Source organism: Chelonus insularis, unplaced genomic scaffold (genome assembly GCF_013357705.1).
Source record: "Chelonus insularis isolate UGA/USDA-ARS -01 unplaced genomic scaffold, ASM1335770v1 contig_63_pilon, whole genome shotgun sequence".
NCBI lineage: Eukaryota > Metazoa > Arthropoda > Insecta > Hymenoptera > Braconidae > Chelonus > Chelonus insularis.
Genome location: NW_023276680.1, coordinates 291,960 through 414,043, shown reverse-complemented (window position 1 = coordinate 414,043; position 122,084 = coordinate 291,960). Strand labels below are relative to the sequence as shown.

Sequence of the window (122,084 nt, the reverse complement as noted above, 5' to 3'; positions counted from 1 at the left end):
TTTTTGACTTTGCTCATTATTAGTTTTTTCCATTAAAGATATTGCAGAATTGACTACAGCCTTTTCGTTATTTTTGTTTATAATTTCAACACATCTGAAGCAACGCCAAACAAGTCGGGGATCGTAAATATCAATGTCAACAGCTGGAGGTTGATGGCAAAGGGGATGATAAGTATCCTGACAATCTTGACATTCTAATAATATGAAAGGATCTATTCTGATCCCACCGCAAATCTTAAAAAGTTTAATTTAAAAATATGTTCTTAGAAACAAATATATACATATATATATATATATATATTTTTAATAGGTAGTGATACAAATTATAAATGATGATTTTTTGAATATGAGCATAGTACCTTACAAGTATTTGAATCAATAAATTCTTCATCCGGTATTGAAATAGTTGGAATTTCTACATCTTCATTTGACATAATATCATAATCTCCTTCTTTATTACCCATTTTTTCATTAATACATTGATCATTATTTTTTATTTTATTTTTATTCATACAATTAGGTGAATTTATCTGTTCACAAGTTGAAATCGGAATCTAAATTTTAAAAAAAATTATTGATAACAAAAATATAATTATTATTTATATTTTTAACTACATTACAGGGATTCTTTTGAAATCAAAACAATATTTATTTTTTGCAATACAGGTCAATAACATTTCTCTTAATTTTATGACACTATCTCGATCCGATGATTTCAAAAGTGCCAATGCAGTGAAAAAATCGTCGTCACTTTTCATGTTAGGATTACAATTCAGCATATTTTTGCTTCTTTTTGCGATTAATCTTCTTTCTTATCTTATTTTCCTTTTAAGGTTATAAACTAATAGATCATAGAAGCAATTCATGTCTATAATCTATCAATGTCAATCACGGGAAGTCTGCCATTTATCAGAAGCGATTGTTTCTTACAAAAAATATTTAATGTTATTAAATTAAGAATATGTTTAGTTTCATAATGTAAGTTTTATAGAATTTCATATTCAAAATATTTTATAGGAGGCTTTAACAAAAAAACATTTATTTTGTAAGTAGAAAATAGCATATATTAGTTTTATTTTATGAACAAATACACAAATATTAAATTTTAAATGATACATATAATAAAAAAAAGTACACAAGATGAAATTGAAAATGTGTCTTTTAAAGGTATCTTGGAAATAATGTATGGAAAATGCATGTAAAAATTTGAAAAATGGAAGCACGGTATTTGAAGGATTTGAAAGTTTCTTCAACTATATTATTATGTCTTCATGGTAATATCTAAATAATAATATCTTTCCTTGAAATCCGGACATTCTTCTCGATAAGAAGAATTCGTTAGGAATTTGTCCCGTGCAATCCCGACGGTATATTCCAGGTGAAGTCCTCCCACAATTTCACCCAGCTTCCTGGCGCGCGAATTCAACCCTCTTCACAATCCTCATTCGTTACTCGTCGTCTCGTTCGTCGCTTATAGGTACAAGAGGAATTTTCGAATGCGCCATCCGCGAGAGGCGACGACGCGATATTTTAATACCTGGCACGCGAGGTAAATCTCCGCCTTGAACGACGCCTGGAATTCTTACCCCTTATTCACCCTTTTTACCCTCTTATAGTTCACGAGAAATATCGTTTGCACCCTGACTTTTTTTCTTAAACATTTACACTATTTATAGGAAATATTTCGCAAGTTTATAATAATAATGACTTCATGAAAACGTTTGTTTTTTCTTTTCTCTTATTAAAAAATGTTGAGCTTAATATTATTGCTTCCATCTTTTTATGTTTTATGTTACAACATATTTTGAATTCTTTAATAATAATTTAAGCATAATTTTAACTGTTCTACATGGTTGCCATTTATTAAAGAAAATATTGAATGAACTTTTAAAAATTTCTTTTGTTAATATTTTATCATTTGGTTTAATAATTGTTTCCCCTTGATGTTAAATTTGTGTTTGATATTTCCATTTCTTAAATCAAAAGCATAGATTTGTGTGCTCTTAGAATCATTTATCAACAGTCGGTTGTTAATTATCTACAATGATAAAAGATATCTTTTATCACTGTAGATTGTCAATTATGTATAACATACTTGTAATTGAATCATTTCCATTCTAACGTGGAATTTTATGAAATTTAACGGAATGAAAAATCCGAAGTTAAAAATTTAAAGCGATTTGACAGATTGTTTCTTATATCTCTAACTATCTTACTTGTTTTACATATGTCAAATCACTTTGGATTTTTAATTTTGGGTATTTTCCTAATTCTTCAACCAATCGTCCTCGTCTCACTTTATTCCATAGATCGTTGTTGCACAAATCTTTTCCAGAAGTATTTCTTCATTTCATTTATTTATTTGCCTAAAATTAATGCACAAAAGCTCCATATACTTTCATATATTTATGATTTTATGCTCGAGGCGCCTTAATTATAATTATTTTGTTTTTTTTTTAAGGAAGTATTCTATTGTTCTTTAGTTGTAATTGACTGGCCTAAAGAAAAACTGTAATAATTACAGTTTTAATGTAATGTTCCATTTGCATTTTTTTAATGATTGTTTATTTTTTCATCATGGACCAGTTTTTAATTATTATCAACTTTACTAATTTATAACATAAAAAAAGTTTTTTAAGATGAAAATAACTAACAATGTATATTTCACGTGAAATATATTGACATACAAAATACGAAATGATTGAAATATTTGTAGCATCAACAAACTAATAGTCCTTATCACACTCAATCTGTCTAATTAAACGCTCGTTTACTCTGATCCAATAATTTCGTTACATCATGGAAATACAGATACTTACATTGATTTTCACTATCAGTGATGCTGCAAAAATCTGAGAAATAAAATAAATCGAAAGCTTGTAATTGATTAATTAAAATGATTATATTACCGATAAAAAAATTTTTTCCAAAAAGAACGAAAAAATTTATTGTATTTATTTTCATAAATATTTATCACGAAATCATATTAATTGAATTCAAAATTTCAAAGTTTTTTCGGAGTAATGAAATTCATTTAATTCAAATCAAATATTTATTTCTGTGAAAATCACTCAGCAATATTTTTTTTTCCTGGTCATAACATCTCTTTGTTGTCAAATTTCATGAAATTTACAAGCTAAGTAGTATTAAAAAAAACACCTCTGGGAATTCGTTTAGAAACATGAATGGAATATATGTATTCTTCAGTGACTACAGTATCAGGTGAGAGAATATAGTATGATGGAGGTCGAGAAGAGGTTTGTCGCGACTCTGCGAATTTCTTGCTCGAGTCAGAGGAGTCAGGTGCCTCGAGGCTTCGTGTCGATGAACTTACTCGTGTCGTTTGAGGTTTCTTAGTACAAACTCTATAGAACTCTATTGAATGCAAAGCGACATTGCATAATAGGAAATAGTGAAGGAAAATTGCAATTTATTCGAGAGTTTAAATGTTAAATTAAGTCACTACGATGTATAAATCACATGGAAAACGACATTGAAAAAGATTTAAGTTGATTTAATGTTATGTTAAACTCCTAAGATTAACTCAACGTTGAGCAAAAGATTTTGTTGTTCGATGACAATGACGCGTATTTGAAATTGCAATTAAACTAACGACTTACTTCTGGCTGAGAGTCGCTAAGGGAATTGCAAGAGGTGCTCGTTCATTCTTTGTCAGAGTAAGCAGAGAGTAAGGTCGGAAACGTTAACTTTAATTAAGTAATATCACGCTAGGTAATCAGGACGGCCATTTCTGGACCTCGATTTACCGTCAGATTGAGTACGATTACTTGTTACTTTGACGTCTCCCAAATCCTAACGTATTTCATTGGACAGGAAAGTTTGAAGTTTACTAGAAACTTTATTACACTCTTATTAATAATAAGATAATATTACTGTTAATATAATTATATTTTTATTTATTTATACACTCATTGCGTAATTTCTCCAATAGATAAGGGTTAAATTTAGATTTTGAATATAAATTGAAATTATGAGATAAAGACGCCTGCGCTTGCAATAAATGATTGAATTAAACTTAATAATGAGCTTATAGAAATTAATTAATTTATTAAAAATTGTTATTGTTTATGATAAAAACGGGATTTTCATTTTTAATGAAAAAAACTATATTTTTTTATGAGAATAAACCAGCAGTTTGTTTCCGCAATAAACACAATCCGTCACGCAACCAAGGTCGACGGACTGTCGTTGAGTCGTTAGAAAAAGTTTTCAGGTAATCCAGACTCCACAAAGTAGAGGTGGGATTCTCCTTAAATTTATTCTCGATTGAGATGGGTTTGAAAGCACAAAGTGAAACTGGCGCCGGGGTTTAGCAAGGTCGGAAGATGAGTTTCTTCTTTTTTTGTCAAAGAAAACAAAAGTATAATGAACAATACAATATGTTTTACTGACAGAATATTGATGAAGATGTTGTCATCATATCAGTTGAGAGTAGGCTCTGTAAAGATTCGAACGTGTTTATGCATTGAACAAAGATAGCTAATTCTTCTCTAGGTCAGTTATCCTTGTGCACCCGCTCTGCTGATTGTCTACAGATCCGTTAAGTATACATAAACTGCCCCTCTTAGATTCACTGATTGTTCATCTAACAACTATACATACACACTTCTATGCATTTGTTGTGAGATGGACATTAGTCGAGAGAAAGGTGCAACCTTATTTTCTTCTTATTCTTTGTTTTGATGTTTTTATTTGCCTTTAGAATTATTGGAGGAAATGGTTAAAAACAAGCTCTTAACCAAATTTGATGACAGGTAATTTGGAGTCAGCAACCTTCTGTTTTTGTACTCTTACATTTGTTAAAGAATCATTTAATTTTAAAGTGATAATGAATCAATTGCGCTAGTATTGTAAAAATGATGAAACAGTGAGTATTATTAGAGATGAAATTCAACTTTTTTTGCTTATTAAAATTTTATAGAAAAAATGAATGAATAAATTGTTATTACATAATTCACAGTAAAGAACGAGTAGCTGTATTACAATTAACTCCATTTGCTTTTCAACAGTTATAAAATTAACTTTTATTAAAAGGTTATGATATGTAAATATAAGTGAATGATAGTTTATTTAGTACAACTTATTATAGTTATACATTAAATGAAAATAATCTTATTAATGTTACTGCAATACTAAAATATGTTTTAAAACTTGTTGTTCAACTTTTAAAACACATTTTTAAATATCATTTTTCATGTGTTTACCGTTAAGTAGTAAACGAAATTAAAAACACACGTAATAGAACGTACATAGTTGAAATGAATAATATTTGTGAAATTTTCAATAAAACTTAATCATAAATGTAATTGTACAATTTTCCTGATGAAAATCAACAAGTGCCCCATCGAAACAAAACGATGAAAGTTAGTGTGTTGGCAAGTCAGCCGGTTTCCCATACGTGTATAGTGCGACTGACCGTCTACGGTTATAAAGTGGGGATAAAAAGATCACGTGATACATAAGAATGAGGGAAAAGTGACGGGGATTCGGGTGGTTTCGCTACGTATCGGTTCGTTTCGAGTTCTGGTTTCTCCCGCGGCCGCTCGGTGTCAGCGTGTGCGCAGACCGGGTGCGCAGTAGGCGTGTGCGTTGTCTAGATTCTTTGTGCCATTCCTGGCATACCAAAAACAGAGTAACTCCTCATATTTACGGACCGAATACCGTCTGAATTTTGTGAAAACCGGCCTGCTTATCACGTCATCTCGCCCTGTGGTAAGTACCAAACACTCACGCGATCTATAATATTCACTTAATTTTACATTCACTCTTTAAAAGCTCGTCAAGAAATTTCTTAAATTATTATACATTGTGCTGAGAGCAAATATTATACGCGCGGAGTAACGCGATTGCCGATTCCACCGATACTTTGCATACTTGTCATGTTTATTCCACTCTTGACTTCCGGTCAAAGCACATAAAAGGCAACTCGAATTTATTGTCAAACGTCAAAGTGAAAAGTTAAATTAACAGTGACTCCAGTGTTTGATCAAGTTATTTTTTTTCATTAAATTGTTTTTAATTCGTGTGCGAGTTAAGCCAAGTGATCCGAGTGCCAACCGGCTCACCGTCGCGTCGCCGTAGTCGTTCTACCGTACATCCAGTTTTGTTCATTTTTCAAAAAATTTTTGTTACCTTCAACTAAACCTTTACTCTCACCGTTTACAAAACACAACGCAACACGAGACTTGTGCTTTTCTTGTGAGCGTCTCAGCTACTAGGGATAATATATGGTGAATTATTGATCCAGCGGCGTGGTGGAAAACGGCGGCCGAGCGAGATAGATGGCGAAGTGAGAGGGAGGAGTGTGTAGCCCACACAGAACGCGGGCAGTTGTGCGAGAGGGAGTGAGCGGGTGAGTTAGCGCGCGCTCTTAGCCAACAGGGAAAGGGTATACGGGCGAGTAAGCGAGTAATATAGGGATATATTGAGATAGAGTGTAAGAGGGAGATAAAGAAAAGCAAGAAAGATAGAGAGGGAAAGAGAGAGAGTCTCTTTATGCTTAGCTAAAGAGGCAGCATCGTCGTTCGCGTTGTTTTGAAAAGTGGTGCCCGCCGAAACAACTTCTTCGTCCGACGGAAAACGTGTTTCGTTCAATTTCATACATTCTAACCTTGTCGTGGGATTCCTTTTTTGTGATTTATTATTAAACCGTAACAAGTATCTTCTACTACCTTTAATAATTTAAGTAATCTGAAAATAATCTCATTTGAGAATTTTTTCATGATATGTACATTTTTTTTAGTGTTATAGAACGTAACTATTTTGATCCCGTGTGTGAAGTGGTTTTCTGGACCCTCGATTCATTAATTGTACTTCAAGTAGTCGATTAAATTACATGAAAATTTAGTTTATTGTTTTTTTCGTGAAGTGTGAAGTTATAACTTTTGACCAGATATTTTTAACTTTTCAGTGATCAAGTGAACTAAGTGGAGTGGTTTTAAGTTTTTACTCGGAATAATATTTTTATTTAGTTTGTTTATTAAATCAGGTGGTTCTGAAGAATAAAATTTTTTTTTTTTTACATAAAAAACCGGTTGTTATTGTTGTGGATAATAATAAAGGTTTTTTTTTTTTTCATTTTTAACCCCTGGTTCGCACTAAAAGCAACCGGGACGCGCGCGTTTTCGCCGCTCCCTGACGAACTTTTAACTGTGGCCTCCTACCGCGACACGCGCAGGAAAGCCCAATTCACCCGTGACTTGGATGGATACTGTGCATTATTTTTGGAGTGAGTTTTATAGATATATTATTTCAAATCCACCTTCATTTATATCGAATTCTTTTGCCTTCATCAGACAATCTCCTGTCGTTGCTTTGCTTTTTATTTTTATTTGGAAAAGAAACAATTCTACGTAAAATTTTAAAACACACCGATAGAAAGCACATTTTTTGTTCCAGAATATTTTTTATCATTAAAATCTCATTGAGTTTTATTATTGATAATTTGAATTCATAATTCCAAGTGAGTGAAACTTTATTTTTTGTCTTGGAAATCGTTTTTTTCTGTAATGCATCACGTTAATCTTTACTTTACTGGATTTAATTTTGCGTAGGATGTAATGTGTGTGAACGAATTTCGTAATCTAGCGATGATTACATCAAGCTATTGTTCTATTAGAAAATTTAGTCAATCCTAAAAAAGAATAGAAATTAAAATCACTGCTTATTCTTTTCATTTTTTGCGTTAAATAATTTAATTTGAAGGTTCCGGGATTTTTGTGAACGTTTCTTTGAAAAATAAAAACCAGTTTTGTTATTCTATAAATTTTTCTCTATTCCATGACGGCGTTCCAAATATGATTTAAATAAAATGATGCAAAATGAACATAACTATTTATTCGGTAGTTCCTTGATATTATTATTTGTTAATGTTATTCATTAAAAAAATATAATTTCATCTTAATACACCTGACAATAATATGGGTAAATGTTGCATAAATTAGATTAGCTGCAAAGTTATCGTTTGTAATAACAATTGTCGCATGATACATATAACGTATTTCAACACGACAGTAGAACTTGAATATGTTCATATTTTGTTTGTTTCATTCCTCTTTTCATTTAGTTCATTCGTACTTTATATTTAACTTCACCATACTTAATATAATGTATGATGAAAGGCGATTCGGTTTTGCTCACAATTAAAATGTGTGTATATGAAGCGTCGTTTACACGCAAACATATTTATTTTTGATATTATATACAAGTAGAAATAAAATAAGAAAAAAATGGCATTGCAAATAATCTGCAGATCATGATTTAATTCATGACAACTGTCTCTATTGCTTAGGGATTTATTATTGAACTCGTAATAAACTATCCAATAAGTCAAGAGATTAAAAAATTGAATCATGACCTCGACTTGCGGATACTAATCTCACAAACTTACATTTATTATTCTTACCTTTCTTCTTTGTTTTCTTCTATAAAACTTAATTTCTATTTTTAATTTATATTATATTTTCAACAACTTTTTGTTTCATTTATTTAAATTCAATGTCAACGAACATTTTTATTCAATGAAACAATTTCTGTACTTAATAGAAGTAATATTTAAATTAACACAATAAATCATATAGTTTAAGTGACCTTGATTATTTCATATTCCTATTCGACAATTACTTTTTGGTTTCATTGTAACTTTTTGTGATTAGTTGGCTTGCGATATCTTATCTCTAACTACTGACTGAATTTTTTCAAATGAATTGGTTGAAAACGATGATAATCTTTATAGAGCCTCAGGTATCTTGTACTTGTTTAAATGAAAATAAGTAATGGCAAAAAAATATGATTTGTTTCTTCAAGTTTTGGGAAACCAATTATTTCTATCGTACTTTATCATTGTAGCTAGAGTTTCTTTCTTTTATAATGAAGCTTGAAGTTTATCTAGTTAAATCATTAACGATTTCTATGAAAAATTTTCATTTTAATTTTTGGAGTAATATCTATAAATAGAATTTTTTATTTGTGTTTATTTTCGACTATGATAAAATAAATAAGTTGATAAGATAGGCCATTTTTTAACGCAATAATATAATAGAACTTTTTTTGCCAGATTACATTAATTGAATATTTAATTTTTCATATTTTATGTCATTACTGCAAACTTAGTTGTTTTTATCGAATGCACTGATGACACTCCACGATCGTATCTCACTCGTCGTGACAGTTCTTAGAGTCATTAAGCTGCCCTTCTTAATGATATAAATAGAGTGACGTCGAGGAAGAAACGGTGTTGTTGTCCTTTTCTCTTGTTCCTTTTCTTTCTTTTTGTCTTTTCAATTCCATTACTTTGAGTCTCTCTTTCACTCTTGCTTTCTCTGCAATTTTGACGTCCCTCTTTGCCGTAGACGGTGCCAAAATTGCTGGCCGAAATAAACTTTGTTAGATTTACTCACTAATTTCCTTACTTTTTTCTTCCTTTTTTCTTCATTTAATGCTTCTTTTGAAATTTTCTATCGTCACTTTTGTCTAATTAAATTTTCGAACATAAACACGTATATTTTCTAACAATGCTCATAGAAATGTCATTCTTAATTACATGACTAAATTTTCATACTAATAACAATTATTAAAATAGAATTGATCTCATTAGGCATTTTTTTTAACGATCTAATATTTTCTCATGACTTATATCAACAAGTCATTCTCAATCATGCATAACAATATTGCAAATGTATATATTTTATTAATTTCTGTGAGTATGAGATATAAGCATCAAACACTATAGAATTTTCTGAAAATTACGTAAGATAATTAGTTTGTTCAACTATTTCTTTCTTATAAGCATGTAATTCAATTGATATTTCACTGGTCTATGCGTAATCACGAAGTATCGCAGGATTTACAGTTTATACTCATGCGTTCGGTTCGCGTGTTGAACTTCTGCCCCTTTATTTTTATGCATATAAGAGAATCAGTCAGCAGGGGGAAAATTCTTAGGGGAAGGAGAACTCTCTAGCCACCTGGCTATCGAGAACCCTCTTCTCTTTCGTGCGGACGCACGCACCAATATAAAATGCTGTATATATTTATATATATATATATATATATGCAAAGACACACATATATATATGAGCTCTTACACGCGTGTATTCCACGCTTCGCTTATCCTTTACAACTTGATGCTGACGTAATGTGGTACGGTCCTATGTTGCTATAACACTATGCTTCTCAGTTGTATTGATCATCACCAGTGGATTTCTTTATTGCAAACCACGTGAGTTCTGCAGCCCCAGCACTTACCATAGCATTTATGAATTATCAGGCCAATTTCCCCTATAGAATCAATTTTGAAAGGGCGTCGGGTATATTTAGCGCTACTTATCACTCAGAAGATCTTGATTTATTCTTTGATAGACTCTGCTCTCAAAGTAAATAATGATTTTTGGATCGCAAAATTATTAAGAAGATTAACTATTTTCTTTTAGAATTTCAACAATTAATCATTATCAACGTAATACTTTGATTATTTTAAACATCACGTAAATTGAAGTGAATAATAGTAATTTTATTAAAAATTATTTTAATCTAAAATATAATTTCATCGTTATTATCATAATAATAATAAATAGATAATGTTCATAGTTGAAGAGTTGTTAATGTTCTAAAACTAACATATGATCTAATAATCGTTTTCTTAAATAAATTTGGAATTATTGAAAAATAATATTTGGTGAATGATGATTGAGTTATGCTATTTTTATGTTTCATTACTGCATAGATAAAAAAGAAAAACGATTAATTATCGATTACAAATTTATTTATTCACTAGAAATACTATTTTATCTCAATGGAAATCCATCAAATAATTGATAGAGAAAAGATTCTCTCTATCGAATTGATAGGGCAACTGATACGTCATCATGAGTCATAGAGTCGACCCTCATCTGGAGTCTAGGTCTAGACTCTCAGCTACTTTTTGTGTTTTTTTTCTTTTCCTATTTTTTAATTTTTTGTGTCCATCTTTCATTTTACATCTTTCTACGTGCCGACTCCTTTGCACAAGGACTTGAAGAGACTCATGCCATGAAGGAGGTTCAGATAGAAGTTTAGATAAGAAAAATGTACCTTTGGTTCTTGAAGCGGAAACTCTTGCAATACATGTTTAGGTATATCCAGGGAGGTCTTTACATTTCAAAATACTCTCGTAAGTAGTGAAGAAGATCCGATTTCTCAAAGTCAATGTTGGTATTGTGATAAGTAAACGTTTATAAATAATGGAAAAGACTTCTGGGATTTTACCTTGACACTATTTTTTCCACGGTCTATTAATTCTTCACAGCAGTAAACTTGAATTAAAGAAAAAAAATATTCATAACAATAATAAAATGCAAAAAGTGTTTCCTTATTTTGTATTTAACTCGTAGAATAAAGTGTTAACAAAAAGCTTTCTGCAAATTGGAATAACAATCAATTGCTTATTTTTAGTTAATAGAATTACTTGTAAGTATTTGTAATTTTTTTGCTGAAGAATAAAACTGATTGTAAGGTTAAATTACATGAAATCGATTGCAAAAGTTCTGTGTCAGGCTTCCTGGGTGCATCTACTATTAAAAACTATTTGTCAACAGTTGAATTGCGAAAGTTTGAGTACTTGGATATAAATGGAAGGGGAAAAAAGACAGATGCTCGTCAACTGGCCTTCAGTGTGGCCATTTAGTGGATCATTATTATTAGAGTTTGTTTAGATGTAACGAAGGTCCCGTACCAGTTGCACGAACATTATTGGCTGAACTTTAACATTAAATATATGTCTGATATTTATTTAATATACCCCATAAGGAATATTTTTTTCCTCTAAATGATAATTTTACAAACATTTTTACTCTTTTCCGCAAATGTAATTTTTATTATCATCATAATAAAGTTGAAAACTTAAAATGATATAAATGCATTTTTATTTATTATAACGTAATTTAGTCACTTTCACGATATAAATTAGTCTTATCTGAATTGAATGATAAGAAAAAAACAGCATTAATTGATCTCTAAGTCAATTTATTTTCATCTTATCCAGTTATTTATAACTCTTTTTGAATTCAGGACTGTACAGTTTGTCTTAGTTCTTGTATTAAATTAGAAAAGGCTGAGGATTATTCAACATTGCGTGATATTTTAGCTCAGAATCGCACCTATCTTACAGCTATACTAGTCACCTAATCAAGCTAGTACGTCGTAGAACGGGTTTTACAGTTATGAGGTGATGTTTACGACCCAAGAACTTAGCAAATGTTATACCTTATGGTATAGTAACATTTTAGATGTGCTGTATTCTCTAAACATTGAAGCTTTTGCCATCGTCTATAAGATCCTTTATAGTGTTCAACCACTAGTCTTAGTTACATGAATGTTCAACCGTATTAACACACATTGTCGTGTAAATGGAAATTACGTCCTAACCATTCACTGACACTGACTTTCATGGTTTACTTTACAACTCTCCATTTTCACGAGCATTTACTGAACAATGGAAAAAGTACTTGGGTTGTAATTTAAGGCTTCTACCCCTCTAAAAGTTGATTTTTAGTTTCCGCTCCTATTTTTTATATATTTTTTTTCTTTCATCTAATCATTTATATTCATTTTTCTGTATAGTGCAAAAGGGTAGAGATACATGTCATTAGAGATGACCACTCATATATAGGCTTAACCATGTATTTTTTTTCTATTCTTGACTCTTAGGCAAACTTTCTAAGTGACTACATAATCATCTGCGTGACTGTACACCCGTAATTTTCTCGTAAATATTTTTTTTCTGCACACGACAGTTTATTTAATCATTATCAAATTGTTTCTTTCCTTTTCCAGATGCATCTTATGATACATTTTACATTTTGAAGTTAAATGTCATCAAAGAAAATTGATTCCTTATGGTGTATTGATGGATTTATTATATAATTTAATATTTTGCAAATTAATCATCAGCTTTTTTTTTAGTTTATAGGATAATTTTATTAGGCACTCATCAAAAATATGACAACGGAAAATATTAAAAAAATATTTTCATCTGGATAATTTTTTTTGCAATACTAAATTTTTAAATGCTGCAAATAAATAAAAAATATTGAAAATAATTCTGAACAGTAGTACGTTTATTTCTAAGTAAAATTTCTTAGATTGTCTAAGAATTTGGCATTTCTTGTATATTCATCGAAGGTATTAATCTTATCAATAACATGAAATAATTTTTAATTGACAAATCAGGAAAAATGTTTTAATTTGTCATTTTTATTATACTATGTATTAATTTATATGGAAATTAATTTATATGAATAAGAACTTAAAGTGTATTATTCATAACAAATTATTCAAAAACCTTGGAATATCAGCCTTCAAAAGTTGGATGTAATTAAAAATGAAATTGAAGTTGAAGCAATAAAAGATAGCGAATAGAATTCACAGAATAAATCTCGTGTATTATGAAAGATAAAATCATGTGTCATTTGCACGTGTTATTACTTCACTAAACCAGATTAGATTAACGAAGCAGTCATTATCGTCTGCCTCATGTCTCTATCAAGTAGTATAGTACGTATAGCTTGTATACGTAGTTCGCATTCGTTCAACGATTCTCTTCTTGTCTCCAACTACTGACTTTACCTCTTGTTAGATATTATATATTAGCTCACACTTCGGTTACGTTTGTCATTATATGCTACATATTTATCTGTATACCACTTGTTTCTACGCCATTGCTACTGATACATGTAAATGTTTCCAGTGATGCCATCCCATGTATTTAAATTATCCGAATTCATGACTCATCGTCCTTCAACGAATGTCTACATTTGATTCATCCTTTCTCATCAGCTTTTAGTTACTAAATGTGATTAAACAATTAGTAAAGACCATTAAAATGCAGTTAAATAAATAAATTATTCCTATTTCGAATAATTATATCCAATATATTTTGCATAAAAACCCATCTAACTTTGCATACAATTATTTATAATTAAGTTAAATAAATTCTGTTTCAACAATTTGGTAATAAATGAAATACTTACTATTTTTTTTACACCCAATTAATTAGTCTTATTAAATTGTGTATTATTCAATAATAAAAGCTTTTTATTATTCATTTTTTTTCATGCAAATTAATTGATTTGAACGTTTTTCTGTATTTATATACATTTATTTTGTAATTGAACGTATATTTTTAATTGAATTATGCAAATGTAACATTCAGCAAAGTTAGTAGCATTGATGATGATAAATTTTATTTAAATATCTCTATGAATATTTTTTTTATTAATCATGACTGTTAAATAAACATTTTTTTACTTAATCACCACGTTTCGAGATTGGAGTAATCAATTATTTTTACTCGGTATGAAGCTGTGATACTTTAGTTTTAATAATTAAACGTATATTTTTATGATTCGAATGGAAAATAACAATTAAATGGGTTTTAGAAGTTAACTTGAAGAAATTGGCTCCAATGAATTTGATCTTCTCGGACGTTGAATTAGCTCTTGATTTGGCTTGCCTGGAAGCTAATCCCAGTCTTGGTTGGGTCGTTTTTCATCAGGACTCGAGAGTTGAGAGTCTGCAGAGTAGAAAGACAGAGGAGGAGATTCAGCTTCACTCTCGGGTTTGGTTAGATCTTGGATGGAGGGCCGTCTAAGTATATCCATGTTATTTCTGGCAGGAGCTGACGCACCATCTTCTCTTACCCCTCATCTTCTTTGTCCTCGCTTAGTGTTCTTTCTATCCTTCTTTTCCTTTTTGCTTTACTTTTATTATTTCCCTTATACCCAACTCGTTTATTTCCATGTTTATTCTTATTGTTTGAACGATTTTCAACTAAAAGAACTCTCAAAGATCTCAAAAAACTGGTAAAAGTCAATTCTATTGATCAATTTTTCACTTTTTCTTCTTTCTTCTATTATCCTCATTCTTACTTTTATTTTATTCCTTAGTTAAACTCCAAGTTTCGTACAGTTGTGCTCACTTGTGTTGATTTGGTCGCTTGGACTGTTTGTCGTTTGCGGAGGGCAAACACAAGTGACTTGAGTTCTCGTTTTTACTCAATCGAAAAAAAAATAGAAGAACCGTTCACCTGTTACGTTGTTCATCGATGAAATTTTAAAACTAAAATTTTTTTTTTCATTTTTAATATAAATAATTTTATTTGTATGTATTTTTTTTATTTTCTATTGATTTGATAATGAAAAAAAAATTTACATCCATTTTTAGAATTCATTTTTTAAACAGATAATTTTGGAGAAAAAAAATATCAAATTAAATGAAAAACAATGAATGTTTATATCACTTATCATGAACAAATATCACATCTTGTGATAATAAAAATATTATCGCGTGAAAATAATGAGCAGATTGAGCTTAATATCAGTGTTTTTAATCTTATAATCGATTAAATTTTTAATCGACTTAAAAAGGAGTTTTTATACAAAAAAATTATTATATTCAATTCGAAACTTCACGATTCCTCATAAATTGTTATTTAACGGGAAAATTTTTTATGAGATTATGAAAAAAATGTGTTGATGAACTTAATGAAAAGTCAAGTAATGTATCATAGATAATATTAATTTAGTATTAAATTTTTTCTATAAAAAAGAAGTTTCATGTTATTATTGTGGGGGTAAGAATAAAAAATCAAGTATAATAGGGGACTTGGTGTAGTAATACCCGTATAAAAACGAATGGGTAAAAAAGAGAAGTTGAAAAGTGGAGATATATAAACGTAAGCGAAGAGTATAGGAACTGGAAGCAGCAAATCGTCCGAAGTGGGAGAGAGCCTGCTCTTAAGTTATGAATAATTCATCTTGAAGGAACAGAACGAGTTGTTGGGCCCGCGTCTTTCTACCACGCCTCGCGTGATCCGCAAGTTCGACAGCCCGTGAGCGAATATATGTACTCTATATTACATTCACATGTGCTCATACATTGTATGTATATGCACGTATTTATTCATGTAACTGCGCACTCACTCGTCTTCTTCCTATCTTTCCTCCTCTTTTTTTCTTTGTTATATGCCCATTGCTTTTATCATGTACGCCTCACGCGCACTACCTTTGACGCGTGCACGTGCGTGTTTCTCTAAACTCGCATGCCTTTTCTTCCCTTTCGTTGCTCTCCTGACCTCATCACTCTCACATTTTTTTGTTTTATCTTCTATTTAACTATTTCCACTTTTCCTTTAGAATTTTTTTTTCACGTCTTTTTGATTATTTTTTATCTCCTGCTCCATTGTTTTTGGTTGATTTTTGTGTTCTGTTTGGCATATTTATTTTCAAAGGAATTTTGTTAGCTGAATTTGTTTTTTATTTTCCATGTTGATATTTACTCTCAAAAGTAGTACATTCAAATATTTATGCAAGGAAATTATTTTGTAGTAAATAAAACTACTTTCTTTATAGCTCAATTTTTTTTTCATCAAAGAACTATTTCAAAATTTTATAATTCTTTTATTATCAAAAAAAGTTCTATCTATTTTTGATAGAAATATTCTCTTATCTCTCTTTATCATGTGTGAATATATTAAAATAAAGATCAAGATCAATTGTATTTCATACAAAAACGTCAATTGCTAACAACACCTGATGTTTTGTACTGAAATGTCCTTGATATTAATTAAATGTTTCCGTGATATTTATGGAGCATGGTTTCATAAATTGTACTCATAATGATATATATATATATATATATATATATATATATATATACATATAGATAGATAAGTAGTAGATGACGTATTAACAGTTAGCATAACACATATTTTTAGGCAGTATTGTTGTAATCGTGTGGCATTATAAGGTCAAGAGAGAGCAAATTCTAGCACTTGTCGTATTCGTTGCGGATGCATGATGCATTCAAACAGTAGGTGCGGTAGCAGACGCCTTGACTAGCCAGTTCGTTCACCTCGCAGAACTCGATTAACGTCACGGCACATCTATTCCAGTATAAATTCACCGTCAAGTGTAAGAGTGAAAAGATTATTTAGAATTAATAATCTCAATTATATTCAGTTTATATTTCTCGTTTTCTTATTGCTGTTACTAATAAATTCGGCTTACATCATTTTCCATAATAAAATAAAAGTACCCACAAAACATGCTTGTTCGTTTGAAAACAGTGGGAAAAGCTACTGAGATAATGTAAATAATTAATTATAAAATCTAAAACGACAAAAAAAGTTGAAACAACATTTTATATTTAATTCAAAAATTTCACTGAAAAATATTCTTTTATTAGAACTTATTATGTATTCAATTTGTCGGCAACAAAATATTAGGTTTTCGAAATTTTAACATCTACTTTATTGTGATAATTTATTAAATAAATTATAAGTTTTATTTTTTTTTCATATGAGGCTTTTACTTGAAAAAACATCCAGATGATTTAAACTTAACTTTCTATGAAATTTTCAATCGATTAAAAACTTGCTTTGGCTTTCGTCCAAAGTGTGACTTGAGTAATTGAGTTTCATAACTGAATCGAAGAGAAGCTTTTCAACTTGATACCAATATTTGTAACATGGTTGCTTACCTTTTAATATGAATACCAAATAATTATATTAAAATTAAATAAATACATAATGAGAATTAATTTTTTATTATTTTTTTATGATTGTTATTATTTTTATTATGCAAAAATGCAAGGCGAATAAAAGAAAAAATAATGAGAGACCAAAGATAAGGGTATGTCGAAACATAAAATGAGGTGGAGACGGCAAGGGAGGAGGTGGTTGTATGAAGGTAAAAGAGAAGAGGAAGGAAAGGTAGAAAGAAGTACCTTCCGTGGGCCACTGCGCCATGCCAGGCATTCGATTTGGTATTTTTCTTTGTGTATCGCAAATAGTTGGAATTGTTCTACGAGCTGGGCATTGATATATCGTCCCGCGGGTCCTTTGAACCGGCTCCGAATTATCGTTTGCCCAGGCACATGGAACCCCTTTGTACCGGTCAATTTACCGAGAACTTTAGCTTCCCACCCCCACTCTCAAACTTTTTTTTAAATCAACTTTATTCTCTTTATTTTCTTGAGCGAGATTTTATCCTCTACCGAGCTTGTAGTCAATACAATCTTTTTCCTTAGTACAAAGACGGCGCAAATATCATTTTTACTCCTTTTATGTTAATTTTTATTATTTTCATTCCACATTTTTTCTTTAGAATTTATTTTAATATTATCATAAAGCTTCAATTAGCAAAATTCGTACTATTTTTCGAAGTTTAATCAAAGCAGTTTCTCTGAAAGATATTACTCTGATACAGCTTAGGGTAATTAATATAAATTTTGATTATTTAATAATTGAAAGTAGTTCAATTTAATTACAGTTGTTATCAAATTTTAATAATTATTGTAAGTAAAAACGTCTAAAACATGTAATGAAAAATTATTTAATGAAGTTAATAATAGTAATTACTTGATGATTAACAAATTATTTGATCAATTACTTCTCATAATATAATATAGATACGTTTAATAATTTTCTAGATAAATGAAATGCAAATCAAAAAGCTGTTAATAATGCTATTTTCTAATGAATGTTTATTTTCCGATACTTCTTGTCCACTATTCCACTCAATTTGCACTTTACATCATCATCGATTACTTTTCCTTGCTTTATAAAATAGAAGATAAAAATAAATGTAATATGGTTACTATTTTAAGTAAAGTACTGTGTACAACTAGAGCAACTATTCGTTTTCCTTCATCTTCTTCGTTTTCTTAAAGCTTGACTTCATTGTCCTGAGCTGGTTTTCCGCTACTACTTTACTTACTCGTACTCCTCTGAGTCTCAGATTGCTTGGGGGCAACAGGCAACAGATGTGGGATGCTGACTTGTCTGTAAGATTGAAGATATAACGGGTTGTCGTGGTTGAGTTGGAGTAGAGTTAGCTACTGAGTAAGCTAAACTCAATTGAAAGGAAAATTGTCTCATTGATGGTGTACAAGACAATAGATTCAAATGATCATTTAATTATTGAAGGATTGATATTTTAGACAATTTATCTAAGGAGTTGGATAGCTTCTAATCATAATGTATTTTATCGCATATTTTGTTTTAATGTTAAAGAAATTTCATGTATTTGAAGTGTAATGTTAATATTTTAAATGTTTGTTAAACAGTTTTTTTTATTAAAATTTTTAATTTTTTTAATCTGAATAGTCTTTCAACCGTTGATTGGAAGAAAAATTTCTGGTCGATTAAATCTTCTTTTTAAAGATAAGAAAAAAATTTTATTTTTGGATAAATTATGAATCAGGTAACTTGAAGTACTTTTTTTTAATTTTTAAATTTAATGAATAGAGTTTTAAAATGATTTTTTGAAAACATTTTCGTAATTTATTTTAACAGCATTGTTATTATATTTTAATCTTTATTATGTTGTAAAATTGCCAAAATTTATTTTAACAATTAATCTTTAATACATATATATCAAAGTACTATTAATATGTGTAATGCCATTTATACAATTTGATTTTTTAAATCATTTTTTTATTGCGAAAAAAATGTCACAACATATAAATTAACATATATTGTAGAACTATAATTAAGTCAATATTGTATGTTGCGTTATAAAAAATAAACATGTAAATCTAAAAAACATGTTACACATGCTTATGTAAAATAGAGATGACGGAAATATGGTCATTTACCTCTTTGTTAGATTAATGATTAATTAATCATTAAAATGTTAGGCAAATAACCAAAATGTAAGTCATGTTAGAACTTAAGATGATGAATTATCACACGTTTTGATGAAAATTTTGCCACTATCACTTACTAGTATTGTTATTGAAATATTTTGTTGATAATTTAGCAACTTTCACTTCTTAGAAGTCATGAAAATAACGGAAACTCACGAGATGGAAGTCTTCGTGAGTCTTGAGCTAAATTACGATCGGTCAAGCAAACTTAACACGCGAGATCGTTAATCAACCGCGTGTTGGACTTGACTTGTGACGTCGGGGAAGTTTGCAGGTACGTTTCCATGAAATCCTCTCTGTACAAATCGGCTGATTCATCCGAAACGCATTAGGAGTGTTGAAATATAAATATTACTGAAGATGATTTAATTTTAATTTAAATGAATGTTCTTACTAAATTTTGACACATTACTTTAGATATTTCATTTTTGTGTACTTAATTATTTTACATCGAGCTGAAATATTTATTTTCTTTCTTTCCTACAGGTTTCTCCGTTTTTTTAGATATGTTTTTAAGATATATATATATTTTTTTTTGCAAACCTGAAAACACTCCATGACACAATAATGTATACGAATTCGATAGTGTCCTTTACTCGGCTCCTACCGGTTATACCTGGACCCGTTATTCAACTCCGGTTTATGCCAATATGTACGTGGTGTCGCAGCACGTGTGCAACACAACGAAACCCCACTGCGACGGAAATTTATTCACGATTATGCAGCATAATGACAACTGCGTGTTGCATAAATTTTTTTTTTTCATAGCTCAGCACGTTTTTAAATGTTGACTCTAGTCAATCGTGAAAGTTACTTTGAAATTCATTACCATTTTTTTAAGTCATGCCAATACACGTTTGAAAAAATATTGTTGTAACCATTTTTATGATTGATTTTCCGCCCTTTTGTTCAATTTAAGAATTTTTCATTTTTTTTAAATTTTGTTATTGTTACCCATTCTTTTAGCTTGGCATTGAAAAAATGTTCTTAAAACTTTATTTTTCCAGTGTTTTTAATTATAAATTATGTAAAAAAAAATTTTTTTCAATATATTTTTCATGATACATTTGTTCTATGTAAATATTTCTAAGTATAAAAAAATGCAACAATACAATAATCATTGTAGAAAAAACTTGGACTCTTATCAAGTGATAAAGATGACTGTGACTACTCGATTCGAATCTTCCGTAAATGCAATTCTCTTTTATCATCTTACTGTTTGCTTTGTGCACATGTTCGAGTACATAGTATTGTCACTTGTACGTGCTAACGATACTTCTCTGGATACGTCTTTTTAGATAGGATACCGGGTACATGATGATATTCAAGGATGGTTTAAAAGTGATTCTCGTTCATTTTTGTTTATTTTTTCAACCAGAAGATTTAGATAATGTAGTGATAATAGAAAAAGTCGATAGTAAAAGTGCTGATGAACATTTGAAAACATAAACATTGGTACCATTTTTGTTTAGACTTACTGAACAATACAATTTTATCAAGTATGCTGATGTATAATTAAATTTTATCAGAAGAAGAAATGTATTTTAATTTTTTATTTACTCCTAATTGTATGTAATTACTCTAATTTTCCAACATTTTATATTCGAAAAAATTCGGAAGTATTTAATATTTATCCATAAACACAGAAATTGTTGAGTAGTGAGAATGTTACGAAAGTATAAAAGCTGTTGGTGGTCACGCGAGCTATCATTTACGTTTCAAAAATAGAATACAAAACGTCCCTCGTTGCAGGTTAATGGAAGAAACGATTTCCATACATCATCATTTTCTTTTCTTTCTTTTTTCTCTTCGAGAAGAAGTAACAACAGACCCTCATCAGTTTCATGGAACACAAAATTGTTCTCCTAACTTACATATATCCACATATTTTTTCTTCTCATCACCAGAGTTTCGAATAATCATAGCAGGGATTCTCATCAGCTGAAATAGCTCCAAAGTGGTCAAGAAATCGATGCGATTATTGTCTCAATGATTTTTCAATCTTTTATTGAAACGTGAAAATTCAAATTTAATTAAACATTTATTTTTTTTTTTGTAATTTGACAAAAATAAAACTCTGATACAAACAATCAGATTTTAATAAATGATTTGTTAATATTAACTGAGAAACGTCTACTTGTATGGTTTAGTCTTTATAAAAACCACACGGAACTTTGAGTTTACGTAAACGAAGAAATCTTATCAATTATCATAAAAGTTTGTGCTTGATTAGATTATAATTAATTAATCGATAGACATCAATGCTCAATTAATCATGTTTAATAATGTTTTTTATTTTACGATAAAAAATATTTTGAAAGTCATTTTGGAGTAAAAAATAAAATAAGAGAAAATTAGAGTGACACATCAAATAAAATAGACAAAACTAATCCGATGATTTGACTGAATAATTTATCTTCTTATCGATTTCAATCGAACTCCAAAAGTCTCTGAGCATCTTTAAAATTAATGACACTGACACATCTTGTCTGACGAATGATTGAGTTGCAAGTCAGATGACATATCGATGTCGATTAAAAACTGTGATAGTGTGTTAAAACCGTTATTTCTTATTAAAAGTTTATTCTCTTCTCAGAAATAATATTCTCTTAAAATCTTCTTATAAAAGTATCTATAAAAATTGAAAAAAACTATATTTAACGATTCTCTAATTAATGGGTATAATTAGTTTCCTGAACGAGTAATATATTATTCTTATCGAGACGGCTTTTTTCTACTTAAAAGGTCATTAGAGTAGTAGTAAGTCATTTCATAGAATTTATATTATAAGGGAAAAATTTATTCCATTTTTTATATTTTCCTATTTATTTTCCGAACTTTATTTTCAAGCAATCTGCTTAAAGCTACTGCCAATATGTTATGTGAATTTTATACATACATATATAATATAAAATCAAGGAAGGGAAAAAAGAAAAGGTGAAAAAGATAAAAGAACGAAGTTTTACGGTTGTTTCAGGTGCTCTATCTTTAGTAGCTACATATCATGCTGGTTTTCCGCTCTTTCTCTTTCACCTCTTGTGCGACCTACAATTCGCTTGGACTCGCCATGCAGACTGAGTTATTTCACGGTTAAAATAGTCGACTGTTATATCTCTTTACTCTTTCTTCCGTAGCCAAAGGGAGTAGAGTACTATCCTATGCAATACTTGTGAAAAAATGAACAAACTCAACCGAGGAGTGGAGAATAAAAAATAATCAAATATATTGTTGAAAAAAAATCACTTTATTTCCCTTGTAACTCCAATTATTTTTTTAAAGGTTGCTCCACAAAAAATCGACTAACAAATTAGGAATTTTTTCAAGTATCTTTATAAAAAATTTTTTATTTCATTAAAAAAAATATTTCAACAGATAACAACAGTATAATTAGGTTGGATTATTCTTCATTAACTACAATACTTTTTCTTTGTTCAAAAAACTATTGAAATTAATTTATTCTATATTACTAATTGATTACAGAAATATTAAAGCTCTTGCTGCTTAAATTAGTTCTTTTTTGAATTAATAAATATATATAAATAATTAATAAACAAAATCAAGATACTTTTATAGATAAAATAATGCTCTAAATAATTTTAGGTAATTATTTATTTTGAATGATATTAAACAATAATTAAGACATATATGACGTATTGCATCGTACGATATAACTTTATGATAATTTTTCATATAAGAGATTATTCAATAGATTTTGATTGACAGATTTTTGTTGTAATTATCTATGCGTATAATGTTTCTGAGCGGATAACATTGATTGATATGAAGAGTATTATAACAAGTTTTCTTGTGTTTATAACAGAAAAAAATCTGCTACGAGTGCATATTAGCTTTCGATTCTATACTTCTAGACTTATCTGTTATGTTTGTCTTTTCTTTAATAAACTATCGTGGTTCCGCCACATGTTTTGCAATAAGAAATCTTATGTAAGTACTTATTATTGTCAAACAATCCATTTATATTGTTAGTATGTTATCTCATTAAACCGCTTAACTCCTGAAATATCAATTGGTAATTAATTTCAAGCTAATCTTACATAGATAAAGGTTAAATGACAAATTCTGGTAATAAATTCATTTACACTTTGTTTAATTAATTTTGTGACTTTTATAGGTTGTTTTATCGGTGTTAAAAATTTTTTATACGCGAATAAAATTTTAATACTTTCTTTTTATGACGATTTGTATTTGTAAAAGTATTTTTTATGTACTTATGTCACTCGAGGGATGTTTTGTATTCTTCTCTCGATATTTTTAAGCATTACGTATTCTCATGATGTAGATGACTTCAATGGCCAACAGTGAATGCGTACGAACACGTGTATTTATATTGAAAATTGTCGGTGCCCAACAGCTAGTGTACAAAGTTTGAAGGAGAAAACAAGTAAACGGCAAAGAGGGAAGATTTGTGTACTCAGTTGATGCTTACTCAAGATCAGATCATGAATGAATTTATCTTAGGTGGGGATTTTGGCAAAGATTTCCTTCTGCCACTTCCTTTTCTTGATTATCGTTAAATTCATAAATCATGTAATATTGAGCTCTTAATTAAAATACTTGGAAGTTTTGTTAACTTCATTGATCACATTTTATTTTTGTTGTATCTTGAATCAAATTTAATTTTACAACTGTCTTAGATTTATTTTGGTAAGTTTCGTTTTTTTTAAATTAAATTACTTTCATCAAAATAAAGTTGTTTAGATCATTTAGATATTTAAGAAGAAAGTTAACCATCATTAAATTTATAAACACTCATATTATTATCCTACTAATAGTTGATAAAATTTTTGCCAATACAATATCAATTATTATATTCATTTTGTTTATTTTTTTATAGATTTTATTTAAAAAAAATTGTTACTATGGCTTCAATAAATTTATTTTTTATATTCCATGAACTTAATATTCAGAAATTATAGTCCAATAAAAAAATATGAATGCGTACTTTTTTAGTCAAAAATAATTACCTTTATATATCTTTTATTGGGCAATAGTAGAAAAACCAATAAAAATTAACATCTCAATTGTCCCATATTAAATAATATTAATATCATAATATTCAATAATCAAAAATCCAAATATTCGATTGCTCAACAAATGAATAAATATCCCACAATCGCATTTTTATGCTGCAATGAATTTAAATGAAAAAAAAAGGTGACACAAAAATTAAAGAGATTTTTTATTTTTAATATTCTTCCAACAACGTCGTGTGTATCGATTTAATCCCGGAAATTCGTACGTATTTCGCAATTTAAATGCGGCATAAAAGCGTAGACAAAAGCAAGGGTGGAGGAGTTAAAAGAGAGAATCGATGATTCACACAACACGTTAATACCCTGGAGACTTTGTGTGAGCATTGCATGGATTATTGGACGATGTAACAAAACTATAGAACTATAGATTGTAGTGTTGGATATGATGGTGAATGTTTGGATAACTGTACAAGTCACCCACGCACAAGATAACCCACGCGCATTCAAATCATACACGGAATTGCTAGTACGAAAACGTAATTTGCGATAATCACGCGCCAACCAATCCGTGTTTTGTCCATGGATGTATATGATGCATAAATGCTTTGGTACAACATCCGGTATAGCCAATTACTAGTCATGGCACTAGGGATCGTTGGACAAGGCGTTATCACTCGATTATATCCGACTATGAGCAAAAGCTTATTCCTGGCCTCATTTCAAACCTTAAATTATCTCCTGTCTCCATTGCACACACTAAAAATTTCGATGTTTTGATGCGTGTTGTTTTTACACATCTAAGTGTATTAAAAATGACTACAATGTTAATCAAATGGGCAACATCATTTTTAACACACTTAAATGTGTAAAAACAACACGTGTTTGAAAATCGAGATTTGCAGTGTACAAATTTCAGCATAATCAATTGATAGAAAGAAAATATTCAATTAATTATTACCGATATTATCAGATGTGAGTGGTAAATACAAACTAAAGAGGTATGAAAATGATGTAAATTTATTTCAATTTTTAAAGTATGTGAAATTTTTAGTTTCAAGTTTATTATAAAGTACCTTTTGCCTTGAAACATGTATTCGACGGCTATTTATTCTTTTATCGTGAAGATAGTACTATAAATTAATTATGAGTAATGCTTAGAAGGTATATAACTTTTGAAAATATTTATTGAGATGGATGTTGCTGACGACACACGATTATTTCCGATTTTATTGTTGCGGAACGATGGGTACACGATGTAGAAGATTGGATTGTTGCCAAACACTTTGTAGAGTAGGTGTTGTGTGAAATAATAATTTAACGAGAACTCCTTAGAGTGAAATAAATATATTTTTAAAAGAAATCATTCAAATAACACAACATGAAAAGTCACTTTAAAATAAATATAAATTTTTGAAAATTTATTTTAATTGATTAAATATTAAGTATTCATTGATTTTATTTTGTTTCAGGTAAGTCACAGTGCTGACCCGTCTACTAATTGGTCATTCATCACATAAATTTTTAAGAGAAGCTCTACTTCCATGCATTCCATGATAATTGCACCAGGTTAGATATATACACATGAAAGTAATTAGTAATTGCACTCTCTCTTCTTTACATGGTCGTGTTTGTAAGTAGTCACCATGCCGGTTTATTGCCGCGTATTCCCTTTGATCGATGACAAAAAAATTAGAAAAGTCAAGTCGGATAAGAGGCAAAAGCAATGTGCTGTTGGATAAAATAAATACTTGTATCAAGTCTGAGTTCTTCATCTTGATTTACTTCAAGTCCACATTCAGTACATACATTTATAGACATGAATAACATCCTTTGGATTATCGAGAAACAGTTAAACTTGAATAGTATCGATAAATATCGGCCTTATTATCGTTATATCGAGCACTAAGATAGAACTTCTCTTTACTTTGACTTGATAGAAAACTAGAACCTAAGGTTTTTTCTTAAATATCTAATGAATAAGTAAAATAATTTTCAACATCCGTTGAACATAAGTGCGAATAAATACGGCGGAAGTTGTTGGGGATGTTGTTAACAGCCTTGAGAAATCAATCTAGAGAGACAGAAGTCATTATAAAACAATGTAGTTAAAAACTTGCTCTATAAATCATACTAATAATTATATAATCAATTCAATCATTTCATAAACTGTAATTCTCTTCATCGTTTGGAGAATTTTTATTTTTGATTTAAAATACAAAGAATAGTTTAATATTATTTCCAAGCTAATTATAGAAATTTAAATTTTTTATTTAATAAATTCAATAAAAGTCTGTTGAAAGTGTGTATTTCTGATGAAAGAATTCAACTCAATTATCATAACACTTTTATGACCTTTGAGCTTGTTATAAAGTCTGATAAGTTAGATATAAAATGTAGATATATGAAAATCTTGGAGAGCGGAAGTTGGGTGTAAAGTTTCACAGGTGAAGGATCTTTCTCTTTTTCTCTCTTTCTGGTTCTCAAGCCTAGTCATTTGAGCACAGATCAGTAGATTCGATCACGTCATTTTTTGCTTACCTAGACCTAACCTGACTCAACCTCAACTTCTGGTTTACACTGGACGCCTCATGTGATATAAGCAGAGAGATGAAAATAATCTTTCAAATTTGGAAATCTATAACCGAATGAACTCACCATTTTCGGCATACATACCTTAGAGTTTAATGGCGCAGCCCATTAAAATCCAGGTGCGTGATTTTAAAAACTGAATCTCAGTGGACTTTTCAGTTTTCTTCTTTCTTTTTTTACCTGTCGATTCTCTTCTCCCAATGTATTGCCTAACCGCCCTAACCATTCGAGAGTAGACCGCTGTAATAAATCTCACGAAGAAGATCCTCAGGTAAAATCTCGCTGTGAGATCTGTTCAACTTTTATTTGAATCTTTTAGTCCTGAGGGATTTAAAATTTCTTAGAATTGTGACTTTTCATCAATATATTACTTAAAAAAATTTTTTTTTTACATTAATATTAGTATAATGATTCCGTTTAAACAGTATTACCAACCATTTCCAAGAGAATTTTAATAAGATAGGCCTTTTCTTCATTTTAAAACAGTGCTATGAAAAAATCATTGTAATTACTGATATAATGCAATCTTTCTTAACTTTAATTAATGTTGTGAAGTATTTCACTTTGTAATTAGAGTTACAAGGAAATACATTTAGATATAATTTTTACAAAAATAAAATATTTTAACTTATTTTATTTTTATTATGAAAATAGCTCAAGTATAAGATTTCTTAATCTTTCATTTGTTATTTCTTTATTATATAATTACTTTAAAAGTAAATATTTCAATATAAATAATGAGTTTAAACTAATTACTTTATAGTTTAAACTTTAAAATACAATTTAACCAATTATTTAGGTTTTACTAGTTTATCCCAAGTGTACTGAAACCTCGATGTTAATAATTTTTTTTTCTCATATTTTATTTCTTTTGAACACAATTTTTTGTTTTTATGAAATCCCTTTGTCCTTGTGATAGATAAGTAAAAAAATAGCCAGTTGTATACTTTGTTAATTGCAGTAGTGTATTGGTGAACATGAGGCAATTTGTTGGGAAAACCAAGTCCAGTTGAGTGTCGTAAAAATAGCCAGTTGTTTTGTCTCTTGGACTAGAGAAAAGAGAACTTTACTAAAAGAAGGACACATCATCTTCGTTGATCACAGAGTAAAGTATTGCATTCTTGCAAATAAAAAACGAAAAACTATAGAATCTCGTACAGAAGAATTTTTTTCTTTTTTAAACTATGTTTATTGCTTTGTCTTTTTGGAGCAGTGGTGAAACAAAGTGATTCAAGCAGGTAATTGGAAGAGATAGGGATAACATGAGTATATTGCAAAAAATAAAGTTAAAAGAGAACAATTGCTGAAGACTATGAGAAAATGATGACTATTCTAATGAATAGGACATACACGGAATAACTACAATAAAGTCTCAAATAAAAATAGATACAAGTAATGTCTAGATTGTTCTGAGATGCTAAGATTTACTCTGAAAACTATTCTAACCTTCTATTGTTGTGCTGTTTGATGCAAACATTATTTGAACGAAATTTTATTGAAGTTGATTACTTCATACAGAAAAAAACGTCTTAATAGAAGAGAATGAAAGTTCATAGCATATTAATTTTTGTTCTATTTATTGTCAACTAATATCAGTAATAATAATAATAATAATAATTAAAGTATGAGGCAAGTAAGTAAGAGGCAAATCAATGATTTTACTAACTTCCATTTACTATAATTTCTTAGAGTAAATCTTATTTCAGAATATTGCAATGATAACGAAACAGTATCAAAGTTATTTATGATGATGTAATACCAATAGATGAACTGATGGATTTTCAAGTCATTCAATCATCATACGTAGGTGATAAAAAATAAAATTCAGAAGAATTCACACTGTTGAAGAATTAAATTTATTTATATTTAACATCACGGCATAATCAAAAATCGTTATTTAAATTGAAAATTATAAAAAAATATTTCAGACATCAGTTGGTAAACCAATTTTTATAAAAGCATACTTATTACAAGTTCTAATTACAACTAAATGAAAGTAGTAAAGTAATGATAGTTACTTACGACGTTAATAATGATTAGATTGTTTCTTGACATAGAGATTTACTTTGAGAACTTTTCAAATGCTCTGTTAGTTTGTAATTCACTACTGCCAACTTTAGTTAAAAGGAAATCTTTTCGATTCATTATTGAGAGAAATAGATTTTTCTTTTTTAAAATTTTTCTTTCATCAATTCAGCCTTATCTGTATGTTGTCTTATTGTTAACAAGTTATATAAATATTTGAAGATTTTTTCATCAAATTAATGACTATATCATGCAACTCCTAGGGAGTAAGACGTTATATCGACCTTTCTCTTAGTCTTCATGTAAAATGTCACTCTCGACATGATTTATCTTCTTCTCTCCTACATCTCAACTTCTCGCAGTAGGTACATTTTGTTTCACTCTCACTACCGCTGAGTTCTGTTAGTTAAAAGGAAAAAAAATTAATCTCGCTGATTGTTTCCAACGTTGTTCCTTTGTTCTACCGAGTGTGAGAAACCGCGATAGCTTGTTTTCTTATCCTTTTTACTCCCTTCGAAGTCTTAGCGTGGCAGTAGCATCCCCGGAATTTTTCTCCATGAGACTAAACTTTTTGCTTTTACTAACTTAAGAGAAACGACCTTCTCTTCGGCCATTCCAAGCGGTTTAATTATCTCATACGTTAATATGACGAGAACTCATTTCTATGCTACTTGAATATTAGAAATTTTTAATTGCACGTTAAAGTGGAATTCAAAGAAAAAGCAAATAAAAACATTTTAATATCTCCATATTGTGGAAAAAAACTTTATGTATAAAGACACCAAAAGCATCTGTTTCCACTTCAGTTATTTCATCTTGATACATCAATGATTAATTATTCCTCAAAAGTGTACAGTGATTCACGGGTTTTGAAATTCCATATTGAGGTAGCTTGGTTGATCAAGTTATTAACATTACTAAATGTACTATGCACTAAATTGCAAATAATGTTTACTTAATCAATTATTTCAATCTTAAATTCTTCACTGACTAAATTCATTTTTAGAAATAATAATTATAATAAATTAGAAAAATGGATTTTTTTCATTATTGCACTTGATTACTTTCCACTATAATTCCTAAATGTTAGATTGATATCAATGGTTTACAGAATGAGAGACATATATTTTGACCATACTCTTAACATAAGTCTTATAACAGTGCGTGAAACAATGCGACACAAATGGACGGCGCCATCACGACGCGACTATTCTCTTGTTCTTTCTCTTTCTCCTCTACTTCATTATATGACATATTCTCCTGTATTCCCAATGGGTACTACCTTAACTATTTACATAAATATTTATAAAAAATTCTTGGCTATTTGTCTAATGAAAGCCCTCTAATTCACAGCGGTGCTTTTTAATCGCTATCCTGGAATTTGTTTTTATTTCAAGTTTCACAGCGACAATTCTCTATATGTATTTTAAGAATCATTAGTAGAGTAGGAAAGACCTAGATTTTCACCGTCTCTTGAGCACGATCTCAGGATCTTATACAACATTTAACAAGCACAAGACTCATCTTTCCAGCCTCCTGCAGTCGCGATAGTTGTGACCTACATTAAAAAGCCTGACTCTAACTCTCATGTAACCAATCTCTGTATCTTAATTGTACCTTTTTCGGTTCAATTACCCATAAAGCATGAAAGAGTATACGGAGTACTAGTCGTAAATAAGGATCATCTTACTTTGGATCTATTTATTTTACGAAATTTTTTTTTTCATTCAATCAATTTAATGAACATTACAGATTTATTGCTTTGAAAAAAAATTAATGAAATGACTTGTTATAATTTTAAATGGTTGAATAATTCTTTTTTATTTACTACATCAAAACATGATTATTTTATAATTCATTTATTTATAGATAAAATTTTCAAAAATTTCAAAATAAAAAATCAAGTTTTCGTATTATCAGCTCTGTAGAGAAAAAACTTAAACACGAAACCTTTTCTAAATTAAATTTATTTTTATCTAAAGTGATTATAACTTTAGGAAAGTTGATGCAAGTTTTACAGAACATTTGATTAATTATTAATTTTCTGGAAACAATTAATTTAATTTATAAGCTTATCATAATGGCGTCATGAATTTATCTGGGTGGGTTCTAGTTAAAAGTGGATTAAAGCATTAGTTACATGTTAACTATTAGTCCAGTAAGGGTGCAACTAAATTAGCGATTTATTTTATGTAAAATTATACATTATAAGATCGAAAAAATTTGAAAAAAATTTCGAATAAAAGTCTTTAATTGACAATCAATCATGTAAAACATAGGGGAAAAAACGATTGAATTTTTCGATATTACGCTAAGAAATCGTTTTGAGATCGATTGGAAAGAATTCTGTAATACCGACAAATATGATAATTGTAAAATAGTTAGCACCTTCTTTTTCATTTTTTGAGATCGAATATCTCAAAAAATAGGCGGAAAATAAGAAAAGTGAGGTGACAGAAATCTTCGTTAGACGGTAAAGAACAAAAAATGTCCTATAAAGTATCGTCGATTTTTGCATAACTGTAAAGTTGTTAATGAAAATGTGTCGATTCTCGTGGGGAAAAAATTGTTTATAACAAAAAAACTCAATCATGCGTACATTTTTTTTGCCTGCAAATAGTTTTTCTGGAATCCCCGTGTAATTTTACATAAAATAAACCTTCGTTCAAAGTGGGAGGTTAGATTTTCTATTACTCCTATTTTTAATTGCACCCTTGCTGGACTATATACGATGACCAAGACCATCTCAAATATTCTGAAATGGCATCAGCTACATATAGCACTGATATTAATATTTTATAATTTTTTTATTTTGCAAACTTTGATTTTCCTCATGTTTACCTAAGTGAAATTGATTTACACATTTCAATTTCGTGTAAACTCAGACAGACTTGAGTGCATACTGATCTCCATTTGTTTAATACTTAAAATATATACATAACAAAATATACAATATAAATATGGCAAATAAAGTGAAGAAAAAGAAATAAATTCATGAGTTGTATTGTCAAGTACATTTTTGATTATGTGAAAATACATTCGAACACCCGGTATAAAAGCGGCACGAATCAGTTCGACAACAAAGTGACAATCGGTGCGCGGCGCCGCCTTTAAAGTTTAAACTCTGATTCGACGACTCTGATGACGAGGGTTTCGACCGGAATAGAAAAAGAAAGATGTAGGTAAGAGGAAAAAAGAAAAAAAGAAGGGTCTTTGGTACTGCGACAAACCGGTTTCTCGTATCTTCGATGACTCATCCTCGCGACGCTCTGTCTTGTGCGTCAAGTGCATTTCCTAGCCTGATGTCTCTCTTCAGGTTTATCAGGCCACAGAGTAAAGGTATATTAATATTAAACCTTAGGAAAAAAAAATCTTTGTCAATTTTTTTATTTAATTTAATTGACCAATAGTTTAGATAATTTTATATCTTCTTGAATTAATATGAATATTATCATCTTCTCTGCATATTGAAACATTTATTAGTTAATAAACTTGAATTAACATATATTTATTTCATAGTTGTATCATTAGAATATCCTTTTTAGTTCAACTTTCTCGATAAAGTGTATAGTTAATTTATTAGGAAAAAAAGATGATTAAAAAGTTGCTTATTTTATTATGCAGAAAATATTGATGTTTATTGTTTTTGAGATTTATTCAAATAAAAGTGTTGAAAGTTAGTAGCATACATAAAAAATAAAAATATCAATCAACACATAAAACGTTTTGCTTGACTATAGTATACTATCAGTATGAAATGAAACATATTCTTTTATAGCTTTAACAAAATTTAATTATTGAACCTGGAATTTATTTCGATCTTTCTAACGTTTTTTTTTTTTTAATAAATATTCAGAAAGCCTAATTTTATTGAATTAAACAAAATATTAATTACAAACCATCAAATAAGGCAAATTAATTAACAACTTTTAAACATTTCTAACATGAAATATTCGAATACTTCACAGGATCTAACTGAAAAAAAATTGAGTAAAATGTAATATTCCAAAAAATAAAGAGGAATCTCATACACGAAATTTTTTTTGCTAATTTTCCATTTGCTAAGATGTAATTTTTTTGTTAGATAAAGATTATAATTAATTTTCAATGTGCTAAATAATTTATTAAGGATTTCAAGGATTATCAAATAAAAAATAGTCGAAAAGTGTTTTTGTAAAAGAAAAAAGTAAAATGAAAAGTGAATGTTTTGATCATTGGATCGTAATTCACGGTACAGAAATGAGAATAAATGTAAAAGCAAAGAAGAAAAGACGTGAAGACGTGAGAGGATGAAGGGAGTAAAGAATACGAGAGGTTTTATTTAGTAAAAGGATGAGGAAGAGATAGTGAGTGTAGGTGAGGCAGAAAGAAGAGCACTCTGGCAGTTTGATTTATGGTAGACGTCCCAAGTTATCGCTTCGCCAATAGTGGAAGTCGAAAGAGTAGAGGAAAAGAGGGCGAGCGGAAGACGAGGGAAGAAAAAGGAAGACTTGGGCGTCGGTTGCGAATCGATAAACGGAATCGCTTCGTACTTCCGGCTGTACACCTATCGTTATTTGGTCTCTTTCTCTCTACCATTGGGCTATTTTCTTGATTGAACATCGATTTGTTCTATTTGTTTTTCCACATAAATCTATTCATTTTCTGAGTAAAAGATATTTCGACTATTTTCAAAGCAGTTTTCTCGAAGATTACTAAAAAATCTTTTAACAATTACTTAAATTGGTTTAATCAATGAATTCAATTTATCTCGAAAGATTTCAGAGTTATTATTTTAAGGGTTTAAAGTGCATTGACTTTTATGTAAACGAGATTGGTATACCTTTCTAAATTGAATGGTAATAAAATTACTTCATCATTTCTATTAAGCTTTATTATACTTAGCCATTTAAATAATCCATTTAAATGTATATACGTGTTATTTGAGAATGAGAGAATGTGTTCCGATGGGTATAGCGTGTCTACACGCATAATCTGAGACATTTGAACATCACGCACTCTCGGAAAAATGTAATCGTGTTCGTTTTTCTCATGGATGACATGCTTGTTTTTTTATGCATATTTAACATAACTCTTTTGAATTGATTTCATTTTTAAATAACATTTCCCTCATTATTCCAAGTGTACTATTGTAAATAAACACAGTTTGTTTGTAAATATTTTTCGCTTTTAGACAAAATTTTAACTTAACGTGATAGAGGTAAAAAAAATTTACGTAGGGATGCAGAGGCAAATGAAAAAATATGTAAGGCTGGGAAATATAAATATTATTTTCACTTTGAAAAGTACATTTTTATTGTTCTAAAAAATTTTCAACAAAATTTATAGGCAATCTGTTTTGATAGTGTGTGTTGAAATTGAAATAATCGAAAGCATTTTTCCTACATTGAAAAACTCTTTGGATCCTTTTTTTTTCTTTTCACTCGTGAGCAAGGGGCTTTTACACGATCGGGACTCGAGATTACTTCGTAAATTCTTTTAATATCCACTCGGCCCGTTAAAGTGCTGCTCCAATGGGGCAACTTCCAAGGGTTGAGGGTGCTGCAGCAACAAGTGTGATTTCAAGAGGCTGCTTTCTCTTTCTCCCTATCTCCCCATACTCTCTTTCTCTCTCGTCTCCAGCAAGATTGTACATACTAAAAGAGGGTGTACTAACATATCCTGAATCATTAAAGGATTTTTTTTCAACTGCGAATTTAATGAACCTTTTAAAAATTTAGTAAAAAAATTCAAATGTTTTCCATTGAGTATATATTTTTTTTATATTTAAAAAGATTGAGATGAGATTTAGAAAATCCATATAACAAATCATTATAAAACAATCTACTCTACAATAAATATTTAAATTTACCCAGTAGATATATTTGCAAAGTCAAAACTTTGATTTCGGTAATACTTAATTTTATCCATGTTTATATGCATTTGTCAATTTTTGAGACAAATGTACAATAGGCGATTGAAAAATGTCAAACGAAAAGCTATCACATGACTGAGGGTGATGAAAGAGGGCAAAACGATAGAAAAACGAGATCGTAATCTAACTTGTTTCCAATTTGTTTTTTCCTTTTTTATTTGAATCCTTATACATCAGGAGAGAGGAAAGAATGATGCTAAGTCGTTTAAATTTCGTCGTTTTTCTTCATGTCCTAGACACTATCGTGAAATGTAATAAAATTTATGAGATCGTAGAAAGAATTGAAAATCGGTGTTTGGATAAAAGATACGTTTTTTTTTATCTCCAGATAACTTAAATTATCTTCCAGTACTTTCGTGGGGCTATTAAAAAATTTTCCAATAATTTCCCAAGTTTGTACTCAATAAATTCTAGTTGTAAAATATTTCCAATAGCGTACGTGTCAGCACCTTCATTCTAGAAACTATCATCGAATGTTTTTAACACATCTATTAAACGAAAAAAAAATTCAACTATCGAATAATTATTAAAGAGCTAATTATTATCAGAATTTTTTTTTTAAATATTTTATTCTTGTTTTGTAGCCGAGTCCTTTAATTGTGTATTCCTTTTTAGTATGTAAGTTAATGCGTTGGAAAGCCATAAAAATCAATGTAAAAATCATTAATACGTTGCTATGATAAAAACTTATTAAAATCTTTAACATTATTTTCTAGCAAAATTGTTTCGTTTCTGTAACAAAACAATTTTATTTTAAGTAAAACAGAAGGTATCTTGGGGTAAAACGGATTCCTAAATTTGAAAAATACCAAATAAAGATTTTCATACGAGTGTAAAATTTTTTTCAATAGCGGTATAATATTCGTTTTGCTACGTCAAGTTACTAATATTATAAAATCCATTTTGCCCCGGGTTTTCTTACTACTATACCCTGTTTTAACATTATTGCATTGCCTTATTATAGTTACAGTTACTAATGAATTTTTTATTTGAAAATAAAAAAAAGGAAATTAATGAGTAAAGTAACTAAAAAGTATGAAACGAGGAAGTGTAAATTAAGTCGTAGATTTAAATTTGAACGTGGATAAGATAACTTTTAGTTGGGACACTCGTGAGTTGGTTTTCCCCCTTGACGATTTGACAACTGAAGGGGAAGTATAAAGTCAAAGAGAAATTTAACCAGTGAATTTGTTCGTCGCAGACGTTACGTTAAATATAGTAAAGTAAAATAAAAAGTAAAGACAGAAATATAGACTAGTAAAAGAATGCTATCTTGCTCGAATAAATAAAAATGTTCCTTAGGAATTTTTATAAAGCCCACTTTACAAAAATTTACAACCGGTGTGCGGCTTAATTCAAGAGTCTCTTGACTTGTTCTGCATAATTTTTAGTTTTTATTTTTCTTTTCTCAATTTGTGCTAACGAGCTTTTGGATATTCTTGTTAGGTAGAGGTAATTAATCTCTGATGTAGTCGCTACTTCATCCATGAATATTTTTTAAAGAATAAATAATACCATTAAATTTTTGAGCGTCCAATTATTTTAAAATAAAGTAAATAATAAAAACCTTAGGTATATTTTTTATGAGTGAAATAATTATTGTTATAAAAGTACTAAATTGTCAACTTAAATACTAATAAATCTCTTGAACGTTTAATGTTATTGACGTTTATATTTTTTAACGATTAATGGACTTTATTTTGTAAGAAGATTAACAAAGAACAGTGCTTGTAGTAGTAGGAAACAAAATAGTATGAAACTTTGAATGTTTTCTCTACATAAATCCATTTAAAAGCTTGGTCATACCACGAGACAAGCACGAGTTTTTGGCACACATTTTGTCATGTTATATGTTTCTTAGTGATCTTGGCTAGTATCCAAGGTGGTCCAAAAGCCGAGTAAAGAGTATCCTCATCTTCTTCCTCGACGACTTTCTCGTCGCCGCTTTAATTATTCGCTTCCCGTCTCTAGATCTTTTCCTTGACACTTTGGAACTAATGGAAAATATATTCTCGCATGTATTTTCACACAAGTAATACAATCTCAGTCTCAAAGATTTCCGGTTCAATTTTTAGAATTGAATCATAGAAATAGATGAATGTTAAAAATAATCATTCAGTAATATTTTGTGATTAAAGAAGAATTAGATGACGAAAAATTCAATAACACTCGTGGATAATCACGAGGCAATAAATTAATACAAATGGAGGGAATTAAAAGTAATCACGTGAATATTTACCTATCTGATTCTCTACACCCTGTGAATAAAAGAGGCGGTGAAAATAACTGAAAAAAATAAAACTATGAGCAAAATGGAATTTCTCTATCCACCGCAAAAATGTGACTACACATGCGAAATAAACCAAAACGACAGGATTTCCGGTACGGCTGCAATTCGCTAACCAATACAATCAAAAGAGAAATGAAAATAAAGAGAAATGAAACAATTAAAAGAGACAATTTAAGTTTTGCTTCAAGTTGTTAGTAAATCAATGTGAATATATATCTCTAATGTCACATGAAATTTTAGTAAACAAAACATTTGTTTTTCCTTTCTTGTATACAAATACAAACGTATTTATCTCATAATTAAATACATCTATTTACCAAACATCTAAAAGCTAGAATTAAATCAATTATTTGATAAAATTGAGCTTTTTATAACACGATAAAAAGAGTGAATTGATAGCTAAAAAAATATTTTTGAAAATAAAGCTTTGCTGTTGGTGATGTATTTGTTATCGATAGAAGATTGCTTAATAAATCAAACGAAATAATTCAGTTGTGACACTTGTATGATAAAGTTCGATAACTGCAATAATTGATGCATTTTTTCAAATGATAAAAATGGATAAAAGAATGATGTAATGTACAGAATATCTGTCTTCCTCGATTTAATTGTCAATTTGGACACACCCACGGGGTAACAGTTTAACCAAGTGGATAGCTAGCATAGGGAAGAGAGACACGCGAAGAGAAAGAGAAAGAAAATAGACGATTACATATCATTATTCCGCGTGGCTGATCGAGCCGCAACCCTACTACCTAAACGGACTATATTATCGTTTTCTCAACGAGCTTACTATGCACTTCTCTTTGTTGATATTTCTCCTTCTCTCTTCCAATTTCGATGCTACTGCACCAACCTTTGTTCCAATTATTTGCCGAGTATCCCAATGAGGAGGAAAAGCGTTTATAGTGTATATGTTCATTCGTTTGTACACCGAATTCGCTAATTAAATTACTCTCGATATTCCTTTCTTTCTCTCTATGGCTTTGTTTATTCAGGTTCATTTGTAATGCCAATAAATTCCATTCGACGATTGTTTCCCACAGGCAACATTCATGAATTTACTGATTTTTTTTTTTCGCAATATTTCCCTATTTTGGTATCTATACAAATTTATTGAATGTTTTTAATTGACTTTGTTTTTAACAAAGTTTTTAAAATAGACAGACATTCTTCGAACAGTGGAATATATATCGAAATCAATAATTTATAAATTGAACAATAAAATTTTGTTTTGTTTCGGGAGAGTGTATGGAAAAGGGAATTTTTTTCATTCGCTATTTTTCTTGATTTAATTTAAAATTCCATAAGTGGTTGAATGTTTTATAATATCCAAATGATTGATACTTTTTTCTGTAAATTTAATAAATAAAATTTTTCGAATTTTTTTTTTGTATCTTCATGGAATTTTATTTTGTTAACTTTCCCTTCATTTTGTTTGATCGAACACAATTAGAGAGAAACGTTTTCAGGTATTTATCTCCAGAGGATAAAATGTTTTCGATCAAAAATTTCCTAATTAATGAATCTTTACTTGAATTGTTATTTGAAAATAATTAAATTAATATCTATTTGTTAGAATTTAATATTTTCAATTAAAATCTTATACATAAAATTAAAAAGGCTTAAACTATTGCTCAATATAAAAAATTTCCATAAATAATATTTCCAGTTATTGACTTAATTAACGATAAAGTTTCCGTAAGAAATAGTTTGATTTAAGGTATTGGTTTTTGTGGCTACGTTATTGACAACTGTCATGTAAAGAATAAAGTAAGACGAAGTTGAGTAGAAAGCGAAAAGAGGGAAAACGTGTATAGAGTATCACATTCGATGAGCAACAATGTAGTTGCCTGGTTGCATACCGTTGGCTGGAGGCTAGAGTCGCCACTATTAGATTGAGGTTCGGCGGTCGGCACCCGCCGTCGCATCGGTTTACAATATCGTAAATCGCTCGCTAACCAGTTGGCCCGCGGTATGCTAGGAATTCGACTGGTTCCACTCTCTTCCTCCTCCTGTCCACCCACCGGTAAATCCCACCCCTTCAGGACATTTTGCTGGAGCAAGAGAATCTCTGTACCAATGCGAATGAGGAGGAGGCAGAGGACGAGGACTTGAACATCGTTCGCGGGCCTTGCGTTTCCGTACTTGCGGCTGCCAGAATTGGGCTTCAAATATACCCTCTCTGTACTCTCTTTCTCTCTTACTCCGTACTCTCTTGTTGGTGTGCTTCGGCTACGCGATCGTCGTCAAATATCCATCGGGCAAATGCGTTTATTCACAAAAGCAACAAAGGATGAAAATCGAACGGCGAGTATAGAGTTGAAAGGGAGTGAAATGTTATAGGGGTTGATTGCTTGTGATTGTGTTCACTAAAGCTATCAATATTAAAATTGATAAAAAATAAATTGGGTTTTAAATGTATACTTCTCTGAAAATATTTTTGTGATTTGATTTTAATATTTTGTTGTTTTCATAATATTGTTTTTTTCATTCGTCAACTACTTCCACTGTAAATTAAAAACACTCCGATTGATTACTCAGAAAAAATATATTCTTTTTTCAACTTTTTGATCGAAAAATATATATTGAGTCAATTTTTAATAAATTGAAAGTAAATATTTTCACATGTGATCAGTTGATAATTGTAGTGGATGAACATGGCTTCACAAAAGAGAAATTTTTTTGATGAATTTTATTTGTTTACTGGGCAAACTATTCGTTGACAGCTGAAAAATGTGTACAATCTATCTATTTATTGAAAAGAATGTTATTCATACTTACTTCATTTAAATATTAATTTAGTTAATGTTTCTTGATGTAATAAAATTCTTTAATTTCTTCTTTGTTGATGCCTAATAAATTTTTGCTATACTTTTTATAGCATTCATTTATTTTTTTTGTAAACTTAACCGAAATTGAGACTGTTGTAAAAACAAACTTCTAATCTGTAGTATAAACAGAATTTTTTATGTAGATAACAAATCATTTACAAAGTTTGCATGAGATACTGAGTCAGATTTCTGCAATGAAAATGAATGAAATATTCCTCTTATTTTTGATATTCATTATTATTTTAATATTCATTTTTAAACATTTTTATAGAGGGAAAAAGAAAAGGATGATTCGTTGGATATGTATAAAAATGAAAAATAAATAGGTGGTTGTATTGAAGGTGTAAGTAGAGCCACAGCCTTAGGCGATTTACTTCGTTCTCCATAATTACTAGCTTCGTTTCAAACAATTTATATTAAAATGAAAAAGCAATCTGCATTTGTAAATTGAATGCGTTTCACATTTTCCATCGCAAAGGGGTGAGTAAAATAAAAGAGTAAGGGACTGTCGTTGGGGAGTAATACAGAGAAGGGACGAAAAGAGAAAATACAATCGAGTGAGGAAAAACCATAGTGAACGTTAATTGTGCACCAGTAATCTGTTGCCTCATCCTTGCAATTTTTCGTTGTTCTCGACAACCTCATCCTACCATTATTCACCTCGAAAATAATATTTTACAAATAAATTATCTTTTTCATGTTTAAATTTCAAATGGAGCTTCTGAATAATGCAAACTATTTTTTATGAACAAAATATTCATTTTTCATTAAATTTATATTTATTCCAAATATTCTAGTAAGTTATTATCGAGTGCTTCCGATTAACTCAGTAATTAAAATAAGTTTTGGTTTTTCAAATATTTTTAAATATATTTATGAAATATTAATGGTTCTTGAATTTTCCAGAATCTACATTTCATTGCTGAAGTTATTATATAATTTTACAGTCAATCTTTTATAGATACTCAATGTTTCTGAATGTATGATAAATAGTCGAAAACTTGAATGAGTAATTGTTTTTATCCACAATTAATTAGATATTGAGAAAAGATGAACTAGTATTAAAAAAAATGTTTTATTAAATAGTCACAATAAATAACTTTATTTTTTCAAAACAAAAAAACTTTGAGCAAATTTCAGTTATAGAGAAAATCTTTTAAAAACAATTACCATTTTATTAAAAAAAAGAAATTAATTGCCACCATTGAATAAATTACTTTATTATAATTTTTTAAATATATTTTATTATGATTAATGTAATAAAAACTTGATGGTAAATTTATAATGGAACTTGTAATTTTCATTTAATTAAAATTCTCTTTGAAAGTTATTTATGTACCAAACATTATGTGGAAAAATAAAAAATTGAAAAATGCTTATTATTTATTAAAATTGAAAATAATGAAGTATAGTTAAACATTAAAGAGGGGAAAAAAATAAATTTGTAAAACATAAAAAATCTATAATTAAATTATGTATATATTTATTACAAAATGTTTTTACTGAGTGTGAAGAGATTGCTGTAAACGCAAGTATTTGTTGATTATCTATTGCCCACACAGGTGCAGAGACTTGTTAGGCCATATAAAAAACGATTTTACTCAGTCAGTGTAATCGTACGAGAGCAACGAACCGTCTTAAAAGTGGCAACAATTCGTAATGTGCGACTCGACTGACCGTAATCGGACAAGCGAGAGTCTCCACCACATTCTTACGTAATTCCATAGCTATAAAGTTTGAAAAGAAGTATCGTAGTAAATGAGGAAGGCAGAGAAGCGAAAGGTAAAAAAAATGTAAGAAATGTGTGAGCAAGCGAGAGGATATGCGATTATAGATGTACACATAGCACACTGACGCGCATCTTCTTCACGCTTTCCGAAGATCCTCGCGAGCGTAACGTGTGCAGATTATTGCAACGAAAATCATTGCAACGATGATGAGACTACTGACTACGTAATTTTTATCTTTGACGGTTTCACTAAGATTTGTTAACAATAATTTTCTAAGAAAGTCGAGAATGTAAATAAATTGTTGCCATTTTTTATTGTGTGAGATTGAAATTACTTGTTAATTAAATGAAAAGTAAATAAATTAGATAAATCTATAAAAAAAATTGAGTTATAGAAAACTTTTTTAATATAATTATAGAATAATTTACCATTTTTTTTTTTATTAAATTTTTTGCTTGCTTCGTAGAAGTTAAATATAACAGTTACTATAAAATTAAAATAGTAAGTTATTTATTTTTTATACATATTTATTTTCATAAATGGATTTTTATTTTTAATGTTATAAAAATGGATCATTCGATATTTTTTCACTGAGTAGTCACATATAATATGTCTGCAAGACGAATGATAATCTATGCTTATCTTTATTTTCATAGTTTAAAGCAGGTTCGAATGACTAATAATTATGATTCATAGGTTAAATATAGTAATAACAATAACAATAATAATGAAACACTTGGAAAAAAAACAAGTGAAAAATTGCAGAATAAAACAAACTGCTTTTATCTCACAATAATATTGATAAATATGTACGAATCGATCTGTATGTATTATAGGTACATCCACGTTGCCGTCATCCTGACCTGCCCGAGAAATCCTCATGAAAGACTGGGAACTCAGTACTCAAAATAGCATCGGTATTGTAGCCATTTATTTTTTCTTTTTTTCTTTTTATCTTATTTTTCAAAATTATTATTATTATTTTTACAATCACATTTTACTGATTGGATTCAAAATAATTATTCTCTGGTGGTGGAATTTTAACAAAACTGGAGGCATGTTTAATTTTAAAGATAAAGAAAAAATGAATGATTGAAAGGGGAAAAAAATTTCATGACATTTATTGAATCAATTTATGCATTTAAATAATCCTCGAAGGTTATATTCCTCAGTGGAATCTATGGAATATAGCCCTCCAGTTTACATCTGGACGAGTGTTGGTCTCGCATAACCGTGAATCAACGGTTTCGCAATTTCCCTAAATTGCGTAACGCGCGTTTAATGGTCGGGTCGTGCGCACTTCGTGTGGACGAGGGATCGAGGGCTCGAGAAACCCATTAATTAAGCAAAATCATAAACCGTTCGTCAGTAGTAGAGCAAGAGAGCTACACAAGAACTCACGAGTATGAAATAAGGAAAGAGTAGCTTATGGGCTGTTACTTTTGCGATATAATTTTCTCGAGAGTTGCAGAATAATATCGTTTGGTTAGATGACAGTTTGATGATCGATTGAGGTTGAAAATTTTTCAGTAATTAAAACAAAGCTCGCGTCATATTTTTTTCACAACTATTAATATTTTAATGAAATTTGGAGTTTTATCTCTTGAATGTGCTAAAATAATTGATCATGTACACTATTTTTTATCATATATTATATTACATTTTTTACAACTTTTAATTTAATTTCATATTAAAAATGTTTTATTTTGTTCAAACGAACAAAAAACAACAATTAACCGTAATAATGTTTTGCATATAAATAAAATTAATGTTCTTAAGGGTTGCGAGATAATCTTGTTCCGTTAGATGACAGCATAACAATCAATCAATGCTGGAAATTAATTAAAACACTACTTGTTCCTTAATTACATACTCAGCGTTATCTGATATTTGAAATGACTTCTTAACAGACAACTTAAAAAATATTAGTGATAACTATCAACAGTTGTGATTATTTGTTGTTACAAATATTAATTTTAAATGAATTCAAACTAGTCTTACTAAATAAAAAAACTTTTTTTTATGATCTGTTATCTAAGAGGTAATTATTAATATGAAATCACTATTTACGATACGACGCTTGATTGTCAAATGACGCGGGCATTTTTAAACTTGTAACGACTTTCGATTTTCCTTGGATTATTATCACTGGTTTTACGCAGTCAATCCGGTTTCTGATGATTCATTTATTTACATATTTCTCATTTCTATATAAAATTATAAATTTTCTTATCATCAAATATTCTTTAAAGTAATATTCCTACTTTCTTCAAAATGAAAAAGATTTGTTACTTCCATAATTTGTAATATTTTATGTGGTACGAACGCAAAAATAAAAGATATTTTCTTTCATATACAGTCAGACTCCTCTAATTTCTGTAACTCGGGAGACATGATTTTCGAAATTGGAAATTGAGGGTTAGGAAATTCGAGGAGTCTGACTGTATTTTGAATTAATTAAAAACGATTCGCAAGAAATAACTCTCTGTCAGAATGTTGTTAAGCAAATTGTTGTTTGAACAGAGACAACTATAAAAGTTTAAATTTTATGCCTAATCAGTCATTAGCATACTACAATTTCCTAAATTCAAGTTAGGCGCCAAGTGGGATACCACATTAGGCCCACATTGGGAATATAAACGCTTGTCCCTATTGGGGGGTATAAAAACCAAGTTTTTTAAATGTCTGTATAGTATATATAGATATATTCATTTTTGTATTTATTATTTACTATTATAAATGTGCTTTATTTGGGTTTAGTTCAAGTAATTTTAAGTTGGCTCTAATAAGTAATTCCTAATCAATGCCTAACTTTGACATAAAGTTCGGAAAGTTAATAAGGTTAGAAATCTTGGGGTACCCTATAAACCTACATAACAAATTCATTAGGCATAAGTTGGGAATGTCTAATTTAAAACAAGAATAGAATTAAAATTTTGTAAAAAAATTATAAGGGTTGAATAATGTAAAAATGTTATTTTGAGTTACTTATCGTCTTTCGACAGTACTGATAATCACATAAATGGTATCTTAAATGCTCATCGAGTATAGAAATAGCAAGAGAATACTTAAGCAGATTACGAGCATATTTAAGCAAGCAATATAGCTACATATTCAGTTAAACTTGTCAGCTCTAGTAATCTCAATGATAATCGCGAGACAGAATGAGAGAAATCGTGAATAGCGTTGGAGAAAGATACGGTATACCAGCAAGCAACTTGACTTAATGTCGACTCTCCACCTCGTCAATCTCAGCAGTTCAGGAGCGATAATAATTCTAGTCGCAAACTTTTCTTTCCTCGAAAGCCGGCTGTGCGCATGCGACTAATAATAATTTATTTGTAATTCCTGGAGTTCTCAATGCATTGCGGGATACAACCAGCACAAGTCGTGTCGCAATGTCCCTTTAACGGCTGCTGGAAAACCGGTCGACCTCGATATCTGCGCTCCGGCTATTCTTTGAGCTTCTATCTCGACGCGTCGCACGAGTTTTATATTTTTATTCCTCAGCAACACACTTTTCAACTTACTATTTATATTTACATTAAATCATTATCTCTTATTACAATAAATATTACTTTTATTGGTTCTAAAAAATACTGGTACGTCCACTTTTTAACAGACAAATATTACCAGAGCAATGGGATGTGAAATGATATGTTTTAGAAAAAAAAATTCAATTACTGACATTAAAATACCAATAAATCTACAAAGTTTCTATTTTGCTAACTCTAGGTTTATCGTAACGTTCTATGCGGACGTTCGGTTATCTGAAACGAATTAATAATGAGTCATGTTTGAATTTTTTACGTATTATAAGACTATATTTTAGTCTTTTTCCGGGCTGTTATAAATTAGTAGTATATAATACTTGCAGATTAATATTTATGACGTTTTATTGTAACTTTATATTAGTGGAATTGGTTTAGCAATGTCTAGCCTCTGGTTAGCAAGTACTGGTTTTATTTATTTTACGCCAATCTTAATCGCTTAAATGTACAGTCGTAATTTGATGTTATCTAAAGAACATTTTATTGAAAAATTACTACAACAAATTTATGAAGAAGTTTAATCTTTTATCGAAAATGAATTTATCAATAAAATGGATAGTAAAATTAATAATTGAAATACATGGAGTAACAATTTTGTGACTATTTTTACGAATAAATGTATGATTCTTGAATATTAAATATACGAATAAAGACACACAATGGTGAAAGATTTTGACTTCAGTAATTTAAAGAGTAAAAAATTGAACAATAATTCGAGTAATTTCCATCCATTTATTGGTCCTACGTAATAAAAACAACTCACAACTATGAAACTGTAATATTTTATTTAATTTGTTTTAACAAAAATACTCTAAAAAAGTAATAGTTGAGTGTTTTTCTAACTATTAATAGTAAATGCGACTATATACTTTTTTCAGTGAATATTTCGGAAATAAAAAAAATTGCATAGCTGGTAAAACAATTTTTAAAAAATAGACCTAGTTTATGCTCTAACAACGAACTTCCTATTAATTGAAATCGGTAATTTTGTCATCTTTTAGTTTTTTTGTTTGTACCAAATTGCTATTATTATAAACAATATATAATTGTTTAATCATATCAAGTTATTTATAATAACATTTTATTGATATTTATCAAATATAATCGTAGTCATAATAATTTAATAAATTACAACCATTTTTAATTGTTTAGAGTCGTATAAAGTTATTAACAACCATACTTATAATACTGACCTCAGTTTCTAACAATATCAATCATTCAATGAGTAAAATCTATTTCAAATGTTTTCTTTACTCAACTTATTATACACTCTTTTTGTTATAAAAAAAACTGCTGGGCTGAATTTGTTTGACTCCTTTCAAATTTTCTTCATTATATTGTCTTTAAAATGAAATTTGTCCGAAGTCGAAATCTTCAGTGATTCTCGAGATATCAGAAACGAAAGAAAACCTGACATACGTATGCACGCATATATGTACATACATACATTAATATTTAAAGCTTCTAATATGCTTTCAAATGTCTGATAAAATTACGAATTTTAAAAATCGACCCCATTACAATAATTTTCTGATGGGAAGTTAAAAAACTAATGTTTATTCTTCTCCAACATAAATATTTATTTTATTGTTAAGTCTTCATTATGCAAATATTCTTAATTGCTAGGGCTTAAATACCATGCGAATGAAGTGCAATTGATTAAATTCTTAAGCTGAATATTACAGTCAATTACAAAGAGGGTAAACAGTGCGAAAAAGTATTTACCGTTAACTCAAAATCCCATAACATATAACTCTCACCCTCACTACTTGTATGTATATTCTTGGGCCATCGCTCGCTTCCCTATTCTCTAAAACCATCTACTATACGTTAAACCCGAGACTCTCATGGCAGTAACCCCGCAATGGTGTTAGCAATGAAATTGGAAGAGAATAGGTAGGAATATCGAGCAACCAAAGGGAACATGAAACAGGGGAGCTGGAAATAGAGTATCATACGGTGGTTGGTTTCGCCTCTACACGAGAGAATTCAACTACAAACAATTTCTACCGCTTCTATATATTTATGCACGTATATCTACACATCTACACATTTGCGAATATACCGAATATTGTCCGAAAGCACGGAGCGTACAAACTTGTTAGACCAACCCTACATTTAGAGTTACGAGATGTAAATATTGTAAAGTCTGTTGAACAAACAAATGTTTTAGCTCTCATTAACAAAGTAAAAAGTTACTGAAGTTTATTGCTCGAAAATGCGACTACGGTTTGAAAATTCATCGAATTGCTCATAAACATAATAATGATGGTTTTATTTCGAGTACGATGCTCAATATGGATATTATTTTAATATGCACTGTACATCATTTAGAAGCTCGATAGTTTTACTCTGTACATAATAATTACATTATTAATTAATATTTGAACTGATCAACTAATCATACGAAGTTACAATTAAAATGATATATCAAATATAATAATCCGTGATGTAACGTATAAATTACATGACAATAAATAAAGGTTAAAGGGTCTTGAATGTGCTTTTAAAATTGTAGAGTTAATGAAGATCACAAAATATAAGATTTGATATGAAAGAAAAGATAAAAGAAAAAATATTTTATTACTTGGTGTAATGAAGTATAATATGACATTAATGGAGTCACCACTATGAATAAATTGAGTATATTTTACTAGTGATGAAAATTCCTACGATTCATATTCTATACAAGGTAAAGATAATCAGATGATTGACCCATTTATTGTTGATAAATGTCAAAGGGATTTGGGTTAGCAGGTTAAGAGTATCCGGTAAACAGAATAACCCTAATGAATCATTAGAATGTGCATGGGAAAAGTAATTGGTGTAAGCATATACCATAAAAGATAGTGAAAAGAGGCCTATTGGTATATATTACCGTCATTAATCTTATGCACGATCATTAAATTAATACAAAATTAACGAACCTTATTTTTATAATCGGTATACAATAACTTTTAGCATCGAAACTACTTATATCTTCACCAGTTCACTATCATTGTTAAGCCACTGGTCAATGAATAGAATCAATTTATTACAGTTATTTGAAAGATTTAAAATAATTTTAAACGTAATAAAAATATTTTTATTGGTTCAATGAATACAAAGTGGTATTTTTCTCTGTAATAAAGAAGAATTTATAGCAATTGTAATGAATAATATTTTCTTGCATTAGAACCACATGAAAAATTATTTATTGCATTATTATTGGCTAGCATGTGATCACTTTATTAATTATCGGTTTCTGTTCAGTCACCTGTACAAGTATAGTTTAATCAACCATCGCCACGTGAGTCTAACTCTGGTCATGTAATGATGTGCGAATTACCATAACGGCCCTCGGCTGCTTACTCTCGCTTCTTCATGCTTTGACGATTTACTTAAAGGGGTTTTATAATAAATATTCGAAAGTCTTCTTCTAAAAGTGTAAATGAATTTTTAATAATATTCTTGGAAATAACTCTATAATTGTACTATATGTTTCAAAGGAGAATAATCCTATTATAATGTTACTTTGAAAAAAAAGTAATAATACACACAAAAGCTTATTTAATATAACATCTCTTACATTCAAGATAGTAATTTTGAAATTAAATTAATTTCTTTAGATAATACTTGCATTTAAAGATCATAATTAAATAGTTGAATATCAAATAATGGAAAAGGATTTATTCAAGCATCCTTTTTAGAAGAATTATAGTTGATAAGAAATTTACGTAAAGTATTATTTGTGAAAAAATAGTAAGTACATTTTCGTTTAAATTTCTGTGCTTCGAAGGGAAAAAATAAATTATTTTGGAAAGTAATTAATGATGTTTACATAATGAAGAAACTTTGAAAATCCCGGGAAATGTTAGACTTTGACCTTAATTCGAATTCAAGTTTGCCTGGAACCGCTTTTCAACCAAATGAACTATCAGGACTAACTTCTTGATTCAATTTCCGTTTGTCTCTTGACCAGTTTAGATTTTGCAAGTCTTCATTTACAGTCACAAACATTATTGCATGACTGATTTGCTAGTAGAAATGAAAATTCAAATATGTAAACCAAAAACCACAAAGAGTAAAAAGTTGAAACTTTGAAAAAAATGAACTCTACAAAAATTTAACAACAACGACCACTAACAACATAGATAATCGCAGGATAATAATTTTAATATCCAATGCTTAAAAGAGACGCAAAATAAACTGGTATCAAGCTATTTCCTAACAAAACAAATCCACCCACAATCACACGTAGTAAAGAACACGAGCAAGCGAGTCACAAGAGTAATGGTCGTTGGTTCGGGTAATTGCAGACATTATTCGAGCACACCCGCAAGAGAGAGATAAGAGAAAGAGAAAAAGGAGAAAAGATGACTTTAAGCATGCAAAGCCCATCCACTAGCTTTTACCTATTTACATAGTACGAGTAAGACAACGAGATATTAGAGTACATTGCGTCAATCGTGATTCAGTCAATGAATCTTCCGAATCAAATTATATATACGACATAGATCGTAGAGGCTGTCAACAAAATGTGCATATGGGAGTGTATGGAGTCTCAGTCTCTACGTAGGCGAGAGTCTGGTGGCATCTGCATAATCGTACGTAAATTGCGCGAGACATCGCGGAGTAATATATCGCGTGGGGTGAGAGTTGGCCAGATGACGTGAACTGGTTAATTCTGACAGCGGATGTACCGGGCAATGCTTGCTTTTCTCAATGCGCTTGCGTTAATAGAACCTTGCAAGCTTCGTAGACCTCGAACTGATGTGGTGACTGCTGTAGAGAAGGGTTAGGGTTTGATGTTGAATGATCATCATCATGATGAGTTTGGTGTCTGCATAGAGATCATATTGATGGCCATGAGGGTGAGTTGGAAATGAATTCAGACGATGAAGGTTTACTAGAATCTTGTTTGGTATTTCGCTTGATTAGCAAGCATAGAATTTTGTGGTGTAGTTCATCAGTTGTAACATACACACTAATTTATAATATTCTCAATTGAGGTTAAATTTCATTTTAATTTAATTTAGTTTTTAGAGAACTTCTTTAATCATTTTGGACAGATTTGACTTTTTCTTGCTATCTCTTGTGGATTTTTAAAATTTACATTCAGCAAAAGCAATTTTTTCAATAAAATAAAAATTGATAAAAAATTACTTTTTAATAAAGAATTATTTTTTTTATTATATAATCATGGAGTTTGCTCTTTTCATCGTAGTTTCCGTAAAAACATGTCCAAGTTTATTGTCGATCAATATCTTTAAGATTGGAGAGATATTAGACATAAGCTAATTAATCTAAATATTCCCTAAAGGAAATCTGATAATAAATCATTTAAAGTAGCTTACTTTAGATTGTATTTATATTTTCCTGTTTCTAAATACTATATTTCTTTAACACCCGAGTTATTGATTTTTATTGTGAAATAATAAAAGTATTTAAAATATATTTATTCTTCTATAAATGCAAATAAAATAATTGATTGAAATATTTATAAAATAACAGAAACCATTTTGGTTCATCAGTTGTAATTGACCAAAGAATCAAAGTTAAGGAAAAGACAAATTTAATCTGTTTTATACAATGCAGTAGTACGTGTAATACAGCCAGGAAACACGTCGTAACTTGGAAAATACGAGCAGGAGATAAGCACGAGATCGTTGGGTTTAGTTGTGTGACACATTTCAACGTTGGAATAGACACACAGGTAAAAGAGAGAAGCAAAAGCTAGGGTGGAGCTATTAATCTGGGCGTGTCGCATTGATCTATCATTGTCTGTGGTCTCGCGGGTGATATACGCGTCGGCCGATACATAATAGAGATTGCAAGCTCACGAAGAGATAGAGAAATGTAGTGGATGTAGAACATTTCAACTGTTTGTGTACTATTTACTCATGTAAATCAAACACTAATTTTTCAACTTCTGCTTTTTTCATTGCTGCAATATATCTCGTAAAATTGAGTAGTTATATTTTTTTCTATACTTTTCTCATTTCCCGCTACATGCAACTGCGTAACCACTATCCTCTCGGGTTATTATGCCGTTGTAGACGCAACCACTGTAACGAAACGTGTCTTGCAAGTTGCAACTAGATCCTTGCGAATGGCCAAAGAGAAAGAAGGAACGGAAGAAAAGAAAAATTAAAAAAAACTAAAAGAATAATAAAGAAAGTAGACATATAACGATTCGAAGACAAGAAAGAAAACAAGAAAATAGAAGTAAGAGATAAAAATTAATGAAAAGGACAGAAGATACAATCTGTTATCATATCGAGAATTGTTTCGATACTATTTGATAGCTTGTTAAGACTTCATTACTTTCTTCGAAGATCAATAAATAATCTTTCTTTGTTTTTTCACTTTTTAAGGTTTACATCGCAAATCGTCTTCTCTTGTTTCGTTTGGAGAAAAATTTCTTTTGAAGTCAAAAGCACTCCATTTCCTTCAGGAAATATAGATTTAAATAAAAAACTATTTCTAAAGAATTTTTTTTTTCGTACGAGGTAGCAAGCAGGTAGGAGTTTCAGTTCAAAAAGAGAGTTCAAGGAAGTGGTCGTGCAGATAATGCATGTAACATTAGCCGGATGCTGAGTATTAAGACAAATTAGCGGCATTTATTTAGAGACAAAACCGCAGAATAATTGACCAAGTGGACGGTATCACGAGTGGTTTAATAGTAAGGTTTGGAACTTCGTAAAAGAGAATTGCAGACTATCACGATTGCAAGAAATTGATCATCATCATTTGTGATTTTTCTTCTTTTCTAAAGTGACAAATAATTCATTATTCTCCTCTCTTTAACTGATTTACATAGTTTACTTAATTTTAACCAACTATTTTACTCAAATTTTTTGTTGGTATAAATAATTGTATAAATAATATAAAATTATCTTATGAACTTTATTTTCTGATCGGATATTTATAAAAGATTATTTAATCATCCATAATAATAACTTATGTAAAAATAAAGATAATTATTTTCTAAATAGATAATTAATGGCTTTTACATTGTTATATGACTGAACGATCTTGTAAATTAATTACAAATTTTTGCCACTAATTTATTACTTAACCATGTAATAAACGTCGTTAATAAATGTGGATTGGATTTCTATCAAATAAATAACAATTAAATTTATCTATAAAGACATAGTAGCAGTATGGGGATTAAAAGTATTAGAGTTCTTGACTGGAGTAAAATTATGCATGTCAAGAAATTGTGAAACGTTCCAATTAGTTAGCTTATTGAGATCCTTCAGTAGTGTTAATACACGTTTTGTCTTTCTGCAGACTCGAGAATAGCCGTCGACAGTGCGTGTTAGCTGTTACACACCGTTCAGTTAACTTTCTCTAGCTCTTTGATACCTCCTTAGTTGAGTCCAAGGCGACGATAGATAGCGGAATGTTCGTGTCGTGCCCACGTGCAATTTTCATTTATCCATTGCATTCCACTATTGTTTTCTCTTTCTTTCATTACATAATTTACGCGTATAATATTTAGAATGAGATTAAATATTTAAAAAAAATCTATCAGATGTTAATAAATATTCCAAGTTATTATGTACAGAAGCAGGATCTTGATGTTGACATAATAAATTTTCTGATCAAATGTATTGCTTGATTTAAATGTTTCATTTGAATGATATTGAAGTTTCCATCATGATCTTTTTCGCTTGCGCTTTTATTTATATCTTCCGATAAATGTATGACTTATGACTCCTATACGAGTAATGAATAATGATACGACGCTGTATGATATCTTATATAGGTAGAAATCATTTTTTCGAATATTTATTTTTAAGAAGTGTGGAAAAGGATAGGTTCTAGAGTGACAGCACAAAGGAATTGTATGGAAAAGCGTGGGCACAAACGTCCAATCTTGAACATCGAGAAGATAAAGTTAACAAGTCACATTGTATTTAGAGATTAAAAAATTTTTTTTTCATTCAATTGAAATGAGTATTATACAATTAAATAAATTATTTTAGTGATAGAAAAAAAATCTCTTAAGATAGCAGACTTGAATGAAAACCTCAATAAAATGAAAATAATACAATAGCCTTTTCTATTTAGAAAATTTTTCTTTACACATTTTTAGTTAAAACAATCAGTTTTTAACATTTCTGACACATTGGTGAATAGTTTTTTCAAAATTTAATATTCAAAAGATACTTCAAAGCATTGACAAAAATTTATTGAAGAATTTTGCTGAAAATTTTAATCGTGATTTTATCTTGATATATTTATTTGATGAACGTAATGATGATAAAGAAAAAATATATGAGGAAAAGGAAATCAAAAGAAGGTCATCGACTGTCCTGCAATATAAAATAGCCGTAGTTTATTTCCAGTGAGACAGTGCAATAAATCTTAGTAGTAGCACCTCTCTCACACTGAATCAGATGAATAAGCTCGTTCTCATTACTAGTTTCCTCGATTGTATTTATCTCGAGACGTAGCTAGACTTAGTGTTCTTTGCAGATGTATTCAATGACTTCTCAATGAATAGCGAAATGTATTTCCGTCGTCGTTTTCTGCGAATGAACTAGCGTAAGCTTTAAGATAAGATCGATGGTTTCCTTCACTAAGAAACTGTTTCTAATACTTTGAGATTAATCACAAACATTTTTCCTTACTTCTTTAAATTTATGTAGACATCACTCAAAGTTTTTAAGTTGTAATAATGAACTTCCAGTTGTTGGCCAACCAATAATCAAGTCAATCATTGAACTATTCACGTCTGCATTGCAGACAGTATTTTCCATAACTTAAGAGAAGAGTTTCGTAGACATTACCTTGAAAATGTGAAGAAAATACAAAATAGAATCAGTAAATTAACTTCTATCTTTAATAAAAAAAATTTGATTACCTTTTTTATAACTTAAAAATGTTAGTAGAGAAGGTAGAATTATGGATCACTTTTTATTTTTCTTTAATTACATTTTACTCTGTTGAATTATCACCAATTATCGTCGCTCAAAGTTTCTTTTCACTGTCGAAAATTTATTTTTCCATATATATATATATATGTTTTTAACTGATAGAAGACGCACCGTGATCGCTGAATAAACAATAAGACCATATTAAAGACTGAACAATAATCCTACCTTCTCCTTTACACTGAATTAAGGAAAAAAATATCTCTGGAAGTTTTTTATTATTATGATGAATTTATTTGTATTTTAATTCATTAACATTTCCTGAAAAATGTTATCATAATCTAAGTACATCATCTTGTATATTAAAGAGAATCATCAGAAGACAATATTTAATAAATTTTGAAGACTTAATCTCTTCCGACTTTAATAATCTGAATAAAGATAATAGCGTCGTTAGTCGAATCATGATAATTTCTACCATCGTTTTATATATAACGACTATTTACATTCATTTTAAACTGTATCTTAACTTCTACCGATAACCAGGTATATCTCAACATTGTATCAAGAACAAAGTGGTGAATGATGATTATTACGTCAAGGTTTCTTTATCAGTGTAATTCCATTCTCTTAACCTACTTGTTCTTTTTTCCTTTCGTACAAATAAGGTTTTATTATTAAAGTAGTTGATAATATGAAGTTTGTTGAACTCTAAATAGCCTATAATCTTGACAATTGAGAATTACATTGAAATTATTGCATTTATTACAGTTCATTTTTCCCTTTCATTCATTATTGATCGAACCATTTGTTTTCTTCGCTCGAACACCTTGAAAAAGAATTTAAATACTAAATGAAGAATGAAAGTTCATTACAGTAACATCAACCTCTAATTTCCCCTAATAAAAGCATCGTTTCAGCAGTGTTGATGATAGAAATGAATTTCATTATTTCCGACTCGTTAAATTTACTGAAAAAATAAAATCACAAAATATATAACATAAAAAATAGACTTAAACTAATTGCTATTTTCCATTACGTCATTTAAATTAATTCATGTTTTCTCTAGTATTGTAAAACTTTTACTTATCAACAACAAAGTTTATTATTCAAATTAAAAAAAAAAAAACAAAAAAAAAAAACTATTTACAAATTTTATAACTACCAAAGTAATACGTACATTTTTCAAAATGAAAAGTACAATAATAAAAGTGTTTGAAAGCATAAAAGTGCTGAGCAAGAATGTTTTTTGAATTGTGTAAAATGGTTGGTTTTTATTTTATTGAAATCAAAAAGAGACAAAGCTTGTGTAATGATATTTTTTTTATTATTTTCGAGTTTCTATCATTAACCAAAATAAAATGAATTCTTCTTTTGATACTAACCACAGAAGTTTTCAAAACTTTCTTTAAATTCAGAAGAAAAAAATAACATTGTTTTTTATTATACAACTTCAACTTATAAAAACAGAGCCCGGTTACTAATTTTCGTTGTAATTTAAATCAACTTAATAGAAATGGTAACAAAAAAATTCATTCGAGTTTCTTCAACAAAAAGACAATAATAAAATTAGGTTTACTTAATGTAAAAACATTTGTAACTCGAATGGATTTTTTACAGCATTCAAACGGTTTTAAATTGTCCATCTATAATGTAATCTAGCATAATAATATAAAGCAGAATAATAAATATAAATATGCCATTACGACAATTTTAATATATAGTTTAAAGAACCAAAGTCAAAGAAGAAGTCGTTCCATTCATTGCAAATTCAATGAATCGCGAGAATCACCAACGAATCGTTAAACGGCCATTGAGTAAGAAGTCAGTCTCCAAGCAACGCAGTTGGTCCCTTGATTCTCTTGGAAGAGTAGAAAAGGTAAAAAAGAGTAGACCTGCAAGGATATAGAGGCGAAGTAGATTGAGTAAGTGAGAGTTAGACAAAGAGAAACGTAGAAAAGTCACTGGTAGTCGGACAACATCCGTTAGGAGAAGCAGTAAGAGTCAAACCAGAGGTGCTTCTCTTGAGGTTAAGGTTCTTTTTTCGCCAATCTGAAGTGATTGCAGGCTTGAAGAAGTTGGCAACAGCGCACCGACAAGAGAGGGAAGACCCTTTACCTGGAATCAACTCGTAACTCTACACTTGATTCGATGAAGCTGAAAAAAAAAATTGTTATGAAGAGACAATCAACGGAAATGACTGATTATTGATAATTGTGGTAAAATGTAGACAGCTTACATTGAGTTTTGAATGATGGAAAATGCTTTTATTTATCCCAACAGAACAGTTATTGTAAAATTTATAACATTTATTATTCATATCAAAGGAGAAAATGATTTACTGCACAAGTGATGATAAATTTAAAAAATATTCGTGTTCAGTTTTATATTTGATTAAAATAAATAAGCTAATATCTCGTTGAGAAAATTTTTACCTTAATCGTTCTTTATTTTTGTCGATGAAAGTTGCTGGTTCAGTAAAATAGCTTAACATACACCTGTGAGTGTGCACTGAGCTACGCCAATAGATAACTACAGACCGCAAAGTATCAATACAAGAGTTTCTTTCAGCGGTTTAACCGTGGTGAGTCACTGTGTGACATTTGAACCCCACTAGAAGTGCATCACGCCTCTTGGTGGCGCTCAGTGGTTTTCAACTAGTTTTTTTTCACTCATTTTTACACAATCAACATCATAATTCTTGTTTGAATAGGTTTCAGAAAATTGATCTCCCTTTACTGTTAGCATCACCTGAAAAAAAAAACAAAAAAATTTTATTCAATTATGCTGTTACTATCTTTGAAAAATAAATTTTCTATAAATAAAATTTTTTCAACGGATTCTCGTATGAGAAAAGGAAGTTTGGGTGTCGAAAATCTTTTGACTTCGTGTCTAGAGAGAGAATCGACGCAAGTGGGATCCAGAAATAAATTTGCGGAGCAAAGAAGAGCCGACGAGAGGACGACAGTTTCAACGTCGGTTAAAATCGAGGCGTCATGATGTTCCTTTGGTATAACCTGTAACCCTTCTTGGTCGAAGAAAAACAGACGTCTCTAAACGACTTCACGATTGGCTGTTAGCCAAGAACTTACTGACTTTGTCTTCTTTATTATTCTCTCCTTATGTTCCCTTTAAGCACTTGAGTTTGTCTTATGTCTGTTTCTTCTTTTTTTTTTACACTTACTTGAATTATTTTTAAACATTTCGTGTCTTCTTGTAAATTCTCCGTTTGATCATTTACTCAACAGCTATAATTAATCCATTGATCATTTCTGTGCCTCGTTATTCATAATAAGTTACTATAAAAGTCTAACTTACTTGATACCCTATCTTGAATTAGAATATTTTTGAATTTGAGTTAATTAAAATTTATCTTGAATTAGTTTTTGTATTAATAATGATTATTATTGAAGAATAATTGTCTTGCATCTTCATATAATGAATTTGAAGTACAATAAGATGATTATCTTAAAATGAATATTCTTCATTGAGATTTTTCTTTATCTTATAGCTCTTTCACAAAATAATATAAGGCTCTCATTGAACTTACCTCTATTGCTTCTAGAATATAGAGATTAAGTTCCGGTTGATTTTATTTTTCGCCGGGTACGTCGACCTTCTCGTGGAAATCTAATTTCACTGCTTCGCTTCTCTTCTTTTAGCAGTATTCGTTGCTTTAGAGGATCATCCGAAAGGAAGACTTTCTATTCGTCAAATTAAATAAGCGATGATCGAATAAAATGAAGTAAAAAAAAATATAATTTTCTTTTCTTAAATCTGAAGAAATGAAGTTTTTTCTTTCTTTATTTTTTTATTCTTTTTGATCTTTTCTTTTCATTCATCTTGTATACTGTGATAATATGCGAATGAATCTACTCATTGAAGTATTTTTAAAAAAGACTTTTTGCACTTTTTAACTTTCTTGACTAAAGATAGTTTTTTAGAAAATAAAAATATAAGTAATAATCAATGTAATAATTTTCAAGACTTTTTTGTTGCAAACTATTTCAAAAATAATGACAATTAAATTTTAGTTTCAGTATATCTATTTAGATAGTTTAATTTTCATATTTAATTTGATCTTTAAGCTGCTTTTGCTTTTCAATTCTTTTATCGGATTACATTTCAGTTATTCATTGAATTACACGACTTAAATAAATAAATTATTAAGAGTAATGAAAATTATTTTCTTAGAAAAAAATCCTCTGTTTTACATCATAATTAATTTTAATGAGAATATTTTGAAAACCATGTTTTTTTCTACTTTACTTCTGCTAAAAGTTTTTTTTGCGCAAGTTATTTTGAAGTAAAACTTCAGTACTTAACCTTATTTTACATGAAACTTAGTAACAGCTTTACACTTTTCCTTGTTGAAATTCTAAACTATTTTGTAAATGACTACGATGGAATTAAAGCACGATGTAAAGTCATCTTCTTGACTCCATGAAAATTTTGTTAGAAATTACAGATTTTTTCTCAGCATTATCTTCTCACTATCTCTGGTTATTCTGAATGAAAATCTCAAAAATAACTCGTTTATCGAAACATTAGACTCAACAGTTAAATTATTTATGTTGGCAATACTAAGTTTAATAATAACTCTCAATTCTAAAGAAGATATCAAGAAGAGTTCTCTCAAAGATAAGCTCTTGAACTTTATAACAAATTATTGTACTAAAAAAGAAATTTTCTTAGTATAAAGATTGAATAAAAATTAAAGCAGAAGCCGTCCTTACTTTATCAATAGTACACTGTAAATCCGAACAAATTCAAGTGTGTAGTAATAATATGTTTAAAGTGTTTGATAATTAAACACCTAAGTGTTTACAATGTTGAACGCCATCAGCAAATTGTAACATTTTGGTGAACAGCAAGAAGTATTTAAAATTCGTGTACAAAATTACTGTAGTTTGTTTTTGACATTTAAAGTTGTAAACACTTTAAATGTTCAATTTTTTAACGCTTGGTTTTGCAGTGTATAAATAATTTTTTTATTATGATATTTAAAAATTGTCAAAGAAATTAATAACTTCAAACTGCATTTTAACCATTTCTATTTAGGTAATCTTTTTTTAATATTATCTGTTGTAAGTACATATTAAACAAAAGACTCTATTGTTATATCAGATTGGAGGTCTGATCCTGAAACATCAGACCATAGAGCAGATCATGTAAGGCGTTTATTTTAGATGTTCATTTGTATTCTGTACAGAAAAAATTTTTTTTATTCAATGTACAAATAGTATAAGTATTAACATTCGAAGTAAAGTGAATATAAACACGTCTAAAGTTATTTTAACATAATAACAAATAATTCAATAGTTTAAACTTGATAATATTTACATGATAAAGAGTACGAAGATTAGTTACATGCAATGTGCCATTTTTAAAATCTACAATATTATATTATTACATGAACATATATACATGATTGTAAGATATGACTATATATTGTTGCAAAAATTTGAACTGTGAAGAAATTTTTTGATTGAAATCGTTGAAAAATTTCTTATAAACGATTAAGTATTAGAAGCTACTTAAAAAGTGCTATAATATTTTTAAGTACAAATTACATTAAATTAAAATAAAAAAATGTAGTGTTCTTAATTTTAAATGAATATCCGTGTGTATGCATCAATAACTTAATAAAAAATTTAATGTTTTAAAAAAAAGATTTTATAATATATTTGAATTGGCCTTAATAGAAAAAATATGATCCCAGTAGAATTAAAATTCTTTGGAAGAAATTTTTAAGTCCTTTATTTGAGGAGTTTCAATTAGGCGTAGATAAGGACACGTGTTTTGATGAACACGTGAAATTCACCCGATGATTGACGCTTTAATGAAATCTAATTTAAGTAAATTAAATAGATATTTGATACTTTCAAATGTAAAAATGTAAATTTCTTAATTACGATAATTTTGCTTAGTTCGAGGAATTCCAAAATAGTTTCTAGGTTCGACCTAAATTTATTAGGCCTATACTCGAGTGCACGTTATAGCTTTTATCTCTATCTAACTCCATTTCATGAGAGTCAAGATAGGATGAAGGCGAAGCATAGGAACAACTGCTAGAACTAAAGGAAGTTTGCAAGTTGGCCCTCCGGCAACTGAGTCGGCGAATTATCGCCAAGAAAGCAGAAGCTTCGTGTCTGGTATGCCAAAATCGATAACGCACTTTGCTTATCCTCCTCTTATGTTACTTCAAGTCGCTTCGTCTTTCATATATCCAATCAATTTTTTATTTTATGCCTTCTTTATCTCTTATCTTTCATAACATTAAATTAAACCTAAAACTCACGTGGAAAATTTTATTTGCAATGTAAAAAAAAAATTAATAAATCACAATTAAATTTTATTAAGAAAAAAACTCTTATACTGTTGACAATTAGATTACTTTGTAAAAGAATTTTTTACTTGAAAACTTGTTTTCCCCTTAAGACTAGTATTGTAATCTATAAAATTGGTTTATTTATTTATTTCTGCACACATGATTATTTTTTATCAATGGCTTGTGCTTCTGAAAGAAATTACGTTGGGTTTGAAAGTAACTTCATAACCCTCAGGCACGAAAAGTTGCGTGATATGTTTGAAAAGGTGAAAAGTATTATAAGCAAAAGAAGGAGGTATCGAGTGAGGCAAATCAAGAAACTGGGTTGTCACGCTTGGAATCTCTTTAATCGCTTCCCTCACACTTTTGTTTGAGGACTTGTTTCTTGAATCAGGATTTCCATGGAATATCCTTATCATGATATTCATAATGAGTTTCAATCCTTTAGTTTTTTTTTGGATTGCTATCAAAATAATTATTTATTTGCAACAATTAGAATTACATCTATAATTCAACTGCCTAAATAATCTATCAAGGAGCATATCTTGACACTAATTTGTTTGGCTTCAAAAAGAAAAAAAAACATTTTATGAGATAATAAATATTATAAAAATAAATAACAGCATTTAGAAAAATGTATTTAATATTGATATTGTTAAAAAAAAATGATTTTCGATCAATGGGATATCGATAATAAATAGCAAATGATTCCCATGACTAATTCAATCTCACAATCATGATTTTTTTTTCATGAAAAGAGAAGCGGCAACAGAGCCACAGCACCTTGACCCCTAGTGCTCCTATCTCGTCGTCTTTCATTTTCTACCGTTTTACTGTGAGCTCTGTCGTTTCTTATTTCTTCTCCGTCTTTCTCTCGAGCACAAGATGTTCGATGTAATATGAACGAGAAAGGAAAGAGAACAAGGAAGAGGGAAGATGAGAAAGCTCAAGCGTCTTTTTCTTTCTTCTCGCTTGTCTGGCTCCGCCTCGATTATAGCGGCAACCGCGAGTCAGTGGCTCTCATTTTATATCTTAATATCCTCATGTTCCTCAACTATTTATAACTTAATGAATCATTATTCCAGTTGATTTTGTTAAAATTTCAGAAAGAAAAATTTCAATAAAATGATTATATAATTAATATTTGCCTGATAGCAATCTAATTAATATGAAATGTTCAAGCGATGTTGATGAGTTATCAGAGGATAGGATAAGTTAACAGAAGGATCAGTAAAACGAATAGGTAAGGGAGTGTGAGTTGAGTTGCATTAATTAAACTAGCAGAGGACAATGAGCCTATCTACCACTGACTCCAGCTCTTGCCATGTAATTCACGCCTTTCTCTCGAGTAGCACGAGAATGAGAGACAGAAAGGTGCCTCTTCTACTTTGTCCTCTAGTTCGTACCTTAATTAGTCGAGGCTAAAGTGCTTCAAATTGGAATCCCTCCTTTTATTCCCGATCTTTTCATTCTTCATTATTTATCGGTAATACATGCACACTTGTATTTTATAATTATAATATTAAATCTCGTTCAAGAGAATTTAAAACTTTCTTTTATTAATTGATTGGTGAAGATGAAATATTTTTTTTATTCTGTAAATGTATTTAAAGAGAGGTTTTATTACTTTAATTGAATGAATCCTTATATATAAATAGTTGATTATATTACGAAAATACGTTTGTAATTTTACTTTGGCTTCATCGCACATCGATCTAAAGATAGCAATCATCAATTCTCAATGAGGAATCTGTTTCTTTGTTCAACACCGGCGCGTGTCTGACCAATTAGAGAAGCTTAAAGAGAAGAAAAGGTGACAGTAGAAGATCACAGTCCATTCAAAAAGATAAGAAAAATTTTTTTTTCAAGTTCCTTCAATGTAATGTACGGTATGCATCATCTTTTTCTTCTTCTCTGTTAGCATGTACATTACTTTGCTATTTATTCTAATACAAAATAAACAAGTAAATGGAAATAAATAACAAAACGTAGGAAACAAAAATTTATAGCTATGGAATAAATGAGAAAATAAGAAGTAATAAAAATAAATCTTAACGATAAATTTATTATGTTGATTAATTGTTAAAAAGTTTATTCAAATATTCAGTGGCTTTCTTGCAGTGGCAACGTATTGCTGATTGTGCAGGAAAAAAGATGAAAAAGATAATTTTTATTTTTCAGTTTAATGTATACGATGTACATATGTACTTCAATTATTCAGTGATAGAGAGTGCTGAGGAATTTATTGCAAGGTAGCGCGGTTCTTTCTAACTAACATATATGTATATCTTTTTCCAAGATCTTTGCGGTTTCTTTTACACCCTTACGTGCAATTAAGTGTGCAAAAGTTCACACGAAACGAATTTTATTTATCTTGATAATTTATTGCCGTATGATTCTATAAATTTTTTACAGTATTTGTGTGTCGAGATGTTATAGCTATTTTTACGATAGTAATAACACCAAAATATTAATAGCTATTGAGATGTTATAACATAGTAATTATACTTTTTTTGGCAATTATTTAGAATTGGGATTCCCGACAATATTTTTATTTAATAATTACAAAATCATTTATGCTCATTCAACCCCCTCCCCCCATTCGTCTTCTGTTGCCACGATCTGAAATGGACGATAAACGATTTCAGTGAAATTCATTGATTTATTATATGTAATTTATACGATGTAATGTATGAAGCAATGAAAATAATATGTCTTCCCCGCCTTAAATTTACTATTTGTACTTTCAGGAATAATACGAAATGCATAAAAAATTTTTTGGAATGATTTTTGTCTGGAATCTCAATTCTAAATAATTACTAGAAATTTTTTGAATCATAATTTCATTTGTTCCAAGATTTAATGTTCCCAACTACAACAATTAGTTCAAATAATATTTGTAAGTAACGGTAACTTAGCAATAAATCAGAAATTTAAATACAATTTCATTTGACAGTAGCCAAATTGTAGAAAATTGGTATCGATTGGCAATTCCGGTTAGATGATCAAGTAGTTTGTATAGAGTTTGTAGAGACCGTTATGTCAAAGGGTCGAGGTTGCATAGTAAGGGCAGTAGAAACCAAAATGAATGCACAGGCGAGAGCCATTTCGTTATCGATCGCCTGTCTTTGCAATAGCTCTCCGATGCTTGTGTTTCTCTATACAATATAAACTCACTCTCTTCGTCGTTTCCCTCGCTTACTTCCTTCGTATGAGTATACAGTACTGTAGCCAGTCACGCGAGAGCTTACAAATTGAAGTCGCTAATTTACACACGGCTTTGCACTCGGGGCTACTTATTAACTCCTATCCAAGTTTACTACTCTGCTACCGGCTAACAAGGTAAACAATGTTTGGTAATTATCTTGGTTAAATGATTATCCGTTGGGAGAACGGCAAAATCATAGGCAAAAGATGGATAAAGAAGAGAGAGAATGTTAACTTCCGGTATAAAAAGATAATTAAGTCATACATACTTCTGCGAAAATTAATATTTATTCTATTTCATTTTTCATCCTTCACAAGTTTTTTCTATTATAAGTATATAAGATTTTATCTTTGCTACACTATAAAAAATAATCGTTGAGTTCTTTTCGAACTATTAATAGTAAATCCAACTATGTATATATTTTTCTCAGTGTATCTTCTTTATTCAAACACTTAGTTTAATTGGATACTTTACACTGTATTATTTGTCATTTGTCATTCAATGAAGAACTGAGCAGTTTTGCTCAAAAATAAACAGAAAAATTATTCATTAATTATCAGTTGACCATAATCCTTTTAAAAACTACGATCAATTATTGGTTTATGATAGAAGAATTTATTTGGCGGGAACATATATATTTATTAGGATTTTGTTTCAGCATTTTTTTTTTTAACACAAATAAATATTATTTATAACCAAATAAACATTTCGTAATAGTAAAGAAAGTCATTTTATGTATAATGCATATTTTGTAGGGTCAAAAAAGATTTATTAGTAGCTAATAAATCTTCTTTGTTAAACTGTGTAACAAATTGCTCGTCAAGCTATGGTTTGAAAAAATATTATAATATTAATAATTACAAAATCATCATTATACTATACAATACTTTTGACTTGAATATTGACAAAAAAAACTAATAATTATTTGATTACTCTATTCATTGCTCAGTCATTATAGAAATAATATAAACTAATATTTTAATCGTGAATCCCACCTTACTCACTGAGTTCAATCATAGTATTCGAGTAAGAAATAAATATTTCTTACAAGCTGAGGAATCATTTATTCGAGCTAAAAAAATCTATTTCAACGAATGTTTTCTTAACTGTTAATAAAAATTTATTTGATTTTTTGTTCAAATAACATATTTATTAACTGCTAAAAATTATGATACATTCAAAGAAATCCTTTCATCAGTTTTCTACACATCAATAAAAATAATTCTACAATTTTTCTAGTTTCTCAGTAAAGATCACAAAAAGTTCAAAAATAAATTTAGGCTTTTGAAAGATTATTTAATGTATAAAGAACTTTGTGTACAAATTAATGATTATCTTGTCATAAATGACTATTGAACGTTATCAGCAATAAATATTAGTATTCAGCAGAATCGACTTGAACGATAATTGATTCATAATTAATTATGAGTAATCCTTTGATATTCTAAATAGTGTACATGAAATACATCAGAGCTATACCATGAATTACTAATTAGTACATTAATCTTGATGATAAAGCTTTGCAATATTCAATGATAATTATAAAAAATTATTAATAGCAATGTTGTTCAATCAAGAAAGACAAATTAATATAAAAAAGGTGTAAACTGTTTCTTGTCAAACTATAATTATTTCTTGTCTTCAACACACTGTTCTTATGAACATAATGTTATCCTTATTTTTCGTGCATCTTATTATCTTCATTTAATGTTACGTATACCTATACATATATTGAGACTTTCCTTACCTACAGCTACGACGAAGAGCATTCAATTATTGACTTTAATTCAACCACGGCGCATTAGCATTCTCTTTGAATAATGCATGGGCACCAACGGTTAATCCGACGGTATGTAAATTAATCTCTCTAATTGCGAATGACAAAACTTCATAATGCTCTGAGAGTAAGATCGTCTAAACCGTATTATAATCCTCTTGACGTCATTCTCATTTTCTACTCCGCTATGAATTTTATCGCTTTTTCCTGTTTTTTTGCGTCTAAAGAAACATATTATCATTTCATTCATTTAAACTACAAAAACATCCCTTTAGTATGTATGAATAAAATAAAAGACAAAAAAAAATGTTGAAAGAATTTATTCAATTTCATACTTTTCTTCCAAGCTTTATAATTAAGTGAAATTTCTTCACTTCTAATCTAGAATTTAATCCACATCATATTTTTGTCATTCATAATAGAGGAGCTGTATAATTGGAATCAAATATAATTGAAAAAAATTGAATGAAATAATATTTATAATAATGGTGATAGTTAAAAAAACAATTTTATAAACAAGTTCTCTTCGATGATAAGTAAACTACATAATCACTCATGCGACAGTCTTTATATACTATTATTACATTCTACATCAGGGGAGCTTTCTATTTTCAGTGAGCCGTGATTCAAGAGAATAAAGAAGTGAGGAAGTTAATACATCTTTAGAGCAATAAAATGTAATTATTTATTCAATAACAAGTTGTTATAAAACTTCACCTTAATGCCTTCATTTATAAATTGTTGTTGACTTGTCTCATTTAAAACTTTACATTTACCAGCTCGACATATTTCTTTATTTATAATTAGTTCCTTTTTAGTGATGTGTTCGCTAGTAATGTTCTCTTGTTCGCCTTCGAGCTCGTTGACTTGTCACTGCGCCAGAGATTGAGTTGTACAAAAGTGAATAGCATTTGTGAGAAACTTTTTTAGGAGCTTCCCTTCAACCGTGAAATTAATTGCTTCGAGTTGTCGCACGATTTCTCGCTCACTCTATTTTATCTTTTTCATTTTATAGTTTTCTCGGGTTTCCAGCCCTTATAACCTTTCCAGTATCTCGTTAATTTTTCTCTTATGTATCTTCAACAACCCGGATGACTGGTGCCTTGAATTCATTATGAATCGAAACACCTTCAATTACTATCTCTTCATAATTTTTTGTATAAATAAAAATGTTAATAAGCAAAAAACTCTCATTCAAGGTATTTTATTATCTGATTAAAAGAATATCTCATTCAATTATTTTTATCCCGTTTACTGAATTAAAGTAAATATCTTTTACATTTTTGAAATTGCAGTTAATGACATTGAAGGAATAAAATGAGAAAAATGATAGATGTCACAGAAAAATGTCTTATTTTTAAGGAGATGGGATAAATCCAAGGAGAAAAATAAAATTTTTGTAAACTTTTGATAAGATTCAACAGTTTTATTGTTGTTAGTTAATAAAAATTATATTAAACTCTTACTGATATTTTTTTATATTATATGTAGCATAAAAAAATTTTAAAAATAATCTATACATTATTATAAATAAAGAAAAGATAATATGAGCAATAATCTATATAGAAGTCTAATTTAATTTCTTATATCTGAGGAAATGAAATGGACTGCAGAATTAGTGAATATATTTTTTAGTCTGTTTCATTATTTTTACTGTTTCATTTTTAGCAATATTTACTTTCTGACAAAATTTTAAAGGTAGATCTATCACAAGTCTGTCATAACTGAATCATACAAGAATTGTTACAACACATAACGGCTCGTCTAATTTTTTACTGTCAAAACGTCTTTTGTTTATTATCTATCAATAACAAAAAATTTCAATTGATGTTTTGCCAATACCTTTTTCCAAATAATTTTCACTTAAAATAGAATAAGTCATTTTTACACAATTCAATTGGATACTTTTGTTGCATTTCAAACTCTGCATACTCATTTTTCATTAACTAGCTATAAAATATAACTAAACAGGAGTGGTACCTTGTACGTATAATAAATTGTCTCTCCAAACTCTATTGAAAACATAAAAAATTACATTCTCATATTCATAAAAAAGTAAAACAATGAAAATAACTCTTTTATTACGTAATTGATTTTAAAATTCCTCATTCACTCATAGTACATTGATCATCTATGACGCTATAAAATAGAAGGATTAGTTAGACGGTGTAAGATTAAAAAAGAAGAGAGCAGAAGTGGGAAAAAATAGTGAGGAATATATGGAGGAGAATGTGTAACGCAGGAACACGAGAGACGATATTTAATGTTCCGCGATATTAAACGGGGCGCATTCCACTAAAGCCACCCTCTGACCTCTAGTATGAATGCTTTTTGCGTCTTTTTCTACCCTTGTTTCTCTTGTACTTCATTCTACAGACATTTAATTTTATATAAATACTAACTGACACTTTTTAATTATACTTTATTGAGCACACTTTTCATGTATCAATGTACTCTGTATCGTATATGATGCTTATAAAATTTCATATTTTGTCACATGTGTCGATAACAGGAATAGTTTGATACGAAATCAGGAAGACTCATAGAAAAAGGATCAATGGTGTTGCAGACTTTTATTCGTGATATGTGTCAATAGCATTCGGTTCGTTTGGCTTTTGCTTTGGATTTTGTGGACATGTTTTAATACCTTTTGCATCAACGAACTGTGTGGGAGATTTTCACAAAGCGATTAATCCTCTGCAGACTTCAATTAATTTGGAATTTGTCAAAGCTTGCTACCCCACCAGATTTATTTTCCTTCGTACGTCAATAATTATGATGATTTCATTTGTTATTTTTTTTCAAATGTATTCTTCATTAATTATTGATAATTATTTTTCATAACATATCGGCTTTTTGTATCCGTTCAATGAATTAAAAAAAAATATTAGTGCTCTCCAGTGATCTCGGTACGACTCGAAAGACCCATACGAGGAACTTTCCAGCTGAAAGAATGATAAGATTTGGCTAGTTTGCCATTTTTTTCAGTTTTTTGATTCTAAAAAAACAATGGCTGGACCGATTTTGCTGAAAACCTAATTAGTTCTAAAAATACTTGATTATGAAGTAATTAATTACAATCAATAGTAATGATTGTAAATATTTTTATCTAGAAAGTTTTCTAGACGTGTAATTTTTTTTCAGTAGAAATTAATTAATTTTATGATGACCGTAGTATCAAAATTCTTGTTCAACATTCCAAAATACTGCAGTTCTCTCATTACTATTATGAACTTGACGCAGACCATTGCTTGTAATACATCATCATACACGTTTCCGTTCTCTATTTTGGTTCGCAGTTTCTCCTCTGTCTCGCTTAATCCATTAGATGGTGAATACAAATGCAACCATGCATCTACTGTGATCTATGTATCTAGTTTCCTACAATCAGAATATATCATAGATAACATTCAGAGGCTACAGTAACTATTCCAATCTCTTGAATCCTCTCGTATACTAAATGTTTCACATGTAATTCTCTCTCTTCCTGTCCTCCAAAATTTCGTATTCAACGATGATTTTATCTGGTATGCAATTGTCAAATTCAATGACAATGTATTCACATCCGCATTACTATATCATGATATATTTCATTAAGAGAAAATAACAACATCCTTCAGCGTCACGCATTTTTATTAAGGATACTAAATGTATCATCAATGGAATTTACTTTTTTTCTAATTGAGAACGTTATTTTTGTATAATTATTTCCTTTTTCTAACTTTTAAATTTACCTGTTACATTGATTATTTTTCACAAAAATTATTCATTTAATTGTTTATTATATTTTTAAAAATAATTCTTCAAAAATTAGTACAGGGACTCTGATTACCTGCTAAATCTTCCTGCTTTCATCTGACGGTATTTAATAAAAAAAGAAAATGAATCAATAATAGTTATTGAAAATTACAACAAAATAGTGAATATTTACTGACTCATTATTAAAAAGGTCTTTTAAACTCTACAAAAAAATGACAATAATTTTATCAAAAATTGCATGAATACTTTTCCTTTTGATTTCATTGAAATTTAATAAAATAATTAGACATCAATTGAACCTTCGCCCAGTTGATCTATTAATTACTTCAACTTGTAAATATTTTGATAAAGAAATTCAACTTGGAAATAATAAATTGATATGAATAAGTTCTTATTGGAGGTAGAGCGACATAAGGTAGATTACAAGTGAACTAGATTATAGCAAATTATCGTAGTGGTTGTAGTGGTGGTGCCAACAACCCAAAAACCGCGGCGAGAAATAGTTTGAGGGAGGGCGGATATGATTGGGGGTGGATGTAGGTAAGGGTTGTGGAGTAAGAGGAATACATAGTGAATGGTGTTAATCCAACGAGATGCTTCTCGAAGGGTTGCAGTGTTTAGTGGTGTCAGTGGTGGCTGTCGATGGTGGGAGATACTTTAGCCGGGGGCTCAACGTTCACTCCACCCTCGAAGGCGGGGCAACTGTCGACAGTCTGCTCCCACCTCGTGCTACTGTACTGATACGCGATATCAGCAACCACTTGTTGAGCTCTAAACCCTTCCCTGTAGTATTTCTACCTCGTTTATTCCATTCTCGTTTCAATTAACATCTATATTTTTATTTTAATCGAGGCTTTTTTTATTAGAAAACTCTAGAAGCTCAGAAAGCTTTCAATAATATCTAATGAAATTATTCCATTGATTACTTTTTTATTGAATTAGAACCAATAAGAACTAATTATCCATATATCATGATAAAATATTTATTCCTAAGTATTGGAAATGTTTTTCTCTCTCTAACATTTATTTATTTATTTGTGCAGGCAGTGCGGTGGCTGCAGCCGACACCATTTCTTCACCGTGGACACCCGCGAGTTCCGGGCCGCCGCCCGACGCCAACGGCTCCGGCTCGGATACGAAGAACCTCGATGTTGGCGAGATCAGCGATGTAAGCTATACCATAACATATACATTATAAACTCATAACCTATTGCACACTTGTATACAGCTATCCGTCTTTCTCTACCTATCCCAAGAAACTCAAATGTCACGACGTCTAGCCACGGCTTACCTTATTCACTTAAGGTCTGATTGATATACACACTTTCTACTAAAACATTGAACAGTAATATTTCATTTAATTATGTTTATTTCAAAAAATATCAAAAGTTTTGATTTTTTCCAATAATTCACTACCATTTTTTCAATGAATATTCGTAAAGAAATTTCGTGGAAGATTAAATAAAATATTATCTTGATTTTTTATTGGTCAGAATTGAATTCGGTTAATTTATGTTTCAATTGATGATTCTATGAATTATTTTAGTTAGTTTAATTATAGAACACATTTATCAAATTCATTATAATTCGAGTAGAGTGATATTGTGTGAGTAACCACGTTGAATTAATTGACATTTGATAATTGAGTTATAATTATTAACTTGCACATGTAGAAATGTGTGAGTAATTCACGTTTCTTAAGAACTTGCTAACACCATTTTATTTCTGAGCAGTTCTATTCATAATAATTTCATATGTATTACACAAGAAAAAAATTTGATTGAAAAACTTTGGTAAAATTCTACGACTAACCGTCACTACAAGTGTACATATCTATTTAGTGTCTAAAGTAACGTGATTGTATGATTCTCACGTGCAAGAACACGTGTAAATAGTATATATGAGTTGAATAGAGGACAAAAGAACTGAAAGACACTTGGCGGGCTCCGTTGAAATTCCAGAATTTCTGTTCGACATGCGAGAAACGAATGCAAGGTGGTTTCATGCACTTAAAGTTTAAAATGGTATCATAGGCAAAGAACAAACTGAAGAGGAGAACGCGAAAGAATGAGAAAAGGATTTTGAGATAGTTTGCTCGAAGAGAGATCTGAAAGATTGGCACATGTTGCGAAAAAGTCGAGCTTGAATCTTGACTCTTTTCCATTCTCTCTTGCTTTTAAACTCTAACGCTCTCCCTTCTTGGCGGGTGGCGTGCCAAGAATGTTCTCTGTTCCTTTGTTCGTCCCAAGGTACCCGACTCTCCTGGATACGTTCCTTGCATCGAACACACCTTGCGCGTTCCAGTGTTTTTAAATTCAAGACAAAAGGATACCACCTTCTTCTTACTCTCCATCTTTACAGTAGAATCCTTATGGCATTTTATAAAGGACCTGAAGGATACTCATCCTTCCTCTGTTTAAGACTCTTCAACTTTAGATGAACCAGAGGTCTAAAAGATGCGTGGAATATTCAAGAAATTCACAATATCACTTTATTCAACAAGACACACTCTTTTATATATTATACTTTATTTGAAAAAAAATTTAGTCTAGTAAAGATCCATTTTTCATGGACGACAATATATTTCTTATTCAAAAGACTATTTTCAATATTTTATTTTATGATATTAATTCTCAATATAACGAAAAATTGCTTTAAATTGGAAAAATAGCGTTTGGAAATTATTTCATTTTTTCAAATACTAGTTACTCTGATAGCAAAAAAACTCCATTTTTTATTAATTTCAAGTGCATCTACAAAATGGAAACAAATATTTGATCGTACTGAAAAATACAATATCAATGTTAAATCTAATTTTTTCTCATATCATTTTTATTGGCTTTTGATTTTTGTCGATTGAATCGTGACCTATTGAACCTTGCTGTTTTCCAATCATTTTACTAACACATTTATACTTTAAAAATGCTTACAGCTATTTTTCTCATAAATTCTTCCATTTTAATGGTATCAATTATAATTCATCATAAAATTATAATGATTGCCATTCAACCTGCGAGTACAATTAAAAATTTCTTGGAAAACAGGTATTAAATGTACTCTGAAATGACGTTCTTTTTATCAGAGGAAATAATTTATAACTGTAAAGTAGTGATTCAATATAAATAAAATATGTTTCGTGTTTCAGGATGAAAAGGACCTTTCGGCGGCAGACGCGGAGGGTGTTTGGTCACCGGATATCGAGCAAAGCTTCCAAGAAGCTCTCACCATATATCCACCATGTGGTCGGCGTAAAATCATCCTTTCCGACGAAGGGAAAATGTACGGTGAGTAATGAGATAATTACATTGAGTACTTTTACAATAGATTTCATAATTGTGACAAAAGAATCCTCATCGAATCTTTCCTTTCAATGTATCGTAATAAAATCAATTTAACCATTGTCATCAAATTGAATATTAAAAAAAAAAAACAATTATGAAAGACAAATCAATAAAATAAAAAAGTTGTGAGGATAAACAGTAAAGTAATATCTAACTGATTTTTATCGATATGTGTCAGTTGAAATCAGTATAAATCCCCAAGTCCTTATTTAAGGTTTTTTCCTTCTCTTGTTCCACTTGAGTAGTGGAAATGTAAAGGCGTCAGCAGAGAAGCCAAAGAACGAGCAGAGCGTCGTTATTGCTCAGTGCTGAGGTCAGCTTGAGGTCTACGTGACCGCCTCGATATTGCTTCTTACACTAGCGTCGTTTCACCATCACCACCTTATAACCAACGTGGACTCAACCTTCTAAGCAATAACGCTCCCGTCTTACTATCACGCCTCAGAAGTCGACGTCTTTCTGATGCTCTTCCCGTTTTTTTTCTTTTTCGTAATACTCTTCTCATCCTTCATTTTCTTGTACGCCACTGTTTTGTACTTGATGTTTTTCGGGGTATTTTCTTAAAATGATCAATAAATTATTCAATAGTTGATTAGTTGAGCTAAAATAGAAATACTTAGTATTTGGATTGATGTGGGTGGTAAAAAGTAGGTGAACTGATCATTATCATTTTCATCTTTAAATTAAAATTATAAGGGAACATTTGGTTCTTCTGGATTGTATCTTATCAAGAACTTTAAGCAGTTGAAGATATTTTGAATAAAAAGTTCTGAACTTCATTCATTTTTGGTATAATCAAATTCTTTGCATTGATCTGATCAGTATAATAATAAATTTAATTAAAATAAATGACTCAAGCTGGATACGAAATTAATAAGGAATTCATTAGAGTCTAACTGTACTTATGGCTTCGCCCACTTTTAGCGTTTCTGTTTATTTCCTACATAATTAAATATAAAGGTAGAGTAACTGGTATTAAGCAGAGCTATTCAAGCTTTAAATATAAATAAATCAATTTTCAATCAGTTCAGGGATTCTAAAGTTATAAATAAGAATACTCAGCAGGTAGTGATAGCTTTTTCAAATAGATAAAAATATTATAAAACCAAGAAAAAAAAAGTTCTTCATCATTTATTTATGTCTATAAGAAGAAAATTGAATGAATAAAATATTGAATATCCTAATAAACTAAGATCGTTAGTGTTAACGATAATTGATGGAAATTATCAAGTAATTAATTTCCTTATCACCTATCAAGATTGACTTAATATGACTGCAATAGCTTAGAATATTCCCAGTAAAGAATCTGAGAGCCTTAGCAATGCTTTTAATAAGTACAGTTGAATGGTACACAATTTCCCACAAGTTTCGCTTGTTTGACTCGAGCATTCAATAAAATACACTAATATGTATGCATGAATTTATAAATATGTGCCTTCTCGTGCATGAAGAACAAAGAGCTTGCAAGAAGTACCGTAAAAACTGAAGGATTTAAAATCAAAGTTATATAGGAATTTGAATGATTTAATAAAGAGCTTCTTACTAAAGAATTCATTTCATGTATATCATATGTGTAATGATATACTTTAAATGTATTTGGTAATACTTTCAAATTTATATATGACCATATTTTTTTGAAGAATGAAGTTGGACTAATTTTTCATTGGTCAAATGAAATCCAATTATTGATGCTAAATGGTTTAATGTTATTTATCTTTCATATTATATTAACATACTGATTTTAAGTTTAATTTTTAAACAAATAATATAATCAAATAGTCAGTCAGAACCATATCAACAACACAGATTTTCTTAATCATTATTTAACATTGAATAAATATATTTCATCGTAATCTAACGCTGAACCAAGAATTAGTAAATTTCTACTGATATTAGACTTTCATGTCTCAACATTGATCTAAAATAATTTTCACGATATAGATAATTATGTTTATGTATTTATATTCAACTGAAATGAATCAAATTGAGTATTTTATGATATATTAAATCGATTTAATATATCATAAAATACTCAATTGGATCCAACTGCAGCTACTCGAAACATTACTCCCTGTAGTTATCAGATCATAATAGTTATTTTTTATTGCAAGGTGGAAAGTTTTGTTAACTTATTCCCTTCAGTATAAATGAAGAGGAATTTCACATTTTATTCTTGATTTCTCCATGTCAAATAAAAATAACAGGTATTTCATTCACTCTAACAGTATATAAATAAAGATATTCTCTCTAGATTATTTTTATTCAATTATAATTAATTGAACCAGATGTTTCGTAATTAATACTTGTTTGTATGTGCGTGACACAAATGCTAATTGTTAGTTCTACACACTCAGCTTCCTCTTGTACAGTCGTTGGAAAATTTCTGTATTGACATTTGATGACGCTGCTGTGAATTCAGTTGAGTAGAAGCCACTTTGATAGTCCAATTGCTGTTAATTTCAACGGTAGACCAAAATTTATGTTTACTGAATAACCTTTACTGAATATTGACTTTATGTTTAATACATTTGAATAAATCAAACATATCAAATCATCAACTTTGGTTGAAAATATTCATCTGCTTTAACAAATTTATGGCATATTAAAACTAATCAACACTTATCATTGAATCCCAAAAAACCTCCAAACTGGGTAAATTCATTAGCTTAATAAGTTAAAAAGTAATCATAACTCAGCTAGATGAGTTTGAGTAAAAAAATCGGAGGAATCTAAATATTAAATATTAAAAAAAAATGAAAAGAGAAAATTACAACTTTACTGGGTTCGAAAACTTTAATCAATCTAAAGGGTGAACAACTTTGAACGATAAAAGATTATTTACTCTAAAAAATATAATTTAGCAATATTGGTTAAAATTGAAGAGAAAAAAGCTTGGGGAATTAAAATATGAAAGAAAAAGAGATAAAAAAAAAGAAAAAAATTCTAGAGATTCTGTGAAGAGTGAATATAGCTTTCGAGGGGTAGAAAAGAAATTCAATATTTGCATGTCCAGCTGGAGGTACGTGACATACACGCGGTTCTCTGACTCAGTGCAATCTTCCTAGCAATGGGGTCGTATTCTAGGGGTTCTCTCGTTGGTCAGATGAGTTTAGGTAAGATGAGGAAGAGGACAAGAGGGAAAATGGAGGAGGGTATATCCAGTTATTGACCGTAAGACTTGAACATTGTGTCTTAACATTTCAAAATCACCATATTTATTTATTCATCTTCTCTTCATTCAACTTGTTTGGTAGTCTTCAATTGATTAACTTCTTGATTTAAGTCGAAATATTTTTAATTCTTTTTTTAAATGGAAATTTCATTTTAATTAGCTTCTGAGTATAATTAAGTTGAATTTAAACGAGGTAGAATGTAAATAAAGATTTAAACAAGTCAGGAAAATTGAAATATGAAAGTTTCGAGAGGAATCTCAGTATTTGCAGGAGTTTCAGTGTCTGCTGCACACATTCCATTTAGCCTGAGGACAATGGAAAGAGTAGGTTATATTCTTCAGTTGATACACATGCGCAAGAGTTGTGTGACCAGTCTAGGAAGACAACCCCCGGATACTCGAAGAGTAGTGACGAGAACATAGGTAAAGCAGAGTGAGGGAGTAAGCATGAGGTTCACAGCTTATATGTAGAGATGACTATGTAATAATCTGCGACTACATTGTTCGTCTTGTCAGTTTACTAGAGCCACCTTTGCTGCCTTTGACATCTCGCTGAGTTTAATTAAATTTTAGCATATAATGGGCAACTTCTAGATCATACGAAAAGTGTCATCTCTCTTTTACTTTGTCTATTAAATGAGCTATTCCTATTACAGTTCGTCTATTGTTGAACTTTCTTATTCAATTTTAATTTTATTTATTAAATAACCAAATTTAGGGATGGACATGATTTAAAATTCAACAACTTATTTATCATTGTCTAAAATTTATTATAAGAGGTACAATGATGATGTAAAATGATAAAAATTCGAGTGGAAGGAAATTTTTATTGATGTTCTATAGTTTAGAAATGTCAACAGCCTTTCTCAAACTTCATAGTTATTTATTCTTTTCATCAATATCAAAGTTTTCAATTTATGTGGATTCATTTAAGAGTTCAGTTTTAGTTTTCAATATTTATCAGAAATAGAAACATTATTGTTTTGTGTTGATAATAAACAGAGAAGTGAAAGATGTTTTGAGGTAAAATATTTAATGAATAATCAGTGAAATTAAATGAAGAATAATAAAACTAACTTGCTTAATAACAAAAAGATAGCTGGGGGGACAAATTTGTAAAATGCTATACGTCGTATAGAGAATGATCGTTATTTGGAGCTTTATAGCATACACATACTCTCTTTTATCGCTCTCGTAAATTCACGTGTACACAGTGCCAATTTAATCTCTTTTCAGTTTACGATGTTTTTTATTGTGTAGGTGATAGGCTGGCATTGAGCTAAACTCTGTAGAATGTTTAAACGTTTAAAGGTAAAAAGTATTCTATAAAAAAGTGAAATATAATTCTTGACAATGAACTTGAAATTGAAAACAGAAACGGAAGAAGAAGATATTCTTGATAATCTTAATTCTAGTTACTTCTAGTTACAACAATGATAGTTTTAGTATCAGTAAAAATTTGGTTCAATAAGTTTGGCAAAGTTTCATGAGTACATTCAATGAAAAGGTCTCTTGTGATATGTATGCGGCAAGTTAACACTGGGAAGGTGGCCTTGGATAGTAGGAGTTTGGTGTGAAGGAAGAAGGAAAATAGAGAATAACATGAGGATAGTCCAGGAAGGATAAAGCTGACGAGAACGTCGAGTATAAGACTAGAGGGTGATACTAAACAAGGAGAGAAAGCAAAGTCGAGTTCGCTGCATCCTTTACGAAGACTGATCCCCTGACGTCTCTTCTCGCCCTTCACATTGGAGGGTGGCGAAACTATTCGAAGAATGTGCAATTAGTGAACAGAGCAGTAGAGAGAACTGGAAGAGGGGAATAGAGACGAAGAAGGGTCTGGAGCTGGACGAGGATGTTGGAGTCGTCGGAGGGTTGGGATGGGGTATGAGATGCTACGACGATGTGGAGAGCTAGGACGTATGAATTTTGTCTTTCTCTCTTTTGGTCTACCAACGGATGTAGACTACAACAAGAAAGTGGAAAGAAAAGGAGATGGATGAAATGGCGCCGAGGGATGATACTCAGGCTATAAGGGGGAATAAAAACTAGCCATAAGAGCAGAAAAACATCTAAAAGTCACCGTGTCAACTTTTCAAGCCTATTTTTGTCTTGCTTTTTTATTTTCATGATGAAGCAGATTTCTTTTATACAATCTTGTTCTTATAGTGCACCAATTTTGATAGAATCCAAACCAAAACCATATTAGTATAAGGAAATTTTTTTGCTTATTTTACAGTAGATTTTTCGTCAACTACCGTATGAATCAGCTTTTTTATCCATATTTGTCGTAGTGAAATGGAATTTCTATCGATTTACTTTTTATTTAATTTGATTCATCAAACTGAATTGGTTTTGATATGTGATTTTAAACAAATCACTCAAGTGTGAAAGAGTAACGAAAATATTTAACAAAGTTATAGAAAAAATTTTCAAAAATTATCTATGGTAATTTCTGTAACATCGATGTTCGTTGAGTCAATTTCAGTGGCACTCAAGTTTGACTAATCGAGTAAACAAGCTTGAAATGCACTCGGGACTCAGTGAGGACTTGTATGAACGCTTGACTTCTCTACTACTGTTTGTGTATCATCATCAATTACCATCAGATACTAGCCCTTCTCTTAGGATCTAAATACATCACTTTATGTCTTGAAAATATTAAATCGCAAAGAAAAATAAAAGTCAGCAATGGGAGTAAAGCGTAAAGCATACTATTAAATAATAAAAATAGAGATTATAAAGAAAAGTGTGGTTATAGCTTGTAAGTCTACCGTTATTTCGTGGTGATAAAGATCTGCTGGTATAATACTCAAGTTATTGCTTCCTCTCTGCTTCTTTTCGTTTCTTTTCTTGCTACTTTATCCTATATAACTTGCACGCGTTTGCCTTTTATATGATGTTACATCGTCAAGACGAGAGAACGTATCGCGTTCCATGCGTCGTTGTATACTAACAGAAAAAGTTTCCCACGAGCCAAACCCACGCTGCCTTGACTTAGCAAAAGGATTCAAGCCAGTCGATCGATCACTTTCTTGAAAGACCTCGACGACACCTTTCAGTTCTTCATATCATTCTATTTTATTCTATTTCTTTTCAATTCATTTTTTTATCTGTCTTTTTCCCCTTTTTTGAGCGTTTTGTTTACTTCTAGAAACAATGGAATAATATGTTGAATTATCCTGATGTCTAAATATTTGCATAAAGACTAAACAAAATATTTATTAAAGATCTAGACTATATTTTTTTACGATTTCAAATAAAATTTATTTTAACCCAATTATTGTTACTACTGAAATATAAGTACAAATAATTTATCCATGATTCGTAAAGACATAATGGGCTCAATTTTTTTACCCAACCATTTATTATTAAAAGTCAATTATCGAATTAAGTTGAAAAATTTTCTTGCTAATCAAAAAACGATTTATTATTATAATATTTATAACTGATATTTATTTTATGTTACTTAAATACTATAAAAAAACAAGTACTTCAATAACATTAGATAAGAAAAAAACAAAAAAATTTAAATTAGATGTTACAGAAACAAGTGTCGGAAACTCTTATTAATAGTTTTCCAACATGAATGATTGAAGTAAAGTTCAAATACAGCCTGTAACCATCACTATACTGTACCGACTATATATCGACAACCGCTCCCCGTGGTCGTTACTTGACTGCGATCATAATGGCCCTTCTTGTTAAATTGAGCATCAGCCAAGTGATTTACGTTGATTGCCCGTCGCGTCGCATCTCACAAGCGCACGCCAGTCAGTCTTTCCTTTTCTCTCTGTATATCTATTCTTTCTTCCTTTCCCTTGTGCACGTGTATCTTGCACGTTCATCATGCAATATTCCATCTCTTTGCACGCGCCCCAGCTTTATTGAGCATACTCCTACGCATTTTCGTGAAGTATAAACTATCATCTAAGGCCATTTCTCACTAATTCTCACGTTAGACAATTTCAACATTCATAATACACTTCATTTTCTGTGTTGAGCTAGAGGAAATTATTTCTCATATATTTTATTGATATAAATAATTAATTCACAGTCACATACTCGCCTTCATCGTTATGACAACATATATTATTTCAGACTTCATTGTCATATTAATTCCTGTTATTGGAAAAAATATTGAAAAAGGTATAATCCTTTCTGTCATCTAGTTTACAATTTTTTTGGAGTTATTTAATTAAAAATACATTGTAGATTAAATACATGATAAAAATTTTAAAGATTTTGTTTATATGAAAATTGTTAAGACAAAATTAAATTTACTTGAATGAAAGAATAATTTTTGTTAAAAAAGTAGAATCAATATTTCAGCACGAAAATAGTCTGAATAACATTTTTGATATGATCTAACAATTTCATGTATTTCTGTACATAACTTTTAAAAAAATTGAACAACTGTAGGCAAACGAGATAACATCTTTAAAGTTTTACCACATACTAATTTTAAGAAATGTATTTCATGAAAAATAAGAAAATTGGATAATTTTTAAAAATCAAACATCTTGATTAAATACGTTTTACAAGATTAAAATCGGCCATCAATTTGAACTCAATATATATTGTAAAATAAGTCCAAATAATAACTTCAGAAAATTAATAAATAAAGAAAAAGTTTATTGAAGATTGACAGCTATTAATTAAATAGGAAGAATACGTTCGATCAACTCAAGTCTGAGTCAAAAACTGGACATAAACAAACTCCCTCCTCGTTGCTATAAACAATCTAATCATCAAGCAATCGTCGTTAACTAACAAACTGTCATTAGTCTAATAGTCATTAGATGGTGATATACAAATATTTTACAATATGTATTACAATATATTGAGTTCAAATTGATGTTAAATTTTAACTCTTGTCTATTGGGGTCATAGTTTTTTAAATAATTTTTGTTTAATTCATAGATTCTCCTATTAACTTGCAAATTATTCTAAAAGTAATGAGATAGAATTCCACTCATTCATATATTAAATGGGATAAATGAAAAACAAATAATGCGTGATATGAATATCAATTTTAAAATATTGATTATTAGAGACACAGCTTAAAAACTTATATGCCTCATTCATAGATTTTTTTGATCTTACATAAAAATTCGTTACTTGTTCGGAAAAAGCTAATTCCTCTCACCAAGCTCATTTTATGAAAAAAAATTAATCCCATGATAAAAATAAAAAATTATCAATAAAGAAATTATTGCTGATAAAATTTTATAAGATAATACTGTTCCAATCAATTTCTCATTTCTTTTTTTTTGTCGATAGTTAATGAAAGCTTTGAAACTTTGATAATATTAGTCAGTGAAGTAGAATAATTGATTGAAAGGTATATTGAGAAGTTATTGAACGAAGAGAAATTTATTTTCAAATGAAGAGTGAGTGAACCTCGCGAGGGTGTAGCCGACCCCCGAAGAATGTTTGGCCTTCAAAAACAGAATTCACTGTACAGAGAGGGTAGGTGGAAGGAGAAGTGAAGAGGAAAGGGGTTCGTTCATGCTAGGGCCATTTAACGGTCTTTGCGAAATTGAGTCATCACGCGGTTCACCCGGAATCCCGGATATTTTCCTCTCGATGCTTCCACAACGTTCGTTCAAGTAACTCTCCACACAGCTTTCTGTTGGCTGGAGAAACCTCAAATCGTGCAACATCCTGATCTCCAACTGTTTCTAGTCGATCAAGGAATTCAGAATCCTTGTCTACATGCCAATCTATACAAATGAAATAGATACTGAGAAAATAGTGAGATGATATTTTAACTCTGGTTTGATCAGTGACTCAAACTCAAGTTTTCATCATGGTGAAGAGATGAGGATAATTGATTCAAGTTTGGTAATAAAAGGCCGTGGCAAGGGGTCAAGTACTCAAGCTAAAATGCCTCAAGTATCTAATAATTAACCTCAACAGTTCCTGACAGGCCTTGTGAACAATGACAAACAAACACTTACATAATCTATATGAATTGTCTTTTTTATTTATTAATTATTGCTTTGATTTTTGTTGCTTCGTAATTTTTCAATTGTCAACTCTTTTTTCTCGTTACTTATTTTTTTTGTATTTCATTACATGTATAAAAATATTATTACATTGAAAAGAGGAAAAGTTAAAAATGAATAATTTAATATTTTATTACTGGAAAAAACCTCTCTTTTTGAGTAGTAAGTAGCTGACTATGATAGCTTTAAATTGTTTTTTGATTCTATAGTGAAAATCTAATGAATGTTGAAATTAAAAGCATAAGTAAATTGAGCCAAAATAAATTATCTCTGCATACATTGTTGATGAAAATGATTAACGTCTACAATGAAGTTGACATTATCCTCATTCAACGAAGTAAATGTATAATTATTCAATATTCTTATTCATTCAAAGTTCTTGGACTTTTTATTCACTAAAGTAAAATGCTTTCAGAGTATTCTTTTGAAATTTATGCACGTAATAATTTGAAATACATAAACTTTTTTAACTGCAAGAATTGTGAATTAAAGACCTAAAGTCTTTACAATTTTATTATAGATGAGTGAATATGTCACGTTATCGTATCTTTCACACCAAGACGATACAAAACTTCAGAATAAAAACTTCCTACAAAAGTTGAAGCTTGTGAAAAATTTACAGTCCATTCCCTTGGCTTTAAAAGTCTTTTGTATTTTTACATACCTGTTTTTTTTCTTTCATCCTTGACTTTTTTGTCGTTTAATATCGTCAAATGGTGGACGTCGACGAATAAAATTAAATTGTAGTGTAATCGATATTGAAGTGAGATCATGGTAGAAAGGAAGTAAGAGGAAAAGGGAAGAAGGAGAAGGGAGGGTGAGCACGATTAGACTTTAATGAATTTCCCGGGGTGGCCTCAAAATTCATTAAGGAGCTCTGACAAGAGAGAAAGAGAGTGGATGTGGGAATGAGGCTGAGACTAAAAGAGAAAAGAAGGGGAAACAAGTTGGAGTTGACGAGTGTCGGGGTAAAGTCTCTGGAGAGTCTTCAAAGGAAAAGTAGGTGGATGCTTTTCGCGGAAATATTAAATTTCACGAGAGAAACGTTTCATTTAATTGCAGAGACCCTTTAGTACTTTGCAAGTAATTTTTTGCTGGATACATCAATTAAAAATTACACGGAATTTTATTCATTTTCTAGAACCTCTAGTACATTTGCTTTCAAAATTATCATCAAACTTTACCTCTATTCATTTCATTCTGAAACAAAATTTATTTTTTACAACTTAATGAATATACATAAATTTTTATTTCATACCTTCTTTCATATGGAAAAGAATGACAGTGAATCACTTGATATTCATAAGTGACTGAGTGAGTAAATTTAATGAAGTAGTTTGTAAAAAAAACAAATCAGACAATTTGTTAGAACAAATTTTAACTTACTTTTTTTTTTATTAAAAAGTAGTTACAAATAATTTTATTTATAAGATTTTATCACTTATTTAATTCTATTCATCTTTTATGACTGTATATCTATAAAATTTCAACAGCTGTGAAATGTAAACCGCGATAAGTCGTCACGTAGGATGCTATTTACTACAGCACGAGTGGATGAAATCGATTGACTCCCTTCTTTTTCTATTCTTGGATATTCTATTAAATTTATGTGAATTTTATGGCAAGTATTGAGCACCCTTTTACCGTGATTCCTATCAAAATTGAAAAGAACAGTTTTATATATATATTTTTTTATTAACGTTCTTTTTATTATTGCCATCAACATTTTATAATTTATTTAATATTTTTCAAAAATAAGAAAAATTTTCAAGTGTCACATCAAAAATAAACTTGATTTCAAAAAACTCAATTTCAAATATGTAATCTCAGATAAAGTATAAATAATTGATTAGCTTCGTTACTTTGCTATAAATTTATTTTGACAATCATTTCACGTTTTCAATTTCTATCTTTCTCGTATTTCCGGATCGATAAATAATCACTTTGACTACCAAACAATTCGTTTTTCAAGACAGGACAAAAGTTTGTTACAATGCGAAAATAATCAACGCAGACAGGCATGAAATCGAGTAAAGAGCATTAGAAAAGTATAAGTGTTCTGGTCTTCGACACTGGGTAGAGTGTAGAATAGATATTTCTACTCTCACTAATGCATCTCGATCTGGCTTGTCTACTATTTATCAATACTCCTATATAACTCTTTACTTGGATGTTACTGCAATTATACTGTGTGCTCTTTTAAATACTTCTGTTTCTGATTTATTTTTATTATTTTTATAAATAAATCCAAATGATTAGTTGTTTCTTCAATTATATCAATTTAATTTTTCGCATAATACTGTTTTTATTGAGAGCATAATATATTTACATATTTTGTTGATTAAATTTTATTATATTCAATTTCAATAATATCAAACACATTATTCATCTAAATAACAGACAATTAATTTATTTAATTATCAATAAAACAAGATTTAATTTACCTTCAACAAATTGGCAACAAAAATTTTTTCATCAATTCAAATTTTAATGTGAATAATGTTAAAAATGTGGACGATGAGTTGTGAGTAGATTAAAGCACTTGCTTTTTTGTTTTCAAACGAAAATAGATTCCTATAAAAAATAATATAAATAAATTGAGTAGATTTTCGCGCATGTCTTCTGTCACGTGAATACCATGGCTTCCGTTCACTTTACCCTCATACTCAAGTTATTTATTTTTGATTTAAGCGGTGACTGGAAGGTCTGCCGAGGCGTTAAAATCGTAAATTTATCGTACCTCCATCCGGGCGAATGACGCAAATAAATAAAGTGGCTGCTAAAGGCCCCGAGGCAGAGCTAGACCTACCACGTGATGTACGACAACATTTTCTGTACTCATCTTTCTCTTTACTTGCTTTCTCATCTTTCAACGAACACTCTAGAAAGCCTCTAGGCTACCTTGCTACGTCTATTCATTTCGATCTTGATTCTAGTATATATTCTATAGCATAAATTGTGGGAGGAAAAAAGAAGAGATAACTGCTCAGTATAAGACTTAAGGCAAATGGCCTCACGCCAATATAATTACACTTTGTGCGTCAATTAAAATTGATTCTCAGCACTTTCAGTCCATGGCTATTATTAAATTGATGTCCAGTGAACTCGAATCCATTGAATAAACTTGCATTAATAACAGCTACAGTTACATGTTAAAACCAGCTTAAATTCATTCCATCTATCGTGTATATTATTAATGTAGTCGATAGTAATTTAATTTATTTATATTCCAGGTCGAAATGAGCTGATTGCTCGGTACATTAAGCTCCGAACCGGTAAAACGAGGACGCGGAAGCAGGTTTCTTCACACATACAAGTCCTTGCCAGGAGAAAGCTCCGAGAAATTCAAGCTAAGCTCAAAGTGGTAAGTTTGTTGTAAAACTGATGATTTAAATATCAATTTCACTTCTTTTTTACTCACTGTTTCATAAATAGTAAAATTAATTTCATTTCATCATTACACATAAATTACTATCAATTACTTATTGTTTATTTATTGAAAAATTATCTTTTCAACTTAATCATCGTATTCTAAAGTGAATTGGTATTTTAATAACTACCGTAAACCGGGGCTTCTTCAACCAATTTTGTTTAGCGATTTTGGGGGTTTTTGCCAACTGACATTGAAAGAAGATTCTTTGATTCAAGACCTACCTTAGACATATCTTCGATCAATTCAAAGGGCCCAAGAAGTTTGTGTACTACAAGATAATCAAAACTGTCAAAGTAGCTCCACAAAGTCCAAGTAGTCCCGGTTAACGGTATCAGCGTCAAGGGACAATACTGATCAGCAGTGATTTTAACTCATTTATTTTAAGAGAGTGGGCAGTATTTATTGACGATCATGTTGAAATTATTTTTTCACTTTTGTTTATTTATTTATTCATTTATTTTCTAGAAATAAATTGCAACAATGAACTTATTAATCTAATCAAGAGACAAATTTAAAACGATTTATTCAATTGTATGTGGTTTTAATAAATCAGTAACTACAGGGCATTTTATGTCCACCAGTGGAGTATCGTGTGACAGGGTGTTATAGGGAAATGTTTCAATGCATGTTTGCTTAGTTAAAACAACTTACTGAAGGTTTAGAAATTAGGGTATGGGATATGTGAATTCACAGAGAACAACACCAGTCCTTTACTTCCACCCTCAATACTGGGTTAAAGCTTTTGTTGTTGTCGTGCGCGTTTGGCCGTTCGAGCGCCTCTGTTACCGCAGTAGCGCATGCCATGGACGTTATTCATCACCCAAACCTAGTCGCTTGCATTTGTAGCTGGTGTAACGTAATTTGCTGGTTTCCTTTTCCGGTGTAACCCTTTGATTTCTTTCCTTTCACCCCTTTTGGGTGTTTAAAGTTACGTATTTTGTTTGATGTTAAAGATAAAACGCTACTAAATTTTACATTTCTCTTTTATCTCTTTTAACGTTTTTTCTTTTTAGGTTTTAGAGGACATTTCGGTTTATTGTAAACAGTTACAATAGGTTAACATTTGAAACTGAACCGTAGATATGATGAAATCGAAAAAATTTTCTTTTTATTGGTGTATTAATAGGAAAAGTTGGTCGGAAGTCTTCATAGAGATTAGATTTTCAGAATATTCCCTATGAAATTTGATTTCACGATTGAGAAAGTGTTTTATCATTTGATTACTTTTTCAATAAAAAATGTCCAATTGATATGAATGTGATTTTTATATTATGTAAGATAACAATTGAAATGATGATAATATTGAATAGAATTTTTGATAATTGTTATTGAAATTTTTTTTTTAAATAGTGCAGTGTTCAGAAAATATATTTTATGATTGGAAAATTGTATAAAGTATTTCATCATTTTTAATTTGTTGAATTTATCTAGCTGTTAAAAAGTAATAAAAAATTTGACTGAAATTTTATTTCACTAGGTTTTTAAATAAAATAAAAAAAAATTTTCCTTTAAAGTTTTGACAAAAATTCACATATATGATGTATATATGCAGCCAATACAGATGAATCGTACTGCAATACTGCAGCAATTCATAACAAAATAAAAATAAAAAAAAACGCAAAAGTGGAAGATAAAGTGGATGTGAATATTGCGGGGGATGGAAAAAATGTTGGAGAATGTCGATAAACATAGTGCATGGTCACTTCACTCTCTCTTCACTCCCTTGCCACTATATTCGACATACCTTCCTCGTACGTTTTTGGTTAAAAAGGGAGGAAAAAATACGCATACCTCTCTCAATTAAACGAATCGATAAGTGTATATAGATGTGTATATTGTATACAAGTATATTTATTTTCTTTTTTTTTTTTTTTTTATTTTCATTTTATTTTATTTTAACAATGCACGTTCACAAGAAACACATACACATTGCGGACATAGCAATTTTTGTTTTCATTTGATCGAAACTATTTAATTTTTTTTATATTTTTTTGCATCAACATGAATATCTACTCTCCATTACAAAGAGATGAAATGTGTCGAATATTTAATTTCAATATAAAAATTGACTCATCGAATATAGTTGTTATACTACAATTCAATGTAAAATATAAATGAAGGGTTTGTCATCGAGATAATGGTATTTTGTAAAAATTAAATTACTTGTTTTTCAGTGTAAATGAATATTTTACATATTTTATATTAGTTGAGAGAGTTTTATTCAGTGAAATTTATCTGATGATACGAAAAAATGTTTAAAAAAAACACATCGCACATTCAACAAAAGTAAAATTTAACAATTTAATTCTTTTATTTTTGTTAATAAAATATTTTACTGCAATAAACGTAATTTTTTTTGAACATATTAACATAGCATTTTAATGATAATCAATTTTGTTTATATTCATTTATTGAAGTAATCCTTCAGTATAATAATTTTTTAAATTAATAAATTTCAATAAATAGATGAATCTCATAATGAGAATTTTATAAAAATAATTCATGTATTATTTACGTATTACGAACAAAAAAAATATTATTTTGGAGTTTCATATTTTCGACAAAAAGTAATTCATATGTAGTATAATTTGTAACTAAAAACAAAAATAAGATTTAATACGAATAAAAATACAAGAAAAAGTATAAGAAGCGCGAAAGTGATGTAGGGGGATGATGGTCGTGGGAGGGTGGGATGAGACGCGAGGATAAAGCACTCGATTACTCACGCTGACGAATGATCGAGTCCCACGCGAAGTACGACGAGACATACACTGTGTTCCAGGACGTTAGTCCGAGTGCCCTGAGTAGAGAGTAGAGAGAGCTGGAGAAAAGTAAAACAGACGAGGAAGATGGAGAAAAAAAAAAAGATTCAGAACGATATATAGGAGAATACGAGACTTGGTTCAGTGCAGCTTGAAAATGAAAAACGATAAAGCAGGAACAAAGGGAAGACAAAGAGACGAATAAGTCAAGGCATCGAATTATCGCCTCCCACTCTTTCAGCCCACGTTTGTCTTCCTTACTTTCTGTACTTTACCTTATTCCATGTTGTTGCTAGATTGATGAGAGAATGGAGGATCGAATTATCGAACATAAATTTATCAATAGTGATGGCAAATAAAATTTTGTACTCCAATTGAAACTCTGAAACTTACTTAGCCAAATTAACAATTTTTTCAAATATTTTTTCATGTTCCTTCAAAAATAATATGTATTTATTTACTTGATATTTTGTTTTAACTTTTTGAATAAAAAAAAGAAAAAAGCAAAAGCATTGAATAAGACATTTCTGGAAGAACACTTAAATGAAAATATAACAAAGAATTATTATAAACAATTAGAAAGTATCTAAACAAGATAACAATTTGCAGTAAATAAAAGTAAGAGTAATACAAGAAATAATAAACAAGGATAGTAATGGCTTTAAATTTGTTAGGATCATGCGACGAAGGAGAAGACTCTACAGACAATGTCGAACATGTCGAGTGCTCAGATAGTATCAGCTGGGAGTGCGATACACAACAAGATGCCCCCTGCCCTTGTGGGGACCCTTGCCCTTCACGCTTCCAACCCTTCCTATCCTGGAGCGGTAAGTTCCAGATCGTGAATCCCATTAGATAGACAATGATTGATAATCTCAACTGAAATAGCTTTCTGTATAGTATATTAGCTGTTCAATTGCTTTTAAATAAAACTTTAATATCTCAATTGATGTTTGTATTTGTCATTAAACTTTACATGTCCTGTATATAGTCTTCAATCATTACTCAAATAAATTTTATAATAATTTGCTTTTCATTAATAATTAATAATTCATCTACTTAAATATTCAAAAATACTATTATGTTTTTGAAAAAAAATCATTATTGATGAAGTTTTGATAGTACATCTATATTTACTGTTTTGTTCACTACTTCATTAATTGAATGATTTCTTAAAAAATTGAAACTAACTCTTCACGTCCTCGATAAATTCTAATACCCTGATTACTAGCCCTATGGAGGCTCTTGTTGTGTATTGTTGATTTTTATTCTTATAAATATTAAAACATAAATTAATACAATGAAAACAAACATTTATATTGAAGAATTGATGTGGCTTTTAATACTTGTTTCATATGTAACAATAGCTCTTTTTCTAATTATTTTTTTAATATTTACAATGATGACTATAAAATTGAAAATATAGTTCTAAATAATTAAGGAAAATTCTTTATTATTAATTAAAAACTTATTATTACCAATTAATAGGGATTTTCATATTTTTTATTAAAAATGGAAACATTATTTTTAAGAATCAATACTCTGTTTGTTGGGATAGAAGTATGCTTTGTAGACATTTTCAGTTTGTTTTCATCATTGTAATTTTAAAAGAGAATTTATCATAATTATTTTATATAAAAAAATGTTAATATAGAATAAACATCTACTAAATTTTATTTGTCGTTCATTTATTAGTAGGTAAGCCCAATTTATGAAAATATCCCTTTTTTTAATGTGGTTTTGATATTTTTCAGAACTTTTGGCAGCCAGGAATACAGCCAGGAACATCTCAAGATGTTAAACCTTTTCATCAACCAGCATACCCAGGAAAACCAGCGACTGCTGTCTCCAGTAGTGACATGGTTCAAGCCCAACCACCACCACCCTGGGAAGGACGAGCCATTGCTACTCATAAACTTAGACTTGTTGAGTTCTCGGCGTATATGGAACAACACCGAGACCAGGAAATTGTGAGTCAACTAACTTTTGAAGAGAAAATCTAACATTAAAAATATATTTTACATTAACATAGATAGCAAGAAAAAGATCAATACAATCTTGGAAAGTTCAATTAATTAATATGTTTATTTTTACAAATTTCTACAATAATAAATTTATTAGGTCAGGACGTAACACTGTCACTTGATCAATTTTCATCAAAGTTTAGGTAGTTTAAATTTGAAATTATAGAATTTTCACATAGTTTGGTATTTATTTTATGTAAGTGAGTTTTAATATTTCTGGAATAAAAATTTCATTATTGTCACTTGAACTATTCTAAATAACATTGAATTAAATATTTGCTTGTTTACATATTTTTATCCTATTTCACAGTACCAAAAACACCTTTTCGTCCACATAGGAGGATCAGCGACTTATGCAGATCCCTTACTGGAAGCTGTAGACGTCAGGCAGATATACGACAAATTCCCAGAGAAAAAAGGAGGTCTCAAGGAACTCTATGACAAGGGACCACAAGCGGCTTTCTTTTTAGTTAAATTCTGGGCAGATCTCAATACCAACATACAAGATGAAGCAGGCGCTTTTTACGGTGTTACAAGCCAGTAAGTTTCATTAGCTTTATTTTTTATTTATTGACCAATCTTCAATAGCACCATTGTCATTTATTTACGATATAATAAATTAAATCAAATAATTGCAGATATGAAAGCAATGAGAACATGACGATAACGTGTTCGACAAAAGTTTGTTCATTCGGAAAGCAAGTGGTAGAGAAGGTGGAGACTGAATATGCAAGGTTCGAGAACGGTAGGTTTGTTTATCGTATCAGTCGTTCGCCTATGTGCGAGTACATGATAAACTTTATTCACAAACTCAAACACCTGCCAGAAAAATATATGATGAACAGTGTTCTCGAAAACTTCACAATCCTCCAGGTAAATACCTTAATTAATGCTAATGCTAATAAATTGATAATGAATAATATAAATTAATATCCTTTAATTCTTAACCACTAATTAGGATTACATATGTCAGTTATCCAGAAAATGTTTGAGTAAAATTCTATCACTCTATTTAACTAGTATTTCTGAATTTTATGATTAGAAACTATGAGATAACTGAAAAAGTTTTACATTAAAGTACAAGTGACTTCCAATAGTCAGGAAAAAAATGATAGTTTCGATAATTAAAGATTTAATTAGAATAATTTATTCTAAAGTTAATAAAACATTGAAAATATTAAGTGGTTAAGGAATAAATTATAGTATGTGAATAAAACTAGTTAGAATTTATTAACTACTTATTACTAATGACTAACATGGTGATTTTTAGATTGTCACAAATAGAGATACGCAAGAGACGTTGTTATGTACAGCTTATGTCTTCGAAGTATCGACGTCCGAACATGGTGCTCAGCATCATATATACAGATTAGTCAAAGACTAGCCTGTTTAAAAATCTGCTCGCCATGCAGCCATCCACCCCCATCAGTGCCTACCACCACATTAAATCATCCATTACATAATGCGCAAAGTGCGTGCGCTTATAAGTTCGCACTCTTACGCGACAACACATAACGATAAGGATTATTAAGAATTATTAAGAAATATAATTATAATTATGACAATTACACACTGACGATAATGACTCAAAATATATTATATTAATCATAAATATATTAGTGTACATTACAAATTATTCAGACAGATTTATTGTGTACTTGGTAAAATATCAAAATCATTTTTGCTTTGGTGACGACGTATTTTAATACTTATGAATTCGTTTATAAGCTGTGATCTCAGATGAATTACAGTCGTCACACATTGCAAGATATATTTATATTATTTGAAAATGATTATTAGAGCTTTGTCCAGGAAACAATATTATTTTAAAAAAATGATGCACGCAAAATTATAAACTTTTTACTGATCAACCCAAATCTATAGGGACATTGAACGACAGAAAAGTTTCATTCAGAAAATTTGTTCTAAGAAAGTAACTAATATTAATGACCAATTTTATTTTTTAGCGCAAAATTATAATTTTATTGTTAATAACGAATAAGGAATCAGTAATAATTTTTAGTAGCATTTTTTAAAATATAAGTATTCGAAAATAAAATTTAATAAATGCTTCATAAATGTTAATAGAAAATATTACAGCAAACTTCTTTGTTGTTCAATGTTATCAATAAGTATTAAAAATAAATTATTAATTAAGAATTTTGAAAAAACGAAGTAAAAGGCCGTTTTTTTCATTAGATAGATATAAAAAATAACATGAACATTTGACCACATAAATCGAGTGTAAATGTTGAAATTGACAATAATTAAAAATTAATGAAAACAATGCCAATAAGTATTCAACAAAATCACTGAGTAATTAAAGTATATATACTTGATAGAGATATATATGATCCAAATCGGCATGTATTGTGATTTTGGGTTGATTCAGTATAGAAATTAAAAAACATCTATTACTATACAATAGTATTATGATTTATAATAATCAGAAGGAATTTTTCATTGTTTTTTTGACATGAATACACTCAAAAATATAAGAAAATATGTTGCGGACAGAATCATACATGTCAAATTAAAATTAACGCAATCATTAAAGTTTACATTATTGAATATAAAATTACAATCGTAAATAAAGATTTCTAAACAAGTTTTGGTTTCAACTCAAATGAAAGTTTAAAAAGCCATTGCAAATTATCAAATTTTTTGTTTTTAATTATTGCTTTACTACAGATGAAAAATCAAGATAAAATAACTTTTCTTAATTTTTATATAGAAATAGTTCGATGAAAAAATTATAATTGTTATCAAAACTAATGAAAAGAGTTGATATTTACTTATTCGTAATTAGCTATTGTTCATGAGTTACATTTAATATATTTTTTTTTGTGAAATCCCACCCAGTATGTGGCAGCAATATTTTATGATATAAAGATGTGTTTGTAATTCTTATAATCACTTTATTTTGTACTGTAAGACTCCGTTTTCTATAGTTTGATTATGTGGCTGAATTTCTTATATAGAGTACCGTTTGTTTTTATGTTTTTATCGAATACATTTAAAAACTATTGAATATCACATTATCAAATTTTTTCGATTGCCCAAGGCAAGCCATCAAGCTCCAATAATAAATAACTTAAGTATTTTAAATATATTTTTATTAAAACAACAATTTCCCGTATACAGAATTGATTTTTGTTCCAATTTATAAATGAAAAGAGCAATATGACATTTTTTTTTGGAAATAATCAATAAAATATCCACCTGACGCTGATGAAATTTTATAGAAATAAATTTGATTTAGTTATCAGTTAGTTTGATAATATTTATAAAGGGAATAAAGCCTCTATTGAGTTTCGTACTTAAAATGACCCTCGATTCAATGGTGGTTCAATATTTACAGGGGGACCATGCATCTTTGAAGATTATGATTAATTTTTGCACAATACATACGAGGCTATAATCCCTTCTATTCGATTGAAATCATTAGTTTTTTGCATATCTCGTAGAGGACAACTTTGTTTGAAAAAACTCGTCTGTTCATCCCAATTATATCAGATTTTAAAAATAACTTTCACTTAGGAGCTTGTCTATTAATTGAGCATTATAAAAACATAAAGTAATTACTAAACAATGAGAAAGAATTGATGATCACAGTAAGATTATTTACCGTATCATTACTATAACTAATTTTTATGAAACAAGTGGCAATGAATTTTGATCTCTTTTTAGACAAAAGCGTATTCTTTTTTATTCTAAATGTAAAGAAAATTATTTTAATGATTTTCTAGAATAAAAAAGAAGTTGTATTGGTTAATAGAATTGAATTTGCCATTAAATAAATAAAATTGGCAGCTTTCGTACTTCTTAGTTATTTTTTTTTATTTTGCTGGTTTATGCAGTTCATTTTTGCTGCCAGATAGTATAATCGATAATAAAATTATATAAAAAATGAATAATTACCAGTCTACTATTGAGAGCTTAATAAATTATATTAATTTTATTCATACTAACAAATAGTTCTTACATAAAACTGAAAAATAAAAGGTTGGCATGAGAAAAAATAAAAGTTCTCATTAGTATTTCTGGTGATAACAGAATAATTAAGAGCAATCCGTGCGATAAAAGTAAAATAAATGTAATATTTACATTAATGACAAGTCAAAATTGTTTTTAGCTACAAAAAGTAATAATAATATTAATTATAACATTAATAATAATAATTATTATTAATAATGACAATGATAATCTTAATTATAATAAAAAAAGAAGTACATAAATTATAAAAAATGAGCACCGACACGAATATTATTAAACATTAATTAAATGATAAGTAAAGTTACATGTATAAGAAAAAAGATTATGAAAAATATATTTATCTATGTCTTCTGCGAAGATAGCAAATAGTACTCTCTCACTCTATATTGATGATATTGAAATTGAATATTCATTAAAACCCTGGAAAAAAACCGATATTGACAGATGTAGTTGCAGAGACAATTTGAAATAAAAAATAACTGCTCGTATTGTGGAACACATCAAATAATTATTCATACAGTCAGATCTGTTAAAAATTTTGTATATAGTAAACAAAAATAATTATTATAAAAAAATTATTCAAGTTCCAGTGTGGTCATTCAGAAAAAAAACATTGTGAAAAAAATTCAACTCGAATTAACTATATTTTTATTGTGATACATTCAGTTTCGTGAGAGGCAGATGAATAAAAGAATTATAATTGAAATTATACATCGAAAATTTTTATTTTTATTATTTTTTTTAATAATTAGGTGATAGTAAACTGCTTTGATTGCAAAAATGTTTGAGAATGAGCTATAAAATATATTGTGAAAGGATATCCAATTGTTCGTTATTTTTTAATTGTATACAATTTTATAAGAGTGCATTAATAAGAATTATGTTTGATAAGATAGTGAATAATTAATTGGACAATTTATTGAACAATTAATTAATTCGAATAATTGAGTTTTATGTCAGGTGAATTTTCATAATTACTTATTGTTTATTTTTAAAAATTGCTATCAAAGTAAAATATAATTTGATATTTTTTTATATTCTGGAACTGCCATATCAAAGAATTGAGCTTGTCCATAAGGAAATGATTGAGCGTAAAAATTGATGAAGCCTACTTGTATATTATTCCTATCATAAATAGATCGACATGAGGATCAAAGTAGATGATTTTATGAGTAAATGAAAATAAATAAAATGATATATCATTAAATTAGAGGTTTAAAAATATAATAAAATTCAGTATATGTACAGTATTTGAAGAAAACATGTTTATAATTTGTATGGAAAAATAAAGAATTGATATAAAATGATAATATTGTTCATTATTTTATCCATCGTAATACTGTTATGACTGGAAAATATTTTTAAAAATCACGTCTAGATGAATATTTCTAAAAATTATGAATTTTATATTTAATCAGTTGTATTCTTAATAAGCATTTAAATTAAGCTAAAAAAATTATAATGCTGAATTATATTACAAATTGAATTTTTACTTTATCAAAATTGTTCATAATTATGAATTACATTTTTTTTTATATACAATCTTCATTTACAATTTTAGTTCTATTCATCTGTAATATTATTTGGTATGGATGAAATAAAACTGGCTAATTGTATTAAGAAAATCAAATTTATGAATGGCAAGAATTAATAGTTATTCATAAATCAATAATTCTATCTTCATTCTGGCATTAGTTTTATATACTTTATATAATTACAAAATTATAATTCCAAATGAATAAGTTTATTTTTTAAAGTAATAATAATTCAGATTCCAAATTAATTAAGAGAATTTTCTCAAACTATCACTAACACTGAGTAAGATCACAAAATGATACTTTGTCATTTTCTGTTTTAACTAACGACAAATTTCTTTCTGCTTGGTCTAAAAGCCATTTAGTCATTTCAGAAGGTGCATAATCATTTTTATATAAAGTATATCGATTTAGTGGTTGGATTCCAGTATTTTTAAATCCTATCATTGCATTGAATAAAGATGCAGCTTTTAGATAAGCGTTGCCGAAAAGTTCTGCTATTTGATATTGTGTGACAACACACTCAGGATGATTATTCAACCATGTCGTAACTTCTTCAGTGTAATATGAATTTAAAGGAGCTACAAAACTAACGTACAGTGGTTGCATTGTATGTATAAAATCCAAAGGAAATGAGAGCAGTATTATACCATTGTTCTTAGCAAGTTCGAGGAATTGAAAACTTTTGGAATAATTTGTATGACCATTTAACAATAACAAAACTGGTTGCTCTTTGGAGGGATGAACTTGAGAAATAAAATGTTGGAGCCATTCAACAAATATTTCACTTTGAATTAGACCAGTTGGATGACAAACAACTACAGAGTCAGGAGGAAAACCTACTAAAAGTTCTGCTTTCATCTGAACTCTTGGAAATATAAAGAGCGGTGGTACGTAGTATCCTGTAGATGAAAAACACAATATTGTTGTTACTTGTTCTTCATCAACAAGATTGAAATTTCGTATTTGTTTTGTATTTTTGGTTGTTAAAATTTGTGATTGACGTGTAGCAGCTGTGGTAATGCTCACTTCACCAACATTATATATTCGCGAAGCAGTAATAGAATTTTGATCAATTAGTCTTTCTAAAATATCATAAAAATCTAAAAGAGGTTTTTTATCCAAACACAGGTCATTGTGACGATTAAGAAAGTTATGAAGCCAATCCTTTCCTGCTAATTTAGTTTCTTCATTGAAGTTATTTTGTAAATTATATTTATCAGCCATTTCGTAAGCCAAACTTCTTATATCTCTATGACTTAAACTAAATAATCGTTGCTCTAATAATTTAATATATTCAATAATTAATTTTTCGTTTTCGAGACTGAAAACTGATTTAAATCTACCTAAACCTTTTCGAGCTGCAACTTCTAAATCTTTTTCATTTCGATAAATTTTTATACGATATTCTAATGTGGATTTTGGAACTCCATAGACTTGTGATGCTTTTTTGAAACCACATTTTCCACTGGTTACATCTATTATTGCATTTTTCATGCTTTCTTCTGACCAACTTTGTCTGTTTGTTTTTCTTTTATAATTTCGAGGCATTTTCAATCTGAAAAATAAGACATTGATTTCATTGCCATTGCCATCATTATTTTGTGTATTTTTAATTAAAAAATTGAATCAAATTACCTTGTTAATTTGTTTAAATAGAAAAGAGTAATAATCAAATCCAAATTTTTTAGCAATAATAGCTAATATCACAAGCATTTTTCCATAATACAATTTTTTCGAAATTTAAATTTTTTCTTAATTTTGAGCACAAAAATGCACATGGTGACATTTTTTACTTCAGATATAAATCAATATTCAATCAAAATTTTAATAACTTGAGAATGAAATTACTGAACACAAGTTTAATGATGTTTTAAATTTCATGTAATATACACTACATTTTAAGGGTTTATTGTAATTAATCATAAGTATAAATTTCAGTAAAATTGTATAACCTTCGACAAAAACTCTAGCTGTTTTATCTACAAACTGATGCATTAGCTGCGTACGGTATATCACATTTTGGTTGATCATAAGGGGTAAAGATTATTTTCTTATTATCACAATCTATTTATTTTATCTACTGTTATTATTAATAATTGTTTAACTGGTGACTATCAAGTTTTCAAATTAGGCTTGTTACATCATAATGGATATAGAAAATTAAATTTTTAAAGAACTATACGAGTGATAGGAAATTTGGTATACCTAATTCAATTTAGATAAAAAGAATATTTTTTCGTATTAAATAATTGAATTTCGATAATTAAAAAAATATTTGAAAATATAAAAAACTTGGAATTTGTAAACGAATAAACCAGTTTTCCCAATATTGATGAATGAAATAATCACAAAAACAAACTGTATTAATAGAATCATTTGATTAAATATGATCAATTAATTGTTTAATTGAGAATTTAATAATAAGTATAAAGTAATAATAATAATAATCAATAATGTTAATAAATTGATAGTATTGTTAGTGTTGTTATTGAAAATTGTGATAAATGAATTTAGAAGTTTCTTTCCTGAATGTCTTATGCAGCTTTATTGCATTTGCTAGCTTGTTTGTTTTTTGAAGTGCCTGTGGCATTTCTTTATTTGATATCTAGCACAATTCTGCCATGTTTCAGACAAGTTGGTATTAAACTTCAGTCACTACATGACGCTCTGACACCTCTTGTTTTGTTTACATGTAAGTACGTCCAATGTCTTCTTAAGACAAAGACTTCAGTGATATTTCTTATTTTATACGATTTTTATCTCGCAAGTATCGCAGAATTTGAGAAGTATAGTCAACATTGTAGAGATTTATTCGGGTTTAAATGAATAAGTCTGTAGAGTAAATTGTTTGGTAGAGAATTTAGAAAAAGGAGATTGGAAAGTGGAAGGTAAAATAAAGGATGATTTTTATAATGCAAGAAAAATGGTAGGATAGTTGATGGAGGGTGTTAACGAAAGTCCTCTATAATAATGATATTCGAGAAAGAATTATTATGGAAGTTGGCGTTCGAAGTTTTGGGTATAACGAGGAGAGAAAAAAGGGCTCAACGGTGTGCGTGTCGGCTCGTACATCATCAGCTGAGCAAGCCCCTTTGGATGGCTGTAGAGTGGAACAGCTACCGATAACAAAAGCTCGAGTCGATGAACAATATAAACGTGTTGTCAACAAGCAAGGTCTTTTTTTATTTTCATAATAAATTCGTAAAATTAATACTGAAGTATAATCATTGTTTGGTTTAAATTTTAAACTTTTGTTCTTCTGTCAGGATGAATTTAATCTAGCGTTTATCGATATTTCCACGATATTTTTCTCGCTAATATATTCCAACTAAAATACCGCTATAAAATTTTATATTTCCCAATTTAACTTTTTTTTCCCAGCAAATGTTTGTGCTTCTGACGAGAATCTAAAGCAGTGAATTCTAAGTTACAGTCGAGTCGGGATTTTTGCACGAGTTGGAGGAATTTTATGCATGAGTTTGAAAATATCCTGAGTTTGTTGACGAGAGATCAGACAAGTGTTTTGCTTATTTTTTAATCATACGAGTTTTATATGTCGATGTTATGTGCAATAGATATTTTTTTTGCTTAGTTTTATTTCCAATTTTATAGCAATGATTATGAATTATATATTTTTATAAATATAAAAGTTATAGCAATATGTACTTTATTTTTAAATAAAATGATTTATAAAAAAGTTAATTTAAAATTATTTATAGTAAAATTTCATGAAAATGAATAATTTTTGAGTAAATTTGTTGTAAGTGGATGCAAAGAAGTGATTCTATTTATAAAGATAGGCCAATAAAAATGTTGGTTATTTCGTAAAGGTGTTGAATACATTTTTTTTGCCAAAACAAAAGCTCTTCTAACGAATAAGTACAATTTTCTAAATTTTATTTTTCCTTTCGTATTCTATTTCACTACACTTAGGAAATTCAACGCTTTCACGAGCATCTCATTCTACCCTAATTGTACCGACCTATACATAACACCCCTCGGGAGACATTTTTTTCCGAATTTCCTTTTAGAAGCTGGTATCTCAAAGACTCGGGTGCCGAGACATGAACGAAAAAAGGGTAGGGAGGCTATAGTGAACATAAGGATAGGAAGATAAAAAGACTTAGAGGGTAAGAAACTCTACATTTATATTATCTCAATTTAAGTTGAAAGTAAAAAAATCCATCATTTTAATTTCCTAACTTCAATTTTTCATCTTAAAAACATTGTTAAAAAAAACGAATACTGATGAAAGTTAAAGCGTAAATCGAAAGCTTATAAAAGTGAAAACAGTTTTAGAAACGTTAAAAAAGCTGCAAAAATATTCTCTGTAAAATCGGAACCAACCTTTTGAATGCCCAAGGGATAAATCGTGTTTTTTTTTCAACTTTGTTTTCTTCTTTTTCTTTTTCTCTCTTTCTGTTTCATCCACATGTGTGTTATGTGTATAAAGATATATATATGTGTGTATATGGATATATAGAGAATACTAGAGGTCACAAACCCTCCATCAATTTGCTTGTGTCACAAGAGAAAGCACGAGGGACTTCACCAGTGGTGTCGTATGTGTGTAAAGCAACGAATCGAAATAGTAGATCGAATTGGCGATGATGATGGGAGTAGAATATTCGGATTAGTGGATTCATGCATTGATGGGCTGCGTAAATCCTCTCATTCATAATACTTTTTTTTGTTAATTTTGGTTATACATTATATACACACCATAATTTTTCAAACGAACACTTTGTCAGGGGATAACATGGTGTTGACACTTAGTTGTTTCATGTCCTCTGGACTACTCATATACTAGAGTAAATTCGCAACGAAGAGTTTCTATACCAAGCCAATTTACTCTCGCTGGCAAGTTCACCAATTTGTTACTAACTCGAACGTTTCCACAGCTACAATTGTATTCGGTGTAATGAGGAATGCATATGTAAAAGTAGACATCGTAAATTAAATTGGGAAAATATGATAGAATAAAATAATTGAATAATTGTATGTATAAAGTTTTTAATTTATTTAATCAAAAATTGTTTATTTTCTATTGAACGTAGTGAAACATCACGTAGTTTTCGAGATACGTTGGAAGAAAAAAAGGTCATAAAAAAAGAATTTTTTTTTATGATTTTAATCTCAAACATCTAATAAATAATGAATAACGAAAGATTCCATTAAACTAGAACTCGGAGCTTTTCATTAAAATGATTTTACGTTTACTCTGTTAGTTGGAATGGGCGGTTATGTCAAAAGTCAACATCACGGCAAACGTATTATTCAAGAAATGCAGTCAGAGTCTTGAGTGAAGAGGAGAGAAGTACTCTTGGAATTTCCACGTACTGATGTAACATAGAATCAGGTAGTGTTGGAGGCGTCTTAGATGTGAAGATAGCGGTTTTATGGAAATTCTTCGTGGTTGAGAGCACGCCTAATGCTCTGAATAATATTCCGCAACCTCTTGAGCCCGGCATAATAGACGCTCGCAGTCTAACCTAGGCATAATTGATGATTTTTTTATTCTAGTAGTACATCTTATACATTTTGGTATTACTTTATATTTTCATTGTGTTAGACTTTTCTTGTGATGTTGGTCACTGACCTGAAGATCGCAGAATCTGTATTGCAGAAGCCTCAGGCAAGAGAACTTAGTGATATCTCAAATGCCTGACTATTCATATGGCTTTTCTACTTGGACTCATCACATTGTAATAAATGCAAGGAACCAAGTCAGTATATACTTTCGCTTTGGAGTATTTTCGTCGGCTTCGCGCGTTTCCTGAGTATTTCTGAGCTTTGGAACACTGCCTCGGTTTTCTGCACTTCGAGAAACTTTTATTATTGCTCGAGGGAACAACTCTTTTGGGCCAACGGACAAAGAGTCACAGCAAAGACGTCGCAGTAACCTCTCGAAGCTTGGGATAACGTTAATACGCTTAGCATTACTTTACAAACTTTTCAGAATATGAACCTATGACAATCTTTAATACAAACTTTGTGAAAAAAGAGAGAGAAAGAAAAAAAAATGAGAAGATTAAGCGGAAATTAAAATTTTAATTAATTTAATGTGCGGATTTTGATCTTTAGATTTTTTTCACCGATTACTAGTAAAAGAAAGAAAAAGAGACTCCTTTTAAAAAAAGAGTTAGAATAACGTCGGATATATTAGGGCTACTTGAAAATTTATAGAGTAGTATCCGATGGAGACTCATGTTTTATGAATGATCAGGGAGGAACTTAAAAAGCGAACGAGAGTAAGTGAGAGTGTGCGGGAAAATACCGTTAGAAAGCAAGAAAGAATGTTGAAGAGGAAGCCGGAAAAGGATTTTGAAGGTGATGGTAAGAACGAGAAAAGGGTGGAGAGATGATTCAAGTTGGCTCAAACCTTAGAATTCAGTTTTCTTCAGAACTTATTTAAAAGAAGCTTCCAAATGTTTGGGTAAAACATTCGACCATTAAAGAGTATTTTCCTCCAAATAAAATCTCATTCGTGAATACTTAATGTGTATAAAGAGCGAAGGCTATAGCGTTATACCTACATTTTCAATCATTCAGCTTCTTTTATTTTAGCGATACATCAAGCCTTTTTCTAATAAACGGTCTGACTTGTATCAGATGTTCCTTCTTCTTCGTCTTACTTGTTTTTACCGTCTTACTATAGGTATATTTCCTTTTCTACAAACATTTTTTGTGACAAAAGTATCCAATATGGTGACACAAAGAGGATGGCACCTGAGAAACGAGCTCCGTCGCTAAGTTAAAGCGACCAGGTAATCCGTGGGTTTATCGTAAGAAAACTTAGATTCACACTTTATTCCTTTCTTTTGCGGTGACGCCCTCACGCGGTGGCGTCCTGTAACCTTTATCACCCTTGCTCGCTTCTGTGTTCTTTCATACTTTTTAGCTGTTAAACTCTATACTTAAAGTGAAGTTTATGATAAATCCACTACTTGAGTTTTAGTTCTATCATCAATCGACTCTGTTGCCTGGCTTATTAAATTCTTAATATTAACGGATAGTTGCAATCATTTATATTCCACTCACACCCTTTATTTATGTACCCCTCCTTACCTGTTCTCTTGATTCTTTACTCATCGCCTCCTTCTTTATTATCTCATTTACCCTTACGAATTTATCCCCCTCTCATATAAGACTCTCTCCTTCAACGTCTTTTATCCCGAACTCAAAACCTAATCCAAGACGTGCCGGGCACGCAATTCGCATTATCATTCTTGTAGCAGGCACGAGAAAACTTTGTTGAGAGTCAGACTATGTTTCACACCCTACGGCAACACTTGCCGAATGTACATGTCTCGCTTATGTTTAACATGAAACACTACTATTCTTGATTTTTACAGAAATGCGTGTACCAAAGTTAAATCTTATATGTGTGAGGAAAAAATATTTTATTGTTTTAAACAGACTAGAAGAGAAAGTTTTACCAACAATCACGATTATTGTAGTGTCCACACTTAAAATCTAAAGATATATAATATAACTTAAACTATAAACAAGTGAAAAATGTTTCCTACAATTGATATTATATGAACACATGGGAAAGATCATTTCTCAAAGATCCGCATAGGTTGAAGACTAGAAAAAAAGGTTTACAAGTGAAAGGTACATATTGTACTTTCTAAAAATAAAAAAGGAAAAATTCACTAACTCATAATTTTAAATGTACCACTATTTGAATAAATAACTATGAAGTATCCATTTTTGAACCATTTTTTCACAATTTCCAGTTACAGAAATATCAATTTTCATTGCTATTTATGTTTGTTACTTTTTCAAAAACATGTAAAATATTAAATTTCCACAATAGAGTGAGTTATTAAATTTTCATCATAATTTTTATATAAAATAATTTTTTCATATTCTTTGACTATTTTTATGCTCTGATTTCGTAAAGGTATTTTAATGTCTTTTTTCTAACTTATTTGTTCAAGAGAGTAAATTGTAGTATGGAAGAGATGGAAAGAAAATTAATGGAAAAGATTGCAGAAGAGAGGTACTATATGCGGAAACTTTTTCTTATACTTATACGTCGCTGTCTACACTCCTTAGAACCAGGGAACTAAAGCAGTCTTTGATGCAGATGCGCGTGCCTCCCAGTCATATGTACATAGGGATGAGAAGCATAGCAAGGATGAGCTGAGTACCGGATAGAGGAATGAATGAGCACAGCAAACGCCTTTAGAAAGGGTCTTTGAGGATTTCAGCTGAGATTTATCGATCTTATTCAGTATAATCTGCTAGGACTATTTTATTTGAATGCATTTCTATTTGAAAACAAAAAAAAAACATATCTGAAATACTGCATTGAATTGCAATATGCGATCATGTATAAATCGTAAACATTTACTTTAAAATTTTTTATTGCCTACTTATGATAATCACAATTTATTTCTCTTTAAATATTCTCACTTTAAATTTAGTATAATATTCTTCTACTTAAACATTTTCTCTTAAACTTCAACATTGTGGCATTTTTGTCAAAACCTTGTTTTTATTACTTTATGTGGACATCCATATTTATGCAGGGTTCACTTTAATGTTGTGAGGATACGTTGCTTGGAGACTATTTAATTCTCGAAATATATGACTTAGGTTAACTACAGAAAATTACCTGCATTTTTAGGCCAATCAACGTTTTTTACATAATAAATATTTACATTTATTCATACTCAAAAAGTAAAATTTTTTTTATGAAAGTTGATCAGTCAACAGTAACCGGAAGATTTTGATAAGAAATATATAAGACTATCACTGTAAATTTTAGTGTTTTATTTTAAAACACTTAAAATCGTTCTAAAACCGAGATAATGTTAATCAAATGGCTGACGTCATATTAAAATATTTTCAATTTTTTAAAATAAAACACTAAAATTTACAGTGTATATAAGATACTAAATAGATGGCAACTACTTTTAGATAATAATGGTAAATACATAATTGATTAAATATTTGAGTTTTTTTTTTGTTTTTCCCATGTATAAAATACACGGGGACTCAAGGACTGACCTGATGTTTTTTTGTTGTGACAAAATATCATTTTTTTAACATATTTACGCAAAACATGTACTATTTGGAATAAAATACAACTCTGAGAGTTATTACTCGGAAAACTCATGAAGTTTCAATCAATAATATGCCGCAAATGAATAATATAATGGAATTTTCCGAAATGTGCATCCTATATTTAAAAATTGTGATTGAAAACATCAAGAGTGGAAATGGTTGAATTTATTATTTTTAGGATAGCAAAGATACTATTAATGATATTTTTTCAATTTTATTTTACTGCTCTATTTAAAAATACTTTTTTATATTCTATTGATGTAAAAAAAAACTTATTTCGTTGATAGAGAAAAAATTTTCTACCCCATTATGACTTTTTTACATTTATATTATAATATAATATTAAAGATGTTTATAAATGGATATGAGGTAAACAAGTCACCTTGTTTTCAATAAAAGATAGATATTGCGATGAATTCAGCTGAATAAATAGGATGAATAATTGAAAATTTTTGCATTTTTTATTTTTAAACAATAATCATATAAATATTTTCTCAAAATAATATTCAAAATTCATCAATAATAACCCTTATTTATTTGTTTTATCGCTTTTTTCCTGAAATATTTTATCCCTTTTATTCTGTTAGTGTTATAAAGAATAATAATGAAAATAAATCAGTGAATAAGAGTATTTGAAAAATTTGTCTGAGCTGTGAGAGAAAGCGAAGTTGAAAATGAAATTCTCGCGTCATCTATTTTGCGTGTCGGAGGAAATTTTCATGTTGAAGAAGCCGCGTAAGGATCAATGAAAAGGTAAATGTATAATATGAAAGTGGAAGATGAACAAATATGAGATATGAAAAAAGCTGTTAGGATGTATGGGCTAACATAAACGTAAGAAAAAATAAGAAATTGTAAAAAATATAACCAACACAATTACAATGAAATCTAACAAGAAATTTAATCTGATTTCTTACATTTTAATTTCTTTGAATAGTATCATGCACGTGGCTAAAATGAATTGAAGGTAAATTCCACTCAAAGATACTGTTAAGATAATATGCGGGGTGGCAGCGTATTATTAATCCAAGAGTAATTATGTACAAATCATCACTTAATTATTGAAATCAATTATTAATTCATAGAATATATTTGACAATCCTATGTCATACAACTGAAGAATTTATTATTAAAGTGAGGTCTGTATATTATAGGGAAAATATTCAAAATATAACAAGTAATACTCTAATCAAATATTTGATTAGTGTAACGGGACGTATTTGGCGAAAAGATTTAAATTTAATAAATACTTATATATTGTTTAATAATAATTAACGTTTTGATATCTGAAGTATTTGAAAATTAATGTAAATACTTAAAAACGAGTAATTCTATTAGATATAAACTGAGTTAAAATTTTCTTAATACATGATTAAAAATGAAAATTTGATATCTTTTTTAGTTTAATTACTTCATAATTGATATTGATCGAATATGATAGATGCAATCAGCAAAACGGATATTTAAAATTTTCTAAAAATTGAATTTCTTTGAAATTGAAAAACTGCAAAAAGTTTCAAGCATCGAAGAATAAGATAAATTTAAGGTTGAAAGAGTGTGTATGACTAAGATGCGGCGTAGTACTTTACTATCCATGAAAGTCATGTACTTCTTTTTGGCATTGATAAACTTTAAGTTTTATCGAAAAATCAAAACGAACGTATATTTTCTGTGGTATAACTATTGATGAACTAAAAGTTTATACGAGTTTGATGTCAGTTTATTTGATTAATTTAAAGTTCAATACAAAAAAAACACCACAAGTACACAGAAAGAAGAAAAATTACCCTGTAAAAAAGGGAAAAAAATATACTAATTCAGAATAATTGTGGAACCATGGCAAAATTTAGAAACTAGTTTGAATAAAATTTCTTTACGATGAAAGATAAAATTTACTCCTGGCGTCAAACGCCGACAACATGTATAATTTACCGACTACTAATGGAACATATTTTGTATAATACATTATAATATATAATATATTATAATTATAATTATTCAATAATTGTGTTATCAACATTTATGATGAAATCAATTAGTATTTATATTCATTCATATAATTATATTCATTTCTTTAATTGGTTGTAACAAAATATGATATTCTTAAATTATAATAGGAGAATACTTCAAAATCTCCAAAGTCTACTTTTACACTTAGAAGACTTAAATCAGTACTTTAGATATTTTAGAATACTGGTTAAGGTCTCTAAGTTCTATATTTTCTCATCTAAAAATAAAAATATTAATTCAATCCTGCAAAATCGAATAGATGTTTCAATTATAATCATAAAATGGTGGAATTCCTATGAAACATATGTTTTACCAAGTTTAATTATTCAATAATTTATTTTTACTTTATGTTATTTAGTTGCCTGAAGAATTTTCTATTGCAAATTTGCGAACTCATACAAAAATTAGTGCCAACCTCGAAATATATTTATCATCTGATACAGCAGCGTACATAATTAAGAAAAGTAAGACTCAGTCATCATTAGATTGGAAATATGCAGTCAAACTTACTCTAATGGAAATATATGGTAAAAACCTTAAAAATTATTGTACACTCGGAGGAGTTGGTGATCGACCCAGAATTGACCCTGAATTGTTCGAAGATCTCTATGGTGAGTGACGTTTTCAATATAATATTGGTCGTAAATTTCTCCTTAGCATTAGTAATATTCTAAATTATAATTTGTTTACAGAATGGTTAAATGCGTATTTTTCTGACGATGATCAAATCAAAAAATCAGATTATATTAAATATATAAATAAATTATTCAGGGAATCTAAGGAAAAAGAAAAAAAAGATAATGCTAAAAAAAGTAAAGAGTACCGCAAATAAAGAATGAAATAACTTATTTTCAACGTAATTAACAATTGTCTTCATATTAAAATTTATTAAAAAATAAATGGAAAAAGCCATTATAAAAGGTATTTTTTAATGTTTTCAAACAAAATGACTATTATAGTAATTGTTGATTAATATTTATAAATTATATTCAAGTTTTCGTATCTAACGTTGTGATGTTACAACTTTATGTACGAAAATTTTTAAATAATTTTTAAATATTAATTAATAACTATAGTAATAGTCAATTTGTGAATTTCAAATTTTTTTAAACATCAGACCTATCAGGTTTGAACCAGGATTTCAGTTTCCTATGCACTGAACTTGTAGATGTTTAACAGTGTTTCAAAAACCTAGTTTAAATCTTTCCAAGGAAAAAAGGGACATTCGTGACGAATTGAGGATTAAACCGGGCTTTTAATTCTATATAAATAAATTACCCTAAGTGCTGATTTTATTCTTCTAAGTCTACCGGCAGAATTAGTAGATGTATAAGTTTTGTAGATTTGAACTAGGCTGTCATTTTTGACTCGGGTATCGTTTAAATTAAATTATTACGTTTATGAGTCATTTTAAAATTCAAAAAGCCGTCTTACTCCGTATTCCCCTACATTAATCCCATTTTTTAGGTATGTAATAATGAGTACTATCACGGAATTGAACAATATGACTTAAATAAAATAATCGTGCACCCGAGGTTATTCGTAAAAAGGTCGAACATAGCCGGCTGCTCTCTTTAAGTGTACAGGGTAAAAATTAGTGAGCATGATGCTAGAAAGTAAGTCTTCCAAGTATAAAATTTTATTCTTCTAAAGATATAAACCGAAAAAAAAAATATTATTTCTATTCACGCTCATTTTGCTTAAAACTATAGAAAAATTACCCTGTAAAAAGTATAAAATTTTATCTCAACACCATGAGAATTTTTTCCAAGTCTGTAAAGGGTATGGCGGTTACCTTTATTACACGGGAATTTTTATTTTTGTCGTCTCTCCATGCCGGATTACCTAAAAAATTCGCAATTTTATTAGAAAATACACAAACAATTTTAATAATTATTTTTTTTTTTTCATAAAATTGTAATAATTAAACTGTTTTTCATAATCCTCCGTAGAATTTCTATTACTAATTTATATTTGTATTTTGATCTTCTAAAACAATTTAATTTAATTAAAAATTTTCAATGCTATGATCATTGTGAATAAATTAAAAATGTTACGTAATTACAAAAAAATTAATTAATTTTTTATAAATTGTCTTTGATGAAAAGCATCAGACTTTTTATCATAAAAATACCTCTAGCTATTTTTTCATTTGCAATTACTCTAAAACTCAAAGTTTTTTACTGAATGTAAATTATTTAACGATTCTTAAATTAACAATTTCAACAAAAATTTGAATTGATGGATGCTATCTATTATTTTATAGTTAGCAGTAAAATATCTAGAAGATTTGGTTTTTTCTACTTTGGTAATTGCCCAATTAAAGGATTCCACTTGGGATGCTAAAATGTAGAGTAAACTTTTTATTGGATGCTAGATACAGTAGTAACATTTTAGGATGTGGTAGTATATTCTGAGTGTCTAGATATTTCGATAATAAGTCTATCAAGAGATAGATTGACGTGAAAGATGAAGTACCAGAAGATTAGGAAAATGGAAGATGAGCAATAAGAAAAAATATTAGTAGTTTTTCATAATAATAACAATAACAGAATAAAATTAAATTTCAACGATGATAATAATAAGTTAGTTAGACTCTAAACATTGGACATTAAATTTAACAATTTCGTTTTATGCTTTTATCAGTTATCGATAAGTATCAGAGATATTTTTATTTCTCAATAAAAGTCTTAAAGAGGTCACTCTCTAATCGTATTCTTTTTTACTACTGAGGTAATAAACAGTTTAAAGTAAAAAGGATAAAAAAAAACAATTGAATTTATTTCCTAAATAAAACTGGCTTCACCGATAAAATCTGTATCTTCTGAAATATTCTACACAATTCAACAAAAATCAGTATGACCAAGTTCCAGTGTAATTCGCACGAGATCCCACAAGTCTTACGCCAACTCGGCACCCCTGAGATTTTCACGAAAGACCTTCGTAGCCAATGAAACTTCAACAAAGTGACGCTTTGCCAACCGTGATCTTTTCGTTTTTTTTTCTTTCTTTATTTTTTTTCGTCTCCTTTAACAGACGCTATCCACGTTTTCGCGTATAAGTTCTAACACAAACTTTCTTGACTTTACTTCAACAGAATATTCGAGAATAGTTGTGAAGATTATTGAGCTTAATTTAAAATTGTACGTTATTTCTAATTAGTTTTTTGTTCAAAAAAAGAAAAAAAATCAATTTTTTTTATGAATTTTTTTTGTATACAAAATAAAATAAAAACTTAATTTAAATTCACTTATAATGAGTGATAAGCTGATGGAAAAATCTTTCAGTTTCGAAGTATTTAATGTCGTATCATCGTTTTTTAAAAATATCTTTCTTCAGTTGAAACGAGCGTCAGTCTTGAAAATTGCAGTGTCTTAATCCGACGTTCCTTTTATCCACGCTAACAAGATTTCACGATTCTTCTAGCTAACGCGATTTTAATGACGCTTGAGAAAATAACGTCGCCGTTCTTCATTAGCCAACAAAATCGAGTCGAGAAATAGGTGCGGTTGTACTTTTAAAAATCATCAAGAAACAATCTATTTTTTATATTTCACTTAAAATAAAATAAAAATAGTAATAAATAAATAAATGAAGTAGCAGCAGGTTAAAAAATTTTTCATAGACAAGAAACAATTTTTATCAAACAAGTTAATTGCAAATGATTAAAAATATAATTACTTGGACTGAAAGCATAAATTCAAGAGAAAGGATCTTGTGTACTCACTAAAACCGTGATGGGAAACCTTAAACAGAAGGTATAAACGTTTTCACAGTGGATTATAGAGCTGTAAAACAGTGAGGAACTTCCAATGAGACATTAAACGTTACAAGATTCCTTGTATACTTGACTTGTTAGAATGAAGTTAATGTTCAAGTATTTTGTAAATCGTTTTCGTAAATTCGATATTTGCTCTTAAGACTTTTAATTATTTTCATATACTGTCGAATCAAATGAAAGTCACGTAGTTAATACTTAATGAAGGATTATCAACTTTTAAGTTCACTGAATTGTTGGTTATCATTTACCATAAATTCAAAATAAATCATTGATTAGTTTTCCGAACTTATATTGACATCTGGCTGACTAAACGTCGATTTCTTTACTGTCAAATAAATTTCTTCAAGTTTTTTTTTATAAATTTGGAAGTATTATATTCATAATGACTAGTCACAACTGATTATAGTAAAGTGAAAAATTTTTTTGTTATTCTTAACCTTTTACGACAGTTTACACTCCACTTGTTTAAGCTTGGCTGGGGTTATCAAACTATTACCCATCATTACTCTCAACTTTGTAATAGCTCACAGTCGTCGTAAAATTCCAGTAGATCATTAGTAAGAAGTAGTAAATGCATCTTTGGGAGTCATCTCTTTTGAACTTCATTCATAATTTAACTTCTTATAGACAGGAATGTCAGAATCGGTTTAAATCGAAATTTGATGTGAAACTGCGGAAAGATTAGATTTGAAATAAATTTTTATAAATGTGACTATTCAACTGTCTTTACTATCAAAACATTCCGGTGTTACTTTATACCACAATAAATTTTCCATTTATACTCAATTCTTAATCTTAAGTTTATCAATATTATTGAAAGTTCAACAACAAATATCGATTTTTATGTTTAGTTCCAACATTTTTTTTTTTACATTTCTTTAATGACACATTAATTATTACTGTAAAAAAGTATGTTCTGCAATGTATATTTCAGTTTCTGTAATAGAAACATCATTATTGATTCAATTATTTTCTTTTGTTCCGGTGATTAGAATTTCAATAGAAGTTCAGTTAATAATTACAATATGTAGTGCTAGTAGAAGTAGCAGTAGTGGTAGGATAATTTAAAAAAACTTTGATTTTGATCATTTCTATGGCAATAATTTCTGGGCTACAATAATAAAGTTTTTACTAATTAAAATGAAATTGATTCTGGCATCAATATATTACGTTGTCTAAATTCTGTAGCTTCTAGATCTAATAGTCTATGAAGGTAATAAAAATTTATAATGAAGAAATTCGTTATAACTTCCTACATTACGACAATCACTTTAAATAAATTTACATGAAAAGTTGAGGGAAAAAATGACGACATTAATTGTATTAAATGTAATTTAATATATCTGGTATAACAGATCATTAAAATTTCCGAACCACCACTAGCGGGAAGTATTTTGTGTTAAACTTATCATGGTGTGTATAGAATTAAAATTTTTTAGTAAATTAAAAAATTTGGAAATTGATCAGATGGATGTATAAATAATCGAGTGATGTTATTTTGTAATCGACTGGTTCAACCCGAAAGCAAAAGCACTAGGTATTGTACGGTATTATGCGGATAAAAGCATATATATCCTGGAGGATTTATTACGAATCGATAGCTTCTCTTTTTCATCGTATATACCAAAATGTTTGGGTATCCGGAGAATAAAAGCAGAATTCGACGATCCATGTTACAGATAGGAATTTTTTTATTCAATAAAAATAATGAAGAAATATAAAAAAATAAGAGAACAAAAAATACAATTTTTCAATAAGACCAGTTAAAATAAGTTTGAAAAATTTTTATTGCCTTTTTTGTAATGCATTTCTTCTTTTAGTCATTGCGTTGACGTAGCCGCGGACCAAAGTTTTTCGACTTTAATGGCTTTCCAAGTGGCTCTATTTTCTTTGCCATAGTTGTCTAGAATTCCTACGTTTTTCAGTCTTAAAGAGGTACTAGTTCCTTGACAGTAAGTTCCGAGTGTCCTCGAAACGAATAACTAGAACGATCGGTATCAGATCCTTTCCCATTCGTTTGGAAATAAATACATGGCATCGAGAGTCAACTCCACATTCAATCGATCGATACGATGGCAACAACTGGAACGTGAAAGAGATACTAGTATATTTTGCTTTGACAATAGAGATATCAATTCATCTCGTTTGTTTTCTTTAAATTATTATATATTTGTATGAAAAAAAAATATCAATATTAGCATTCAATCTTTTGAATGAAATTCTATAAAATATTTACTACCTGGCTAGCAGTGGAATAATAAAATTGGTACTGTACCACTTCATTACATAAAAATAAATGAAATTCAATGAAAAAAAATCATATGACCCAGTTTTTAAAACATTTATTACTCAAATTTAATTTAGACATTAGAAGAAAACTTTAAGACATAATTAAATTGAAAATTTGTCGAAATTAATTTATAAAAATGGATTAAACTTAGAACCTAGATACATGATCATTTGTTGAATAAATTTGTTAAAGAAAACTTTTTAGTTATTAATTAAAATTGGTCATAATAATAATGACAAATTTTAATCTTTTAATATTTGAATCAGAAAATCTTGATTACCATAAAATAACCCATGATTACTATTTAGTTCAGTACAGCTATTTGGATTTCCGGATATCATATTCAATGTGATAGGCAAATCACTTTTTAATCAGTTGACTTCGACTCAAAAATAAAATAAATATTACACCCAATACATACGTGTTGAATTAAAATATTTTTTCCCAAGAGGTAGAATGAATTTCAATGAACAATTATCTTGGGAAGTGGAAATATTTATAATACAACAGATATAGGTTAATTATTTACATGTTCTTCGCTGTAGATGACGAGATAATAAATTTTTAATTTTAATAGCGTTTGACTGTTAATTGATAGATCGATTATCGCGAGTAAACTCTCATGCTTTGCTTTATTACTACGTGGGTCAATTATGATCATATTAAACACCGAAGAGGCTTACCTCTTGTATTTGGATGCCGATCATGTGTCGTACTCTTTGATATATGATTTATCACTTGATTAAATCGATAACGTGTACGATGCATGTGACGGGTTGCTTGTTACCCATGTGTACGTGACATTTCCCAATGACGATAGCTAATCATCACAACAATTTTACGCTTTTTATCATTTTCATTTTTAGATCAATTGATATTAAAAAATTATCTCTATTTTGTATCGAATAGAAAAATTGACAAATAATTTTTTGTTTATTTTTTCTTTCTTTCTCCATTAAATTTTAATTAAAAATTTCAAGAATTACTACACGGAGAAAAATGAAGGAGTACTCTTTACTCTACGGAGAAAGTAAAATTTTTCTAGTATTTCGTACTTCGTTTCTAGTAAGATTTACTACTTGAATAGTAAATATTACTCCACATATTAGTAAACAATACTCCTAAATCATAGTAAATCATTTTTAGTATTTTTTACTTCGAATTTGGTAGATTTTACTTCCTCGAGTAGTATTATTTACTCCTACTAGAAGTAATTTTGAAACTATCAACGATTCCTTTTCTTTCGTCAAACATTCTACTTTTTTATTTAGTAAAATATACTCCATCAAGGAGTATATTTTACTTCCTGATGGAGTAATTTTTACTCCACCACCTGGTAGCCTAACTTTGTTATTGTTATATAAACATAAAAATGTAAGACATATTCAACTGTTTCGGATAGCCGAGCAGGCTAAAGCGTCGGTTTAATTGCGTGCGTCAAGTGGTCATAGGTTCGAATAATCTCCCCAATAGAAGAATATTCTTTACTTAGGTCTTAAATCAGCGTTTCACGCAATCTTTACACTGCGCACACGTAAAATTGGTCTTTAACGTATATACTATCTAATAAAAATAATTCTTTAATTATTCAAATCATTTTCATTAGTTAGTTTTTAGCCATTACTGTTTTTTCTGTCTACCCATCGAAAGACCCACTAAACCCTATACATCTTATTTAAGAAGTTAATGCTATTATCTGTATACTATAATAAGGTAATTAATTTGGAGTAAATTATACTACTCCTTGAGAAGTAAAAATTACTCCATACTCTAGTATGGTTTACTTCCCAGACTAGTATTATTGTTACCACGAAGCAGTAGTAGCTTTTACTCCTCAGAATAGTCATCCATATATTGACCAGGCACTGGAGTAGAAGCTACCACGCTAGAAGTAGAATTTACTCCTCATTTTTCTCCGTGTATCCCTAGTAAAAATTTTGTCGAAGGCTCCAAATCACTAATGATATCATCATGTTTTTATTTTAACTACTCCAAATAATCGTCACGAATAAATCTTATGAAATACTAGAAATCAGCTGTCGTATCAAAACCATACTAAAAGATGTTCAAGTTTTAGATGGCGCGATTTCATGGGCCGTCTAGGCAGTGCCTTTATAGAATCAAGGCCCGAGTAGAATTTATTTTTGGGAAAGAGTTCGCATCCAATTCAAATTTCCTAAATTCAAGTTAGGCGCCAAATGGGATACCACATTAGGCCCACATTGGGAATGTAACGCTTGTCCCTATTAGGACCAAGTGAGGAAAGCCTAATTAAGGCAAGTTAAATATAAAAACTAAGTTTTGTTCGATTATCTCATTTTTTATGATTTTATATTGTTAAAATACTAATTATTAAACGTATTATAATTAAATTTCCGCGAAAATACAGATGCTGAAATTTGTTCCTTGGGGGATTCGAACCTACGATCGCTAGCTTGCTCGCATCTGAGACCAGTGCCTTTACCCGCTCGGCTATTCATTTAATTAAAAAATTATTACTATTATATAATATGAACGAATCCACATGTATAATCTTTTAAAAGATTTATGTAAATCATTATTTATTTTAAATCTCCATAATAAATAATGTTAATGGTTTAAATATTTTCATGCGTTTAAATTATTTATTTTTTCTGAAACTACAATATATTTCCAGTCAACATAATTCAGTTAAGGTTTAATAAAAACAATTAACTATTGTTTAAAGAAAAAACAATATCTGAAAATATATTTATTATTACAATACTTTGTTATGGGAATCTAAAGAAAATACTTAATTTAATAAAAAATTTTTATATTGTTACAAATTCATTTTAAATTCATCCTCACAAAGTTTTTATTTGTTCTTTAAACATTTTAATGAGGATAATGTAATATGTGCCTAATTTAGATGTAATTTTTGTTAGCCTAATGCGGACCTGATAAACATTTCCTAATAAATGACGAACTAAGACATCGTTTCAGTTAAGTTTATAAGGTTGTAATTGGGAAGTTATTGGGTAGTGCGAAATTGGGCAAATTTTACTTCATCCTAAAAACAAATTGATCAGGCATAGGTTGGGAATGCCTAATTTACGCTAACCCATTCAATTCCCAATAAGGGCCCAATAGGTATTTAGGCATGCCTAAAATAAATTCTACTCGGGGGGGGGAATCAAGTGAATTTCTACTAGAAATATCGAAAAATAACTTCTTGGCACTTAACGAAAACTTCGAAAAGTGATTGATGATATTTAACAAAATAAAATGTAATTGAATAAAAATAAAAAATGATCAATAATCTTACCTTCTCCTCCATGAAAAGATACATTTTGCAGTTATCTGAAGATTATAATTTTATTAATAAATTAAAATTATTTCACTGCTCTCAGTAAAATCAGTAATTATAACATAGCTAACGATTGTACCTTTTACCTTTAAGCAATTTCAGAATCTCAAGGATTTGAAAATGTTTTATTTAAAATATTTTGCTTATAGGATCATGTCAGTTCCGGAATGACGTCCGTATAGGACATTAATATATTGAAGTTCCTCATGAGACTTCTTACAATGATCATATATGAAATTTCTATCAAGAAATGAATGTTGGAGAAGAATAGGACAAAGAAAGTTGAATAGAAAAGTCCTACAAGTAAAAATATGAACTTGAATATGTTTTCCAGTTGACGAAAATATAAATATACACGTGACTCTTCGATGGGAAGGGTTTCTCAATATGGAAATGCATATTGAATTGATATCAAAATTGTGAATGAATAAATTAATTATTATTACAATAATTCTTCTGACAGCATAAAGGTAAGCAATATTTATTTACGAATATTCCGTAAGTATTTATTCGATTTCAATGTGCTAGACACTTAAATTGAGTAATAATTTAAAAATAATGCGCTTAATATACCAGCCTTGAGACGGTAAAATTTTAAAGTTTCATTTTTGTATGGCTCGTGCGATAACAGGATTAAGTTAATTCCGAGGATTTTTATAACTTTGGCTTTTCCACACAAATAATTATATTTCCTTCTGTATTTTTATTTATTTTTTTTTTTCCCCACATCATACTCAATTCACGTACTAACTCATCGTCGTTGTGTCGAAAAATTTTTTTTCTTGATTTTGTTTCTTTTTCTTGTATGTACAAACGTTACAAACATGGCACGTAACGTTGCGGGAAAGTTATACCAAAAGTGTGCTAGCCGAATGTATACGTACAGAATTTTCAAAGAGAACTCATGTAGCTGTAAAAGCATAAATAACCTTTTCGTTCATGCGTTTATTTTATGTAAAAAAATTCGGAATATACCAATTAGAATGAGGTGCAAGGAATTATTGAATATAAAATATTAAAGGTATTTTCTTTTATAATTATTAGTGAAATTTGAAGTGTATTTTATATCGGAATATTATAACAAAAAATTTTAGAACTTCTTAAATAATTCTTATGAGAAGTTGGTTAAATAGTTCCTTCTAGATCAATAGCTTGACATCATAAAACTTTTTTCCAATCGCTTTCTGGTACATTCTTAAGTCGGTGTTTACATATTTTTGATCTATTTTTAAATTGTCTCATTACTTATGTTTTTTTTACATCTAAAAAAAAACTGTCAATAAAATTCTTGTAAAAATACTGATATTCTTTTATGAAAAATAAATTAAATCTATGTACCATGTTTGTTAAACTTTTGCAAAGATAAGATTTTATTCTCAAAAGTTTTCCTAGATGTTTTGTAAAAATTTCTTTATGTATATACAATGGAAATATTTTATCTTATTTATTCTCATCGCTAGAAATGAATATTTTTTTTCACTATTATGATTAAATATTTAGTGTAAATGGAATTGATCAATGATTCGAATAACTACAGTGAAGCATTATTAAAATAAATTTACAGTTTGGAGATTGTAAATTCCATCTGCCATTTCCGGTACAAATGGTGCTTTGGTTAATACCGCAGAATACCAGTGAATAAATTTCATCTCATCTCAAGCCCCTTGTGTACACGTTTCTCTACGTAATCTTCCACTTCTCAGCCACTAAGTTCACTATAACGATAGAATATTTAATATTAACATGACGGTTCATATATAATACATTATCATTTTATAAATATTCGAAAAAGTGTTGGTAGAAAAAATATGAATAAAAAGAAAACAGCAATAAGTTGAATGAATTCTTAACTTTTTGCAATTTAACGTGAATTTAAAATGAATTCTAACTAACCTTCGGAATAAAGTTTCTCTTGGAGTGCGAGTCAGATGGTAATGACAATAATAATAACAATAATAATAATAATTTACGAGCAACGATTTTGCTGGTCCACAACGACAGTTCGAAAAACCGCGGTCTTACCGCTTATTCTACTGTTGGTATTCTCGTACTTTTCCACTACTATATCCAGTGAATGGTTGGGAGAAATAGAAAAGAAGAAGAACGACAGTAAGAATTGAGAGAAGAGGGCATTGCATGAAAGAGAGAGTTGGGGGAGTACAAAAGTGTAGTCGTAAAATGGTAAAAAAAGCAACGACGTAAAATCACGTTTTTAGTTAACCAATAGCTCTTTTAAATTATGAGGTACTTTCAAACCTCAAACTTTGATTCAATAAAAACCATTATGCTAAATGATATTACTCACCCCAGATATTGTTTTGAAATTTATGTTGGCAACTGAATTATTTTATGATTCGAGGAAAAAAAAGATTTTTAAACTATTTAAGAATGAAATTACTAATTATATCAGAATGAGGAATAAATCAATTTCTTATGTTTGATTCAATTATCAATGATAGATATAGGTGTATTAATTACAATACTAATTAATTAACGTCAGTGGTTGGGTAGATAACGTGTCGGTTTTGATGCTCTCTGCATAATAGGTGTTGGGTTCGATTCTCGACCACGACTTGAGTATAATTTTCACTATTGGGTTAATCAATGAGGCGTAATGTTTTGATTAGAGTCAACAATAGTGAGAACTAATCATGAACATAATGTATCGTCATAAATAATTTTTCATACCTTTCTGATGATTTTTATCAACAAAACTTAATCACTTAGGTGATTGACTTTGCATTGTGTTCATTTTCAGTATGAATACATATAAAAAATATCAATGCTCACCAGTGGTCTGGGTGCGACCTGAAAGGTCCACACTACTTAGTAGCAAGAATGATAAGATTTGGCTAGTTTATCATAGTTTTTTTTCAGTTTTTTGATTCTGCAATGAAAAATGGCTGGACTGATTTGGCTGAAAACCTAATGAGCTCTAAGTTGCGTCGTTATGCGTTGAATGCAATTGATTCTCCGTCAATATTATTTTTTATTCTCGAGATAATCGAGGTGAAAAATAATTTTAAATGCACGTACGAACATACACCCATCCACACATACGTACATTACCGACATCCACTGGAAAACTGTCGTATTCAACTCTGGGGGGCCTTGAAACGTGGAGATATGTCAAAATTCGGGATTCACAAAGTCGGACCCATTACTATTGCTTCCTATTGGCAAGTTAATAAAAAGTTTAAAGACTTGATCGAAAGAAATAGTTTTAATATAATGATTTGTTAAATATAAAAAACCCATCAAAAACGTGGAATACATTTTTATTGATTTTTTTTACTGCAAAGAATATTGAAAGATATAGAGTTATGATTGAATGGGATGTATATTGTATTTTGTATATAATATATTAATAAATATATTGTTTCAACATTAAATGTTTGAAGTTGGTATAAGTTAGAATTTTGTGTCAGGGATTGTTATTTAATAAATAAAAGATGAATTTTAAAAACATTTGAAGAATTTCACCCAGACCTGGGAACATATCTAGTTATGTTTCTTATTCAACCAATCATTCTTTTAATATTGTGAAGTATTTCAAAGTGATTCAATGAAAGAAAAACGAAATGCGTTGTAGCATTGTTTTACAATAATATTATTTGAAATTTAATATTAAGAATCTAATTAGACTCATTCTTTGAATTTAATTTCATTGGAAATAACTTAATCTGAAAAAATAAAAGTCAGATTTTCTTTTCTCCGATAAATGAATGTCTACCTCTAGTCCACTCAAATAGAAACGCAAACGACTGAGTCCAATTAATTTGTCGCTTTATTTCAAGAGCTCTTTTCGCTGATTTCGTGGCGCCTAGGACTCATTTTCGTTGTTCCCAATTCAAGAAAGAGGTAAATGTCAATGAAATAAGTAAGAAAGAAAATGATAAAAGAAAGATAGACAGTCCCTGCTCATTAGTATCTCCTCATCAGGATTTTCATCGGCCAACTGAATCCTCCAGGTAAATTAACTCGTCTTGAATTGAATGGAGTACCGAGAATAATTTTGGGAAATTGAAATATTTCCGTTGTGCTGTATATGGTTGATGGAGCTTAGACCACCCCAACGGCCATTGCAGTGTATTTGGTCCTAGCTATTACCTCAACATAGCTGTGAACACAATAGATTTACGTATTCAAGCAAAGAGGTGGAACAGGACTGCGATAGCTGTGGGGGAAATCGACAATCTTGGCAGTGGACCAACTGTCACGAATGTTCATGCACTGATGACTCAAATAACACTATACTAATAGCATAACCATAGGTTAAAGATAATATTTACTCACGTTTTCCACATTTTTCACACACTAGGGAGATTCAGTTTCCATTAAGAATACCAAAAAAAATTCCCTCGCTCCGGATATCGAAATTTTTTGCCAGACTGATCCATATGAAATTTTTAACTGCAAGTAAAAATAGATATTGGAGCGAATAAACCATGAACACATGGTCTAGATACTTGATGTCACTAATGGTTACTTTTTTTTATATTGATCTTTGATAATTGTTTGGATATCATATGTGAAATTAATTTTACAGGTTTCATAGTACAATTCAATTTTTCCAATTTCTCGCTTTTAGGGCTAATAGTTTTAAGAATAAAAACTTACCGAGGTCGCTTTGCAAATAAAGTAAAAAAAGAACAATATACAAAATAGATATCACGTTCTCTTTTTTGTGATATAAGAGAGAGATATATATTACTGCGGTGGTTCGGTTATATAAGTATTCATTCCAAATAATGTAGGATTCATTTCAAATAAAAATTAATCTTATAAAAAGATTACGATTAGTTCTTAATACTATACAATAAAAATGAAACTAAAAATATATATTTCAATTTTAATCTCAGCTGAATTTTACATATTTTGTCATTTTGGGATATTTTATTGTATTCGTGCATTAAATACTTATTAAAGTCTGTAGACTAGTAATATGAAATATATCATTAGTATAACAACATTTTTGATTTAAGACTAAAGATGAATTATTTAACCATTAAAGTTATATGTTAGCTTTATTTTAAAAAATTATATTAAATTCATCCATTTAGAAGGTTGAATTCACAACTTTAACATGATGGATAATTCTAATAAATGAATTTCAAATTACACAATAATATTTAAATGATCAAAAAATGACTTGCAGAAAGAATTTTATGCTACCATCCATTACTTTACCAGACTTAAAGCATAAAAAATTACTGTATTTAATTTAAATCCAATTATTCTTCAAATCTAAAAGTAGTAAATTATGAATACTTACAAAAAACGTAATAGTAATAAAAAAGTTTTATACACTTTCATTTTATTTTTACCATTTCAATGTTTAATCTATTTAAAAGACGATCTTCATAGGAAGGTAGTGAATATCTTACTAACTCAATTATCTTTTTTTTTTATTTTTTTAAATTATAAAATAAAAAAATATCCTGTCATTATACAGTACTTCCATTAATTAGTACGTAATTAACGAACCAGCCACCATCCGTAAAGCTGTAAAGCGAATAATGACGGGACAATTGATTATAGAACAATTGCGACGAGAGACTTTTGTAGTAGTTGTCATCGATGATAAGTGAACAGAAGGGTATTGAAACTCTTGGGTAAAGGGAAGTAATTAAATAATAAGAGAGTAAATAAAATACACAGAATACGAAAGAAATTTATAAGAATCTTTAAACATAATACACTATTGTTACACACATCAGTAATTTTTTCTTTTAATATTAAACAAC

General features: G+C 29.4%; 2 protein-coding genes across 8 annotated transcripts; one reads left to right on the top strand and one right to left on the bottom strand.

The window, feature by feature from the left end:
* Nucleotides 1-5,572: 5,572 nt before the first annotated feature.
* scalloped (TEA domain transcription factor 1 homolog scalloped) lies at nucleotides 5,573-95,602 on the top strand. 7 transcript variants are annotated; one of them, XM_035089133.1, is made up of 12 exons: nucleotides 5,574-5,733; nucleotides 7,126-7,249; nucleotides 26,168-26,264; nucleotides 42,917-42,997; nucleotides 70,617-70,741; nucleotides 72,719-72,857; nucleotides 85,331-85,461; nucleotides 88,967-89,119; nucleotides 90,047-90,262; nucleotides 90,627-90,856; nucleotides 90,955-91,189; nucleotides 91,587-95,602. In XM_035089133.1, exons 4-12 carry the CDS (start codon nucleotides 42,961-42,963, stop codon nucleotides 91,698-91,700), a joined length of 1,380 nt encoding a protein of 459 aa, XP_034945024.1. In that variant the 5' UTR covers nucleotides 5,574-5,733; nucleotides 7,126-7,249; nucleotides 26,168-26,264; nucleotides 42,917-42,960; the 3' UTR covers nucleotides 91,701-95,602. The 7 variants fall into 7 exon arrangements, with proteins under 7 accessions (XP_034945026.1, XP_034945028.1, XP_034945027.1 ...); XM_035089135.1 differs by lacking the exon at nucleotides 26,168-26,264 and having other exon boundaries at nucleotides 5,573-5,733; XM_035089137.1 differs by lacking the exon at nucleotides 42,917-42,997 and having other exon boundaries at nucleotides 5,573-5,733.
* A 322-nt stretch (nucleotides 95,603-95,924) lies between these two features.
* On the bottom strand, nucleotides 95,925-97,600 carry LOC118070518 (uncharacterized). Its single transcript, XM_035089154.1, has 2 exons — nucleotides 97,486-97,600; nucleotides 95,925-97,405 (listed from the first exon to the last, which is right to left on the bottom strand). Exon 2 carries the CDS (start codon nucleotides 97,396-97,398, stop codon nucleotides 96,121-96,123), a length of 1,278 nt encoding a protein of 425 aa, XP_034945045.1. The 5' UTR covers nucleotides 97,399-97,405; nucleotides 97,486-97,600; the 3' UTR covers nucleotides 95,925-96,120.
* Between the last annotated feature and the right edge of the window lie 24,484 nt (nucleotides 97,601-122,084).

Bases quoted from the DNA above. Each gene is read 5' to 3' on its own strand.
- LOC118070518 (XM_035089154.1), bottom strand. From the start codon at position 97,398: ATGCCTCGAAATTATAAAAGAAAAACAAACAGACAAAGTTGGTCAGAA.
- scalloped (XM_035089135.1), top strand. From the start codon at position 42,961: ATGAAAGACTGGGAACTCAGTACTCAAAATAGCATCG. The intron at 85,462-88,966 runs GTAAGTTTGTTG...TAAATTTGTTAG, and splicing joins TTCAAGCTAAGCTCAAAGTG to GATCATGCGACGAAGGAGAA. The intron at 90,857-90,954 runs GTAAGTTTCATT...AAATAATTGCAG, and splicing joins TTTTACGGTGTTACAAGCCA to ATATGAAAGCAATGAGAACA.